Source organism: Vombatus ursinus, unplaced genomic scaffold (assembly GCF_900497805.2).
Source record: "Vombatus ursinus unplaced genomic scaffold, bare-nosed wombat genome assembly UNPS02014173.1, whole genome shotgun sequence".
Taxonomy (NCBI): Eukaryota; Metazoa; Chordata; class Mammalia; order Diprotodontia; family Vombatidae; genus Vombatus; species Vombatus ursinus.
The window spans coordinates 1,822,225-1,966,403 of NW_020953951.1; the positions used below are offsets into that span (position 1 = coordinate 1,822,225).

Genomic DNA, 144,179 nt, shown 5'->3' on the forward strand with positions numbered 1-144,179 from the left:
CCACAAGGGCATAGCTGAGCATGACTTTCCAGCATGAAATGGCTAAGATTCTGGCATCATTTTTCACCATAGACCAGTTCCACCTATAATCTGAGCTATTTAAATCATTTCACAGCTCATTCCCACAACATGCCAACAGAAAACTTCTTTAGCCCCTGTCCCCATTACTTCTGATTCAAGCACACGGGACAAAACCCCTTCCTACAGAAGAAAAACTGATAGAATTTTAGTTTTTCATCGTAGAAATGGAAGACAAAACCTTAGGACTACTGCCAGTGCAGCAGCTCCCCCAGTTCCATAACTTTGTCCCAATATCCTGAACCAAGAATCCATTTCTGTGGGGTAACATAGATATGCTGGTTTCCCCAAAACTAGGTAAGCAAGTCTAATAATCACCACCATCAGGCCCTGCTCCAAATGAATAAAGCCTGAGAATGTTGGGAAATGGCTGTGAGGAAGGTCACTGACGTGGCTGACCAGCTCTCTTAACACTCGTAACATTAGCATCTTAACCCTCTGTGTGTTGCTCTCCAGAATTTAACCCTGCCTCATACATTGGTCTAGGACCCAGGGGCGGGGAACCTTCAGCCTCAAGGCCACATATGGTCCTCTAGGGCCTCAGGTTCGGCCCTTTGACTAAATCCAAACTCCACAGAACAAATCCCCTTAATAAAAGGATTTATTCTGTAAAACTTGGATTGGGTCAAAAGGCCACACCCAACGACCTAGAAGGCCACACGTTGCCTTAAGGCTGAAGGTTCCCCACCCCTGGTAAGTCAAGGGACTACCTTTCATCATGTTCAGGTGGAAGGGAAATGATCACTTGAACTTTCCCTTACAATCTTCCCTCTTAACCGCGGCTGATGTTACAGCTACTGATTCCTGCTTGGCAGCTGCTCCCCTTTCTATGGTCATATCTCTTCTCTTCCCCTATCCTGGCAAATCTTCACTCCACATTGCCGAGTTTGACTTGGTTGCTCCCTATTCCAGCATTCCTCTTTCTGTTGCTAAAAAAGTCTCTTGGTTGGTCTTTGGGAACACAATATACTTTGCACATATTTCCAGAATCATCTTACTAATTCATCACCTTAGCACATCCCTTTCCCTCCTCCCACAAAACAAAAAAACCTTTAATAGCTTCAGATTACTTGTACCTTTACAATAACAGCTCACGTGTACAAAATACTTCGAGGTTTACAAGGTACTTTCCACACAACAATCCTATCAGGTAAGTAATATATAATGATTATTCCCATTAACAAATGAGGAAACTGAAGATCAGAAAGGTTTAGTGTTTTGGCCCAGTAGGTGTCAGAGGTAGGATCTGAACCCACAACTCTGGACTCCAAGTCTAGAATAATCACCATATTATGCTACGTAAGAATACCAAATGTACATTGGGAGAGGGGTGCAATTCTCATACATTGATTAAACACTTTTTAAAAATGTCCACATAAGCACAAAGCTTTGAGTCAACTACAGGATATCTGTTGTTCAGTCATGTGCAACTCTTTATGACTCCATTTACGGTTTTCTTGGCAGAGATATTGAAGTAGTTTGCCATTTCCTTCTCCAGTTCATTTTACAGATGAGGAAACTGAGGCAGTGCTAAGTGACTTCTCAGGGTCACAACCTAGTAAGTGTCTGAGGCCAAATCTCAATTCAGGAAGAGGAGTCTTCCTGGTTCCAGGTCTATCCACTCTATCCACTGAGCCACCTAGCCCTCATGATATCTGTAGTGGCCATTAAAATGCTGAATTATCTGAGAATGTACTGTATATCCAGGTGTTCTACAGTTTTTTTTACTTATAATGCATTGCTTTAGCATTCAATTAATTCCCTAAAAGCATCAAAAATGAACATTCCTCATTTTATAAATAGTGTTTTGTCTGTAAAAACTTTTTCTTTAGAAGTGTTACCTTTTAAGATTTGTCTGATTATGCAAATATAAAAATAGGACCGAGGTCATAGAAATTTATTTTCCATATTTCTCACTGTGATCAAAACACAAAGAAATGTGCTTCAGATTATTTGTAAACATTCTGTCCACCTGAAAACTTACAAGAGATGAGCAGAATAAGACAATCAGTTATGAAAGATGTCACAATAATTAAATAGCCTCGTTTTGCTGTAGCAATAAATTTAATAAAATTATCTTTCAAAAGTTGCTGTATTTTTAACCATAAAATGTTCTAATTTAATGTACTGCTTTCTATTTTGCTGCTTATGCATATTACAATGGGTGCGATAAGTATTCCAACATTCTAAAAAAAAAGTACCGAGTTCACAAAGCTACCTAAACTTATTTATGATTTTACAGGTACTTTAAAATGCACATTTTCCTTGGAAAGGAAAAAAAATCAAATAAAAAGAAAAGTACTACTCCTCAAAAAATCAACTTTGTTGATTTGGCTACAAGAAAAATATAGTATAACCAATATATATTTCCTCTGATATTTTCAAATTATGAATAGAAGACCCAAGTTACAGGAGCAAAACTATGAAGTATGATCATATAGACACTGAGACTAGTGTTGTCATGTGAATTTTATTCAGAAGCCAAGAAATATACCATGACCTGCTCAATTACCACTTCCTAATCCTTAGTAGTCATTCCCACCAAAAAAGCAACTATCTAAATTACCAAGCCAACCAAAATATTACTAAGGAAGGAGGCAAGTAAGAAAGGAAAGAAGGAAGGGAAGGAGGAGGGAAGGGAGGAAGGAAGAAAAGAAAGAAAGAAAAAGGAAGGAAGGAAGGAAGAAAGGAAGGAAGGAAGAAAGGAAGGAAGAAGAAAGAACCAGAATCCTGGAAGAAGGGAGCAATGTTGAAATTATGTGATGTGTCTGACTCACTTTTTCTCAAGAGCGTTAATGGACTTCTGTGAGGTCTGGAATCCCCCGGGCTGGAGAACCCCGTACCTGTCCCATACTGTGGGGTAAGTTCGATTCCAAAGGAAGAAGCCAAGGAGCTCCAGATTGATTATAGGAGTTTAATCAATCATGATTACTTACAAACAGGGGCGATCTGGGGAGACAGCCAGACGATTCAGTAGATCCCCACAAAGAACTCCAAAAATCCCCATGGTAATTACAGAAATCAGACAAAGGGAGAAGGAGCCATAGGGTGCTTCACTGATGATTGGTGGATATTTTGGGTTTTTCTGCTTAGTTAATATATTGGCTAATATTTTAGTTTATACTTAGTATTGAACTTGGTTCTCAGACATCCAGGCGCTGGGTAAATAGTATCTAAGTTATGAATCAGCTTCTGAATTAGGATTTTTAACAGGTTACTATGTCTGGGCTTCTACCTTTCACAGAGTTTAAGTTCATGGCTTTCATTTCTTACTATGTATTATGGCTTTCACCAATCAGGACTCCATAACTTCTCTTGTCAATAGCTTAAAAAAAAAAAGTCTGGGCCAGATCACAGTGAGAATTAAATTAAACAGACATTTATCTAGCACCTTTTATGGAGGCACTATGGCTATGCGGGTGATGGATAAAATACTATCTCTGCCCACAAGTGATGATATTCATCAAAACATGGAATCTTAAATTCCTTGACATGTGAAAATTCCACCTTAACAAAGGCCATTTTGAGAGTAACATGGAGTGTTAGAGCTAGAAAGGATTTTAGAGACCATTTCATCTAATACTCTCATTTTATTTATGAAGAAAGTAGGTCATAGAGACATTTAGCAATTTGCCTAAGGTCACAAAACCAGTGGTGGAACCAGGACTAAAACTGAGGTCTCTTGACTCCCAAGTCTGTTCTTTTTATTCTTCATCTTTAACAAAGTTATTTCCATGTTCTAGCAGACAGAAGAGAGTAACTATATTTTATTCATTTAGTTTTCAACAAATTCCAAACAAATACTGGCTCTCCCCTCAAGAACCTTTTAATACCCACAATATTATTCAAAGAGTATTTCCTCAAATTTATTACCTTCTCTAGAATTTTTATTTTACTTACAAATATATTACATCTCTGGCATAAAGACTCTGATACTAAATAAAGTTTTATTGATCTGATGTGAGTTTCCCACATTTATAAGTTTGAAATATTTCTCTCATATGAAATTCCTCATGCTGAATTAAGCATGAGCCTCAACTGAAAGCACCACCATATTGATTCCATTTATACATTTTTCTCTCTAGCAAAGTCTCTAATGTGAATTCTTTGATGCTTATTAAGTTGCGAGCTCTGAATAAAGGCTTTGCCACAGTCCTGACACTTATACGGTTTCTCACCAGTGTGTGATGTCTGATGCCGAATAAGGTTTGAGCTTCGAGTAAAGGCCCTCCCGCATTCAACACATCCATAGAGTTTCTCTCCTGTATGGATTCTCTGATGGTGAGTAAGATGCGAGCTCTGACTGAAGCTTTTCCCACATTCATTACATTTATAAGGTTTCTCTCCTATAGCATGAATTCTCTGATGTTGAATAAGTTGTGAGTTCAGAGAGAAGGCTTTACCACATTCATTACATGTACAGGGTTTCTCTCCTGTATGAATTCTCTGATGTTGAGCAAGATGTGAGCTACAGCTAAAACATTTCCCACATTCATTACATTCATAAGGCTTTTCTCCAGTGTGAGTCCTCTGATGAAGAATAAGGTGTGAACTCTGGCTGAAGGCTTTACCACATTCATTACATCTATAGGGTTTCTCTCCAGTATGGATTCTCTGATGCTGAATAAGGTTTGAACTGGAGTTGAAACCTTTCCCACAGACATTACATCCATATGGCTTCTCCCCAGTATGGATTCTTTGATGTTGTATAAGTTGTGAGCTGTGAATAAAGCCTTTACCACACTCATTGCATTCATAAGGCTTTTCTCCAGAGTGAGTTCTCTGATGCTGAATAAGATTTGAGTTCCTACTAAATTCTTTCAAACACTGATTACATTTATAAGGTTTCTCTCCAGTATGAGTTCTCTGATGTCTAATAAGTTGTGAGCTCCGACCAAAGCTTTTCCCACATTTATCACATATGTAAGGTTTTTCTCCAGTATGAATTTTCTGGTGCTGAATAAGGTCAGAATTATATTTGAAACTTTTCTCACAGATATTACATTTATGGGCTCTGCTTCTGGTCTGGTGTGTGGCAAAGTCTGAGTTCAAACTAATGTATTTCCCAAATTCATTAAATTCATGGCCTTTTTTTCCTTTGAGGGTTTTCTTGTGGGTCATGGTTGTAAGGCTTGAAAGTCTCTCCTGAGAAAGAACTTTCTCAAAGTCACAGCTGTGAAGAGTCCCCAACAACTTTTATTTTCCAATGTTATTTAAAACAAGTCCTAAGGAACGTTGACTGTCCCTTCTTGTGATTCCTGAATCTTCCAAAATGTCATGTTTTCCCATAAGACCGCTAGTTCTTAGTCTTTATCACAGAATCTGAAGCAGTAAACAAAAAATATCACTTGTTTCCTGAGGCAGGAGAAAGTAAACACAATAATGGGCACAGGATTATTAAAATTGACGTCTATGAGCCTTGTTCACAATCTGAAAATCTGCATTCAAAACCTGGAAAGAGAATGAAAATGGGCATAAAGGTTGTGAAGGAAGTGACTGATGTAGACCCATAAAAGCAGCAAAATGAGTATAAAGAGTCAACTGATTTGAGTGAGAAGTTTGACTGGAGGAATAAGAAGGGAAGGGACAGGGATAAGCAAAGATAAGGAGGAACAGAAAGTGGGGAAGGCAAGGCAGAATTTGACAGAGATGGGTTTTGAAGGATGCTAGGAAGGAACTTTTAAGGAGATAGTAATAATAGGGGTTTGGTAGGTAGCTAAGAATGATTAAGGCTTAGCACTCCCGTAGACTCCCCATGCCCTGCCCCTAAAAGCAGGGAAAAGAAGACTAACTCTCCCTTTCTTGGCTATCTAAACCTAACCCTACTGAATACTTCTGGAAGACTTGAAGAGACTTCTCTACACAATAGAAGCTCATTGACAGAATGACCCTGTTCTCATACTGATCTAGCCATCTGCTCAATGGCAGCTCCCACTCCCCATAGTCTGAGTTTCTCCAGTGGTAGCTTTTTCAAACAGCAACTTATTCGCCCTAATTTGGAGCTATTTAATAATATTTAATACAGACAAATATAAAGTCATGAACTTAAATTAAAAGTCAATTGTAGCCAAGGTGTTAGAGTAGCAAGATGAAGTACACCCAAGCTCCATCCCTCCCAAACTCCTCCACTTAGATCTAGAAAATGTGCCAGACTGAGTCCTAATTGAGAAATCAAAGAAAAAAAGCATGGCAAGTAATTTTTTCAGCCCAGGTGAACAAAAAGAGATAGAGAGTTTTATGGACATTGCTGATAGGGTCTAGCCAGGAACAGTCAGGCAGAGCAACTCAGTGCAGAAGAAACTGTATATTAGGGTAAGATACTCTAGAACCACACAGAGGAGTCTGACACTGAGCAAGCTGTAGGAATAGGTGCCAACTGCCATGGTCATACATTAACCAGTTCTGGGTCACACATCCAGAGCTGACTGAGGAAGGGACTTGCTGTGGTGTCAGTCCAAGGTAAGGAGGGGTCATGGGCCCTGGGTTTGTGTACTGAACAATCAGCATTGGACTACCCGAAAATCATGACCAAAAAAAAAAAGAACCTAAGTATATTTGTTTTTGCTTTGTCTGATAGTGTGATTGTAGCCTTTCCTTTTTTGGACTCACCTGATACATAGTAAAATTTGCTCCTGACACTCATTTTTATTCAACCTTGGGTCACTCCCACCATCTGCCACCTTCAGTCCTACACAAACGCTGCTAAATGAAGATGGAGAAAATCACACCACTCTTCTGATTGTGTGTCCACTACAAATTTTTATTACACAACTTCAACTGGACCCTGACTGCTGCTAGGCAATCCTACTAAAACCTCCTGTACCAACCCTCTTTCCCATTCTCTCACAGCAGCTCTCCCAAACCTTTTCATCCCTTCTCAAATCTCCCTTGGCACCCTCTCCCCTCACTCCTTCAGCTGAGACCTTTGTCTCATATTTTGCAGAAAAAAAATTGAGGCCCTTCACAATGAGCTCACCCTTCTCCTTCCTTTCTCATTTCCTATTACTCATATACCTTCTGGCACCTTCTCCTCCTATACTCCATCTCACAGTATGGAGGTTGCTTTATAGCTTACCAAAGCTAATCCCTCTATGTACTTACACAATTCCAATCCTTCCCATCTCCTCCCACAAACTGCCTTCTCTGTCATCTCCATTCTATCACCTCAATGATCCCATAATTGCCAAGTCCAACGGCTTTTTCTCCATCCTTGTTCTCCTCAACCTCTTTAAAATCTTCCACATTGTTGGTCACCCTCTCTTCCTTGATATTCTCTTCTCTTGGTTTTCAGGTCACTAATCTCTCCTGATTCTCCTCCTACCTATCTAACTGTTCCTTCTTGGTCTTCTTGGCTAGATCCTCAAACAAATGATGCCCTCTAACCCTCAGGTGTCCCATGGGGTTCTGTTCTAGCCCCTCTCCTCTTATTTCTCTAAACTACTTCATTTGGTAAGCTCATCAGCAACAATGGATATAATTACCATCTCAATGTTAATGATTCTCAAATCTACCTATCTACCCTAACCTCTCCACTGACCTCCAATCTTGCATTTCCAATTGCCTTTGAGACATCTTGAACTGGAGGTCCAGCAGACATCTTAAATTCAACACATCCATATCCAATTTGTTGCTGAGTTTGTCAATTTCACTTTTGTAACATCTCTTAAATACACCTCTTTCTCTTCTCTGACACTTCAACCACCATCATGCAGGCCTGGTGGATCTTCCTGCCTCAAGTCACTCCCCTGTCCATCCTCCATGCAGGTACCAAAGCAATTTTCCTAAGGTACAGGTCAGACTATGTCATTCTCCTACTCAGTAAACTCCAGGGGCTCCCTATTCCTCCAGATTCATATAGAAAATCCTGTCTGACATTCAAAGTCATTCATAACAGAGTGCCATAGACCCCTCCCCTACTCCCACAAATACACACACCTTTCTAGTCTTCTTGAACTTTACTCTCTCCCATGTACTCTTTGATCCAGTGACACTCGCCTCCTTGCTGATCATCAAACAAGACACTCCATATCTTGGCTCTGGACATTTTCTCTGGTCCCCCAGGCCTAAAATGTTCTCCTTCCTCATCTCTCCCTACTGTTTCCCTGACTTCCTTTAAATCCCAACTAAAACCTCACCTTTTACCATCAGCTTTTCCCAAACCCTCTTAATTTTAGAGCCTTCCCTTTCTTAATTATTTCCTATTTATATTGTATATGGTTTGTTTGTATATATTCATTCGTTTGTTTGCTTTGTCTCTTTTAGAGTGTCATTAGTTACCAGAGGAACCTGAGAAAAAAGAATAAGCCATGGGTAAAGAAACAAAAAGGAAAAAATAAAAACAAACAGAAAAAAAAAGAGAGAGCTGACAAAGGTCCCTGTACTGGGTGTCAAAAAAGAGAAAAGTCATTTACAATTAATATGAGTAATAAGGAGGGCTCAATATGGAATACTTTGCTTTTAGACACATTACCTCATCTGACCTAGCTAGCCCTGTAAGATGGGTAATTTGGTTGTTATCCCCTTTTACAGAGGAGGAACTTGAGGCTTGAAGATGGTATGGAATTAATCGCCCCTAGACACACGCGGGAAGAACCAGCTCTTGGGGCTCCCGTCTAGGGCAGCCTTTCCAAAGTCAAGGGAGCCCCACCCCCTCACATTCCACCCTTGAGGACGCGGTTCTCCCAGGGTCTGGCCAGACCCCTCTCCAATCCCTGCCCCCTCCCCCGGAGAAAGTCAAGGCTCCAGGTCAGGGTGGGCTCTGAGCGCCCCTTGGTCCCCCATCCCTGCCTTTCCCCACATTCCACCAGGGCTTCTCGGATCCGGGGTGCAGGAGGGGCAGGGCTCTGGCGGGCACCCACTCCTCCACGCCCCTCGCAGAGCCCAACACTGAACTCACCCCCAGTCCAGGTAGGGCGCTGCACAGGGGGAGGGGCAGATCCCAAGAACCACCGGAAGAGAGGAGGAGGAGGAGGTGAGAGAAAGGGAAGGACGCAGCATCTAGGGCCGGAAATGGATCGTCCCTCACCCACTGGAGCTCCATAGACTGCCTAGACCTATATGCTGACCGACCCCACCCTACCCCACCCCACCCCAGTGCGCATGCGCCACTTTAAGCCAACCAGAAACTTCTTTATCTCGATGGTCCCTTGCTGGGGCGGGGCCACCGCCGAAGCCCCGCCCCTTGATCCCGCCCCTGTCCCCTACGAGCTGGGAGGATGCAACTGGGTGGTGTAGCAATGGAGAGGGGGCAGCACGTAGACAGCTTAGGCTCAGCTCGGAATTTTGACCCAATAGCAGGGTGGCCCTGGGCAAGTCACTTAACCTCTCAGAGCCTCATTTTCCCCATGTGAATGATAATAGCACCTACCACCCAGGGGTTGGCAGATAGGTGGCGCGGTGGATAGAGTGCCAGGCCTGGAGCCAAGAGGACCAGAGTTCAAATCCAGCTTCAGACACTAGCTGTGTAACCCAGGGCAAGTCACCCAACCTTATTTGCCTGTTTGTAAAATGAGCTAGAGAAGGAAATGGCAAACCACTACAGTATCTTTGCCAAGAAAATCCCAAACGGGGTCATGAAAAGCAGCTGAATAACAAAACAACCCCTCCCAGGGTTATTGTAAGTAGTAAATGAGTTAAAGTATGGAAAACACTTTGCAGAACCTTGAAATACCATGGGCAGACTTCCTTTTATCATGCTTTGCAGAATCTGCAGGTTTTTGTTTTGTTTTTTAACAAATTGAAGGTTTATGGCAACTCTGAAACTAGCAGGTCTATCAGCGCCATTTTTCCTAAAGCATGTGCTCACATTGTGTCTCTGTGCCACGTTTTGGTAATTCTCACAATGTTTCAAACTTTCATTATTATTGGATCTGTTACTATTGTATTGTTTTGGGCTGCCCCTGGGCCCATAAGATGGCAAACTTAATTGATAAATGTTGTGTGTGTCTTCACAACTCCACTTACTATCCATTTCTTGTCTCTCTCCCTCTTCCAATTCCTTGAAACACAATATTGAAATTAGGCCAATTAATAACCCTACAAGGGCCTCTAAGTGTTCAAGTGAAAGGAGTTAATTTCCTCCAAGCTGAAACCATTGTTGCCTTATTTTAAGAAACTACCTACAGCCAACCCCAATCTTCGGCAACCACCACCCTGACCAGACAGCAGCCATCAACACTGAGGCAAGACCCTCCACCAGCAAATAGATTAGGACTTGCTGAAGGCTCAGATGATGATTAGCATTTTCTTTAGTAATAAAAAATTTTAAATTAAGGTATATATATATTTTTAGACATAACAGTATTGCACACTTAATAGACTAATATTTTTATATGCACTGAGAAATAAAAAATTCGTGTGACTTGCTTTATGGCAATAGTCACTTGACTACAGTGGTACAGAACTAAAACCACAATATCTCCCCTGTGAGCAAACAACTGGTGGACAGATGTGAGTGCTGAGACCGCTGTGGATAATCTCTAAGACTGTGGATAATTGATTTGAGGACTTAAATACCGAAGGCTTTAGCTTTCAGTGGTTGGAGGGATTGTATGGGGGGAGGGAGTGGTAAGGTGACCTCTTTTCTGGGACTCCTCAAATGAGTATTTTTTGCTCAAGTTGCTATACTGTGCTCAAGGGGAAAAGAGAAAGGATGGGGCCATGGGAGAAGAAGGGGCTCCATGTCAGGGAAATTGGTGGAAAAGGCTTGTTCCTCCATTCCCAAAAGTTGCAGACAATATGCCTCCAGCAGCCACAGTTGGATGGGCCATTGGTTTCTCTTTTCCTGGCAATCTTGGAGAAATAGGGGCCAAGAGATTATGGATTATGCTATCCCCTCTTCTTAGTACCCTAGAACCACTGATACAAATTTACCTTGAGCACTGGTTTTACCAGCAGGAAGTGAGTTTTAGGTTCATTAAGTACCCTTTTCCCAAAAATCTTCCCTATTGACAGAAGACTAGCATTACCTTAAGAGAAGACTGTCATTTGTTCTACAATTAGAGACTTCAAATTTCAGGAACTTCCTCAGAGAGGTAGGTAGTCAACTGAAACTCATCAAAGTTATGGAACGTTAAGAGGTTCCCTGAACTTGTCTTTTGGAATTGCTGTATGTTCCAAAAATACTAAACCCAGAGTATGCAGGAAGCATACTGAATGTGTTAAGGACAAAGCCCCCACCCCATCCTGAGCTGATACAACTTGTTATTTGCACCCCAAGGTGCAGGTGGGCTCCCTGTGTGTCTTTGGGAGTCAAGGCAGATTCCAGTCAGTCTGCACTAGGCTGAGAAACTACTTGTGCATCCAGGATCCTTGTCGATAAGCAGACCCTCCCATCTTCATGGTCTAGCAGTTCCCAAGGGAAAAGAATGTGGCTTTTGCCATCACTTCGCCCCTCCCTTCAGGAGAGGTTTTGTCCTTTACCTGCCTTTCCTGCGCCTTTCCTTCTCCCAAGGACTTCCCTTTTAGTTGGAGATTTCTGGTACCTCCTCCTCTTTTTGTCATACTGTTATAAATATACAAACTTCTGTTTGGATTGTGAACTCTTTGCTCTGGCTTTAGTCCCAAATGCATGTTCGTTTCTCTTGTAATAAATCTAGTTGCAACACAATGTCTCATGGACTTGTGATATTGTTTTTTAGTTAACATTACCAAAACCATATCATCAACAGACATAGTATTGGAGAGAATATTGAAATCCTCTTCAGATGCCTCAACCCGAGTTCTCAAAGGCCATTTCAGTGAAGATCAGGTATATCCTATCAAGCTGGGAAAACTTTAACTAAAGCCCCAAACAAACTACTATTTGGAGATAAACTTACCTATGGGTGGACAGATCATCACCATTAGGTTGATCATTACACAGAATTTTTCAGCCATTGTAACTCCTTCAATACAATGGAGTCATAATCTGCGTCAGTGAAAAAAGTACCTCAGCCCAGTGTCTGGCACACAACAGATACTTAATAAATATCTGTTGATTTGGCTAGGTGACTGACTGAATCTCCATGTTGGAAGGGACCTTAGTCCAACTTGGGAATCCCTTCTATAGAAGCCTTGAAAGGTTGTTTACCCATACTCAGCTTTAACACTTGCAGTGATAGTGAACTCATTACAATTTCACTGCTGAACAACTCTACTGATTAGACAGTTCTAACTTATATTGGGCTGAAATCTGTCTAACATTTCTCTGGTCCTACCTTTGCTCTCTGGAGCAACACAGAATCCATTTTCTCTTCCACATAAAAAAAAAACCTTCATACTCAAAAATGATCAAATACTTTCTTTTTTCCGTGCTAAACATTCTCAGCTCCTTCAACCATTCCATACGTGAGCAACATGGTTCCCAGCCCCTTCCCCATCCTGGTGTTTGGTTGCTGCAGACTAGAAATAAAATTCCCAGGTTATAGATAAATTGCACAACAGTAGAAGTCTCATTTTAACAAAGAACATCTTCAATGTACAGAGGACTTTCAAACAGTCACTTTTATGTCCTGACTGATAGCCTGAAATAACAATATTTTATTTTATTATTTTTGGTTTCAATTTTCAAAACAACACAAGAACTACTCTAAGAGAGGTGGTACTGCAGAGTGTGAAAAGAACACAGGACTCAGCATCAAGAACTGAGTCCCAACCCCAAGAAAGACTCCTGGCTTTGATACTCACTAGCCAAGACTTAATTATACATTAAGGCCTTAACCACTTTGAAAGCTCCAGATTGCTATGATTCAATTCAATTAAATATAATAAGCATTTAAATGTATGTAGATTTACCAAGGCTAACTAAATTTTTCCCACATTTATTATATTCCCTGGATTACTCACTGCTGCAATCACAATGCTACTGAACAAAGACTGAAATAATCAGTGAAGGCTTGCCTGTATTCACTATACTCATGATATTTCTTTTATGTGTTAAATGACAGGGCTGGACCAGGTGACCTCTAAAGTACCACTAGTCAGATTCCATGACTCTATTAATTCTCTTGTAATAATAATATTAACTGGTATTTCTACAGTGCTTTAAGGCTTGCCAAGCGCCTTACATAACCTTATCTCATGGGATCCTCACAAAAAACCTTGTTAAGTAAGTACTAATGATAATAATGCCCCCATTTGAAGGATGATGAAGGTGAGTCGGAGAGGTCAAGTGACTTTCGTATGGTTATAGAACTAGCACTTGTCCCAGGTGGGACTTGAGTTTGGGTCTCTTCTGCCTCCAAATCCAATACTCCCCCCCCCCACCACACTGCTTCTTTCATAGTGAGTAGAGTGAGCTCTGACAACATATTTTCAGTCATTATGGCTCAACTTTTTCTTCTTCTACTACTACTACTACTGCTACTACTACTACTATGTGTGAACTCTCTGATAGGTTTTAAGTTGAGAGGCCTGAATAAAAGTTTTTCTACAGTGTTGACCTTTATAGGGTTTCTGTCCAGTGTGAGTTGTCTGGTGCCGAATAAGGTTTGAGCTCCGACTGAAGGCTTTCCCACACTGAACACACCCATAGAGTTTCTCCCCTGTATGGATTCTCTGATGCTGAATAAGGTGTGAGCTCTGACTGAAGGCTCTGCCACATTCATTACATTTATAGAGTTTCTCTTCAATACTGTGAGTTCTTTGATGTTGAGTAAGTCGTGAATTCAAGCAAAAAGTTTTACCACATTCTTCACAACCATAAGGTTTCTCTCCAGTATGAATTCTCTGATGTTGAGCAAGATGTGAACTACACATGAAGCCTTTCCCACAGTCACTACATTCATAGGGTTTCTCTCCAGTATGAATTCTCTGGTGTAGAATAAGGTGTGAGCTCTGACTGAAGGCTTTGCCACACTCCTCACATCTATAGGGTTTCTCACCTGTATGGATCCTTTGATGCTGGGTAAGATGGGAACTAGAACTGAAGCCTTTCCCACATTCGTGACATCTGTAAGGTTTCTCTCCTGTATGGATCCTCTGATGCTGAGCAAGATGTGAGCTGCAATTGAAGCCTTTTCCACAGTTATTACATTCATAGGGTTTTTCTCCAGTGTGAGTTCTCAGATGCTGAATAAGGTTTGAGTTCCTACTGAAGCCTTTGGAACATTTATTACATTTATAAGGTTTTTCTCCAGTGTGAGTTCTCTGATGTCGGAGGAGCTGTGAGCTATGACCAAAGTTTTTCCCACATTTATCACACACATAAGGTTTTTCTCCAGTATGAATTTTCTGATGTTGGTTAAGATCAGAATTGTATTTAAAGCTTTTCCCACAGGTATCACATCTATGAGTTCTGTCTCCTACAGTATTGCTTTTTTGTATAACAAAGTTTAGGTTAAGATGGAAATTTCTCCCAAATTCCTTACATTCTTGAGGCTGCTCTCCTATAGGAGGGTTTTTGTGGGTCATCAGCACTTTCCAATCTCTCTCCTGGAAAAACGATTTCTTTGAAATCTCTATACAGTTTCTCCGTCTCTGCAGCAGTCTCTTGGATTCCCAATCTTCTCCAAAATCAGATTCCTGAGGAATATCCCTTAGGAAAATTCCCAAGATTGTCTCATGGGATTGTTCATCTTCTAAAATTTCCTCTTTTTCATCAGACCATTTGTTCTCAGTCTTCATTTTGGAATCTAAAATATCAAAACAGAAAAGGAAAATTAATAAGAACATTATCATTAAAATTAATCCTAACTAGATGGCTTTAATAGCCATTAATGAGGAGTATAACCTAGGAAGTAATAATATTATTATTTCCACTCCACTAAAAAAGGAGCAGCTCACACCAAAACTAGGTGTGCTTAGCACTTGGGGAGTTTGGTGAAGGGAGTGAGAAGTTTGACCAAATGAACATAGTGCTAGAAAAGGTGAAAATGAGGAGACAGAAAAAGAATGAAGATGATCTAAGGACAGATAGGGCAGGGTTGGGATTCAGGAAAGTAGTGAGAAGAGTGGCTATGTAGGTAGATTAAACTGCTTAAGGCAAAGCAGTTCATGAAGGTGGCCCATGGGGTGAGATTCCAAAGACAAGGAAAAGCATATGTCTCTAGGCCAGGCTCAAGGGTACTCACATCACTAGGCTATTCCTAGGGAACATTAAGGAATATTCCAATAGAAGTTATGTGAGGAGAATCATAGAGACAATAGTCCCTTTCTTCCCTCCCAATATCACTTCCCACATATTCCTGATAGCTATGTAAGCACCTTTTCTGTGGCACAATCTCTAAGAACCATTCCAGAATCACAGATTCTCAAAGGTGCACAGGAGCTCAGAAGCTGTCTATGCTAACACGTTCCAGAACCTGTTCTGTGACATCCCCGACAAGCAGTCACACAACCTCCACTTGAAAATCTCCAGTGGAAGGGAACCACCTGTCTCCTAAGGCAGCCCATTCCACTTCTGGGGAACTCTGATAGTTGGGAAGTTTTTCCAGAAATCAAGCTTAAATCTGCTGTCCCTCTTCTGGCCTCTGGATTTGTTCTGTGAAGTTTGAATTCCATCAAAGGGCCACACTTAACGACCTCGAGGTTCCCCACTCAGGGTCTAATCCTACCCCCTATTTTACAGATGAGAAAACTAAGACCAGAGAGGTGAAGGAATTTGTCCAAGTTCACAGAGCAGAATCAGGATTTAGATCCAGGCCCTCTGACTTCAAATCCAGTGGCCTTATCTCTAATGATGAGCCTTTCAGGGCAACTCCCTCCACACACCCAAAATTCCCTAATCTCAGTCCCTTACTCTTTTCACTACAGATCATAAACCCACAAAATGTTATTCACTTCTGCTCAGATGAATGTAGCACTGTGGTGGAATGGAAAGAGCAATGGCATGAACTTGTAAGATCTGAGTTCAAATTTTAGCTCTGCTACATTCTAGCTGCAACTCTCTGAAAGTTAGCCTCTCTGAGCCTCAATTTCCTCATCCATAAAATGAAGATAATAACCTCTCCCCACCTCTCCTTACAGGAGTGTTATGAAGAAAGAACTCTGTAATTCTTAAAGTGCTATGTAAACATGAGTTACTGTTATGTCTCTCTACATCTAGCAAATACCCCAGAGATCAGTTTAATTGTTTATCTCTGTCCAAGACACACCTTTCACCATCAGCTCATTTTTTCGGGGGGGGGGGTGAGGCAATCGGGGTTAAGTGACTTACCCAGGGTCACACAGTTAGTAAGTGTCAAGTGTCTGCGGCCACATTTGAACTCAGGTCCTCCTGACTCCAAGGCCAGAGCTCTATCTACTGCACCACCTAGCTGCCCCGATCAGCTTATATTTAAAATGGCAATGATATACCTGTTTATTATCCTTCCACACTGTCCTTTATACCCGCCAACTTCTGAACAGCTACTTTGTTCAGTGCATGAGTTACTAAATCGGGTCTACTCTCTCAAAGACATCACCCATATCTGCCCCTTTCCCTCTGGCACTTCTTCCAGTAATAATTCTGAAAACTCATATCTCTTAAATATCAAATCACTATGTGTATCATCTTTCTGAATTATTATGAGCTGTTTCATGGGATCATACACCTTCCTTACCAGTTGCATCTGCAGTGATTTCTGGAATCACCCTTGCCCAGTTATGGCTGGCTTTAATCCGCTCCTTCCTTACAGATGTCTGTAGCGGCTTTTCATCGCCCACGATCTTGACTTAGCTTCCTAGCCCTATCCTAGGGTCCCCTGGACACTCTCATTTCCCTCATTCTTTCCTTCATGCCTGTCTACTTTCTGCTGCCTCAAGCACTGCTATCCAAAGCTACTTTAGTGCAGTTGCAGTTGACCCTTCTTCTCATTGAAAACCCTCTTCCACAGCAAAGTCCTCTGCCCAAGGTAGAGAATTTTTAGGGATAATGTGGATACTATAAGTCCCAGTACCTATTCTCTCCCTCACCTGAGTTAAAGCCTTTTGGGGTGTCTTGGTCCTCAGTCCCGTGTAGATCCAGGACCCATGGCTCTTCCCCTCGCTCCAGCTGGGAGATCAGCTCAGGTTTGGAGACTGGGAATTCTGCTCATAGGCAAAGAAATAGGGTATGATGGTGTGTTCTGAGAATTCAAAACTACCTTAGGGCTCACTGTTGACCCCTATATGCACAGAAAATACATAGGAAGGTAAGGAATATCTAGAGAGGCTAGACTGGAAGGCAGATGGGAATGGGTAGGGCTCTGAAGGGAACATCCTCCAGAGAGATAAATAGGAGCTAAAGTACCAAAGTAAAAGAGTCCAGGAACTTAGCGTATTATCTGGTCCCTCCTTCACAGGACCTCATAGAAGAAAAAGAAAAACCACCTCCCATTAAAAGGGCCATTATCACTGAAAACTTAGGACTATCTACATGGAACATGGTGCAATCTCCTAGAGGAACCTCAGGGAATAGGGAAAGGGCTGCCTTTGAGAGACCTAAGGAAACTGTCCATTTATCTCTTTGCTGGGATCAGATCAGTCACTCGTGGACACAGAACAGGAGTAACTTATCTCTAGGTCCAGAAGAGATGAGGAAGCTCTTATCCATGAGGCACAGCTCACCAAAGCACTTCAGAAATCCCAGAAATATAACCCAAGAGGAGGGTGGAAGGCCTTTGGGGGAAGAAGGAAGATTTTGAAGCAAGTTCTTACTCAGCAATGTCATATTCCCATAATTCTCCAGCATTACGGTCCTATAGAGGTCCTTCTGGCAAGAGTCCAGATGTTTCCATTCCTTCCTGGTGAAATACACAGCCACATCCTCGAAGGTCAGGGACTCCTGAAATAGTAAATTCTGTTGCTCCAAGGATAATTCCACTCCACCCTTCAGTGAAAACCTGCAAAGTTGGTAACCTCAGAAAAGGAACAGTACAAGGGGGAAGCAGAACAGTGTGCTGATAAATGATATTTATTTTCACTAAATGGATTTAGATTTACAAGACTAGCACTTCATTCTCACTAGGTGCTATGCTGAGAATTTCGGTAGGTACCACCAAGTGTCTGAATTTGAATACATAGTCTAAACTATTAGCTTTTCCACGAATGGCTAAGTAAGAATCAAGGGTCCTGTATCTATAAAAATATTTTTAAAAGTCATAAAAACAACATAAATTAAAGAAAAACAAGACAGTGATATGCAAGTGAGACAATAATCTAGCTGTCTAGTTTATATTGTCATAGATCATAGATTTGGAGCTGGAAAGGGCCTCACAGTTCCAATCCCCTCATTTTAAAGGGGTAGAAACTGAGAAACTGGAGTTTTGCCCAGGGCCGCACAGCTTGTTAAGTGAATGAGAACAGGATTTGAACCGAGGTCTTCTTGACTTCAAGTCCAGTGCTCTGTCAGTCAGTCAATCAACAAGCATTTATTAAGACCATACTATGTGCCTACCACTGTTCTAAGTGCTGAGGATATAAAAAAAGGCAAAAATACTCCCTGCCCTCAAGAAATTTACATCCTAATGGACAACTTGCAAACAACTACATACAAACAAGATCACTGTCCAATTGTTGTTGTTTTTTTTTTTTTCAGTCATGTCCAACAGTTCCTGACCCCATTTGGGGTTTTCTTGGCAAAGATACTTGAGTGGTTTGCCATTTCCTTCTCCAACTTATTTTACTGATAAGGAAACTGAAGCAAACAGGGTTAATCGATTTGCTCAGGGTTACACAGCTAATAAGTGTCTGAGGTCAGATTTGAACTCAGGAAGATGAGTCTTCCTGACTCTAGGCCAGACACTGTATTTACTGCACACCCAGCTGCCCCAACAAACAAGATAGATACAGGGTAAATTGGAGGCAAGCTTAGAGAGGGGAGAGGGAAGGGTGTTTTGTAGAAGAAGGGAGGAATTGAGCTGAGGCATTAAGGAAGCCAGAGGAGCCAGGAGGCATGGAGGAGGAGTGAGAGCATTCCAGGCATGGGGGACAGACAGTGAAAAGGAACAAGTGTCATGTGCAAGGGACAGCAAGGCCAGTGTTGTTGGATAGTAGGATACACGGATGTAAGGAGAGTTTAAGACTAGAGAGGTGGGAAGGGACTGGGCTGTGAAAGGCTTACAATTCCAAACAAAGGGTTTTACATTTGATCCTGAGGTAAAAGGGAATTGCTAGACATTTACGAAAAGGACAGTAATCTGCTCAGATCTGTACTTTAGGAAGATCACATTAGTAGCTGAGTGGATGGACTAGTGTTGGGGGAGACTTGAGACAGAGAACACCCAGAAAGCTACTGTGATAGTCCAGGACTTCGGTGATAAGGACTTGCACTGGGGTGGCAGCTGCATCAGAGGACAGAAGAAAATATAAATGAGAAAGGTTGTGAAGGTTAAAAATGACAGGACTTGGCAACAGATTAGACATGTGGGAGATGACAATGAGAATGTCTACAGGGCATCCAGTTCAAAATGTCCAATAGGCATCCGGAAACAGGAGAGCAGCAGTCAGAAGAGAAGTTAGGACTAGATAAATAGATCTGTATCTGCATACAGGTGATAACTGACCCCATGGGAGCTGAAGAGACCATGAGCAAGAAGATTCTCACTGAACACTGTGATACAAACATGGCACCCCAGAGGGACTGATCATGTAGTCAAACAATTATGGATTTAGAGAGACTGTAGATTTTGTTTGAAAACGTTTTGAAAAGAAAAAAATGCCTCTTTCTTAGCACATTACTCCATTCTGAAAGACAACAAAAAATCATACTTTGAATAATAATTCAGTGGAGTAAGGAACCTGAATGGACAAGTTGAGAAGGACTGGCATCTGAATTAAACCAACATGGTCAATGAGAATAAAAGCAATGCAAACAAGGTCATATTCTCCAGGATAACATTGTGAGAAGTTGTAGAAAGATAGGCACACTAATGCACTGCTAGTGGCACTATGAATTGGTGTAACTATTCTGAAAATCGATCTGGAATTATGCAAAGACAGTGACTGAATTATGCATATTTCTAATCAGATTCCACTAGTACGCCTATACCCCAAGGTGGTCAATGACACAAATAAAGGCCTCATGTACACCTCTGATTAGGCAGTTAAAGAGTTTGTGGATTCAAGAACTTGAAAACTATACATCAAAATGTTGTGTGTAATTTTTGAAAGTCCAAAGGAAAAGGTCAGAAAGAGGAGAAACAGCATAGAATGTGGAAAATGCCTTATTTCTAGCTCCACCAAACTCCTTTCTCAATAAAAAAGAAGAAGGTGGCTATATCCTTAGAAAACTTTAATAAGTAGTCTGTCAGAAGACTAGAGGGAATAATTCCCTCAATTCTTACTTTCACTGTTTCAGACTGTTGAATCTGACCTATCTTTTTTTCATATTCCGCAAAGATTTCCAAGATTCTCTTATGATTTCTCCTTTACTTGCTATAAAACCTGGTCCTCATTTTTAACTTTGATTTACATGGAGAGTGACCTTATACTAAGAGCTTTCATAAGTTCCTTCCCAATTTTTCTTGACTTAGAGCAGGCATTCTTAATTTTTGTCTGTGCCTTGGAACCTTTTGGCAGTCTGGTGAAGGCCACGGACTCCTCAGAATAACATATTTAAATGCATAAAATAAAATACACAGGATTACAAAGGAAATCAATTGTATTGAAAAAGAGCTACCAAAAAAAATTTTTTTAAAAGAGAGAACATGAACAGAAAGGCTGTTTTATTAAGTGTCTACTGTGTACAAAACATTGTGCTCAGCACTAAGGGAGATAGGAAAATAAGGCCCCTGGTCTCAACATAGCATTCAATTGAAGAAGCATTTATAAAGCAACCATTATGTACAAGGCCCTGTGTTCTCTGTTGGGGATACAAAGACAAGATGAAATCGTCTCAACTTCAGCGAATTTATATTCCACTAAATACGTTCTGGCAAATGTCAGCTCACCAACTTGTACTCCTCAGCATCAACCTTCAATTGTCTATACCTTAAATACTGCTCATCTACTTGTACAGAAAAAGTACTTATATTTTATGCCTAGGGTCGTAGATCACAAGTCCAACTCCCATATTTGCAGAAGAGGAAACTGAGGCCCAGAGAGATTAAACAACTTGCCCAAGGTCTGAAAAGTAGCATAAATCTGAAAGCCAGGATGTGAATCTAAATTCAGAGATTATAGGATCATGGATTTAGAGCTGGAAGGGGCTTAGAGGTCACTGAGTCCAGCTCCCTCATTTTACTGATGAGGAAACTAAAGCACAGGGAGGTTAAGTGTTTTGTCCAGGGTCACACAGCTATTAAGAGTCTGAGAGAGGATCTGAACCCAGGCCTTCCTGATTCCAAGTTCACACTTCTCTATCCACTAGACCAGGGGCGGAGAACCTGCGGTCTCCCTTTGACTGAATCCAAACTTCACAGAACAAAAGCTGGGGTTTAAGGACTGAGAAGGCCATGTGTGGCCTCGAGGCCACAGGTTCCCCGCCCCTGTACTAGACCATGCTGTCCTTCCACTAATAAGATTTGGGGCTAAGCACAGAAGCTTGTTCCAGTTTCACTATTAACTGTTTCACACCAGAATGGAGGGTGGGGAACACATGCTCTGGCATGGCCAGCTGCCTTAGAACCTCCTTAACCAAGCTCTGGTATATTTTAGAGGATGGGGTAAGAAGTATCCAGACTGCAAAGACCAAGACAGGAATCCCTGCTCTGAGCTCCAACCCACATAGGAAACCATTTTCTATCACTGTTATTTCAACAAATACTACTGTATAATAAGATTAAGCTAGCAGAAAGATTTGCTTTGTTGAGCTATACTTTTATTGAATGTTCTTGATTTGTGAGGCACTATGCTGGGGAAGAATCTCATCTCTGTCAGGTAGTTAGTCGACCTAATCATTACAACCTAACAGGTTGAGAGCCTTAGCAAAAAACACTCAGCCTTTTCAAGGCTGGCCACATAAACCCAAACATTAAAGGGATGATGACTTGGTGATCCCCACAAAGAACAAGAAGAGTTATGATCAGAGTCTATAAACCACAAAGAACTGGGGACAGGTTAGCTCAGCAAACCCTGGAAACTAAACCTGGATAGCTCAAATACTGAAAGAGGAAAACTTGGGAAAAAATAACAGGAATTCCTCCTTCATCCTGGAGGGCATAAACTAATAAACTTCTTTACCCTAGAAGGAGTCAGAGGGCTGAATATATAACTAGGCCTAAGAAGGTTTTGGAGAATATCCTAGCTCATAAACCCAGAATATTGAGAGAAACCTAAGATGTTTCTGCTATTTCCCTAATTTTTTGGTGATGTCCAAGAGGCTAATAACTCCCCCAACTCCAACTCCTACTCTATTCATTCCTTTAGAGCTCCTGTAAGGAATACTATGATCAAGGAGATGGACCCCAGGGGAGGTGGACCTTCTATGGTCATTCTGATTCTTGGTCTAAGGAACCACAGCTAAGTTGTCCTGGAGCCTCATACCAATCTGAGGCTTTCAGGGGCTTTCAGTGTGCTTCAAATGACTCCAAACTGCTGGGGATTTGAGTTAAAGGTGTGGGATCTCCTGGGACAGGGCCAGACCAGAGGGTCTTAACTTTTTTTTTTGGTAACATGTATCCCTTTGACAGTCTAGTGAGGTCTACAGACCCCTTTCTCAGAATAATAATCTTAAATATAGGAAATAAAATACATAGCATTACAAATGAAACCAATTACAGTGAAATAGAGTAATCAAAATACTTTTTAAAAACAAGTTCATAGAGCCAAGGTTAAGAACCTCTGGGCTCCTTTACTAATATGGCTGAGGAAAGATACAGTTATCCAAAGGAGGTGGTTAGGATATGAAGAGACTAGGCTTCCACCAGTTAACTCTTACGGTCTCTATACATATGGGAGGAGGAAAAATCTGAGTGGGAAGGCCCAGGGAACTAAGGAAATATTTATATGAACTCTCTCATCAGAAAGGGCAGCTCACCTGACACCTGGCTGTCATTGGGAAAACAGCTGCCATTGCCTGGTCTCCTGGCTCACTCCCTCGGGATGAAAGGCAGGCACCTGGGGAGCAGGCAGAGCTGAGAGAAGACACAAGAATTATGAGTGAGGCTAGCCCTAGTCTGAGGCTTCCCTACTAATGCTTCTTGTGGCTGCCTTCCCCTTTAAAGTTCTTCACACCCTGGCCCAAACCATCTTTCCGATATCTTTACACTCTTCTTGACCTGCACTTTTTCACTCAGCTAAACTGGTCTTCCGTTCCCACTTATGAAACTCCATCTTCTATTTCTGCCTTTGCACTAACCATCCCACATGCCTAGAATGAACTCTCTCCCTCTGTCTGTCTCACAGTCCCTGTCTTCGAGGAAACAATCTGAATTATATGATTCATTAGCAAACAGATATAATAAATGGGTCAGTGGACTCCCCAGTCAGTACCCACCCAGAATACAGAGTGAGATAGATTTTTATGTATTAAAAACAACTAATCAAACAAGACTAATTAATTGAAAGAAAATAACTAACTGGGATACAAAATTAGGTAATCTGATTTCAAATTGGAGGAAAGATTAGGGACTGTGCAAACAGGTGTAATTCCCTAAAATGAGAAAAAAAGGTGTCCCACTGTCTTCATACATGTGTATTCAATCAAGGGAACATGGAAATAATAATTGATTGACCGGGATGGGGCCAGTTTTCAAACAATATATATGGGCTGCTCCAGATGTATAGTTATGAGATTCTGGTGGTAATACTAGTTTTTGGCCATTAGCTTTGTTTTTTGTTTTTTTTTAATTCACTACAACATCCTTGTAAACAGCCTAATTTCTTCCTTTTTTTTTTTTAAATTACTTTCTTGGGATATATTCTCAAGAGGGAGATCTGTAGACCAGATGACATGACCCTGTGCTGTGTACTGCCATACCATTTTCCAAAAAAGTAGCACCACTTCACAAAGACCCCAGCATCATATGAACATGTCTGTTTACCCATCGTCCCACCAAGAGTAGGTTTTACTGTTTTTATTCGTTTCCGCCAAATAGCTGTGGATGCAAGGTTGTGCTTCACAGATATTTATTTGCATTTCTTTTATTACTAGGGAGGATGAACATGTTTTTAAGTGTTTATTTACTGTGAAACAGTGGTATGGTGTCTTGAGTACCCTGCAGTCAGGAAGACCTGACTTCAAATCCCACCTCTCACCTCTCCTTGCTATGTGACTATGTGTGAGTCATTTAACTTCTTGGAACCACAGTTTCCTGATATGTAAAATGGAGATAATAGCTCCTGTCTCAGAGATTTGTTGTGAGGCTAAATGAAAAAACCATCTATAAAGCAAACTTTAAAGAATTATACAGATATTAGATATTATTGTCTGTATTGCCTCTCACAAATTGTCTATTCACTGTCTACTAGAAAATGGCATTGATCTCATAGATTTAGATAAATTTCCTCAGCATTCTGAATGATAAGCTACTTATTCAACACATTCTGAAGAAATATGTTTTCCCAATATGTTAGGTTTTTTATTTTGCTTTTATGTCTTTTTATTTTATTTTTATTTTTTATTTATATTTATATATTTAATTTATTTTCTATTATTATGAGGCTATGTCTGAGGCAAAGGGGGAGGGAGAATGTATAGCAAGAAGTCATTCAGGCATTCAACAAACATTAAGTATCTTCTATGTGCATGGAACTTTCAAACTCAATGACAGTTGCTCCTTCTGTCCTAACGTTCTGACATTCTAATCCAGAGGTGTTTAATGTTTTTTGTTACAGATCCCTCTGCAGTTTAGTGAAGCCTAGAGACCTCTTCTCAGAATTATGCTTTTAAAGCATGAAATAGAGTACATAGGATTATTTTTAAAAATTATATTAAAATACAATTATCAAATATTTAAAAATAAGTTCTTATACCCCAGGTTATAAACCTCTTATGATCAAACCTGGCATGTGTCTGTTTATTTATTCAAGCAATAAACATTTATCAAGTGACCACGGTATCCTGCTGTTTAACGTTGGTCAAGTCACTTTACGTCTTTGGCCTCCAATCTTCATTTGCAAAACAGGGGGGACAGCCTATAATGCTGCCCACTTTAAAGTTCTAGCACTGTGTGCAAGGCTCAGTGTGAAGCATCATCACTGTTAACAGCACTGATGAAAACCCAAGTGCTACAATGGTACCCCTAAAACATAAAAAGGCCAGGAAGGAAGGATTTCTATCGCATCTATCATGTGTCAGGCCCTCTACCAAGCACTTTATAAATTAAATCTCATTTGATCCTCACAACATCCCTGGGAGATAGGTGCTATTATTAACCCCAATCTCTCTCCTGAGCTTATATCTCAAACTGTGTACATCTTGTTTATTCACTCAACAGCTATTTGGTGAAGGCCTACTCTGTGAGTAAGACACATCTCTAATGATGCTTCTCCTTGTACATCTCTTTAGATTCACCAGGTAAAAATGTAAACTCCTAAAAAATAAGAAATTTAAAAAAAATTTTAAAAAATGTAAACTCCTTTTTTTGTAAGAGTGAAAAACTAGAAACAAGTCAAATGCCTTTGTTTACCAATGGTGAAATAAACTGTGGCATTTCAATGTGCTGAATAAGATAATACAATTAAAAAATATAAGTAATATAAAGAAATAAAAAATCTTTATATAAAATAATTTAAAGTGATGAAGACAGAACCAGAAAATCTGGATACACAATAGCTATGATTATAAAAAAGAAAATCTACATCTATAAATACAGCTGTGAAAAAATAAACAAATGCTAAGGGCTCACATTTCTACAGCAATATAAGGCTTTAAAACTTTCTCCTTATAAAGGGCCAAATGAGATAATGCAAGACTTACTTTAGATAACAATTCTCTGCCTTCATGGCGCTTATAGTTTATAGGGTAAAACAGATAACTATAATACAAAATATTACAGGGTAAGTGCTATAAAGAGTTGTTAAAAAAAAAAGTACTATGTGAGGCCCCAGGGAAGAAGCTTATTCACTACCAACCATGGATGAAGGAAGGCTTCACAGAAGAGGAAATATCTGATTTGGGCTTTAAAGGGTGGGTCAAAATACAAAAGGCAAAGACGTGCTGCCAGACTGTGAAGGGCCTTTAATGCCAGGCAAATAAATAAGAACTTTAATAGAGAGGCAATAGGGAGTCATTGAAGATTTTGGAGACGAACAGCAACATAATCAGGCCTGTGCATCCTACATGGATCCATGATCTCATTGATGAGGGTACAGCTTCCAACAGCATGGGTAATAACCCACTTATCCCTTCTTATCCCATGTAACTCAAGATTATTCTAGTACATGGTATAAAGGAAAGGGAGAGAACAGAGGTGGGAAGACCTGCTAGGAAGTTATTTTGATAATCTAGATGGTTGGTTATGAGAACTTACATTAGAGAGGTGCTGATAGAAATAAAGAAAGACTGATGCAAAAGGTGTTGTGAGATCAGGCAGAATGGGCAGGACATGGTAAATGACTGGATATGAGCGGTGAAGGAGAAGGAAAAGTCAAAGAAAACCTTAAGATAATGAACATGGGACAGGAGCAGGTTTAGAGAAAAAGACAGCAAGTGCTCTTTTAGACAACTTGATTTTGCAGTGCCTGAAATTTCTACCAGACCAAATAATGATTAAGAAATCCACTGAGAAACTATCGCAGGTGACATCTTCCACCACAGAGCTGCATAATCAGTCAGAAAAACCTAGGGGGAATAATAAAGTGGTCCAAAGACAGCATCAGTATAGGCAAACAAACCCAGCCTACCAATGCAATCAGAGATAAGCCAAAAACACCAAAAGCCTGTAAAGCTCTGTGTCCAAAGGCAACAAGAACAGGGGCCTCTCTCAAGAAAAGCCCACGGTGGTGACTTTGAAAGCCTTGGGAACAGCAGCCCACAACACCCCAAGCCCACTTTGCTTTGAGAGCCTGAGTCTCCATTGAGAACCCTGATGATCTAAGTGCTGTGAAGCTCAAAAATCTCAGGGACATAACCCTGGGAGGTGGAGGTCAGTACAGGAACCCAAATGAGCCATGACAAGACAAATCACCAAACATTTCTTAAACACCTACTATGTGCCAGGCATTTTAATAAGCACTGAGGATGCAAAAAAGGGCAAAAAACCGTCCTTGCCCTCAACGACCTCACAATCTTTTGGAGAGACAACAAGAAACAACAATGTACAAACAAGATAAATACAGGCTAAATTGGAGGTAATTTCAGAGGGAAGGAACTGGCATTCAGGGGGATCAAGAAAGGCTTCTTGCAGGAGGGTAATATTTTAGCTGAAACCTGAAGGAAGCCAGGGAAGACAGGAGGACAAGACCAAGAAGGGGAAAGCTGGGGTCAAACCCCGCCCAAAAGCACAGAGCTGGGGGGGAGGGACCCTAGCCTGGCACAAGATCTCAATTAAGGTACTAAAGCTGGAGGGATGAGTAAACCAAAAAAAGAAAGCTACCAGAAAAAACAATGATTGTAAATCTAGAGATCCCCAAAAAGAAGAACATAATTCTGTAACAACTACAAGCAAAGACTCAAGGAAAAAATGTATTTTCCACAAAAATTACACGAATACCTAAAAGAAATGAAAATAAAGAATGACATGAAAGCTCTGGAGAAAAGGACTGGAACAAGAATAAATAGAAGAGAAATCTCACTGAAGTAACAGATTCCATGAAAATTAAAATAGACCAAATAATATTCAATGACTTCATTGCACAGCAAGAAATATTAAAATAAAGTCAAAAGATAGAAAAACTAGAAGAAAATGTAAAAACCATGATTTTTTTTGGAAAAAAGTGAGTATACTATACTTCAAAGAAATCATAAAGGAAAACTGTCCAGGTCTATTACAACAGAGAACAAAAATGAAGATAGAAAGAATCCCCCAATCATCTCCTCAAAAGAACCCAAAAAGGAAGGCTCAGGAATGCCACAGACAAAATCCAGAACTCCTATGTTAAAGAAAAAAATACCACTTAAGTATCCAGAAAGAAGGAGCTCAAGTACCAAAGAACAATAGTCAGGATCACACAAGACGTGGAAGCTTCTTCTATAAATGAGAAGAGATACTGGAATATGGTATTCCAAAAGAAAAATAATATTAAGACCAACAATAATATCCTGCAAAGCTGCGTATAATTCTGCAAGGGGAAAATGGCTTTTAAAGGTATGAGACTTTGAAGCATTCTTGATGAAAATGTCTACCAAGCAGAAACTTCAAACTACAAACCCAGCAGTAAAGACAAACAAGAAAAATTTATTTGAGCAACTGTAAAGAGCTGTATGATGATGTAGTACTAACATTCTAATACGGGAAGAAGAAACAAATATTCCTTTAGAACTTTAATGTCTGCAAAGAGTAATGAGAGAGTTCAATATGAAAAATCGAGGTCTTTTGAGTGGATTGATTCTGTTCTGAGGGAGTCAATTTGGGAAAGAGAAAAGAAGACAAAAAGAATACACTAGTGTAAAAAGGAGGAAAGAGTTTGCTATTTCTCATAATTGGGGTGCATGAGAAGAGTATAGAAAAACATAGAGGAAGGGTGGAAGGCATGAGAATCAGATGAATCTCACTTATCTGAAATGTATAAAGGATGACTAAACATACACATACAGTCACAAACAGCAAACTCTATCAAGCTAAACAGGGAAACAATCAGGAATTGAAAGAGGAAGAGGTTATAAGGAAGGACAATACTGGGGAGGGAGTAGTTGCAAGCAAAACAAATTTCCTGATCCTAAAGGGGGATTAAAAACAAAAACAAAAATTAGAATCTAAGAAAGTGCCTTAGTCTGCCTCTCAGACAGGGGAACAACTGAACCGAATAGTTGAACAAATTGTGATATGTGAATGTGATGGAATATTATTGTGCCATAAAAATGCCAAATAGACAATTTCAGAGAATCCTGAATAGTATGATCTGAATCAGAGTGAAGTGAAAAGAATCAGGAGAACAATTTATATAAGAGTATAATGTAAACAACTTTGAAAGACAAGGATTCTAATCAATGCAATATCCAACCATTTCTCCAGAAGATCTATGATGAAGCATATTACCTAGCTGACAAAGAGTTAATGGACAAAGATGCAGACAAGGACATATAATTTTGGACACAGCCATTGTTCATGTTTTGCTTAATTGTTACAATTTGTTAAAATAGTTTTTTTTTCTTTCTTTCTCTCAGTTTTTAATGGGGGCATCAATGATGCCCAAAAAGAGGGCCACTACAATGTTTTCTAAATGTGCAGGACAAAAGGAAATTTAGAAGGAAACATAAATCCATGTTACTTTTGAAAGTGTATAGAATTTATTATATATATATACACATATATTTTAAAGGAAACCGCACAAAATGGAAATTCACAGATTTGTACAGAATTTTTTTTGTGTTCTTTTGTGTATATGGAAATGATCTTTTTTGGTATGAAAGTTAAAAAATTTAAAAATAAAAATTAGGGAAAAACATGTAAGGTGAAGTATAGGATATGTTGGCACTGCAGTATGTAATTATTCATAAAAATGAAGAGCCAGGAAATGAATTGCATTGGTAACAAACAGAGGAAGAGAAAAAAACTGAGAACAAAATCTGGTAACATCCTACATCAAGAGACTGGGAAAAGATAGATAAAACAGTGAAGAAAAAAAGAGAAGGTAAGATCAACAGGTTTTTGAAGCCAAGGTAACCAGTAGAAAACAATGCTCAGGAGGATGAAAATGTGCTAGGAAGTCAAAGTTGATTTGGGGGGAGGGGAAATCGAGGAGGTCATTGGATTTGAAGATTGACAGGTCACACTGTTGACTTCAGAGAAGTTTTCACTAGAGTGATAAGAGAAAGCGTGAATGAAAGGAGATGACAGCAGAGAGCAGAGACCCAAGATAAAGCTAGTGCCTCTTCCCTGTTGGTTCTCTCCAGTTTATCCTGAACGTATCTGGTTCATACATAGCTGTCTGCATTCTGTCTCCCCCATTAGACTGTGAGCTCTTTGAGAGCAGGGACTGTTCATTGACTTTTTTTGTATCCCCAGCACTTAGCTCAGTGCCTGGTACATCCCAGGTGCTTAACAAATGCCTACTGACTGATTTAGATAGCAATGAATGAAAGGGAAGAGAAAGGAGGTGAGGACTGAATGAAAGCAGAAAAGTTAAGGTTATTACGGTTTTTGTTTATTTTAAAGATGGGGAAGAGTTGAGTATGTTGGTAGACAGATGAGAAAGAACCAAGGGGAGGAACAGTGAAGATGCATAAGAGATCAATCACTACAGCAGCCAGGACTTAGAGGAGGCTGGAGACAGGACACTGTGGCCACAGCGTGGTGCCCTGGGCTCAGGGGCCTGGGTTCGAATTCCTGTCCTGCTACATTCAGGCTGCGGGGCTCCCCAGATGACCTCAGCCCTTCCCAGAGTTCGCCCGCAGCAGCATGGCCCAGCTCCTGGCAACGCCCGGTCTTTGCTTACCTCCTGGGCAGAGATGACAGCTGCCAGCCCCGGCCCGCCCCACCAGGAACACCTGCAGCTCTCGCGACACTAGGTCCTGGGGCGAACAGCCCTTCCCTCTTGCCCTGAGGCTGAGAGACGAAGATACCCAGATCCAGCTCAACTTAGAAAACCGGAAGTGACGCCCCTTTAGCCCACCCACTGGCCGCTCTAGGGCAGATCTCGAAACCTCTAGGCAGCGGGAGGACTGGAGTCTCGATGGTTCGCTTTCAGCAGACCCTTCCGGGAGGTAGCACCTTGACCCTGAATAGGGAACCCGGGGGAGAGACCACCTTAGAGGGGGCAGTGTGGTGTCAAGAAAACAACTGTTGGGGAATAGAATAAGAATGGCTCAGGGGTCCAGGATAATTGAATTAAAGACTATTCACGCATGACGTAGGTTGCTCCTCCAAGGCTTTGTCCTGGCAGTCAGATCCTCACCTCATGTCTGAATCACCAATTACTTTTTGGACATCTCGAACTATAACTCTTGTAGGCATTTCAGACGCACCAAGTCCAAAACTGAATTCATTATCTTCCCACCCACCCACAAACCCTTTCCTCTTCTGAACTTCCCTGTTAGTGTTAAGGTACACTACCATCCTCCCAGTCACTCAACATGTGTTATCCTAGACTCCTCACTCACTCCACATATCCAACGTTACCAACTCCTGGCATTTTCACCTCCACATCTCTCATATACATCCACTTTTCACCTCTGGCACAGCCACTACATGGTGCAGGCACTCATCACGGCAACCTTGGACCATCGCAATAACTTTCTAATTATTCTTCCTGCCTCCACTCTCTCCCCAATCCCATGCATCCTGCATTCAGCTGCCAAAGTGATTTTTTCCTAAAGTGTAAATCTACGTCAACCTCTCCTACTTAATAAATTCCAGAGATTTCCTACTACCTCCAGAATCAAATAAAAAATCCTCTTTTTTGGCATTTAAAGCCCTTCACAACCTGGCCTCTTCCTACTTTTGAGTCTTCTTACACTACAGTGACATTGGACTTTCTGCTCCTCTAACATGACACTGAAGACCGGTGTGAACGAAGAAAAGAGGAAAAGGACTCAGGAGTATAAAAATAATTACAGCAGGCTCTTTTTGCATTGGCAAAGAATTAGATACTGAAGGGATGTCATCACCCCGGGGAATGGCTGAAGTCATGATATATATGACAGAATACTATTGTGCTATTAAGAAATTATGAAAGGGATGGTTTCAGAGAAATTGGGGAAGATTCATATGAACTGAAGTGAACAGAACCAGAACAATTTTTTACAATGATAACAAAATGGTAAAGACAAACAAAAAGACAACGAAGGAATTCTGATCAATGTTAATAATCAAATACAGATTCCTGAAGACTAGTGATGAAATATACTATAAGCTACCCAAAAGGTGGACTCAGGGTACAGAACAAGATACATACATATATATGTTTCAGATATGGTCAATTTGGAAATTTGTTTTGCTTGACCATACAGGTTTGGAATAGGTTTTTCTTTTGTTCTCAAAAGAGAGAGGGGTGAATGAGATAAGGTAGATTTTGTTGATTAAAAAAATACAACCTAACTTTAAAAAAAAATCAGGTTAAATCTCACCTTCTAACCCTAATTCCAAGACTCATAATGAAACATGTTACCTAACTCCTGATCCTGATAGAAGTGATACTCATAGGAGACAGAGAGATAGACAGACAGACATGGCCAATGTGGAAATTTCCTTTGACTACACATATTTGTAATACAGATTTTTTTCTTTCTCAGTGGGAGTGGGGGGAAGCAGGGAAGAGTGGGAGGGAAAGCAGATTTCTGTTAATTGAAAAAATCAAAATTTTTAAAAAAAGTTTAAATTACACAATTACAAAATGCTTTTCAAGCAAATAAGGTCAGATCTAAATTACTGGAAAACCATTAGTTGCTCATGGATTAATATATTGAGCTAATATAACATAATTAGCTAACATAATAAAAATGACAATTCTACCTAAATTAATTTACTGATTCAGTGCCATACAAATCAAACTACCCAAAATTATTTTATAGAGCTAGAAAAAACAATAATAAGATTTATCTGGAAGAATAAAAGGCCCAAACAAAAGGGAACTAACAAAAAAAAAATACTAAGAAAGGTGGCCTAGCCATACCAGATTTTAATTGTATTATAAAGCAGCAATCATCAAAACTACTTGGTACTGGCTAAGAAGTAGTGTGGTGTATCAGTGGAATAGGTTAGGTACACAAGACACAGTAGTCAATGACTATAGTAACCTACTGTTTGATAAACCCAAAGACCCCAGCTTCTGGGACAAGAACTCACTATTTGATAAAAACTGCTGGGAAAACTAGAAAAAAAAAATGGCAGAAACTAAGCATAGACCAAAATCTTACACCATATACCAAAATAAAGTCAAAATGAGTACATGATTTAGATATAAAGGCTGATACTATAAGCAAACTAGGAGAGCAAGGAATAGTTCACCTGTCAGATTTATGGAGAAGAAAAGAATTTATGACTAGAGATAGAGAACATTATGAAATGCAAAGTGGATAATTTTGATTAGATTAAATTGAAAAGTTTTTGCACAAAGCCAATGGAACCAAGATTAGGAAGGAAGCAGAAAACTGGGAAAGAATTTTTACAACCAGTATCTCTGATAAGGGCCTCATTTCTAAAACATATACAGAACTAATTCAAATTTATAAGAATACAAGTCATTCCACAACTGATAAATGGCCAAAGGATATGAACAGGCAGTTTTCAGAAGAAGAAATTAAAGCTATTTATACGCATATGAAAAAATGCTCTAAATCACTATTGATTAAAGAAATGCAAATCAAAACAACTCTGAGTTACCACATCACACCTATCACATTGGCTAACATGATAAAACAGGAAGATGATAAATGTTGGAGATGTGGGAAAATTGGAACACTAATGCATTGTTGGTGGAGTTGTGAACTGATCCAACTATTTTGGAGAGCAATCTGGAACTATGCCCAAAGCGCTATAAAAATGTGCATACCCTTTGACCCAGCAATAGCACTTTTAGGGCTGCATCCCAAAGAGATCATCAAAATGGGAAAGGGACTTACATGTACAAAAATATTTATAGCAGCTCTTTCTGTAGTGGCAAAGAAATGGAAATAGCGGGATGGCCATCAACTGGGGAATGGCTGAACAAATTGTGGCATATGAATGTAATGGAATACTATTGTGCTATAAGAAATGATGAGCAAGCGAACTTCAAAAAAACCTGATAAGACTTGTATAGACTGATGCTGAGTGAAATGAGCAGAACCAGAAGAATGTTGTACACAGCAACAGCCACAATGTGTGATGACTAACTTTGAAAGACTTAGCTCTTTTTTCTTTTTGTCTTTCATTTTATTTGTCACTGTTTGGGAAGTTTTATTCTATTTTGATTGTTTCCTATGTTTTTGAAAAGATACTGGGAAAATAGGTTGATTGTTGTCCTTCATTCTCAAACAGGACCAAAACAACATCACTACATTGGGGTCAAGGTACAGTGTATCCGATTGTGACAAGACTTAGTTCTCAGCAATGCAAGGATCTAAAACATCTCTGAAAGTCTCATGATGGAAAACGCTATCCACATCCAGAGAAAGAACTATGGAGTCTGAATACAGATTGAAGCATACTATTTGCTCTTTTTTTCTTCTGTTTTGTCTCTTCTTTCTTATGATTCCTCCTATTGGTTCTAATTCCACCTATTGGCTCTATCCACTGAACCACCTAGCTGCCTAGCATATAGTAGGCATTTAACAAATGTCTTCTGTTTATTTACTTTTATCTGTGTCATTTCCCTCCAATGGAATATAATTTTCTTGAGGGCAAGAACCATTTAATTTTTGTCTTTCAATCTTCAGGGACTGGCACAAAGTAGACACTTCTATGCTTGTGGAGTGAAAAGGTTTAGTACAGGTATCAGGAACCCTTTCCTGATCCTACCAATTTTTTTTTGCCCCAGGTAAAAGTGATTTCCCCTTCCTCACATGTTACTAGAGCAGTATAACTGGATTTTTTTTTTGCTTGCCCCTGTCACATTCTACCACGTACACTTAAGACTGTCATTATCACCCATCTAAAGTATTGCAATAACCTCCTAACAGGTTTTTATACCCTGATTCTCTCTCCATTCCAGTTCATATAATAGCTAATATTTACATAGTACTTAAAGGTCTGCAAAATACTTTACATAGATATTTCATGACTTCCAGAATAATATTTCTAATAGACTTAGTCAAGTCATTCATCTCAAAGATCTCAAGAAAGATCTTATTGCCTATACTGAATAGAGTTCAAATGTCTTTAAGACTATTCAAAAACTGGTACCACCCTACCTTTCCCATTTTATATCATACTGCTCTCCTCCACATTCTCCATGCTCTAAGACAAAATGGACTATTCAGTGCTCTCTTGGACATGTCCTAAACTCATTCCACTATACCTTTGTATATGCTGCTCCCTATGTCTGGAATGTCAACCTCCCACTCTTACTTAATTCCTTCCTATTCTTGGAAACCCAACTCAAATGCCACTGCCTCCATGAAACCTTTCCTACCTGATCTCTTAGGCAGCTGACTACCTCAAACATTGTATTTTGTTTTATACTTCTTTAATGTACTGATGCTTTGTAATATACTTATGTTTGTGTCTTGATGCCTCTGCTAGATTTTAAGTTCCATGAGGACAGTGGTTTCATCTTATTTTAGAACCAGAGACAGAATTGGAAGAGACTTCAAGGGTCGAGTTCAACACCCTCAATTTGTAGATGAAGATACTGAGGCCCAGAGAAGTTGTGATACAAAGTGATCACAGGCAGTAAATGGCAAAGGGAATATTTGAAATCAGGTTATCTCACTCCAAATCTTTTCCACTTCACCCATGCTACCTTTCAATTTTGTATTTACCTCAGCACTCAGGACAATGCTCTATACAGATTCTAGTGCTTAGCACAATGCCTGGCTACTACTAGCACTACTATGATAGGCACTTAATAAATAATTGATTGATTCTTAATAAATATTTCTTGAATGAATAAATGTGGGAATCACTTCTGGGGTCAACTCTAGGAGTTCGGTGGATAGTGTGGAAATGGCTCTGGAGGAGGCACTGTGATTACATTTTTGGGGAAAATCTTTCTGACTACATAATACATAGTCTTGGACAAAATAATTAGCCTCTCTGGGCTTCAATTCCTCCTTTATAATGAGTGATTGAACTAGATGGGCTCTAAGATCCCTTCCAACTCGAAATCTATGATCTTATATTTACTTTGGAATAAGTCCCATCATATCTCTGAGGCTGAGTGTCTTCATTTATAAAACGAGGGGACTGAATACTCTATACAATGATAATATACAATGATAATACTATTTTAAAAGACTTTAGAACTCTGATGAACACAATGTTAAATTGAGTCCAAAAGAACGAAGATGAAACACGTAACTCATTTGCTTCCAGAAGGAGTGATTAACTTAAAACACAGAAAGAGACAAACATTTTTCCAACATGGCCAGTGTGGAAACTCATTTTGCTGGAATGTGCACATATGTATACAAGCACACACCTATCTATAGATGTGCTGGTCCAAACCGCGCACTCTCTTACAGCCAGATCAGGCAACCAGGGTCATACTCACCGGTCCTCGGGGTCACCCGGATTTACCAGAGACGAGCTGATCAGGAGGTGCAAAAACCTGAACTTTATTCAATAATCATCACAGCAAGGCCAGGCAGGAAAGCACATGCGCACGAGCAGGAGCAAAAGCCGACTCCGCCCCCATCCCTACAGTACTTTTAAGTCTTCCACGTCCCTCCTCCTCAGCCCGCCCATAGTGACTCGTCGAGGATCAAATATTGGAAGAGGTTGTCTAGCACTAGTACCCAGACAAAGGGAGCATACGTGGCACAGGAAGTGGGGCCTAGATATTTGGAAGGAGGCGTGAGGGATCAGTGCACAAAGGAGAAAGTACGTGACGCAGGAAGTCGGGACCAGATACCGGGGGGGGGGGGGGGGGGGGGCGGGGGGGGGCGGGGGTCCCCCCGGGGGGCATACGGGCCTCAGGAGGTCAGGTTTGGTCACAGGAAGGAGGCGTCTGGGGTTAGCGTGGTACCTAAGGAAGGAGGCTAGACAGAGAGAGCTTGTTCTCTGCCGTCCCACTCCCAAGTGGCACAGCCCCTGCCTCAGGAGTACGTACTCCGGCTACTTCCTTGTACCTTGTTTCTTCTCCAGCTTGTCACAGCTCCACATAGCACTGCCCCTGCCTCAGGAGCGTGAGCTCCAGTTGCTTCTCCGTATCCAGATCCCATCTCAGTACACCACAACTCCACCTAGCACAGCCCCTGCCTCGGGAGCGTGAGCTCTGGTTACTTCCTAATACCCAGTTCCTGTCCCATGTTGCCACAACCTCCACTTGGCAGTAGCTAACACCAGACAATCCCTCACATATAGATGTGTATGTATATACATATATATGTATTGGGAACTTATTATTTTTAAAATTTGCTGCTGAGGGAAGTGGGAGTAGTAGGAAGAAGAAATTAATTTTTTTTAAAAAGGTAACAGAAGAGATAAAGTATTCTCTCTGTGCTACCATGGTCAAAGGAAACATAATTAGTTTACTCCTTTATTCTCTAGAGATTTCAGACCTTGGGCAAAATGAATATAATATGAATAGCCTTTGAAAAGCAGAAAAAACAAAATGAATAAAAAAGAATGAATGTTCAAAATTTTTTTTTGTATGTCCTGTAAGGCTATCTAGGGTGCTGGTGATTTAGTGATTCTACTTCTACAAATTCTAAACTCTTGGAGGCAACACAGTATAATAGAAAGAAGACTATATTATAAATTGAGAGAACTGAGACCTAGTCCTGGCTCTGCCACTCACCAGCTGGGTGACTTTGGGCAACTCACTTAACCTCAGTGGACTTTAGTTTCCTCACCAGTAAAACTTGGATTAGAAGAACTCTGAGGCATTCAATTTCAAAGATTCTATGAGGATGCTTGATGCATCAGAAAGAATGCTGGATTATAAGTCAAGAAAAGCTGGGTTCAAAGCCTAGCTCTGTCTTTTGTTACCTACATGATCTTGCGCAAATAATCTCTTTGGGCCTCAGTTTCCTTTTCTGTAAAGTGAGAGGCTTGATGACCTTTGATATACCTTCCAACTCTAAATGTAAGATCTTATAATTTTACAATCCTAGAAAAGCAATATTGGCTGATGTGTTCCCTTTTTCATTACATCATGAATAACTTTCTGATGTAAATACTGAATAAAGGCTTGAGCAGACATTGAAGGATCTGCCATATCTGTTACTGTAGAACATACACTGAAATAGTGCTTTAATATTTGCAAAGTGCTTTCTTCACAACTCTGTGATATCAGTAATTCAAGTCCCACTTTACAGATAAGGATATTGGGGCTCAAATGACTTGCCAAGGATTATACAAATTATCTCCTGTTGATTGACAGAATTTCTTCAATTGCATTTACAGGTTTTTCTCCAGGGACAATTATTTTGTGTGAAATCTCTGATGCTTACTGAGTTGTGAGCTGTGAATAAAAGTTTTTCCACACTGTTGACATTTGAAGGGTTTCTCTCTAGTGTGAGTTGTCTGGTGCCGAATAAGGTTTGAACTTCTACTGAAAGCTTTCCCACACTGAACACACCTATAGAGTTTTTCTCCTGTATGGATTCTCTGATGCTGAATAAGGTGTGAACTCTGACTAAAGGCTCTGTTACATTCATTACATTTATAGAGTTTTTCTCCTACTGTGTGAGTTCTCTGATGTCGCATAAGTTGGGAGTTCAGACAAAAAGCTTTACCACATTCATTACATTCAAAAGGTTTTTCTCCAGTATGAATTCTCTGATGTTGAGCAAGGTGTGAGCTACAACTGAAGCATTTCCCACATTCCATACATTCATAGGGTTTCTCTCCTGTGTGAGTTCTCTGATGTAGAATAAGGTGTGAACTTTGATTGAAGGCTTTTCCACATTGATCACATCCATAGGGTCTTTCTCCAGTATGGATTCTTCTATGCTGAGTAAGGTGGGAACTTGAACTAAAGCCTTTCCCACATTCTTTACATCCATAGGGTTTCTCTCCAGTATGAATTCTCTGATGTTGAATAAGCTGTGAGCTCTGAATGAAGCTTTTACCACACTCTATACATTCATAGGGTTTCTCTCCAGTATGAGTTCTCTGATGTTGAATAAAATGTGAGCTTTGACTAAAGCTTTTCCAGCATTCACTACATCTATAAGGTTTTTCTCCTGTGCAAGTTCTCTCATGTCTAGTAAGTAACGAGCTACGACTGAAACCTTTTCCACATTCATCACAAATATAGGGTTTCTCTCCAGTGTGAATTCTCTGATGTTGAATAAGATCACAATTGTATTTGAAACTTTTGTCACAGGTAGCACATTTATGAGTTCTCTCTTTCGTAGCATTTTTTTGATGAGTAGTATAGTTTGAATTCTGACCAAAATTCTTCTGAAATTGATTACACTCCTGGGCTTTTCCTGCTGAGATATTTTTATGAATCTTAGTCATTTTTCTGAAACCACTCTCCTGGGAAAAGGATTTCCTCAAAATCCCCCCTGTACAGTTTCCTTGCTGGCTTTTAAATTTTCCATCTTCTATAAAACCAGGTTCCTGAGGAATATCTTGTAGAAGTACTTCAATTGTCTTTCCATAAAAGCGTACATCTTTTGAATATTCCTGTTTTTCACATAATGGCATACTCTTTGGAACCTGAAACAAAAGGAAAAGAGAAAGTGCTAGTTTCAGAGGACATTTATTAATGTCTAAAAGGAATAGACAGTTTTGGTGGTTCTCAAAGCTGGCTTTGAAATCTACTTTCTAATAGACATTTCCCACATGGAATCCTTGCCATCTGATTTGTGACCCTGGCATTTGAACAATTAGCAAAGACCTTTTCACAGCCAACTCCAAAGTTCCTTCCCCCAAACACTTCTTTTTCACATGGTATGAAAGGTACACAATCCATTCTTCAACTATTTATCTTGACTTAAGCTGTAAGGACCCACACTTCAATTATTTTGGCTGCTACCTATCTTGAGCCACTTCATTTTATCACTCAATACTTTATGAAGACCCCTCTATCAGGACTAGGATTCCACTCTATGCTTGGATCTTAGTAACTCATTCTTCTTTCAAATCAACATTCACACATGCCTTTCATGCCTATTAGTCCTTGCACAAAGAAATTTCCCCAAACCATCCCTAGGAATTGATATGAAAATCTGGACTAGGTATCAGTCTTCTAACTTAAACATAAAACATCACTATCCCTCATAACTGACTTCCCGATCACCGTGGGTAGTGCTATCAACTCCTTAACATACCAAGTAAGGAACTCTTCCAAAATCTCCAACTGATCTCTGTCCTTTACCCCATGTGCTGTACCCTTCTTTCCCTATATCACTTTTTATACCTACCTCTTCTCTGGTTCTTCCCCTACTGCTTAGTCCACAAACTCATTTCTCACTGGATAATTGTGTGACACTCTGTACCTACTCCCTCCAACCATGCCCAATAGCTTCCTCCTCTCCATTTAGGGTTGTGGTTGAACAACTGCTTCCTTACAGCTCCATCAGGGTATTTTACCACACTTTAATTCTAACATCATAGACCTAACCTGCATGTTCTCATGTCCCCAATGCTTTCCTATAAACCAGCCTGTTCATCTCAGACATGATGATGCTTCTCAATGTTGCCCCAATCCACCTGTCCCTTTCCTACTTACAAATCTTCTCTAAAGCAATGTCTTATTCATGCGAAGCTTGACTAAGACTCTTGCTGACTGGTTGTCTCTTGCTCACGTATGCAGGAACTTGTGAATATCTACTATATCACAGATCCAGGATCCATGACTCTTTCCCTCAACCTACCAGAGAAATCACATTAGGTCTAGAAACCGGAAATCTTGCCCCTCGAGGAAAAAAAAGGGTGCTGATTTGTTGTGGGAACTCAAAACAATCTCAGGATGCAATTTCAACCTCTAGGTCTTCAAAGGGCAAGTGAAGGGCAAAAAAGTTCAGAAATGCTAGGCAGGAAGGCTCAGAGGGGAAAGGTAGGTCCTCTGAAGGAAATCCATTTCCAGGAACAGTGGAACAAATAAAAGAGAAATCTGGAGACAGAAAAGTAATAATTTAATTTAGTCTCTCTTGGCTGGAAGAATGGGAAGGTCCCACTAATAAGGATATCAACACTCAAATTCTGGAAGAGTTTGCACAGATCAGAGCAATATTTCCTAAGACACTCAAGAGGGTGAGGAAGAGGGTATCTTCTAAATATCTTAAGACAGCTTCCTATTTTCCCCTCTGCAGATACAAGACCTGTCACTTGGGGGATAAGAATAGTAATGTCCTATTTCTATACTCAAACAAAAGTTAAGTACTTGCTCAGGGTCTCACAGCTAGTAAGCATCTGAGGTTGGATTTGAACTCAGGTCCTCCTAAGTCTAGGCCCAACGCTCTTTCCACTACACCACCCAGCTGCCCCAAATGACATGAGGCAAATGAACAATAGAAACAGAGAAAAAAATGCCCCTGTTTCTGAAAAAGTATCAGAGTTTGGCATTTGAAGTGAGTGAGGCATCTCTGGGCTGGGCACAACAAGAGTGATGACTAAAAACATTAAGAATATCAGCAAAAGACACAGGTCATATACTTCAAATCCTCCAGGATAACATCCCTATAGAAGCTTCTCTGGGATCCAGATATTTCCAATTCTGTCTCATGGAAAACATGGATATACCCTCCAATGTCACTGTTTCCTGAAAAGAAAATTTCTTTTTAGATCCAAAAAATTATACTATCTCTTGGGCCAAGAGGGGGAAAGAAAAAGGGTAGACAGAGCTGACAGCCTAAATAGAGAGGGAAGAAACAGAAGGATGGAATTACAAAGTACAAACAGCTCTGGGTTAGGAGGACCAGAGGAGGAAGCCTCATATCTCAGTTCTTAACAAATATTTAATGGCACTGGGAAAACAACCACAACAGGAGAAAAGGACCGTTAAAACTACTGTAGGAGTTGGCCTATACTACTAAGCACTGAATTCAGACAGAATGCCTAGATTGGACATCACAATAAATTACTATTGCTTCTATAATGCTTTATAGTTATAAAGTTAGTATTTCACATATATTATCATGCTTTATCCTCACAAAAACCCTGTGGAGTATGTAGTAAAAATTCAAATCTTTCCAAGGCTGGCTTTGTAAATTCAAACACCAAAGCAGTAGTGACTGGAACTCTCTACATAGGCTGAAAGATGACATGATCAGAAGTGGGCAGAGGTTTGTTTACCAAGCCCTAGAAATTAAATCTGTGGCTGTTCTTAAAACTTCAATGAAGTAAATTTGGGCAAACAAAAGGAATTTCTACTTCCCAAGGTGGGAAATAGACTTACAGATCTTATTTCAGAGGATGGCTGAATCAGAATATCAACTGAGATTCAAGTAGGGTTTAGATAAAATTTTGGCTGAGTTATTGAGGGAGAACAGAGATGCTTGTGATCACTAACCTTCTGGTAATGTTCAGGAGGCCAACCCCATGTTCTCCACCTCCTATCCACTCCTTTGGGGACTTTGTCAGAAAGAGTCTTGGGCTGGATGGAGCACGGGGCAGGTCTTTCTAATGATCATCAATGAAGTTTCCCATAGTCTGAAGAAACCCAGCTGTCATGGGCCCCCTTTCACAGGAAAAGAGTCATGGGCTGTGTTTAGAGACTTAATTCCTGGTTTCATATATATTTGAGTATAAATGTAATATCTATAACCTGTGTGGGTTAGTGCCCACATGGTAGGAAGCAGGAAACCACAAAAGGAAGACCCGAGGAAATTGTGAACAATCTGAATGGAACTTCCGATCCAGCAGCAGGAAGGACCTGGAACGGGCAGAGAAGTTACAGATTGAGGGAAAGAGAAAATGCCATGGCTGGGCAATAGTGAAAGAACCTCAGGAAAGACAGCCCACTCGGAATTGGACTGTTACTAGAACATAAATGCCATTGTCTGGTTTCTATCATTCAGGGTGAGGGGAAGGGGGAAGAGCAGGCATTTGGGGAACAGGCAGAGCTAGGGAAAGACAGAAGACATACAAGAGAGCTTAGCCCTGGCCTGAAACCCCATCCCACCCTATTCATCCTTCAGTGTCTCCCTCTCGGATAGAATTCCTAAGACACCAGGCTTAGTCTCTTTCTCCCCACCCTTATACCTTCCCTATCACTAAACCACCACTATCCCATTTCCTGAGACCTCAAAGTATAAGGAGCTGTGTCTAAGACACCAGAAGGGGTTTTACATAAAAGAGAAGCCACAGTCCCTATCCTGGAAGAGACCACAGATTCCTAAGGGATTCACACAGATACTGACAGATACTCATGCCAGTGCACACATAAGTCAATTCTGCTCTCTTCCCAAGGGGACTGTCCCTTACACGCCCTGCTTTCAGGCTAACAAATGGATGTTCCTTCTCTGCCTGCAGCCCTTATATATTCCTCATGGGGATCTCACTCTAGATTTTGTGGCTACCTCAATTCTCCTCTTTAACTTTTTAAGTGGCAATGCTATTGGTGGTCCAACCAGGAGTATGTCTGTAAAAGGGCAGTCTATTGAGCTATTCTATTCTTAATGGAGTCAACTAAATGTAGCTGCTCAGAAGTAGCAACAAAGGGAAGCTTCCTGGCTCTTCTTCAATCAGACTTTTTTTTTTTTTTTTTTGAGAGGCAATCAGGATTAAGTGACTTGCCCTGGGTCACACAGCTAGAGAATAGTGTATCTGAGGCTGCATTTGAACTCAGGTCCTCCTGACATCAGGGCTGGTGCTCGATCCACTGCGCCACCTAGCTGCCCCCCTCAATCAGACTTTTACAAAATGGTTTCAGTTTCCTTATCTGTAAATTGGGGATATTTGTACTTCAGCCACAATAGTATTGTTGTGAAAAAAGCCTTCATGTTATACAAATGAGAATATTATTATCTCGTTCTTCTCATCTTGTTTGATGAACTTCAGATAGAAATGGTTCTGGACAAGTCACTAACTTGCTATTTTTTTAAAAAATTTAATGTTTATGTACAGGTAGATTTTATAGTTGAGTAAAAGGATGCTGGCTCACTGAAAGCATCTTCAGACAACTCCAGTAACAGAAAAGATGTGGGGGAAGATATGTATCTCATTCTATTCTCACAAGTTTTTATTATTATTATTATTATTATTATTATCACTATTGAAAGAACCATGGTATGGAGAGGCAGCCTCTAGCACATACTAGCAGTGTGTCCCAAGCCAACACATTTAACTTCAATGTCCCCAAGCAATGCTCTAAGACTATAAATTGCAGGGCAAAAGCAGATCTTTATTGGTAGAGGAAACTTCCTAACCGGGAGTTTCCTATGCCAATGAAATCACAGGTCCTGTCACCTCTTTAAGTATTACACAGGGGCCATCTCCAGTCATCCTGATATATATCTTGCCACTGGACCCAGGTGGCTCCAGGACAGTGAGGCTGGTGACTTTGCATAGCCCTCCCTCACTTAAATCCAATTCACTTACAAGTCACAACACCACTTTCCTGATATCATGGTCCTCTTTGAGAACAAAGGACAAACAAGTATTACTTACAAAATAAGTATTACTGCTTAGAAATGGACACTTTTCCTGAGGGAGAAGCGAGCTGAATTTAAAAGTAAACCCTTGTTTAAATACTGTCACCACTGGCTGTTAAATGACAGGTCATTTTATTTCAAAGGCAGAAAGAGACTAAGGGCCTTTTCCTCTGATTTTCCTTAACCTAGTAACACATATGGGAAATAATGGTCAGCTCTTTCAAGCACAGACATTGTCAATTAGATAATGCCAATCTTTCTCTATTTACTATAAAGTCTATCTACTATCTAGATATAGGCAAATCCCACCTGGCTACATAAGCTTTAGCAAGTGCCAGGCACATAGTAGGCGCTTAATAAATGTTTACTGAATTGGCCAGCTATGTGTTCAATGACAAAGGACTTTTTATTGGGGAGGGGGTTTGAGGCAATTGGGGTTAAGTGACTTGCCCAAAGTCACACAGCTAGTGGGTGTTATATGTCTGAGGCCAGATTTGAACTCAGGTCCTCCTGACTCCAGGGCTGGTGCTCTATCTATTGCACTACTTAGCTGCCCCTACAAAGGGCATTTTTAGAAGAGTAAAGACAATCCTGTCTCTGTGAAGAGTATCTAAGATGCAGAAACACATTTTCAGAATTTTATTTGTATTCTGTCAACTTATTCTATATAGGTACATGGACAATTATTGACACTCAATAGATTAGGTATTAATGTAGAGATTCGTCAAAGTAAATATTCCTCTGCTCAAGAGCTTCTTATAGACCCACTCCCCACCTCTGGCTCCTTAACTACAGTCTAGATCACACAAAGAAGAAAGATAAACGTATACTTATTATGTACATCTATGTATAACTTTCAATACCATCATCCATGATTAGTATTCCTAAGCATGCATAGGAAAGGTAGTAGTTTTCTCCAAAGTGGAGGCTTATAATAACACTGTACATTAGTGGTATCAAACTCAAATAGAAATAGGGGTCACTAAACTATACATAAGGATCCCTGCAGGCCACATATTGACTTAGAAAGCCATATATTAACATTATTTATAGTCTATTATATTTTTATTTATTTTGTCAAATATTTTTTGATTACATTTTAATCTGGTTTGGGCGTCATTTAGCAGTGTTGTGGGCCAAATGTCTTAGGGCTGTGCATCACCACTAGAGGATTAATTTGAGTAAATGGCGGCTTTATTCATTCAGCCTTTGGTAACAGGCCATCTACCACAACTTAAACTTGATAATCCTCAGTCAGAAACATATCATCTGAGGAAGGGTAGCAATCAATTCAAACAAATGACAAATAGTTGACATTTATGTCGTTTTTAGGTTTGCAAAATGCTTCACATTTATTATCCTGACTGATCTTCACAATATTTCTCTGAGGTAGGTACTAGAGATAATTTTTTTCCTTTTAAAGATGAAACTGAAACTTAAGACAGTGACTTTAAAAAGGACACACAGTAAAAGCTGGAAGCATTATTTGTTTTTTTTTTGTTTGTTTTCTGGGTTTTTTTGGGCTAGGCAATGGGGTTAAGTGACTTGCCCAGGGTCACACACCTAGTAAGTGTTATGTGTCTGAGGTCGGATTTGAACTCAGGTCCTCCTGAATCCAGGGTGGGCAGGTGCTCTATCCACTGCCCCTGGAGGTATTATTTAAAACAGGTCTCTCCTGATTCTAATTCCAAGCCCAAAGCTCTTTCCATTACACCACGTAGCTTCCCCAACAATGATAATGATAGCACTAATAATAAATAATATATAAATAATAATAGGTCACATTCCTATAGTGCTTTGCTGATTTGTTCATAACAATTCTGTAATATAGGTAGCACAAGTATTTTTATTCCCTTTTTAGAGATGAGGAAAAGGTTAAATGACTTGCCCAAGATAATAGTGAGCAAATGATGGTCTGTGAATTCACCTGAAATAAAATGATGTAGGTATACTGCAAAAGGTCTGATTCAGGTGGTACACCGACCTTTTTCACAAGGTCTAGCTCTGAACCTTCAACTGTCAACTGACTTATTCAATTACCCCTCAGTAGGAGAGATTTCTTTGTGAACAACCCTGTCTAATGTCACCTCAAACTCATAATGCCTAAAACTGCATTAATCTCTATTCCCTAGCCAGCCTGTCATCCAGATTTATCTACTTTGGTCACCCAGTCACCTTAACCAGATACTGTAATGTCACTGCAGACTCTTCCCTCTTTCTGCTCTGTTGATCTTCCCTTTATAATAGTTTTCAAATAAAACCCTTTCTTTCCATTCCCACTGAAGTGGCTCTGGCCCAGATCTTCACCTATTGCTACCTATGGTATTCAAATGCCTCCTACATGATTTCCCTGCTTCTATTCATCCTATACACCAGAGATGTCAAACATGCGGGGCACTGCTGTGCTGCCCAAACCAGATTAACATGTAACTGAGAAATATTTGACAAAATAAATAAAGATATAGAACACAGAAAATGTTAATCCGTAGTTTTCTAAGTCAATATGCTTCTGCAGGGATCCTTATGGATAATTAAGGGGCTCCATTTCTATTTCAGTTTGACACTGTTGTTTACAACTGTCACACTCATCTTAATAAATCACTGTTTTGTTACAAGTCAACATAATTTTCCTGTTTAAGACTTTTTGGGACAGTTAGGTGGCACAGCAGATAGAGCTCCAGCCTTGGAGTCAGAAGGACCCGAGTTCAAATCTGGCCTCAGACACTTGACACTTACTAGTTGTGTGACCCTAGGCAAGTCACTTAACCCTGACTGCCTCACCAAACAGCAAAAAAAAAAAAAAAAAAGTTTTTTCCAAAGGCTCTCTACTGTCTGAGCAAAAGTGTGCAGTAGAAAGAGGACTGACCCAGGAATCACAGAATTTAAAGATGACCTCAGCAACCACCAAGTCCAACCCAGACAAAGATATCCTATTAAAACAGACCTGTCAAGAGGTATCCAGTTTCTGCTTGAAGTCCTCCCATTACTTCTTGATTCAGCCCATTCCATTTTGGGACAGTTCTAACTGCTAGGAGACCCAAGTTCCAATCAAAGCTGTGTCACAAATTATGTGACTTTGGGCAAGTGAATTCCCCTGAGTTTCTTTTTCCCACTGTATGCAATTGGGAGGTGTAAGATCTGGTGCAGTGGATAGAGCGCCAGGCCTGGAGACAGGAAGTCTCTTGAACCTGAGTTCCAATCTGGCCTCAGACACCTACTAGCTGTGTGATCCTGGGTAAGTCACTTAATCCTGTTTGCCTCAGTTTCCTCATTTGTAAAATGAGCTGGAGAAGGAAATGGCAAATCACTCCAATATCTTTGTCAAGAAAAGTCCCAAATGAAGTCACAGAGTTGGACACGACTGAAAAACAACCCAACACCAGAAATAACAAGGTCCTTTCCACTTCTAACCAGTATGAATACATACTCATGTACTTTCTAACTCCTAGGACTGTCTAAAATAGAATGGGATGCCTCAAGCATTAGTGAGTACCCAGAACTGGGAATATTAAAGTAGAATTGGGATAACCTTGTCAGATGTATTACAAAGGCAGGCACTGGGTAGGTGGCTGGCCTAGGTGACTTTTAAGGTCCTTCTAATTCCGAGATTCTGTGACTAAGTAGAAATTCTTCAGCCTGGTACTCAAAGTCCTCTACAAATTGGCCTCAATCTTCAACATTTTCTACATTGCTCTGCTATATAGACCTTTTGCTTCTGTCCAAATGGCTTATTCACATTTTGTTGAATTTACCTAGGTAGTACCTTTACCACCTGAGATCACTATGTTCCAGGACTAGAATGTTACCACTCTCAAACCAGCTCAAGGCCCACCTCTTCCATGAAGCTCTCTCCCTGACCACCTCAAACTCAAGTGACCACTCAGAGACTCAAAGACTGCATCAGAAATTGGAGAGCTTCCCAAAATCATCTAATACAGGGGCTGTTAACCTTTGTTGTATCATGGTCCCTAGTCTGGTGAAACTTGTGGACCCCTTCTCAGAAAGATGTTAAATTCGCAAAATAAAATTCATGCGATTATAAAGGAAACAAATTATATTGAAATACAGTTATCAAAGTATAAAAAAAAAGTTCATGGATCCCAGGTTAAACACCTCTGATTAAATACAATCCAATCCTCTAATCTGACAGTGTAAGAGACTCAGAACAATTAGAATCCAAGTCAAGTCAAGAAGCTTTAATTAAGTGCCTACCATGCACCAGGCACTACACTAAGTACTGGGGATACAGAAGGCGCTCGTATAGCCGGTCTTTCTTAGCTATCTCACAGCTTACTTCCTATTACCCCTACATATACCCTCCACTGCCGTTAGGCTGGACAAGTCCCGATCCTTCTCCCCCACCCCCGGCACAGCTTGTACTCTCACCTTTATGCCTTTGCTCATCTCAGCCCCTAGAATTTCTACCGACCCTGAGAGCCCAAATGCTCCATCCTTAAGACTTTAGTTCCCAGTGTTTCTGTCTCATCCGTAGGTGCCGGGGTGCAAGGTCTCCGTCAAGTTTCCTACCTTCCCAAGCACAGGGCAGAGCACACAGCAGGGGCTTAGCCAAAGCTAAAGTGCACCGTCCAGGTGGCATGGGAAGGCACAGGAATCCCCACCCCTCTGGGCCCTCACCAAGCCCTTCCAGATGCTCCTTTCCAGACCTCTCCCTTCACCTTCCCAAGCCCCCTCCTCAGTTTCCTTCGCTCGGGGGTAGGGTGGGGCGGGGGTGGGGGTGGGAAGGAGGAGGATGCGCGGAGTGGAGGGAAACGGACCTCGAAGCCGCTGCTGTAGAGAACCGGAACCTTAACCTCCGCCCGCCCCCAGGGTGGCCCGGGGCGCGCCCCGAGCGCCCATCCGGGCTTCGTCTCGGTCCGCTCTAGGGTCCCTGGAGGACCCGCCGTCTCGCTGGTTCCCTCGGTTGTCGCTCGCTGGCGGAGGGATGCGGGGAGGAAAAGCAGCACGGCGGGACAGGGCGACTTGAAGCTCAGGCCTCCTTCGGCCCCACCTGGCCTTAGCAGAGGGCACAGGAGGCTCAGCCCCGCGTGGCCACGAGGACTGAAGCTGGCGTAGGGTATGGGAGTTAAAGATTTCCTTTTAACGTAAAGACCGCTCCCTCAGGAGGAGAGCGGCCCCAGGCTGGGCAGGGCCGCCGGAGAGCGCCTGGGTGGGCATGCTGGAGGGTGCTTGGCTCAAGGACCCCACAGACTAGACGAGATCGGCTCCAGCGGGGACACTCGGGGTCCCAGCTCGGCCCCTCTAGGCTCGTTAGCTTTCCCTTCCACTCCCCGCGGAGGGCTCTCCCGTCATTGGCTCAGAGTTTGCGCTCTGAGCCAATGAAATATGGCACTGGTCCCGCACCAATGAGAGTTCAGGGCGGGAGGGGCGTGGGAGAGACTTAGACGGGGAGGGGTGAGGGACTGCTCAGTCCGGGACCAACCCGAGCGGTTTGTAAACCAAAGACGCCGCCCATTCGCTCAACCACCCTTCTACTTACACCTTACCTCGTACGAAGCCCCAGGAGGTGACTTTTTGATCATCTATTACAAAATTTCTCTAATAATCATACAAGATGATATTTCTGTAAGCGCTTTAATGTTCACAAATTTTTCCCCACAACTCTGTAATGATAGGTAGTACAAGTATTCCCGTTTTTCAGATGAAGAAACAGAAGCTCAGAGAGGTTGAATGACTTATCCAATCACACAAACCCCTGGCTCCAAATCCAGCAATCTTTTCCATTCCATTTGCTTCAATAAACACTTATTAAGCACCCACTGTCTTCAAGGCCTGTGTCTAGGCTTAGGAGATATGGAGATAGATTTGACAAGGCCCTGCTTTGCAGAAGCTTACAATCTGAGTGGGGCAAAGATCCAAATAATTACATTACAAAAGTGGAGACAAGTGCAAAGGTCAGCTTTAGCCAAAGTGCTGCAAGAAATTTGAGGGGGCTGTATTTTCAAGGAAAACCCCTGAGCAACCAGCAAAAACTTCTTCTAATTCCTTAAAATTGGGACCAGGTGATCAACTGGGTTATCTGAGCAACTCTGACAGCTGATCATACCTTACCATCATATTCAAGTAAAACCCACACCAAAGATTCTCTGACACATGTAATGGCTACTGTGCTTGGTAACTGGGGGTAAACGGTGAACCAGTCAATATGATAGGCAGGCTAAAGTTAGTTACTTTCATGGTCAAACCACAACCCTCATTTTTCCTCTTTTCACTTTTATAACTTTCCAGGTACCTTCCATCTTAAGTTCTCCTTGATCCCATGTGTGTTCTCATCTGCATAAAAAAACATGCATTAGATGCCTCTCATCACGCTACAAAGGCTGTACTGAGAATCAGCTACATGCACAAGGCAGTGGCACCAGGGACATAAAGATAAGGTAGTGGAAAAAGCAGTGAGCCATAAGTCTGGGGACTTGGGTTCTCTAACCACTAATTCAGGGTGCAGTTTTGGGCAGGTCACTTTCTTTCTCTGGTTCTCAGTTTCCCTGTCTCTAAAATGAGGGGGATTGGCCTAGATGGCCTTTTAAAATCCCTTCAGTCTCTTCCATTCTGTGACTCTGGGTATTTAAGATCTGATCCCTACCTTTGAGCATCTTACAGTCTTGCTGAAGAGTAAGGTTAGTCATAAAGAAACCATTAAGGGGCAGCTAGGTGGCACAATGGATACAGCACCGGCCCTGAAGTCAGGAGGACCTGAGTTCAAATCTGGCCTCAGACCAAACACTTGACACTTACTAGCTATGCGACCTTGGGCAAGTCACTTAACCCCGCTTGCCTCAAAAAAAAAAAAAAAAAAAAAAAGAAACCATTAATACAAAATAACAGGTGATAAGTGCTAGATGAGTAATACAGACAATAAGAGCTTAGGAATTCAGAGAAGAAGTGGGCTAAGGTGGTAACGGTAGGCTTAGTTGGGAGGGTCTGGGGAATAGGGTTAAACTGGGCCTAGAAGGAGGAGGAGAATACCCTACATATGAGGAAAGGTATGAGCAAGACCATGGATGCAGATATACGCATCTGAGAAGTCAGAGACCTTCATAATCAATCCAAATAGCATTTTCTAAGTCATTGCTATATGCAAGACGTGCTGCATTGAGGATATAAAGATTTTTTAAAAGATAATATCTCAAAACTCAAACGAGTTTGAAATCTAATTGGAGAGTTAAAATAGTTACACACAAATACAATATAAAGTAAAATGTGATACAGGTGAAGAAGTGAGATATCTGAGAGTTTGACCTCAGTTTCAAGAAAAGTTCCATGAAGAAGACAGTATCTGCCCTGGGTCTCAAGAGAAGAGAATTTCAATAGGTTGGACATACAAGTATATTCCAAGCAGTACCATGCATGAAAACACAGAGGTGGCAAAAGGGGAAACTGCTAATATTTCAGCTAGGTTACAACATGGAGAAAGAACATGAAGATATATGAAGCTGGAAAGGCAGGTCAGAACCATTATGTGACTCATGCCATATATATTTCTATTACCAGGCTATTTTTCTCCTATAGAAAAGGAGATACTGTATGGATATGACACAGCCATACCAGCACCAGAAATGCAATTCTTGCAGCTGTGGGAAGGATGGACTGAAGAAGGAAGACACCAGAGACGGTAAAGCCCTTTAGGAAGCCTTCAATAAATTCATGTTAAACTGAACAGAACTGAAATGAGGCCTTTAGAATAATCCAGTTGAGAGGTGATGAAGGCCAGAACAAGGGTGGTGATAGTGGAAATGGGGAGCATGAGATACAAGGAAGCCGAACTGAGAGACCCTCACAGGTCCTTGGATGTGAGGCAAGAGAGGTAGGGAAAAGGTTCAAGTCTATGTGGCTGGGAGGATGGTATGGGGGGAGCAGGTTTTAGGGGAAAGATGGTGAAATCCATTATGGAAATGGTACTTTTGAGTTGCTGTTGAGCCATCCAGATGGAGACATCCAGCAGAGAGCTGGAAAATACAGGAGAGATGTTGGAGTAGTAGATAGATTTGAGAATTATTTACATTAAGAAGATAAATGAAACCATGGAAGAGGATGATATCAACAGCATCTCACATTTATATATGGCTTTAAATTTTATAAAGCCCTTCCTTCCCACAACCCTGTGAGGTAGGTAATGCAAATACTGATTTACCTATTTTAAAGGAAAGGAAACAGGACTCCAAAGAGTGAAATGATTTGCTCATCAACAGACAGCTAGGAAGCATTGGTGCCAAGACCACAACACAGGTGTTTTGACTCCACCCACAGCACATTTTCCATAATACTAAACTACTTGCCAAAAGGAGTGAGAGACAGAGTCTTGGGGGACACCTACCCTGGGCAGGGGGAGGGGGAAAGAGAAAGAAGAGGAATTAAATGAAGGAGATCAGGTGTAGATAGAGTATCTGGAAGAAAAGAGTGATCAACAGTGTCAAATGCTATATAAAGGTAATAGAAAATTAGAAGATCAAACTTCTTTTCCTTTGATAGCTGTCTTCAAGTATTTGGAAGGCTGTCATGAAAGACTGTCATGTAGATGAGGCTTGTTCTTTGCTTTTGAGAACAAACCTGGAAGTTTTACAGAGGCAGACTTTGGCTTGAAATGTGGAAAAACCAAAATGTTTACAGGTGGAATGGGGAATAGGCTGCCCAAGAAAGTAAAGCATTTCCCACTCTTCAAATAGAGGCTGAATAGCCATTTGCTGGGAACGTCCTAAACAGAATATCTGAAGGAGTATTCTAGGTGTACTCAACTAGGTGTACTCCAAGGTCCTTTCTGAGATTCTGTGAGACCTAGATGTCCTGTAAGACAAATGGCCCAAGTAAACTAACACTTTGGACTACAGGGGTTTGGATAGCTTGCCTGAATGGGAAACTGAACCAGACTGGGAAGGATGGGAGAGATCACAGTGGAAAAGGGCCCTGGATCCCCTACACTTGGAGTTTTGGGGCTGGGGAAAGGGCGAGTAGTTTCTGCTTAGGCAGGGAAGGGAACAGAATGTGAAAGAAGGCTCGGGGAAACTTGATTGACAGAGGGGTCCTAGGGCTAAAAGTGGAAGAAGTTGTGGTCCTCAACTCCTAGTAGCTCCCAGGAATTGGTCTCCAGCATCTACAGCTAAATCTCTTAACTTCTGCTCTCCAAAAAGCAACAGTCCTCTTGGAGTCTCCCTTCTTACCTTGCCCTTTGCTTTCCATGGTGACCCATTCCTTTCGGCCCCAGTATATCTCCCTCTGCTAACTGAGGCCTGAAACTCCCAGGAGTTTTAGAAGAGAAAATTTTTCATTACTTTGTAGAATTTAGAACTGTAAGGTCCTAAGCTCATTTAGTCCAACTCCTTCATTTTACAAAGGTGAAAACTGAGGCACAGAGAAGAGAAAGGTTTTTTAAGGACATTTGTTGTTCAGTTGCTCAGTCACGTCCAACTGTTCACGACCCCATGGACCACAGCATGCAAGACCCTTCTATTTCCCACTGTCTCAAAGTCTGTCCAAGTTCCTGTTCATTGTTTCTATGACACTCTAGCCATCTCATCCTCTGCCATCTAAGGTCATATAGATAGCAAGGAGCAGAGCCAGAATTCAAACTAATGTCTTCAGACCCCAAAAACAGTTACTTCCATATCAGATATGAGGCTTAAAGTGCAAACACAGAGGAGACAGTTAAATAAAACTCACATTAGAAAGTATAAATGGCAATAACCTTTCCTGTTTTGCTAGGGGAAGGAGATCAGAAAGCTTTAGATCCCTGGGTATTGGGGGCAAAGAGGAGGTAGGAGTGAGACCATCAGTTACCAAATGAAGTAAAGGAACCAGGAGACAAATTTCACTTATTTCATAATTCTGCTTAAAGCCAGAAGGATATTATCTCATGTCGAGTTCAGAGAGATCACTGCAGCCTCTGATGCTGTGCTGTCTAAAAGTATGGGTGGAAAAGGGAAGAAGAGATGAGCTAGGCTAAGGCATTCATAACTGCAGCATTCTTCCCTCAGAGTCATGTCAATCAAAATAGCCAGAAACTCTCTCCTATTCCCAGCCCCAAATACACGCCCAAAAGAGAAATCACTCAAGAACTCAGAAGAGAAAGGGCCTAATGGGGAAATATACCCTATGAATAGGGTCTCTTGGTTCCTTCAGTTCACAATGCTTGATATTTCTTTACAAAAAGAGCGGGTCAGCTGTTCCACTGACAATGATTCCTATTAATGTAACTGAAATTATTCAACAATAGGTAAAAATACTATCTTAACAAATGCTATTTTCAATGAAGAATTTTCTTTAGCAATTTCCCCCAAAATCCTGGCAAATGGCCAAGAGCTAACAGTGCTTTATGGACAGATTTTCAACAAATTCTAAATAACCACAGGCCCTGACCCCAGGGATCTTACAATACTGCATGGGTTCACAAAGTCTGACTAAAGCCATCCCCATTTGTTATATTCACTGGATGACTCTCTTATGTGAACACTCTTGATACTGAAATAAAGGTTGAGCTGGTAACCAATATTTTCCAACATTCCTTATACTCTCCAGTGTGAATTCTGAATAACATAACCTCTAAATAAAAACTTTTCATTACTACATTTATGGGTTTATCTCTAGTGTGAATTCTTTTGTGTGAGTCCTTTGGTGCCGAGTAAGCCGAGAGCTCTGACTAAAGGCTTTTCCACATTCCTGACATTCAAAAGGTTTCTCTCCAGTGTGAATTATCTGATGTTTAATAAGGTTGGCTCTCTGATTGAATGCATTACCACAATCTTTACATTTATAGGGTTTCTCACCAGTGTGAATTATCTGATGTTTAATAAGGTTGGCTCTCTGACTAAAGGCTTTACTACATTCTTTACAGTTATAGGGCTTCTCACCAGTGTGGATTCTCTGGTGTTGGATTAGGTGTGAGCTCCGACTAAAGGCTCTACCACATTCATTACATTCATAAGGTTTCTCTCCAGTGTGAATTCTCTGGTGTTGAATAAGATGTGAGCTCCGACTGAAAGCTTTCCCACATTGATCACATCCATAGAGATTTTCTCTAGTATGAATGCTCTGATGTTGATTAAGTCTTGAGCTCCAACTGAAGCCTTTCCCGCATTCATTACATGTATAAGGTTTCTCACCTGTATGAATTCGTTGATGTCGAATAAGAGTTGAACTTTGACTAAAGGCTTTCCAACATTCAGTACATTTATAGGGTTTCTCTCCAGTGTGAGTCCTCTGATGTCGAATAAGTTGTGAGCTCCGACTGAAACCTTTCCCACAAATATCACATCTATAGGGTTTCTCACCAGTATGAATTCTCTGATGTAGAACAAGGTCAGAATTATATTTGAAGCTTTTGACACAAGCATAACATTTATGGGCTCTTTCTCCTACAACATCTCTCTGATGTGGGATATGGTTTGGATTTAGGCCAAAGTTTCTCCCAAATTCTTTATATTCCTGGGCTTTCTCTCCGTGAGCCGTTTTCTTGTGGATCATATTTACTGGCCTAAATTGAATTTTTTGGGAAAGGGATTCCCTCAGAATCATCCCAGCAGAGTTTCCCTGATGATTTCCTAACCTGTCAGATCCACAAATTTCTCCAAAATTATGTTTCTGAGGAATATCCATTAGGAATAATTCTGACATCCTTCCGTGCAATAGAGTATGCAATTGTACATCTTCTGAAGTTTCCTCTTCTCCATATGACCACATATTCTCAGTCTCTCTTTCATAATCTGAAAAAATAAGAAAATGTCATTATCTCTTATACTGGGAGAAAGAAACTGCTGGTGTAGGAAAAGGATTATTAAAAAAAAAAGAAAAATAGTCCACATTTACATAGTATTTTGCAGTAAACATCACTGACGTTAGTATCTAAGATATGGCTTTGATAGATCTCAAAACTGCTTTAGAACCTGGAGAAAGAATGGAAGGGACAGTAGTAGTTTGAATTGGAACAAGGGAATGAGGTATAAGGAGTGGCTCCCACAGAAAGGGGTAGTCAGAGAAGGAAGGGTAGAAGACTATCAGGGGAATATGCTGCTGGCAGAACGTAGATGTGCACAGGAAGTTCACAAGGTGACAAAAAGGGAATAAGGGAGGTATATTTAGGGCTGGCAAGAGTTTCAAGGAGTGTGGAAAATGAGGACAAGGAAAATGACAAAAAGAAGGCTCAGAGATGACAGGTATAATGAAGAGAGTTATCTACCCAATAGGAGCTCTGAGTGAGGAACTGTGAAGTTGTCATTGCCACAAGCTAGTTAACCCTGATGTCACTGATGTACCTCCCCAGTAACCTATCACCTGCACCTGGTCCCTTAAGCCACTACCCTTCTTACCCTTCGGTCTCCTCCCCTCTGTGACGCTGACCGTTAGCTCCATGTTTTCTTAGGCTCTTTTCTTTCATGCTTCCACAGAACACACACCACACCCTTAGATAATCCAAACTAAGTACAACTCATCCTCCAGCCATTGTTCCCTCTTTTCTCAGGAGGTAGGGGTGGTTGTTTACTTTCAAAATCTGTACTCCCCTTGGAGCCTTACTTCCTTTTTAGAGTCCTTCCAAAGTGACTCCATCCTAGACCAGCACAGGGCCCACACCTACTGCAATCATCAAACACTTCCCCACCTCCAAATCAACACAACCTTTCTCCATTTGTTCTCTCCTTGATCAGCTACTTTTGTTAACCAAGCACTGAAACATATTCTCCAGTACATTCTCTGACACAAACTTCCAGTTATTGCCTCCACTGCTCCGTTTTCTAATTCTTGGGCTACCTCTGAAAACCTCCACCACATCAGAAAAATGTCACAGCACTTGATTCTAATAGCAAATCACTGTCTTCTCTGAACCTGCCCCACCTCCCAACATTCTTCCTTCTAATGATGGCACCACAAGGTGGTCACACTATTCATATTCACTTTATCTTTCTCACTAATAGTGCAACCACCCTATGCTCAGTCCCTCACTACTCCTCACCTAGACCAGGGCTTCTTAAATATACTGCACTAGTGACCACTTCAGCACTTCTTAAACTGTTGGTATCGATCACTGCTTCAACTGAAAACGTGACAGTTTTAAGAAGCATGTCCTAGAGAACTCTGTTAGGCTCCCAACTGGTCTTCCTGTCTCCAAAGGCTGCCAAAATAATCTATGGGCATCCAGGGAATTCACCTCATCATTTCCCACCTGCTTGCTTCCTTACACTTCATCATCTCCAGAAACTCATCAATCTACAAGATGAAATCAATTCTGAAACTTATACCTTCTCAAATCCTTTCCCACCTGGCTGTAGAACTTCATCATGCCCTACTGGTAACCTCCTCCCCCAACCCATTTTTCAGCATATTTTTATGTGTTATCTCCCCCATTTGATTGTTGAGTCCCTCAAAGGCAGGGACTATCATACCTTTCTTTGTATCTTCAGCTTAGCATAATGCCTGGCACACAACAGGTGCTTAAAAATATTTACTGATTCTGACTCTTTACTCAGCTGCCAAAATAGTCACTGTCATTCCCTTGCTCAAAAATTTTCACTGGATCCTTATTACCTCTAAAATAAAGTGTTTATCCTAGCATGCACAGCCCTCTGCAATATGACTCCAGTCTTTCCAGCTTTATTTCCCACTACTTCCCTTTATATTATCTGACTTCTGGCCAATTTAGACCACAACTATGTCTATGATGATGATGATAACTACAACCACAACTAATAATAGTAATAACTATAGCATCTAGCATAGTACTTTAAAGTTTGTGAAGCACTTAGCATAGGTTTGCTCACATGATCCTTACAACAACTCTGTGAAATAGGTACTATTATCATCCCTATTTTATAGATGAGGAAACTGAGAGGGAAAATGATTAAGTGGTTGCCCAGGATCACTTAGCTCAGGAAGTGTTTGAGGCAAGTTTTGAACTCAGGTCTCAGACTCCTTGCAATTCCTTGAACAAGATATTCTATCTCCCCACTCCAGGCATTTTCTTCTCTCTTCTTTTCTTTTCTTTTCTTTTTTTTTTGGCTAGGCAATGGGATTAATTGACTTGCCCAGGGTCACACAGCTAGTAAGTGACAGGTGTCTGAGGCCAGATTTGAAGTCAGGTCCTCCTGACTCCAGAGTTGGTGCTCTATCCACTGTACTACCTCGCTGCCCCCACTCCAGGCATTTTCACAACTGTGTCCTGTGCCTGGATGATCTCTCTTCTCATCTCTCCCTCTTGGCTTCCTTCAAGTCTGAGCCAATATCTCACCTTCTACAAGAAACCTTTCCCAGTCCCCCCTCAATGCTAGTTTTCCCTCTGTGATTACCCTCACTTTATCCTGTATATATCTTGTATGTACATAATTGTTTCTATGTCTGTGATCTTAGACTGTGATCTCCTGAAAGGCAGGGATCGTGCCTTTCTTTGTATCCCCAGCACTTAGCATGGTGGCTGGCACTTAGTGATGCTTAATAAATATTTGTTAACTTGACTTACACTTTCCTCACAAAAACTCCATTAGGCAGGCAGCCATTTTATAGATAAGGAAACAGTCTGAGAAGCTGAGTTTGAATTTGGACACAAGGCTAGCAAACATCCGAGGCAGGATTCAAACTCAGGCCTCCTAATTCTAAATTTAGCACTCTATCTACTATGTCTCTCAGCAGACTGAAAGTCCCCTATAGACAAAGACTGTCATTTATTGTAGCAGGGATTTTTTATTAAATGTTGAATTAAAATTGAATTAAATTACTAAACTTGTATATTTTTTTCTGAACCTGGATTTATTAATCAATCACCAGCATAATTTGGTAGCCTAGAAAGCTAATGAAATCTTAGGGTGCTCTCAGCAAGCCACAGCATCCAAAGCTAGAGAACCTCCATGGTGCTCTGCCCTGGTCATACCACATCAGGAATATTGGGTTCAGTTCTAGGTACAACATTTTAGGAAGGACATTTGTAAGCTAGAGAGATTAGAGAATATGTTACCAGGATGATGAAGAACCTCAAGTTCATGACATTTGAGATTCAGTTGAAGGAACTAAAGAGAAGAATTACTGGGGAAAAGAGAGATGTATTCAGGTATATGAAGGGTAAAATGGAAAAGGCATTAGACTTATTTGTTTGGCCCTAAAGAGCAGAATAGGAATAATGGGAAGAAGTTACAAAGAGGCAGTTTGATGTAAGGGAGAATTTCCTAATAATTAGAAGTATCCAAAAGTGAAATGGGCTTCCTCTGGAGTAACTTCCCAAAGGCTAGATGGCCACTTGTTAGGTATGCTGGAAAGAAAGTTGTTTTTCAGGGATGGGTTGAACGAGATGATCACTGAGGTCTCTAGCTGTGATTCCTCTTGGTTCCCTTTCATCTCTAATAACAGAGTCTCCCCATTGCTTCTGGTCCCACTCTCTGGGGCAAAGCAGAACAGGTCTAAGCCCTATTCCTCCTGACAGTTCTTCCAATATATGAAGATAGCAATTATCTCTCTCCCCCTCCCCACTCATACCCTCTATTACTCTCTATTGTCTAGTCTGAGAAGTCTTCATCTTTTATCTGGATTATTTTGAGTTGTGTTCAATAGAACTGGTACTCCATTCAAAATCCATCCCGATCCAGCTGCACCCAAAGCCAAAAGCAAAATCATAACTGCTCTATATCGCCAGAAAGGCTTTTTGTTCTCTCATGGATCAGTAGAGATCCCTAGCCTATGCTTTAAAGCTTGCTCTAAGAGGTACTGTGTGCTCTCACTTTTCTCATAGTCTTTGCCTTCCATTTTCTCTTGAACTAACACTCAGAATCATCTCCATCTGCTCCTCCCTACACCAAAATATTCTAGAAGATGAGGGTAACTAATGTTCCCTCCTGGACCTTACACAGTACTTTCTTCTGTACCTGTCTAATATGCTTGTGTAAAACTATTATGTTTATTTGGGTTTGGGTTTTATTCCCATATTGGGGCAAAGATTGTTGTCTTACCTAAATTCTATACCTCCCCTGCTGAGAGACAGTGAAAGAATGATGACTTTGATTTAATAAATACTCTCTGACAGACTGATGGATTTGGTTTCCAGTACCTAGTTTTTTCCCTCATTCACCTGTACAGGAGGTTCTCAGGGTCTCCTCTCTTTCCTCAGATCCTTGCAGATCCAAGGCCCATAGCTCTTCTCCTTGCTCCAGCTGGTAAATCAGGTCAGGTTTGGAAACTGGAAATCCTGCTCACGAGAAGAGAAATAAGATGGGAAGTATCCATGCATCACAGGGAAAACAGGCCTGTTTTGGGCTTGGTCCTAGGCCCTGGGGATATAGAGAAAGGAGAAGAAGAAACAGCCAGAGTCTAAGCTAGGAAGACCCAGAGGGGCAAGAAGAGGCCTGAAAGGAACATACTCCTAGGAGGCTGCATGTTTTGGGGTGGGAAAGGGAAGAAGGGCTTAGTCCAATGGCACCCAAAGAGGAGGAAACACCCTCTTCAGAGTAATAAAAAGTCACCAACTGCTGAAGCCAACCACACCACCCTTGGGAAGCTCTGTTAGAAATGTTTTCCTCTCCTCAGGCCTAAATGTGCCTCTTTGCAATTTCAACCCATCACTCCTAGTTCTTCCCTCTGGGGGCACATCCACACCACATCACACATCATCAAACATGTGACAACATCCATCTACCCAGTAATGCCCTTGACAGGATAAATTGATCCTCCCTTCATTAACCTGGCTGCCTTTCTCTGGATATTCTCTAGTTGATCAATGTCCTGCCTAAAATGTGTTGCCTGAAGCTGGACGTGGTTTTCCAGATGGGATATGAGCAAAGTAGATTATGGTGGGATTATCACATTATTTATGGATGCTACACCTCTTAGTGCAGACTGAGATTTCGTTATCCTTCTTGGCTGCTTTATTACATTGTTTTATTTTTAAATTTATTCTGAATTTAAACATAAAATAAAATGAGTATTTTCATATATATATTAGAACAGAAAAAGAGGACTACCCATGAAACTGCAGATCTCTACTAAGTACAGCTTGCTTTTTAAAAAAGGATACATAAGTTCAACTTTGAACTTTCAAAGCCATCCTATTTGTCTATGTTTCTTCCTGACTTTCCCTCTGTTCTCTACATTTTTAAAAAGGATGCCTCAATGACCCACTTTTCTTTTTCTTCTTTTCCTTTTGGCTACCCTATCCCTACTTCCCCTCCTCTACCTACTCCCCACAATGGAAAAAAAAAAGAAAAAAAAATCTTTGTAACAAATATGTAAAGTCAAGCAAAACAAAATCACATTGATTGTGGTCAAAAGCATATACCTTATTCTGTATCCTGAGTCTATCACCTCTCTGTTAAGAGGGAGGTAGCAGCTTCATCATCAGTCCTCTGCATCTGCAGTTGATCACTGCATTGATCAGAGCTCTCAAGTTTTCAAAGTTGTTTTATCTTTACAATGTTGCCGTTATTGTACATAGTGTTCTGGTTCTACTCAATTCACTCCGCATCTACTCATACAGGCCTTCTCAGATTCTTTCTGAAAATATTCATTTTGTCACTTCTTAATGGCACAATAATATTCCATTACTTTCATATAATATAATTTGTTTGCCATTCCCCAGTAGACAGGCACCCATTTAATTTCCATTTCTCTGCTACCACAAAAAGAGCTGTAAATATTTTTGTATGTGAGTCCTTTTCCTCTATGATCTCTTTAGGGTACAGGCCCAGTAGTGATACAGCTAGGTTGTAGGCTATACCCAGTTGTAGACTATATGACTTTTGGGGCATAGTTCCAAGCTGCTTTCAAAATGGCTAACCCAATTCACAGGTCCACTAATAGTTCATCAGTATGTTGTTTTACTGCAGTCCTTCCAACAACTGCCATTTTCCTTTTTTATTATCTTTGTCAATACGATTGGTGTGAGGTGAAACCTCAAAGTTGTGTTAATTCACATTTCTCTAATTATTATTGGTTTAGAACATCTTAATGGATATTGACAGCTTGGATTTCTTCCTCTGAAAACTACCGTTCATATCCTTTGACCATTTATCTACTAGGGTTATGGTTCTTGTTCTTATAAATTTGTGTCAGTTCCCTATATATATGGAAAATGAGACCTTTATCAGAGAAATTTCCTGTAAAGATTTTTCCCCAGCTATTTTTTTCTTCTAATTTAACTGTATTGGCTTTCTCTGGGGACAAACTTAAAATTTTATGTAATCTAAATTGTCCATTTTATCTTCTGAGATATATAAGATCTGTGATTCTTTTTATTTCTTCATTATGAACTCTTCCCTTATCCACAGAACTGAAAGGTTAATTTCTTCCTTGTTCCTCTATTTTGTTTATGATATCACCTGTTATGTCTAAGTCATGTATTCATTTGGAATTTATTTCACCATTGTGAGGTATTGGTCTATACATAATTTCTGCCAGACTATTTTCCAGTTTTTCTGGCAGTATCTGTTGAAGAGTTACCTCAATAGCTGGGGTCTTTCATGTTTAAAGAGCCCTATGTTACTTTGTTTATTTATCTATTTATATATCATACCTAATCTGTTCTACTGATTGTCCTCTTTATTTTTAAACTACTATCAATTTGTTTTGATAATTAATGCTTTGTAGTATAATTTGAGATATGGTACTACTAGACTCTCTTCTTTCCCATTTTTTTCATTATTTCTCTTTAGATTCTTGACCTTTTGTTTCTCTAGATGAATTGTACCCACCCCACCCCACCCCACCCCTGACTCCATAAAATAATCTTTTGGTACTTCAAATGGCATGACACTGAATAAGTAAACTAATTTGGGTAGTACTGTCATTTTTATTTTATTAGCACAGCCTTCTCATGAGCAATTAATATTTCTCCAATTATTTGGGTCTTTCTTTGTTTCTATAAAGTGTTTTATAGTTGCATTCATTATAATTCACGTGTGTCTTGATAAAAAAAAAATTCCCAAGTATTTTTTACATTCTGTATTTAGAATGGAATTGCTATGTCTCTTCCTGGGGTTTGTGAGTTTTGTTGGTAATATAGAGAAATGCTGAGTTCTATGAATTTTTTTTATATCCTGCAAATTTGCTGAATTGTTTCAATTAATTTTTAGTTGACTCTTCAGGGTTCTCTACATGGACCATCATATCCTCTGCAAAAAAAGCAATAGTTTGATTTCTTCTTTGCCTGTGTTTATTCCATCAATTTCTTCTTGTCCTATTCTAATAACCAGCATGTCTAATACTGTATCAAATAGTATTAGTGATAATGGACATTCTTGTTTTACCTGTAATCTTATTGGAAAGGTCCTTCATTTTAATTTTATATATATTATTTAACATACTAAAGAAATGTCCATTTATTCTATGATTTCTACTATTTTTAACAGAAATGAATGTTAATTTTATCAAAATCTTTTTTAGTATCTACTCATATAAACAGTTTTTATTATTTATGTTATTAGCATGATTTATTCGGTTTATATTTATTCTTATATTGAACTAACCTTGTATTACTAGTATAAATCCAACCTGTCATAGTGTATAATAATAATAGCACCTACTATGTGCCAAGCATATGTTAAGTGTTTTACAAATTTTTGATACAACTCTGGGAGGTAGGTGCTATTCTTAACCTCATTTTACACCTGAAGAAAGTGAGGCAAATAGAGGTAAAGTGACTTGCCCAAGGTCACATAACTAGTTAAGTGTCTGAGGCTACATTTGAACTTAAGTCTTCCTGACGAGGCCCAGCTCTCTATCCACTTTGCCATCTAGCTGTATAATATTTCAAATATGATGCTGTAGCCTATTTGCTAATATTTTACTTAAAATGTTTGTGGTAATATTCATTCACTGCTTTGTCGGTACTAGGACCATACCTGTATCATAGAAGGAGACTGGAAAGGCACCTATTTTTACACATAATTTATGTAATCTGTAGATTATTTGTTCCTGGAATCTTGGAATTCACTCATAAATCCACCTGGTCCTGGAATTTTTTCTGTTAGGAGTTCATTTGTGGCTTGTTCAATTTCTTCTCCTGATACTGGGTTATTTAAATAATTTTTACCTTTTTCTGTTAATCTGAACATTTTGTATTTCTTAAGTATTCATCTATTTCATTTGTTATTGGCTTTGTTAACATGTAAATAACCAAAATTGTTTCTGATAGTTTCCTTTATGTCTTCTTCAGTTGTTCTGAATTCTTTTTTTTATTTTTGATACAATTTGGTTTTCTTCTCTTTTTACTTAATCAGACTACTTATTTTATTAGTTTTTCCCCCAAAAAAAACCAGCTCCTAGTTTTATTTATCAGTTCAATGGAGTGTTTTTTGGTTTCAATTTTGTCAAGCCATTTACATTTTTTTTTCAGAATTTCTACTTTAGTGGTTAGTTTTGGAAAATAATGTTGTTTTTTCAGTTTTTTTTAATTAAATGCCCAGTTCATTAATTCATTCTATCTTCTGTTGATGACATCTAGAAATATAAATTTCCCCTAAGGATTGTTTTAGCTGCATCCCCTAAGTTTTTATATATTGTCTTTGATGAAATTGCCATATCACTTGTTGACTAATATTAATCTTGCTGTCAAATAAAACACCAAGATTTTTCCAGAAGAACTGCTTTCTAACTATATATCTCCCATCTTATACTTGTGAAGTTGATTTTTTTTGGACCCAAATGTAAGACTTTACATTTATCCCCATTCAATTCAGCTCAACATTTTAGCCTATTGAGATCTTTTAGAATCTCATACTGCTACCCTGTTTAAAGTCCTGGGATCCAGCATATTAGCTAAGGCTCTCAGCTTTGCGTCTTTTACACTCTGATTCCTCTTTCTCTATGATAACATCTCAAATCTTGACAAGACCTATCAATTGCCCTTTAAGTCTCCCTTTTCTGGGCTAAATATCCTCAGTCCCTTCAACTGGTGCTCCTACAGAATAATCTTTATTCCCTTTACCATCCTGGCCCCTCTCTTCAGAAGCCATTCCAATATATAATAATATCCCTCTTAAAGTGTGTTGCCCAAATAGGACATATGCTCATTTGGTTTCTATCTGCTGGAAAATTCCCACCAGTTTCACCCAAATGCCCCTAGACAAGACAGTGGTCTTTCAGTTATACAAAGGGAGACATACTTAATAAGTGCTTTTTTAATGAATGAATTGTGGAAGGCCATCTGAAGAAAGCTCAAAAGATGTGGGAAACGTAACCTATGGGATAACTCAAAGAGCTACCTGCTTTCACATACTATAGAAAACAAATTGTCTGAGAACAAAAAACAAGAGCATCTTGTTTTGGGGTCCTGAATCATAGAGGTTTCACAGCTTACTGCCACATAAGGAAGCTATGAGGTACCAGAAAGCTAAATCTATAAAGTCCTTACCCAGCCAGACCATGTTCCCATAATTCTCCAGCATCACATCCCTGTAGAGAGCCTTCTGATTGGAGTCCAGATGTGTCCATTCCTTCCTTGTGAAATACAGAGCCACATCCTCGAACGTCACTGCTTCCTGAAACAGCACATTCACATTTTGGGAATGATAAACTCTCTCCTTGTCCCATCTCTGCATCCTATAGAATACATCTCTGCTGACCCAGGAATGAATCTCCCTCAGCCCCCCACTCATTGGGGTAGAGGCAGCAGGGTAAGGAAGAGAAAGAAATAGATTTAGAAGTAGAGAAGTGGCATAAGGCTTTTAGTGGAAGGCTCATCCCCAAGTCTCAAAAAATACCTAATGAAGCTAAAAAATATCCAGATAAAGAGAAGGCCAACAACCAATATCAAAGCAATGGGAGGATCATCTGTGAGTCTGCTACGAGAGCTCAGATCAATCAATCAGTAAATATGTGCCAACCACATAAAAATAATTGGGTATCTTCAGTCTGGAACTTGAAGTTTAGAAGAGATATGGCCAGTTTATAAGTTAGAGACAGATGAATATCGATGTATTTAGCAAATTTTAGACATGAGAACTAAAGTGTAACCATTGAAGCTTGAAAAGGATAAATTTAGGACAGAGAAAAAGTATTGCTACTTTATTACCCCATAAGGTAGAAACAGGCTTAGTCCAAAAAAAAAGGTCCAAAATCAAGACAAATAAGGTGAAAAGGCCTATCTGTACAAAATAAGTTAAAGCAACACTGTACAACAGTGAAACACTGAAAACATTATATGCCCAGCAATTGAGGAATGGCTCAGTAGTGGCACATATATGTAGTGGAATTATCACTGCAGCACAAAGAATGGTCAATGTGACAAATATGAAAGAAATATTGAAAGATGTGCATAAATTAATGCACACAGAAGGAATGAGAACCAAAAGAACAATACACACACATTACAGCTTTATAAATTAAGACAATATTAAACGACAAAACTCATGGCAAATACAGGGAGCAACATCGAAATGACCCTGCTAAAGTTACTGCACATGTAATTCAACTCTTTTAACAACTGGAAGATAAATAATAGAAGGCTAGGACTCTACATATAATCATTTACAACTTCATTTTAGTATTGTTTTTACAGCTTTCTGGGAGTGAGATATTTTCTGGTTTTTGCTTTATTTGGGTTTTGAAAAAAATTCTTGCTTATGATTTTGCTTTTGATCACTGTTCATATATTTGCACTGTTCATATAATTTTTGCTTTGATTACTGTTTGTACTTTTCATGTTCATACTTTACTTTTAAGTTCATATTTCATAGTGTTTATTCATTACTATGTATCAATGGACATTAATAATACAAAATATCTCCATAAATATTTTTTAAAAATCAAAGTTAACTATTTGTTTGAGGTTTTTAGGCAAACTGGAAATGTCTGGATTGAGTGTTCCTCATTTACAGTTTAACCTTAGCCACATGGTTTCAAATCCAGCTTCTGATACTCACCACCTGTATGACATTAGCAAGTCACTGAACCTCCCTGGGCCTCAATTTCATCATCTGTAAAATAAAGAGGCTGGGCCAGACGGCCTCTAAGGTCCCTTCCAGTTCTAATCTGTGAATAAATTATTCCAAAGTGTACTGAGAAGTGTTTATGGGAAACTGATCGGACCTAAATAGAGCAAGAACATGGGATTCACTTTCTGTGGCGACTCTTACATTGCTTTTGTCCCAGGAGATCCCAGCTGAGCTATCCTAAGACCCTTTTTGTGTGATGCCTGTGGGGAGGGGGATTCCTAACGCATGGACACAAGGCACCTATGACTGCTTGGCAGTGCAGGGGCCCCCAGCATGATTGAGGTGACCCCTGCTAGGAGACTGGGGTTGTAGGAGGAGAGCCTCACTAAACATGAATGGTGTCACTTCTAGTGCCCAAACGAGTATTCCCTCTCATTTTGTTTTAAACTTTGAGCACACCATCAAGCTACCCAAACAAGACCGTGAATTCTGAGTAGCTCTGGTACAGTGTTGCGTTATACAGATGACTTACATAAGCTTCCCTATGTACTCCCACAGAGTGTTAACAACAACTTGGCACTGTAAATAGCAGGCATTTAATAAGTGTTTGTTGAGTGAGTATTGATTGAAACACTACAAATTCAATCTTTTACCCTCAGATGGAATGATTTTAAAAGTTCCAGGTGGAAGGTGAGGATGGCAGGGGAAACAGTGGCTATCTGGGAAGCAAGATGGAAGGACACCAAGCACCAATGTTCCTCTTCAAACCCTGCTTAGTTTAACTCATAACTCCCCCCCTACTACTTCTCCACCTCTACCCCACTAGCCTTCCCATGCTCACAATGCCTCCAACTCTAAAACCACCTCCTTCAAATGACGAGTTCCCCCCCAAACCTCCATTTGAGGAAGTACCCATACCAGTCATAACTTAGAACCCAGCTCGGTTCGTAACCCCCTGCACTGCTTTTCCACGTTGTCCTGCTTGGGTATCTTAACCTGCTTTTCAATTCTTTTTTATGTGTTATCTTCCTCCATTAGGATGTAAGCTCTTTGAGGACAGGGACAATCCTCTTTTTTCTTGCATTTGTATTCCCAGTTTATTTAAGACAGTGCAATCACTCAGACCATAGCAAATACTTAATAAATGCTCTAGCTATCTAGCTATCTTTAAAATTTTCCTATAGTTGGCCCAAGGCAATTTATCAGGAGAGAAAGCTCTGCTATGGGAGGCTAAGTGTAGTTCCGTCAGAATTTGCTAACTTTTATCTCCCCTTGGCAAATGCAGGCAGCTTCCCAGGAAAGGCCCAGGTCACCTCGGATGTGGCAAAACAAGCTATCCATGGCCACACACATGAAAGGCTAAGTGGGCACTATATACCTCTAACTATATACTTAAAATTACCAAGATTCACACCAAGATTCAGGGCTTATAAGGCGCTTATTCCAAACAATCCAATGAGGCAGAAATTATAAGTAATATTATTCTCATTTTACAAATAAGGGAAATGATGAAAAATTATCTGCCTAAAATCAAAACTAATGGGAGCCATAAAGTGGAATTAAATTTAGATCTTCAAGTCTGATTACTCTTAATCTCAAAAACACCATTCTAGACTCTCTGGTGCTTTTTTTTTTTTTTAATCGGTTCACCTAGGGAGCCCAAGCCAAAGAAGTCACTAAGCCCCTACATGTCTAGGGGGAGGAGCCAAGGACAAGAGGAACCTGGAAGAATGGTTGTCCTATTGGCAGGACCAACAACACATGGCTGAAAACCCCAATCAAAGACCCAGAGGCTTACATAAAGCCTATATGTGTGACCCCAGGAAGAGAGGGAGAGGAAGAGCTAACAGAGAGAGGAAATTATTAAACTGCTCCTATGATAATCCTGATCCATCAAGGGGGAGGGGAACTTTCAGAGGTAGGAGATAGAGGAGTGCCATGCTCCTGTGCCCTGTATAGGCTTGCTTGGGCAGAGGTACTTTAGGACATGGGAAGGAGATAAAGCCACAGTCAGGAAGCAGTGATGGAAACTCAGGAAGGACAGCTCACCTGGGATTGAGCTGCCATCAATGTTAGAGGAACAGCTGCCATCACCTGTTCTCCTGGGTTCCCTCAGGGGAAAGGGCACAGGTACTTGAGGAGCAGGCAGATGCTGGAAAAAGACAAAGGAACCAAGAGTGACACCAGCCCTGCCCTGTGGTTCCCCTACTCACACCCATTGGGGCTCACCTGCAACCACAGGATCTTAAAGGGGTCCCTAACACAGCCCCTCTCTCTTTCACATCTTCCCCACCACTAAATCACTACCAACCCCTTGCTCTAGCTCCCACGGCAGTAAAGGGGAACGTCTGAAGCACTACAGTGGATTACATAAAAAAGCCCCATGGTCCCCAACACAGAAAGACTAAGAGATTCCTAGAGGTGCAAGACAGGTGGAGACACTGACAAGACATATACATCAGCCCACTTACTGCAGGGTCCCCAAGGAGAAAATCTCCTGTGAACCTTGCTTTCAAGCTAACTCACAGTTGTTCTATCTTTTCTGGAGCCCTTATGTTCATCATTTGTCCTGAAGTGAATTTCTGGCTATAACACTTTTGTTGTTGTTGCCGACTCCTTTCCATTGTGTCCAACTCTTCATGACTCCATTTGGGGTTTTCTTAGCAAAAATACTAGAGTGGTTTGCCATTTCCTTCTGCAGCTTATTTTACAGATGGTGAAACTGAGGCAAACAGGGTTAAGTGACTTGCCCAGGGTCATACAGCTAGTAAGTGTCCGAGGCAAGATTTGAACTCGGGAAGATGAGTCTTCCTGAATCTAGGCCTAACCGCTCTATCCACTTGAGCCACCTAGCTGTCCCATAATTTGTGACATTTACTACCTTTATAACCTTGGGCTAATCGTTGTCCTTTGTTGGGCTTGACTTTCCTCATCTGTAAAATGAAAAGGTTATACTAGGAGCTCTCTGAGAACACCTCCAAGTTTTCAAATTTACTGGTAAAAGTAAATAAAGACATTCCAAAGCCAAGCAAAAATTATTTATGAATTGTGTACTGGTGTGGAATTATTCTATTTATAAAGACATAGAATCCTAACTTGTTACTAGATATCTACATAAATATCTATATAGCATCTATAACTTTTTAAATCTAGATGTGTAATTTCAATAGCATTGGGGATTTTCTGGTATGGAAACACCTTCCACCAATGCCAAGTGACAATTCCACTAAAACTTACAGTGTTAAAGCCTGGGGCACTTGGAGGTTCCCTGATTTGCCAACGGTGTCATAGATGTTCCATGTCATAGCAGGATTTAAATGCTGCTGTTCCTGACTCCAAGGCCAGCTTCATATCTACCACTCCAAGAAACCTCTCCATCTATTTGTATCTAGAATACTTGGCCTTTTATTCTCTCTCTCAATCTTTTGTCATGGACCATCAACTTCCTGTTGGTTGGCTCTTCCTGCATGTCTCGTAAGCATCTCAAACTAAACAGGTCCCAACCAGGACTCATCTCATCTCCTGAAGCTGCACCCTCTTCTTTCCTAATCTGTACCTCCTCTATGCTTCCCTATATAATTATAATAATTACTATTTATATAGCACTTTAAGGCCAGCAAAGTGCCTGACAGATGTTATCTCATGAGAGCTTCACAAAAACCCTGGGAGGGAGGTGATATGATTAGCCTCTCTTAAAAAAAAAAAAAAAAAAAAAAGGAAAACATGGTAGCACAGAGAAGTTAAGCTACTCACCTAGGGTTTCATAGCTAATAAGTGCTTGAGATAGGATTTGAACCAACCAGCTGGTTTCTGTTAATGTTATCACCGTTCTCCCAGTCACTTAAGTTAAGAATCTCAGAGTCACCTCTGATTTTTCCCTCTCCCTCTCCCCATGGCCAATCATTCATCAAGTCTTATGGATTCTACCTCTAGGACATCACTCCACTCACACAGCCACCACCCTAATCAGGTCCACATCATCTCTCACCTAGATTAAAACAATGATCCCCTAATTGAGCTTTCTGTTCTCAGTCTCTCCCTTCTCCAATTCATCCTTCATACAGCAGTCAAAATAATATTCCTAAGGCACTGGCCTAATCATTTCATTGCCATATTCAAAAATCTTCAGTGTGGCTCCCCATTGCCTAGAGGACAAAATGCAAACTCCTTACTCTGTCATTTGAGACTCTTTACAACTTAGTTCCCACCTGTCTTTCTAGTCTTATTTGATATTGCTCCCCTTCACACACACTCTTCAAGTCAATCTTAACTACTGGCCATCCCCTGAACTCACTATTTCATCACCAGTCTCTGTACTTCAGAGGCCTCCGTGGCTGAAATGTCCTCCCTCGCCCCTCCTCCCCTCAGAATGCCTGTATTTCTTCAAGGTTCAAGTAAGATGCCACCTCTTCTGTGAAGCCTTCACAGGTCCCCACCAGGTGTCATTGCCGTTCCCCTACTCAATTTCCTTTTTTTAAAAAGGAATTTTATTGACGCCTTTTGTTTTTGCATCATTCATATCTGTCTATCTATCTACTTCCTTATATATATACTTTCCACAGTAAGCCCTCCCTTTTAACGAGGAAAAAGAGAATAGCAAAACTAACCAACAGTGACTGCATTTGACAATGCATGCAACATTTTACATCCATATTTTCCTACTTCTATAACAAGAGGCCCCCTCCTCAATTTTCAATGTACAATTCTTGGTTTTATACATGTTCTATCACCCACCATCCAGGAAAATGTAAGCTCCCAGAAAGAACAGAATGTTTCCATCTTGTCCAGAATAGTCACTTACTATTTGCTGAAGTGAATTTTTTTTAGCCTTCTGTCCATGGCAATAACTGACAGTTAACCAAAAAGCAAACTGCTCCATACAAAAAGAACATCTTTTACTCTTCTGTCAGTACAATAACACATACTTGGTCTCTGAAGGGACTCTAAGTATCAACTGGATTTAGGAGGATGAAAGGAGCAAGGTCTCCTAAAATTCTATTTCTTATAAATGGGATCCTTCCTCCCCATTTACACTACTATCCTAGCCGTGAAGGATGAACTAGTCTCTACATGTGGGGAGAAGGAAACATTCTACGAGTCCCCTTCTCAGTCCCTCTTTTCACTCTGGGTCAGGCTTGAACTTATGAAAAGCTGTCATATAGAAGAAGGAGTTCTGCTATATAATTATCATGGCCAAGCTTGGCCCCCAAGAAGAGTTGAGAAAAAACATCTCCCTCCTCTGTTAGCAGAAAGGATATGAAAAATTCTATCTCTTGTCAAATACAGTTGATGTGTTAGTTGATTCTGCTGACTTTTTATTCTCTTTATTTTTTAACAATAATGAGAAAAATATTTGCTGAGAATCAACATTTTCCCAGACCTGTCAGTGCAAACACATTGAGCAGAAATATACCCATTAGCCTAAACTTATAATACATTTTATTAATCTTGCCGTTCCTCACACATGACCATCCATCTCCTATGTCCTTGCCTTTGGCCAGGCTGTCCTGATGCCTGGAATATATCCCTACTCACTCTGCCTCCTAAGAGCTACGAGTTTCCTTGAAAACTCATTTCATACATCACCTCCTATACTCCTACCCTACATTGCTATCTCTCCTAATCCCTTCTACCTGCTATTGCTTCCCCACTGAAACTACCTTGTATTGATTTTGTATTTACTTATTTCACAGAATCACAGATCCAAGAGCTGGAAAGAACCTCAGAAGTCAACTAGTTCAACCCTCTCATTTCACAGATGAGAAACTGAGACCCAGAGAGGTTAAGTTACTTGCACAAGGTCACACTATTAGGTAGGGCCAGGACTTGAACCCAGGTGTGACCCTAAATCAAGCATACTTTCCATTTGTGCCATACCACCTGTCATAAAGACGTAGGTATACACTTGGCTCCCCCTATAGAATATAAGCTTTTTGAATAAAGGGACTGTTTCAGTTTTGCTTTTTTATTCCCAGAGCCTTGCACGGTGCCTGGCACATAGCAGGCACTCAATGAAGGCTTGCTGAATGGAATGGAATGGGCTGCCCAGGGAAGTATTACTTCCCTACCACTGGAGGTCTTCCAGTGGAAGCTGGATGACTAGTTTGTCCCGGATGCTGTGGAGGTGAGTTATTAGGCCAGCTGCCCTCGGAGGTCCTTCCAGCTCTTGGAGACGGTGAACAATCATAACCTATCCCAGAGTGGAATACGCTGCCTCGATGAGTGGTGAGCTTCCCAATCCTAGAAGTCACAAGCAGAGGCTGGATGACCGTTTTGGGGGAAGTCACCTCCCTCAAGACATATTACTCAAAATTCAATCAATAAACAAGCATTTATTAATTGTTTACTATGTGACAGGCACAGCGCTGGGGACGGAGGTGGGGTAAGCAAAGTCCAAAATGAAACAGTTCCTGCCCTCAAGGAGCTTACATTCTATCAGGGGAGACAAGATGGACACGAGGCCAGGAACCGCATCTTCTATACACTCCGAACATCCCGCATCTCCCAGCCCTGGGCTCTGCACACAGCAGTCACTTAACGAGTATTTGAGGCAGTTTGTCGGTTGGTTCAATGAATGAAATCTCACACATCCTCCTCCTCCACCTCTTCTCAAGGGTGGGGCCTTTGGCCTGAGCCCCCACGGGTGGCCTTCTGCAAGTCCCTTTCTCTTCTGGGGCCTCAGTTTACCGCCACTGTCCAATGGGGTACAGGAGATGATGGCGAATCGCGTAAGAAGCCTTAAGTTTTGTGACTCTACGACTCCTTCCCCGACTCCTCCCGCTCCCCGAGCCCATCCCCAGCCCCGACTCACCCCCCCCACTCGGAAGCAACCGACCCCGAGGACCGCTAGGGAGGCCCCGAGGGCCGAGGCTGACAAGAGCCGGAAGCAGCTCTGCAGGAACCGTGGGGGGCGGGGAAGATGAGGGGAGGGGCCGCCCGGTGCTCCCGTCCGGGCGCATCCGGCCGCTCTAGGCTTACCGGAGGCCTCGCCCTCTCACTGGCCTACGCCACAGGGGAGCTGGGGGGAGCGCGAGCCGAGCCGGGGGGGGGGGGGGAAACTTCCCAGGAAGCCCCGCCCCTTCCGAGCCCCGCCTGAGGTCAGGTCCTGCAGGAGATCCTCTTTCGAGGCATCCTAGAGACAGCTGCTGCTTAGATGGGGCCTGCGGGTCCACAGTCAGGATAACGGCTCCCGTTGCTATAGCGCTTCAAAATTGGCCAAATCCAGGCAAGGATTGCAAGTGCTAGTATCCTCATTTTTACAGATGTGGAAACTGAGACTCAGGGAGATGAAGTAATTTGCCCAGAGTCCCCCAACTACTCTAATAGCGGCAAGTAAAAATCTAGGAATGGGTCCCAACTTCCTCTGACTCGAAGTCCAGAATTCTCAACAGTAAGTTGCTTAGGTGGTGCAATGGCACAAAGTAGACATTTAAGAAATGCTTATTCATTGAAAGGTTATTCCAAAGAAGATGTTACATTTGTTTTGCTTGGCCCAAGAAAGCAGACCCAGAAGCACTGGATAGAAGTTACGGGAATGTAGATTTTCTTCACATTGATTAAAAAAAAATTCCTAACAATGCTATGCAAAAGTGGAATAGGCTACCTCGTCAAGTAATGAGGTCGTCACCTGTTGTTATTCAAGTGGAAGCAGAATGGGTATATCAGGTACAATACAGAGGGGATTCTTCTTTTGGTATACATTGGACTAGATGTTCTCTGTGGTCCTAACTCTTCATGAAATATTATGATTCTGTAACCATGGATGGAACAGGTCAATAATTTTATGTGCTACCCATCTTAGAAAAACCTTGCCATGGGGATATGGTCAGGATCTGAGAATTTCTACCAAGCCAGGGTCAAACAGATGAGCACCAGCCACAGGATTCAGGAAGGACAACTCACCTGGGACCCAGCAGTCATCAGGAGCATAGGTTTCCATGATCTGGTGTCCTGGGTTTTCTCAAAGAGAATGGCAAGCAGGTCTCAGTGAAGAGGCATGAATGAAGCAAGCAATGGCTCAAAGCTTTCTATTCTGAGCCAGGTCTAGCTCCAGCCAGTGCTTGGGGTTAGAATGAAATGAGACCTTCCTTCCAGGCCTTCTCTCCCTTAGAGAAGCTTCAGTGTATCCCAGGCACAGCCCTTCCACTTTTCCTTTTCTGTTATTAAATCATTACCAACCACAATTTCTTCAGTGTATTTGTGTTCTTCCTAGAAAGATATGTTTCTTGAGGGCAGTCTGTCTTGTTTTTATCTCTGTATTCTGAGGCTCTCTCTCTATATGTATATGCATATATATATGTGTATATACACATATATATATAACACATATGTCTACCTGTGAATGTGTATATATATTTGTATGTATGTATGTATTGGTTCAGACCAATCACATAATCAGTGTAGGGAATTCCTAGTATGGAAACTTTCTCCATACATACCAGCAACTTCTTCATAACATAATATGAGAGTTACCTTGGGCAAGAAGTCAAATCAGTTGTCTATGGTCACACAGCCAGTACAGGTCAGAGACAGGACTTGAATTTAGGCTTTTCTTGCTCCAAAGTCAGGCTTCCATCCGATATACCCAGTACCTTTCATCTTAAACATATTAGGTATTTAATAAATGTTTACTGCATTGCATTTTATTGAACTGTTGCATTAAGGTGGCATGGAGCTGGGCCCTAAAGAACAGATAAGCTAAGAGATAAAGCATGAATGGGGAGAGATTTCCCTCAGCAACTTTCTCAGGTCTCTCAGATTGACCTCTCCTATGCATTTTTCTCATTCCAACTTGTATTAACATTAATGTACATAAGTGTTTCAGCCCCCTCTATATCATAATAAATTCCTTAGAGACAGTCTTTTCTCCCCTTCTTTGTGATGTTCAGCATGGAGCCCAGGGCTCTGTACAGTAAGACTTAATAAATATCTGTTGAATTACATTTGTTTGTGGACTAATGGCCTCCCAGGAGAGGGGGTTGAGCTCCTAGGTCTTTGTGAAGGTACACAAGTAGTAGCAGGGAAGCTACGGCATGGGACCATGCCGTATATTTTCATCCATGACTGGGATGAAGACATAGACAGCATGTTCAACAAATTTGCAGATGTCTCAAAAATGGAAGAATAGCTCAGGATCTACCAAGATCCTGACAGGTTAGTATATTGGAATGAATCTACTAAGACAAAATCCAGTAGGGATAAATATAAAGTCTTACACTTGGGTTAAAAAATCATCTTCAAAAGTATAGGTTAATGGGGGCAGGTAGGTGGTGCAGTGGATAGAGCACTGGCCCTGGATTCAGGAGGACCTGAGTTCAAATCTGGCCTCAGACACATAACACTTACTAGCTGCGTGACCCTGGGCAAGTCACTGAACCCCATTGCCTAGCCAAAAAAAAAATTTTAAAGTATAGGTTAAGGAAAATATGGTTGGATAGCAGTTTATCTATAAAAGATAGGGAGATTTTAGTGGAGATTCAGTCTTGTGATACGGCTGCCAAAAAAGTTTGTAAGACTTGGGGCTTCCTAGAACTAAGGAGATGAGAATACCTCTCTACTCTGCCCTGGTCAGACAGCATTAAGTCCTGGGCATCATAGTTTAAGAACAATATGGATGAGCTAGAGAGAGGATTCAGAGTAAGGCAAGCAGGATGGTGAAGTTCCCTGAGTATGTCACATGAGAATCGTAAACTCCTTGAGGGCAAGCCTATTTCATCTTTGTCTTTGTAACCCCAGATGTAGCACAGTGCCTGGCACCGGCTTATTTAATAAATGGTTGCTGACTGAAGGAACTGGGAATGTTCTACTTCCCCCTATTCAATTATCTATCCCACTCACAACTTTACTAAACCTTCTCTTCTCTTCTCAAGCTACCACAGTACCCTTCCTTCCATCCTTTCAGCTGTGGACCTCTCATACGTCAATGAAAAAACTGAGGCCATTCATCATCTCCACACCTTCTGCAGGCCTTTTCCAGTCCCCCCCCCCCCCCAGATAATAAAAGTGCCCTCCATTCCATATGTATCTTGTATATCCTTATTTATGTACAGGTCCTCTCCCCAATTAGGATTTAAACTTCTTGATGGAAGAGGCTGTTTTTGCTTTGTATTTGCCTAGTGTAGGAGTGGGGAACCTGCAGCCTCAAGGCCACAAGTGGATTTCTAGGTCCTTGGGTACAACCTTTTGACTGAGTCCAAGTTTTACAGAACAAATCCTCTTATTATGAAGATGTGGTAAAAAAGAAGAGGGGAGAGGGGAAGACCAATAAGGAGACCATTGCAATAGTCCTGGGGAGAGGTAATATCTGAACTTGAGAAGTACCTGTGAAGTAAAGAGATGGGGAATAAATTTAAGAGATGTTGTAAACTTGACAACGATTGGGTATGTGAGATGAGGCAGAGTGAGGTCGTAAGGTTGACTGTGAGGTTGTGAATCAGTTAAGAAGGATGGTGGTGCCTTTGAAAGAAATGGGAAAGTTCAGAAGAGGGGCACTAGAATCTTTGGATCATAGATTTAGAGCTATTTAAGCTAGGATTTGAACACAGGTCTTCCTGACTTTAAACCCAAGTCTGTCCAGTATACTATGCTGCTTCTCAATGTTGAATTTGAGATGTTTATGGGATATCAAATTCAAAATGTCTAATAGGCAACTAGTGACATCGGATGGGAGTTCAGGAGAGGCTGTGGTTGGATGGATATACATACATACATACATACGTACATACATATATATGTGTGTGTATGTGAGATTCACCTATATAAAGATAAATAAACTCATAGGAAATATGATCACCAAGGGCAAGTTTAGAGAGAGAAGAGGGCCCACGACAGAGCTCTGATTGTTGGAGAGATGGCAGGCATTCATCTCAGTGCAGGCAAAAAATGTTAAGAAACCAGGGTAAAAGGAATAAAGTCTATGTCTAGGAGATTATAAGACTATTCAAACTTGCTTAGCACAGAGTATAACTCCATTATATTTTGGACTATAACTATTGTATGCTTATTGTAAGAGGGTAGCTCCAAGAGAGGAGAAGTTTTGAGGCCACTTGTATTAAATAAAATTATAGTAATGATTCAGTCTCCCTTGGTGCCTAGTAGTGCTTTGTACATAATAGGTACAAAATAAGTGACTGCTGAATTAAGAGAGCAAAAAAGACAGAAGAGGGTTGAAACATGTCCAATGAGAAGCAGAGGCCATAAGACCTTATATGTTTAATATTAAAGAGAATATTTGTCATGTAAATTCTTTCTTCATATCTGATGTTCTAAACAGATGAGGGTCCTTCTCATGAGAAGCTTAAAGTATTTCATCACATTTTGTTACAGTATAGACCCTGACATTTAACAAAGCTATAAACATTACACATATGGATTTCATGTCACTATTTTTAGATAGGAGAAAGATAACTAAAATTTTGAGTGTCTGAGATTCAAAAAGGTTTCAGGCTATAATTCAGGGCCAATTCCAAGGAGATGAAATTTAATATAAATAAATATAAAGTCCTACATTTGGTTATCAGATATATAAATACAAAATTAAAAGAGATAGTTAAATAGACAATAACTCACATGAAAAATATCTAGCAGTTTTGGTGGGCTGCAAACTCAATATGAGTCAACAAAGTGATGTGGAACCCAAAAATATCTAACATATCTAACAAAAATGCTAACATATTGGGCTGAATTAATTTGTATTAATTAATTAATTAATGCATGACCTCATCCGGACTATGGTATTCATTTCTAGGTACCATATTTTTGGAAGAACATTGAAAAACTGGACTAATTTAGAGGAGGGCAAACAGGACAATGGGAAAAAGAGATAATTTCAATTCAGTTGAAGAATGGTTAGTGTGGACCAGTGGTTCTAAAACTTTTTGGCACCAGTACCACTCTTTAAAATTATTAGGACTCCTCCTGCCACCTGCACCAAAGAGTTTCATTTATATAGATTATATCTACTGACATTTACCATGCTAAAAATTAAAACATCTTATTATTATGAAAATAGTTTTGACCTTGAGAAACCTCTAAAAAGAGATCCTGGACCACACTTTGAGAACCACTGGTCTGGGGAAAATAAAACTTTGGGGAAGGCATAGCTGACCTTAAGTATCACAAAGAATTAAAATAAGGAAAAGGGACCAAATTTAGTTGTCACCAGAGCAGAACTAGGAGCAATGGCTTAAAGTTGCAGACAGGCAGATTTTGGCACAATATAAGGAAAATTTTTTTAACAAAATATTGTCTAAAAGGGTAATAATCTGCTTCAGGAGGTAGGAGATTCCCTATCACTGGAGGTCTTCAAGCTGAGACTGGATAACCAATTTGACAGGGATAGTGTAGGAGGATTGCTTTTCATTTATAGGTTGAGACAAGATGACTTGTGAGGATCTGCCACCTCTGAAAAGCTGTGAGATCTAAAAATGAGGTATTGCTAAAGCCATTCCAACATTCTCATTGATTTTTTTTTGTCAGTATAGCTATTCTGATATAATTTAAATGAAGGATGCTACAAGTGCAAGCTTATTTGCATGCATTATATTTATAGAGTTTTTCTTGAATATTGGTTCTCTAATGTAGTGTAAGTTGTGAATTCCAGTCTGAGGCTTTCCTATACTTATCACATTCATTCAATTTCTTTTCAGGCAACTTTATATGGCTTAAAGTATCAGAAAGTTTTCATATTAATTACTTTGGTTGGACTTCTCATCAATGTGAATTCTTTGATGTAGAATAAGGTAAGAACTCCTACTAAAAGCTTTCTCACATTGATTACATTTAAAAAGTTTCACTCCAGTATGAATGATCTGATGTTGAACAAGGGTTGAACTCTGACTGAAAGCTTTGCTGCATTCATGGCATTCATAAGGTTTCTCACCAGTGTGAACCCTCTGGTGCCTGATAAGAAGTGAGCTTTGAGTAAAGGCTTTCCCACATTCAGTACATTTGTGGGGTTTCTCTCCAGTATGAATTCTCTGGTGCAGTCTAAGTTGTGAGCTCTGACAAAAAGCTTTTCCACATTCACTACATTTATGAGGCTTTTCTCCAGTATGAATTCTCTGATGTAGAGTTAGTTGTGAACTTTGACTAAAAGCCTTCCCACATTCATCACACCCATAAGGTTTTTCTCCAGTATGAATTCTTTGATGTTGAATAAGTTGTGAGCTCTGACCAAAGGCTTTGCCACATTCATCACATCCATAGGGCTTTTCTCCAGTGTGAATTCTTTGATGCTGAATAAGTTGTGAACTCTGAATGAAGCCTTTACCACACTCATTACATTTATAGGGTTTCTCTCCAGTATGAGTTCTCTGGTGTAAGATAAGGCCTGAACTGCAACTGAAAGCTTTTGAACATTTATTACATTTATATGGTTTCTCTCCAGTGTGTATTAACTGATGTTGAATAAGACGTGAGCTCCAACTGAAGGCCTTCCCACACTCATTACATTTATACGGTTTTACTCCAGTATGAACTATCTGATGCTGATCAAGAGTTGAACTTTGACTGAATGATTTCCCACATTCCTTACATTTGTATGGTCTTTCTCCAGTGTGAATTCTCTGGTGTAGAATAAGGTGTGAGTTCTGAATAAAGGTTTCTCCACATTCATTACACTTATAGGGTCTCTCTCCAGTGTGAATTCTTTGATGTCTAATAAGTAGTGATCTTTGATTGAAAGTTTTTCCACATTCATTACATGCATGAGGCCTCTCTCCTGTATGAATTCTCTGATGTAACACAAGCTGAGAATTCTGACCAAAGGTTTTTCCACATTTATCACATCTATAAGGTTTCTCTCCAGTATGGATTCTTTGATGTTGAATAAGGTGTGATCTCTGACTAAATGTTTTCTGACATTCATTACATTGAAATGGCTTATCTCCCGTATGAGTTTTCTGATGTCTATTAAGTTGTGAGTTCAGACTGAAAGCTTTACCACATTCATCACATCTATACGGTTTTTCTCCAGTGTGAATTAATTGATGTTGAATAAGCCGGGAGCTACAAATGAAAGCTTTTGAACATTTATTACACTTATATGGTTTTTCTCCAGTATGAATTTTTTGATGTTCTCTCAAATTTGAGCTTCGACTGAAAATTTTTCCACATTCAATACATTTGTGTGATTTCTCTCCAGTGTGAATTCTCTGGTGTAAAACAAGGTCTGAATTCTGCTCAAAGTTTTTGCCACAATTATCACATTCGTGGACTTTTTCTTTTGTTATTCCTTTATGTGCAATGAGTGTTGATTCTGCCCCAAGTTCATTACATTTTTTGGTGATGTCCTCTATAGTGGTTTTCTTATGAGTCATCATGGCTTTATTGAAATCTTTTTCCAGGGAAGAGCATTTTCTCAAAATCACTGCTGTAGAGTTTTTATGATAAATGTTTAAGCTCCTCTCAGGTTTAAAATATTCTCCAAATTCATGTTCTTCAGGGAAATCCTTTAGGATTATTTCCACTGTTTCTCCATTTGATGTGACTCCTTTGAAATTTTCCCATTTTTCATATAACTGCTCATTCTCAGTTCTTTCCAAATCTGAAACAAGAAATTGAAAATATAATGTTCTCTATGCTGAGAAAAAAATTAGACTGGGACCAGCATCGTTGACCCTTCTTTTAAGCACTACATGTGGCTTTGCTTGTTCTCAGAACTAATATAAAATCTAGAAAGAAAGCAAAAGGTTGGAACTTGGAAGCAGGAGAAATTGAGTAGAGGTATAATCTAGATAAGGGGCATAGTGAACACAAAGTGAACCAGTTGAGAAGGGTGGAACATTTGATCAATGGAACAGATTAGGCAGGGGAGTTGGGAAGGAGCGAGAAATTTTGAGGTTTAAGCAGAGTGTATGGGAGACAAGGTAAGTTTTCAGTTAAGTATGATCAGTGGTGAGATGGCCTGAATAGGAAGATGAGAATATTTGATGAGGGAATAGTTAGAATTATACAGAAGTAGCAAAGAATGCTTCATAAGGTAATAAGTTCCTAGTCACCAGAGGAATTAGCAAAGAAAGCAATGAAATTGGTGCTAAAAAAGAAGAAAGAGGAGGAGAGGCAGTATAGTGAAAATAGTGAAACACAAAAATATTGGATTTGGCATAACAGAACCTGTGTTTAAATCCTGGCTCTGATATAAGCTGTGTAACGTCAGACAAGTCCCTTTACTTCCCTAACCATGTCCTCACCTATAAAATGAAAAAGTTGGAGGAAACGACTTCTCAGGCCCCTTCCTATAAATACTACAAACCTACCAGAGCAAGGTAGGTGAATTGTGACATAGAAGCTGCGTTTCCAGAGAAGGAACCTTTTTGTGGAAATGTTGCAAGGTCAATCAGTGGGAAAGATAGTCAAAGGTGATGGTATCTCACTATTTCTCTGTCTTTGAAATTAGGAAAGCCATTCTCTCAGGAAAAAATCTACATCTGCAAGAATTGAACAAAGGCAGGGGACCTAGTTTTTTCAAAAGGGAAGAGAATAAGGTCCTTTAATATCTCTCTCATTTTCAAAGATCTTTCAAACATCACTGAAAGTGCTTCAACAATCACAAACGCTGAGTTCATCTAGGTGACTTGAATTTATCAAGGCAACTAGGTTCTTTCTTACTATCTCTCTGCTTACTTTGGGTATCAATTCCTTATTAGCCATTTGTATTCTGTTCTTCCTAGTGCAAGAAGAATTCTTTTTGGTATAAAAGAGAAGCAAAATTAAAATTGAGCCACTCTGTCTTCTCTGTTTTCAGTTATTATCATCATCCCATTCACCCCAAGCAGCAGTCCTATCCCTTCTTTGGTCCTCCCTTTTTCTACCAATGTAGCTTCTAATAAGTAAATTTTTAAAAGTCTTTTTTGCTATTCTCATCCATCCTAGCACATTCTGAACTTTAGTACTCCTGATACTATTTTTATAAGACACCACCATGTTTTTCTTTTCATTCTCTCGTTACCTGTCTTTGCTTCCATATTTTGTACATGATTTTTAAAATCTGAGTTGGTGAGTTCCATATGCATCCACATTAGTCTTCAGATAATTCCCATTTTTCTTCCACATTGGAATTGTTCCCTTTGTATCACTAGAATTTTATTCTCAAGGAACTTCCCATCCCTCCTGGAGACTTTTCCTATAGAATTTAACTTATAGCATCCTACCTATTTTCCTCTGAACTCTTAGAGTTCTGTCTTCCCAAAATCTAGGCCTACTTTGCTTTCTCTTGAGAGAAAATAATAAACTCTGGAACAGAACAGTTATTTCCCTTCAACCAGTTCCTCTCTGTTAGTAAGAATCAGCTCCCATTTAAAATTTCCCTTTGTTAGCTTCTCCACCTTTTAAAGAATGTTGCATTAAGGCACATCATTAAGTTGTTAGCTCTTCTGCTGTGGGTAGAAAGAGAGCTCAAGCAGATGTCTAAATAACCAAAGTCTTCTCATACTTCTCACTCTTCTTACCCCGAACAAGATCATTCACTTGTGATTACCTTCCTAGAAATCACATACCAATCTAGTTGTTTACTCTTGAAGTAATCCCTAGTCATATCCTATTGTGGCTCTGTCTATACAGTAGTCTAGACAAGGTGTCTCACTATCACCTCAAACCAAAAATAAAGACAAAGCCACAGCTTTGCCAGAGGATGGCCACCCTGAGCTAACATCCCCATTTGGATAAGCAAAGGTATTTGTTGCCTCCATCCCTGCCTACTGGAAATGGTTCCCAAAATGTTTCCTTTCTGAATCTCCAGTGCTTTCATTGCCCACCTCTTTCCCTTCAGCCTTCTACCACTGCCAGTCATGAACTTGTCATCTCTAACATGGATTACAAACAACAATACAGATTTATAGAGCATTTCAAGGTTTACAAAAATCTCCACAACAACCTGATAAGGTAGGTAGTGCACATTTTATCATCCAGTTTTTCCCCCATAAGTAAAGTAACTAAAGCTAAGAGTAATTAATTACAGGGTTGCCCCACAGTCATGAAGCTATTATGTGTTTAAACCAAAATTCAAATCTAGGTTTTCTTTGTTCCAAGTCAAGTATTCTTTTCACTATATCATGCTGCTGTTCAATCTAACACCCAGACTTCTCCACTTGTCACTAACACTTCCAAAGTTCCTAGAAATACTTTGTAGATACTAGGCAGTTGATAAATGTTGAATTAAAAGTCAAGTCTTTCTGCACTTGGCGATGGACAGGCCACCTGAGGCAATGTTGATGCTATCTTACCAAGTCCGTCTTCTTCAAGGACTTCCTTAGGGAAAACAGAATGCCCTCAATTTTATTGTTCTCTCTGCTTTTTCTCAAAGCAAGTTTTTTTGATTTATCTATCCACTGTCCTGAGACATTTTCCATGGCAATACCTGATACAGACAGTCGGTGAACAGGCACTTATTAAGTGGTTACCATGTGCCAGGCACTGTGCTAAGCACTGGGGAGACAAAGTAAGGTTTAAAAAAAAAAAAGAAAAGAAAAAGGAAAAGAAACCTTGTCACTACTCTCAAAGAGCTCACATTTTCATGGGAGGGACAATATGAAAACAATTATGTGCATACATTATAATTACAGAGTAGAAGGAAGAATATTTAGGAAATCTGAATAATTATGGTGATAAGGATGATTAGGATTCCCATTAACTAGTTTCTCTCCCTCACCTGTGCGGGAACCTCTCTGGGATTCATCTTTTTCCTTAGCTCCCTGAAGATCCAACAAACATGGCTCTTCTTCTCACTCCAGCTAAAAGATCACATCAAGCTTCGAGGCTGGAAGTCCTACTTGTATGAAAGGCCATAGAATATACTCGCTTGTGCTAGTAATGGCAGCTAAAGCAGGCCATAGAGAACAGGTGGAAAGGGGGCAAAAATGCCAAGAGCAGAGACCTCAGAACACTCCACCCAAGTAGGAGTCCCTGGAAAAGCTGATAATGGAAGCACATAAGGATGAGAAGGTCACTGAGTAGTGAAAAGAGCATTGTCTTGAAGTCAGCAGATCTAGATTCAAAAGTCCTTCCTTCCATTATCTTGAGCAAGTCATTACTCTCCAGCCTGAGTTTCCTAATTCATAAAATGGAGATAATACTTGACCTCCTTCAAAGGGTTCTCATGAGAAAAGCAGTCTGTCAAAAGTAGTATACCAAAGAAAACAGAGCTATTATTATTCCTGGAAGAATAAGAAACTTCTATCCCTATAGGAAGTAAAATGGATAATTTTAATTATATGAAATTAAAAAGGTTTTGCACTAACAAAAACCAATGCAGGAAAACAGGAAACTGGGGGAAGATTTTTACAGCAAGTTTCTCTGATAAAGGCTTCATTCCTCAAATGTATAGGGAACTGAGCCAGATTTATAAAAATAAGAATGGGGAATGCCCCACTGATAAATGGTCAAATGATATGAACAGGCAGTTTTCAGAAGAAGAAATCAAAGCTATCAATAGTTATATGAAAAAATGCTTTAAATTACTATTGACTAGAGAAAAGCAAATTAAAACTCTGAGGTATCACCTCTTATCTATCAGATTTGACTCACATGACAGAAAAGGAAAATGACAAATGCTAGAGGGACATAGAAAAATAGAGACACTAACACAGAGTTGTAAACTGGACAACCATTCTACGGAATAAGTTGGAACTATGCTCAAAGGGCTATAAAATTGCACATACCCTTTGACCCAACAATACCACTACTAGTTCTGTAAAGAAAATGAAAAAGGATCTATATATACAAAAGTATTTATAGTTGCTCTTTGTACAATGGCAAAGAATTGGAAATTGAGGAGATGCTCGTCAGTTGGGGTATGACTAAACCAGATGTGGCACATAACTGTGATGGAGTACTATTGTGCTATAAGAAATGATGAGAAGGACGGTTTCAGAAAAACCTGTGAAGACTTATATGCAAGACTGATGCAAAGTAAGTGAGAATAACCAGTAGTACATTGTGCACAGTAACTGCAATATTATAACAATGATCAACTGTGAAAGACTCAGCTACTCTAATCAATACAATGATCTAAAACAATTCCAAAGGACTCATGAAGAAAAATACTATCTACATCCAGAAAGAGAACTAATGAACTCTGAATACAGTCTGAAGCATATTTTTTCACTTTATTTTCCTTGCCTTTTTTCTGGCAACATGGCTAATATGGTCGTTGCAGAGTAAGGAAAAAAAATCATAGGATTTAGAGCTAGGAATGACCTTAGAGATCCATACAGTCCACTTCTTCATTTTACAAATGACAAAATGAAGAGTAAGAAACTGGAAATCTTGCTAATGGGGAAGGAAATAGGATATATTGATTTGTGCTGGGAACCTACCGATGCAGTAGGAGGGGAAAGGACAAAAGAGATACACTGCCCAAGTTTACAATGGGAAAAGATGTTTAAACTCAGGTCTTCTCACTCCACAGGTAACACTCTTCCAGGGAACAATTTTAGGACCTCCAAAAGGGCAGCTCACCTGGAACCTGGCCATCAATGGGAGCAAAGATGCCATCACCTGGTCTTTTAGGTTCCCTGAGCAGGAAGGGCAGAAAGAAGAAACATAAGTGAGAGCAGTGAAATACTCCCATTCACTGCTCACATAACTCTCCTCAACAGAAGACTCATAGGCCTCTCTACATGGTTTCTCCTTTAATGACTGACTAACTCTTCTTGTCATTATGTCACCATAAGTCACCTGTGCAACAGAGGCAATACAGAGGGTTATATATAAAGGAATTATAGTCCCAAGTAGAAGAAAAGAAGGAAGGAAAAAGGGGAAGAGGAAAGGAAGGAAGGAGAAAGAGAAGAAAGGAAGGAATGAGAAGGAAGAAAAGAAGAAAGGAATAAGGGAAGGAAGAACAGAAGGAATGAGGGAAGGAAAGAAGGGAGGGAAAGAAGGAAGGATGTAGTCATTAAGCATCTACTATGCTCCAAACACTCTACAGATATCTCATTTAATCCTCACCACAACCCCAGGATGTAGGTTCTATTGCTATCCTCATTTTACTATTGGGAAAACTGAGGCAAGCGGAGGTTAATTAAAAAGTTGCTGGTGCTGAAGATTAGTAAATAGATAAAAGGTAATGACATTGACAGTGATTATCATCATTTCTGGCAGAAGCTGATATAAAGGGGATGCCACAAGTAAGATAACAAAAGCCCAGAAACTGGCTCATCCAGGAAACACTTGATTTCCTTGCCAAAATTTGTAGCCAAGGGCAACATTAGGTTAAAGTATAAACTCATTTACAAAATTATGGGCTAGGATGATAGAAGCAGAGTGGATAGAGTGCTGGACCTGGTGTCAAGAAGAACACAGTGTGAATCCTCCCTCAAACATTTATCAGCTATGTGACCCTGGGCAATTCACTTAACCAACTACTGCCTGCCTCAGTTTCTTCATCTGTAAAACTGGGATAATAGAACTTACATCTAATGGCTGACCTGAGGATAAAATAAGATACTATGTGTAAAGTGCTTTTTAGACCCCAAAGTGAAATAGGTTAGCTGTTATTATTTATTAAGATTGCAAATAATATCACACTGCAAAATAGCAAAAAGCACTAGAGGAGAAAACAAATCTGTCAAAAGAATATCCCAAGAGAATTTACAGATGAAGATTGAAGGACAACAGACAAAAAACAGAACAGATATGCCAGCAGTCCTACAGCAGTATAGTCTCAGTATCAATAACATTATCAACTGCCATAAAGGGATTCTAGCATCTGTAAAATGGAGATAATGGTAATCCCTATAGGTTTCAAAGGGGTATTGTGAGGAAAAAACTGAAATAATGTATATGTCAACAGGCAATCACAATGTCACAATTCTTATGTGAAAACTAGGCTTATTACAAGAGAAATGAACATGCATGTGGAACCCAAAGAGTTCATAGTCCTTACAGAAGTTTCAAATTTATGACAGTACAACAAAAGGAGAAGAAAGCAGGAAGGCATGGGAGGGGAAAGGTACCATAACCTCTCAGGAAGGGGAGGGGCAAGGCAATGGCAAAAGCCATACCCTTTTCCCTTGGGAATCCCTAGACCATAAAGATAGAACCTATTATCTGCAAAGGACTCCTGCTGAGCAAGCATTTTTCCTAGCCTGGTACAGACTGGCTGTCCCCTGTCTTGCCTCCTAAGGACACACAGGGAATCCAGCTTGAGGTGCAAACAACAAATTATGTCAGCTGGAGTGGGGGCGTGTGGTTCGTCTTTGACACATTCAAGGCCTCCTGCATGATCTGGGTCTAGTGTTTTTGGAAAATATGGCAATTCAAAAAGACAAGTTCAGGGGACTTCTTAACAGTCCTTAACATCTGCAAAGCTCTTTGAAAACTTTAAAGGACTATATAAATGCTAGCTAGCTATTATATATTTGACACATAAATTATTATTTACATGTTGTCTCCCTCATTCAAATTTAAGCTCCTGGAGGGCAGGGACTGTTTTTGCTTTTCCTTGTATCCTCAGAACTTAAGACAATGTCTGGCACTGACTGAAGGTGATCTGATTACAAGTCCACTTCTTACCTTACACCTTACTGAATTCAACCTATTATTGCATTAGATAAGAAATAATGAATTACCTAAAAATTGCTTCAGCATATTTCAACCCCATTTCTTCTGCTAAAGGTTTTCAGTGTTTTAGTTTACATTTAGCGTGGGCCTATGCCACCCATGCCAAATGTATTTTCTAATTGAGAAAAAGTTTCCATTATATCTAATAAATATGAGCATAAAGTAATATTTTGTAACTACTGTATTATTGATAATGATACGTTAATATTATTAGTAAATGGACACTTGAAATAGAGTGTCAGTGACATTTGAAAGATTATGGGAAAATGGAAGACTGTACGACTGGACAAATGTCTCAGCTTCCAAAACTGGAAAGAAAACGGAGTCTACAAACTATAGTTCAGCAACTTTGATTTTAATTCCTAGGAACAATTTAGAATGGATTATTAAAGAGATAGCTAAATATTAACAAGGTATCTCTTTAATAACCCATTATTAAAGAGACATCTTGAAAAGGAAGCAGTAATTAAAAAAAAACCAGCATGGCTTCATCAAGAATAATTTCCTTTCTCTCAGGGTTAGTAACCTAATACATCAGGCGAACTCTATAGCTATAATTTGCCTAGAGTTCAACAAGACATCTGATATTCTTAATCATTAAACCATTTTCATCTTTAAATTATTAAAATATCTCCTTTCATAAAGTCTCTCTAAAAGAGAAAATTTAAGTTTCTCTCAAAGGTGGAAAGATATAGCCTAGACAGTAATACAATTAGATTGATTCAGAACTAATTAAATAGCCATATTCAGAATTCTTATTAATGGTTCCATTATCACTTTGGCAAGAGGTCTCCAATAGCATCCAAAAGGATCTGTGCATGAGCCTGTATTGTTTAACATTTTTATTAATAACCTGGAATAAGGCAAAGATGGCATATTCATTATATTTGTAGGCGACACAGATCTGGAAGGTACACACTGGATGTCAGAATCCAAAAAGATCTTGATAGGCTAGAGCAGGGGTGGGAAACCTGCAGCCTTGAGGCTACATGTTGCCCTCTAGATCCTCAAGTGTGACCCTTTGACTTGAGCAACCCCTGGGCTAGAGCATTAGGCTGACTTTAAAAAGATGAAATTCAGTGGAGATAAACGAGGATCAAAAAGATCAATTTCTGAAATACAAAATGGAGGAGACATGGTGAGATAACACTTTATCTAAAAAATATAAAAGGGCTTTACAAAACTACAAGCTCAATAGCAGCTGGCAGTATGATATGGAAGTCAAAAAAGCTAAGGCTATTTGGGCATAGGAATAAGATAGTAATTCCTCTGTATTTTGCCCTGGTCAAACCACATCTGATGTACTGCATTCATTTTGGGGTCCTCTGAAACACTGGAGAGCATCCTGAGAAAGGCAACCAGGATGGTGAATGGTCTTACACCCATTCATCTGAGAATTAGTTGAAGAAACTTGCTTGTTCAACTTGAAGAAGATTCCAGGGAGCATGAGAGCTGTGTTCAAGTATTTGAAGGGCTGTCATGTGCAAGAGTGATTAGATTTGACCACTGAGGAAAAAACTAGAAATAATAGGTAGAAGTCCCACTAAGGCACATTTAGACTTGATGTCAAGAAAAACTAACAGAGCTATCTAAAAGTGCAAAGAGCTGCCTTAAGAGATGATGGATTCTTTTTCTTTGAAGGTCTTCAAGTAGAGGCTACATGACTACTTGTCCAGTATGTTACAGCTTTTGTTGTTCAGTTGTTTCAGTCACGTCGGACTCTGCAATCCCATTTGGGGCTTTCTTGGCAAAGATACTGGAGTAGTTTGCTATTTCCTTCTCCAGCTCATTTTGCAGATGAGGAAACTGAAGCATACAAGGTCAAGTGACTTGCCCAGGGTCACACAGCTAGTTAAGTGTCTGAGGCCAGATTTCAATTCAAGTCTTCATGATTCCAGGCCTCTCTCTATCCACTGCATCACAAAGGCTGCCCAATCTCTACCTGCTAAAGTCCTTTTCCAAGGTTCAGCTCAGATACTAATTGTTATATAAAATTTATGTTACATAATTTTCCCCAACCAAGAGTGATCTCTCCCTACTCACATTTTTATAACCTTCCTTTTCTCCTATGACTTTCTTTCCTGCATCATAATCTTCTGGGTATGTGTTGTATTCCCCAGTATTCTACAAGCTGCTTAAGGGCAGCCCCAGGTCTTTCTTCCTTTGTATGTACTTCAGTAGCCTGTACTTTGCAAATGTTTTAACTACTGAATTGACAGTTAAGATGCTTAAGGGCCAACCAAGGCTGTTGCATTTGTATTGTGGTATTATCTTAAGTTTAGCTTAATAAATGTTTGTTGGATTGAATATAATCAACACTACATTGGCCTCTGCACGCAATGAAGCCCATGGAGGGCCCTGCGGACCCTAAGAAGCTAAGTGCCCGTGAGCCCAGCGGTAGGATTTCCAGCTCTCACTTGCCCCAGGAAACCTGTTTAGGGCATACAAGGTTAATGATGAAGGCTGGCATTTAATGTCTGCTTTAATGATGTCATTGGAGCCTCACAACCCTAAGAGGGCTATTAAAGATATCATTGTGCCCAGAAACTTTTCGACTTGCTGTCAAACGTCAGGGGCAGGATTTGAACCTGCCTCCAAATCCAGCACTTTAACCACGGCGGCCGGCCGCGGGGTGGGCGGCCGGCCGCGGGGTGGGCTCCCCGCTCCCCCGCCAGCGACAGCCCCAATGTTTTCCTCCTTTCACGCACCCTCCACACCCCGCCCCCCCATCTTGCTGCTCCATATACCTTGGGCCCCAGACTGTCAGAGCTGGAAGGAGCTTCAGAGACCCACCTAGTCGGACCCTCTCGTGTTTTACAGAGGAGGAAACTGAGCCCTAGAGGGGAGGAGGGGCTTGTCCAAGGTCACCATGTGACTAAGTGGCAGGGTCGAGCCCGAGGGATCAGTCAGTGCGTCCCAGGGGAGGGCTCTTCTCGCTGCCCACCCCCCAACCCCACCCGGCCCTTACACCGCCCCCGGCCCCGACTCACCGTCCGCTCGGGGGCGCGCGGCGTCCGGGCCGGGGAAGGGGGAGGGGGGCGGAGTTCTGACTGTAACCAAAACAGAGGCGAACTGGGAGGAAACGAGCCGAACGAGGCCGGAAACAGCCTTGGGCTCCAGAGCCTGCGACCGTTCTAGGATGCTTGGAGGACTCGAGAATCTCTGTGGCCCTCCCCGCCCCGCTTCTTGAACGCCTAGGAGCGGGCAAGAGGGCAGAGCCGGGACCCCAGGGAGGAAGAGCTCCCCAGATCTCTCCCTCATTGCCCGCTCCCGGGAGTCCTCACGTCGCTGCCTGTCTCCTGGCGCCCTGACCCAGACTTTTAGTCTTAAGGGAAGCCCCACCACGGCGGTCCACAAAGCTGTAGGAGGATGGAGGCCACGTGCATTTTCTGGCTCCTCACTCCCGCCAAAGGCTAACAACTGCCCATCAAAAGGAGATCAGCCAATCACTGCTCTCGCTGAACCTCAGCGGCACAGAATCCCAGCACAGGAAAGCTCCTCAGAGGGCACCTAGTCCAACCTGTACTTGCACCTGAACCCCCTCTGCAATATGCCCTACAAGTGGCCATCTAGCCGTTGAAGACCTCCTGCTACCTCCAGAGACTGCTCACTCCGCTTTGGGAAAGCTCTAATTGCTGGAAAGTTTTCCGTAACATTGATCCTATTTTTCTCTCTGCAGTTTCTACCCACTGCTCCTAGTTCTACTCTTAAGGAACCAAACACAGCAAGTCTAATCCCTCTAGTACTCGATCTTCCTTCAGATACTGGAAGACAACATCAAACAACAAACGCTTTGTATCTTCTTTGCATAAGAATTTGTATTAACTACTCTCCCTCCGTGTCTTTTGTGTAGAGTAGGCACATGATAAATGGCTGCTGAATTAATAAACGGCCAGAGCAATAGTGAATGAAGAGAGGGTAGAGCTATAAAGGATAAGAAGCAGAGACCAGAAAGGCTTAAATACTAAATTAGAGAGTATTTATGTAACTACTGACTTTTGTGGGGTTTTCATATGTTCCATTTTCAATTCAACAAGCATTTTTTAAGCACCTGTCATAATACACGGAGTGCGCTGTGCTAAATGCTGGAAATAGAGACAAAAATGGAGTAACCTCTGCTCCATCAAGGAGTTCTCATTTTACTGTGGATAGATGATGTAGCAAATTAAGTGTGAGGTGAGGAATGAAGAGAGAGAATGAGAGAAAAGATGAAGTTGCCTAGGAATATTTAAAGAGGAAGAAAATGTTTACCAGCAGGGGAAATCATGAAAGCTAAATGAGGTAGCACCACACGAGCTTGGCCTTGAAGGCAGATAAAGGGATCAGAAAATCAGAAATTTGGCAAGAGGACATCCCAAGTATGGGAGATGGCCTGTACAATACAGAGGCAAAGATTACTTTTCAAGTTCAGGGAACAACTAGTAACTGGCCTATAGTATATGTGAAGGGAAATAATATGAAATAAGGATGGCAAGGTAGGTTGTAGCCAGACTTTAAATTATAGGCTAAAAATTTATATTTCATCCTAAAGGAAATAATCACTGACATATTTTGAGCACCGGGGCAAGATGATCTGACGTCTGCTTTAGGAAGATTATTTTTTACATGTGTAAAACATTGATTGGGAAGAGGAGGCTATAACAATAATCCAGACAAGAGGTTTCAAAAGCCTGAACTAGGATAGTGTCAGTATGTGGGAAGAAAATCATGAATTGGGAAAGACTCTGTGGAGGTAGTAGCAACAGAACACGTCAATTGAATTTCTAAAGCTATTGGTTTATATGTTGTAGTCCTCAGTAAAGCATGGTCTTCTTTATGGAAGAGACTTTGTCTTTGGATCCCCAGGAATGGAGGGAAGCAGCATGGCATAATGGAAAGAGTGCTTGATTAGGAAGTTGGAGGACCAGAGTTTGAATTTTAACTCTGTTATTTATTGACTGCATAATCTTAGACAAGTTTCTTATCCACTCTGGGCCTTTACACCATCAGGCTACAGTCCATTTCTCTTCCTCCTTTTAATTCCATGCTCCTGAATGATGCAGGTAAATCTTTGAACTCACTCCTGAACCAGCTCCAATTAAGGACTCCAGTAGAGCACAGAGACCATTTGCTATGAACTCTAAAGAACTCTTTACAGTGAAATCCAAATGACTTACCCGAATTTACCATGCTCTTATCCTCTGTGATATATATGAGCTATTCAACCTCAAGAAATCAAGTGATTTCAGCAGTGTGGATGCTATACCCATACACACAGATCATTGACTTCTTCATGACTTAGCAGATTGCCTTAGTGAATTGCTATGGCCAAAAGAACTAAACATCCAACACCCAAAGCAAATGAAGTATTTCTCAGAATTTACCTACGCTGACATATACTGTCTGTAACCAGGCCCACATATGGTGGGGCCTTTGATACTGTTAAGATCTGTCAGACTGTGTACTTTGCTGGCATACTCTCTGAGGAACACCAGGGTTACCTCTACACTGAAATACATACAGACACATATGTATACACACATATATATGTATATGAAATATATATAGATATATATGAAATATATACAAATATATGTATGTGAAATATATATATACATATATATATACACACATATAAATTTAAGTTGAAGGCTTTTTAGAAGACATTTGACTTTATAAGCCTGAGATCACTATTAAAATTTTCTCTGACCCAAGCTTTCAGGCTATAGATGAGTAGCAGCAACTAAGTACTATACATGATCTGAATCCATCTGAGATCAACAGTATACTTTCGATGGCTGGAAACTACATGGTGCCAAGAGTCATATATCTTTCTTCTACTGTAATCCAGCAGCCATGCCTTTTTGGTAAGGCCTGTGCAGCTCCTATAAGAACTTACCAACATAACTAAGTTCAGAGAGGTTCATCACCAGGCTGGCCACAAGGTGCTGCATTTTTGGGTCACAGCATTTCTAGATGCAATCTATACTAATGAAGTAAGTACTTACAATGACAAAATCATAGAGCGCTAAAGTAGAAAGAGTCAACAATCTGGGAACAGAAGAATTATCACATACAGATTACTTCAGTTTCCCTCATTTATGGGGGCAACACCCTAACTCTAAATTGTACTGTTTTGTTCTAATATTTCAAATATTCAAAAGAAAAAGGATTTGATCCTTCCATGAATACTCTACCACAAAACCAGGTCCTTTAAAAGTCACAAGAATTAGCAAAGAAAGCAATAAAAATAGATGCAAGCAAAGAAAACAGGAGTCAACTGGGTAGAGTAGAGAACATTAGCTTTGGCATCAGAGTACCTGAGTTTGAAGCCTCGCTTTGATACTTGCAAGCTATGTAACTTTGGACACGTCTCTTCTAACTTCTTCCTTATCTGTAAAATGAGAGTCATATAAATCTACTTATAAGTGAGCTTGTTTGAGTGATGAATCATAGAAACTGAGTTCATAGGTCATGACCATATCACAGGGTGATACTGACCAAAGGGAGAGAAAGACAAAGATCATGGTATATTTTTCAATCTCTGATCTGGCAGGCCTTCTTTGAGATTGGCAAGGGCATTTTCTCAGAAAAGAGTCTATATCTCTCAGAATGGAGGATGGTGAGTGGTGTTTAGAAGCTATCAATTCTTTTTTTCTTAATTTTTAAATTTTTTTAATGTTTTATTTGTTTATTTTTAGTTTTCAACATTCACTTCTATAAGATTTTGAGTTCTAAATTTTCTCTCTCTCCCTCTCTTCCCCCCTTCCCAAGACAGCATGCAATCTGATATAGGCTATACATGTACAATCATATTAAATACATTTCCACATTAGTCATGTTGAAAAGAAGAATTAAAACCAAAGACAAAAACCACAAGAAAGAAGAAACAAAAAAAAGAGAGAGAAAATAGTATGCTCCTATCTGCATTCAGACTCCACAGTTCTTTCTCTGGATGTGGATAGTATTTTCCATCATGAGTCTTTTGGAATTGTCTTATATCCTTGCATTGCTGAGAAGGGTTAAGTCTATCAAAGTTGGTCATTGCACAATGTTACTGGTACTGTACGCAATGTTCTCCTGGTTCTGCTCACTTCATTCAGCATCAGTCCTTATAAGTCTTTCCAGGTTTTTCTGAGGTCTGCCTGCTTATCATTTCCTATGGAACAATGGTATTCCATTACATTTATATACCACAACTTGTTCAGCCATTCCCCAGTTGATGGGCATCCCCTTGTTGATGGGCATACCCTCAATTTCTAATTTTTGGCCACGACAAAAAAAGCTGTTATAAATATTTTTGTACATGTGGGTCCTTTTCCCATTTTTATGATTTCTTTGGGATACAGATCTAGAAGCAGTATTGCTGGGTCAAAGGGTATGCACATTTTTATAGTCCTTTGGGCACAGTTCCAAATTGCTCTCTAGAATAGTTGGATCAGTTCACAACTCTACCAATGATGCATTAATGTTCCAATTTTCCCACTTCTTCTCCAACATTTATCATTTTCCTGTTATGTCATGTTAGCCAATCTGATATGTATGATGTGGTATCTCAGAGTTGTTTTGATTTACATTTCTCTAATCAGTAGTGATTTAGAGCATTTTTTCATATGACTATAGACAGCTTTAATTTCTTCATCTGAAAACTGTCTGTTCATATTCTTTGAGATTTAGCAATGGGGGAATGACTCAGTTCTCTATATATTTTAGAAATGAGGCCTTTATCAGAGATACTGGCTGTAAAAATTGAAACTATCAATTCTTTTTTTTTTTTTTATTTTGGCTAGGCAGTGGGGTTAAGTGACTTGCCCAGGGTCACACAGCTAGTAAGTATTATGTATCTGAGGCCAGATTTGAACTCAGGTATTCCTGAATCCAGGGCCAGTGCTCTATCCACTTCACCACCTAGCTGCCCCAAAACTATCAATTCTTCAGCAACTATTTGAACCTTAATCTCAGTCACTCATCTCCAACTACCTACCTACTATACAGATTCACCTGAACATTCTGCAGACACCTTAAACCCAACAAGTCCAAAACTGAACTCATCCTCATCTCCCAAAGTTCTTCCTCTCCTTGCAATTTACCTACTTCTACTGTAGTTAAGTGCCTCACTATCAACTTAAACTGAGCATAAAGACAGAGGAACTAATTTCTGCTATATGATAATCCTTCTCACCCAGGATACTAAGAAAGGGTATTATAAAGTCTATCTCTGTCTTTTGCCAAATCCCTCCCTTTCTGTCTTCATAAAAGCTCCATTATCTGCCTCTTTCCATAAAGTTGAGGCCTTCAATTGCCTAGACAGAGAATGAATCATTTCTGATCTGAATTATTATAACTTCCTACAGGACAGCCAAATAATAGTTATAGAAATACCAATAACACACATAAATGACATAGTGAGGGAGAAGAGTTAGTCTTAGAGCTAGGAAGAACTGAGTTCCCACCCTCCTCTTATACATATTCCCTGTGCTACTCTGGCCAAGTGTCCCCAGGTAACTGTTAGGCTCTTCGTTCCACATTTGCTGATCTGCATCAGTAGAGGGAATTTCTTCACTGGGAATTCCCTATGCCAATAAAAATCACTTGTGCAAATGAAAAGAAGGAAAATATAACACTTTAAGGCTTACAAAATATTTTCTCCACACAATCTTGTAAAACAGGTAGTACAAGTATTATTATTCAGGCAAGCATTATCAGGCAGCTAAGTGGTAGAGTGGATAGATTGCTGGACTTGGGAGTCAAGACAACCTGAGTTCAAATCTGGCCTCTGAAACTTACCAGCTGTGTGACTCTGAGCAAGTAAAGTCCCTTAATCTCTCTCAGCCTCAGTCTCCTCATCTACAAAGTGGGAATAATAATAGCACTTGCCTCCCAGACTTGTTGTGAGGCTAAAATGAGATAATATTTGTAAAGCACTTCACAAACCTAAATTACAATAATTTTCATATGAAGAAATCAAAGCTAAGAGTAAATAAAGGATCTGCCAAGTCACAAAGCTAGTTAGTGTCAGAACCTAGATTTGAACCTAGATGTTTTGACTCTCAAGTATAATGGTATTTCACTGGACCATGCTGCTTCTCAGGACCAGTACTTTCTGTTTCCAATACCGCCCAAATCCCTAGCAGTGCTTTGCACACAGTGGGCACTTACTGTTTGCTGAATTTAATTGAAAGATAGTGTTCCTGCACATGGCCGTAGCTAGTCTGCCACCCCCAAAAGCATGAGAGAATTAATTCTTGATCCTGTATTTTATATTTGATTTTACTCTGTAAGTGATTTTATTCTGTAACCATATTCTATATTCTATGTAACAAACCTAAGGTCTATTCGCTGTCTCTGAGTGAAGAAGCTGAAGTGTACAAAAGTTCAGTGTTCTTTCTCCTTGAAGATAGATAACAAAGAATATGTTCCCATAATCACTGTTAGTTAAAGAAAAACTCTGTTCTCAATACTTTATAAAACATTATCAAGCATTTTCTACAAGGTTTGTGTGTTATCCTCGAGAAGCTGAACTATCTAATATTTTAAAAAATGATCTTGTCTAATTTTTAAAAAATCTTTAAACATTTAAAAAATTTTTATTTGTATTATAATATGTATTTATTTATATTTAAATTTTATTAATTAAGAAGCTCACGCTCATAGAGGGGAAGATCCAAGTCTTTAGACTTCATGCCTAGTGTTCTTTATGATACACCCTATTGCCTCTTCAGATGATCTTTTTAAAAAATGTTCTTGTCCGATTCCCTAATTGCCATTAAGTCTACACACTTGGGTCCATATCAATAATCCGAGGATGTAGCTGAGGCCTATAAAATGCATAAAAGCATTCCTCAGATATAGAGAGAGGTGGTCTTGATCCCATGTTGGGGGCTATGCTCACCTTCTTTGATGTAATCAATAATGATCCCTCATCCCTGTGATGCTGGTCAATTATTCTTTGTTCTACGTGTTTATAAAAATGAGTTGCATCTTCAGTTCAGGTTCTTCTGACCAGAGGCAGTACCATTTGATCCACCTATTATTATCAGGTCATATGCCCCTGTTAATAAATGATATCTTGCCTTTCCCCCAAGATGGCGCTGAAGGCAAAGAAGGAAGCGGTTGTCCCCCACAAGACAGAAGCTAAGTAGAAGGCCTTGAAGCCAAGAAGGCAGTGTTGAAGGTGTTCATAGCCACAAAAAGAAGAAGATCTGAATGTCCCCCACATTCTGGCGACCCAAGACACTAAGACTTCAACAGCAGCCCCAATAGTGCCCCTCGGAGGAACAAGCTTGACCACTATGCCATCATTAAGTTTCCCTTGACCTCTATGAAGTCCTCTATGAAGAAGATTGAGGACAACACCTGAGTCTTCACTGTGGATGTCAAGGCCAACAAGCATTAGATCAAGCAGGCAGTAAAGAAGCTCTATGACATCAACATGGCCAAGGTCAACACTCTGATCTGGCCTGATGGAGAGAAGAAGGCCTATGTCTGACTGGCTCCAGACTATGATGCTTTAGATATTGCCAACAAAATTGGAATCATCTAAACTGTGTCTAGCTATCCCACTCCACCTCCAATAAAAAGTTTTCCAATAAAAAAAATTATATCTTGCATGGAGAATTGCTTCAGTTTACCTTTTTGTTAAATTTCACATGCAACAAGCAACATGGCTCTCATCTTGTGTTATGAAGTCCAAAAGCCTTACTTTGTACAAGCCTCAAGACCCTTTCCGAGGGGTCCCTGAATATTCTCAGTACTCTATTCTTTCAAATTTTTCTCCTTTCAATTTATCTGCCTGCTGCCCTAGAGCTTTTTCTTAGTGCTCTGGCTGATTACCATGAAATCTGAATAATTCTAGAGATTAATCTCTCTCACTGGTGCAGAAGGCTCTCTGGAATTCGTCTGTCTCCTCAGCTTCCTCATGTTCCAACACCCATGGTTCCACCTCTTATTCCAACTGGGAGATCACGTCAGGCTTTGAAAATGTAAGTCTTGCTTGTGAGGAAAGAAATAGGACATAAGGTTGTGCTGGGAACAGGAACTAAAGCCATTTGCAAATAGCAAATTGGAAAGAAAATGAAACTGTCTAAAGATCTAAGTCAGGGTCTGCAAACTACAGCCCCTAGAGCCAAATCTGGCCTGCTGCCTGTTTTTTTATGGTCTCTGAACTAAGAATTTTTATTTTACATTTTTAGATACTACAAGACTTTGTTTAAAAATATAAAAAACATTATTAGTTAAATGTTTGAGGAGGATGTATGTTCTCCAACCCCTGATTTAAACCCATAAGCACATTAAGATTACCTGAAGAGGCAATAGGGTATATCATAAAAAACACTAGGTATGAAGTCTAAAGGCCTGGATCTAAGTCCATTCTCTTACTTATTCACTTGTGTTACCTTGCACAAGCTACTTCCCCTCTATGAGCACTAGCTTCTTAATTAATAAAATGGAAATAATACTTGTGCACCTAGCTTCTATAGCATTATTGTGAGGAAAGCAAAGTAATAACAAATCACAAATCAAATGAGCACTATTATTTAATCCCTGGGCATCTGCACAGGAAATAAAAAACCTCTACATAGTAGAGGGCGGTATTTCCCATATGGAACTCAAACACATACTGAAGGTATGGCAATGTGTTGATTTGTTTTGTTTAATTGAATGCATTTTTTTTTTTTTTACATGAGAAGGTGCTATGCAGGTAGGAGTAGGTGTAAGGGAGGAGGAGGGAGGATACACTGATAAGTGACACCAAGATAAACCAAGATGAATCAATAGAATATTCTTAAAATAGAAGACTGACTTTTGTGTCACATGACTACAAAATGGAGGATTAGCCATTTTCTCTCATCCTCATGACCTTGCAAACTTCTTCAAAACAATTACATTCCAGAGATAAAGTAATTTCAGCTGCCTCCATGAACCAAGAACCCAAAGGAGGTAAAAACTCTGTGAACTGACACTTACCTTGTGCTCACTCAGTACCCCCTATCCCACTACCCACACAATCCAGCAATAAGGCTGCATTAGCCAACTGGACCCACAAGCTTGCAGTACCCCACACTCTGCCTGTAGATCCCAACTCCAAACTCCGCACTGCACAACCTTGCTCAGGCCTTGACAGGCAATACCTTAGCTGCATTCTCTACTGCAACCTTACAATGATCCTTTTCAGTTTTTGCCCTAGTGACCTGCGAGATTATCAAAGCTGGTAATTTGCTTTGGTTCTCCTCACTATCATCAAGAGATGTGTATGTGTTCACATTTTTCATTTAATTCTTTAGTGATATGAATTTTTAAATGCCCTTTTATTCTCTGAACATATAGTGAAACCTCATTAAGATTTTCAGGCATTTAAAACCACTCTAGTATATACATTTAATTACATAACAACAAATAACTTCACCCTATTTAATAAAGCAGGACCTCTTTAACAATACATTAGCCTAGTGGGGTTGTTTATTTTTTAAAAATTTATCAAATTACAGCAATTCTTTCAATCGATTCTTACTATCTTTTTGATCCCTCTCAGTAATTCTGGCCTTTCCTATAATAATTCCATATTTTAAAAGTTCTTACCATAAGCTTTTTTTAAGTTGAAGATTTATTTAAAGATTTGTTTAAAAACATACAGAAAATATAATTTTTATTGGCTAATTTTGTTATTACTGCATACTTTCTACACTACTTAACCAGGAACATTATTTCTATGTACCACCATGTTTGAAATATAGAAAATGCTGCTGATTATAGTCTCATAGGCTTTGTTCATATCCACAGTACACAACAGCCTTGAAAATGGCAGCAAGATATGGTACACATAGAAAGTTCCTAACATTAAAAGACTTTGTTAAAATCACTTTCTATCACTGTTGCCTTATTAGAGACAGAGGCAAAAGAAATCTCAGTCAGTTTTATTTTGTATACTACATGCTTGTATTCAGTTAAATCTGAAACAGTAAAAAATCTTTTAAAATGACAGAATTTCAAAGTTGGAATGGACCTTGGAGACCATCACCTCCAACCTATACCTACCTTAGCAGGAATCCTTTCTAAAACTTATCTCACAGAGTCATACCCTTAGTATTCACTTAAAGACTTCCAAGGAGAAGATTTACTCTTGAGAAATTTTTAAACTTTCAAATAGTTCTAATTATTAGAAAGCTTTTCCTTACATAAGGTCAAATTTGCTTCTCTGCAACTTTGGTTCCATTTCTATTTACTCTTTTTAGGCATCTAGGTTGTACAGTGGCTAGAAGCCTGGACTTGGTGTCAGGAAACCTGAATTCAAACCCTTCTACAGACACTTACTAGTGAATCCCTGGGTGAGTCACTTAACCATTGTCTGCCTTGATTCCCTCAATTGTGAAATGGGGATAATAATAGCACCTACTTCCTAGGGTTGTTGATATAATATTTGTAAAGTGTTTTGTGCAGTGCCTGGCAAATAATAGGTGCTCAATAAATTCTTATTTCCTCATTCCAACCTATGTTAAACTGGGCAATTCAATTAACCTCTCTCAGCCTGTTTTCTTAACTTAGAACTTACAGGGCTACTGTGAGGACCAAATGACATAACATATGTAAAGCACTTTATAAGTCTTAAAGTAAATTTGAATGCTAACGATTATTATAGTTGCTATTGTTATTGTCCTCTAGGCCTATCAAAGCAAGTCTAACCTCTCTTCCAGGTGACATCCGTTCAAATACTTAAAGGTAGCTATCACTTCCCTTGCACCCCCCAAACCCTCAATCTGTAGTCTTCTCCATTACAAAGATCCCCAGGTCTTTCATGATCTCAAAGCCCTTAACTCTATAGGATGCTCTTCTTGGGTTGCAGCTAAGTATAATATCCCAGATGAGGTCTGACCAGGATAGAGGCAGCAGACACTCTTACTTCCCCTGTAATATGGACATGAGGCCTCTATACAGTCTAAAGTAGGAATGTTGTGCAAGATCCAGGTTTGTCTGGGGAGGGACTATTCCTGCACCCCCACACTTGGCCAATTCCAGTCAATTGCTAGAAGAAACAGAAGCTGCTATTGCTGGGTATCTTCCTTGTCAGGGTGTGAGGCAGGAATCTAAATTACCAGCAAAACTTTAATTAATTCAATTATCTACTTTTTCTGTTTAAATTTCAAATACTTCCTTGCCTTTCTCTAGCCAAAAGCTCTGTACTCACTCTCAAATCAATCAATCAGTAAACATTTATTAAGTGTCTACATAATAAAGTGCTGAGAGTACAAAAATAAACAAAAGAGAGTCCCTGCCCTCCAGGAGCTTACAATCTTGACTTAGTCAACGTCATAGTTAATTATTGGAAGAGATAGCACTTGAATCCAGGGCTTCTGACTCTAAACTTACTGTTGTTAGTTTTTTTCTTACTATAACACACTGCAAATTCAAGTTGGGATGGTTAAAAATGAAAAGAGATAGACTGAGGGTATAAACACATCAACAAGAATGAAGAATGGCAAGATGTTTCTGATGGTGATGCAGCAGCCACGAAGGAATACAGATGTAGAACTTGTGAGAACCTGAATGGGCATCTAACCAAACCTTCCCCCTAATTTTACAGATGGGATAACTGAGAACCAGAGACTTGAAGTGACCTGCCCATGGTCAAACGGATAGTAGATAGCAAACTCAGGATTTAAACCCAGGTCATCTGACTTCAAAGCCAGCATTTTTTCCATTAAAGTAATAGGTTGCTTTTAAACAACTAATAAAGTAATTCCTAGAATCTGTACATATTTTCACTCCACTTCCCCAAGTCCATTTGTTTATGACAGGATGCATAGTGAGAACCTAAGGATTTTAGGTCTCCCAGAAAAATTCAACAAGTCAAAAAATTTAAATATCATAATACAAGAAATAATATTAAAAAAAATACTGCCCAGAACTTCTAAACACGGAAAACAAAGTGTCAAATGAAAAAATCCATAGGGGGGAAAAAAAAAACAAAAACAAAAAACCCAAGGCTTCACACTCCAATACACCTAGTGGTTAAATTTAACAACTCCATTGAGAAACAATAAATTCTGCAAGTGATCAGAGAAAGACTTTCAAATACAAAGGAAAGGAAATTGAAATAACACAAGACTATTCTATACCCACCAGGAAACACAGGAGGGATAGGAACAAGGTATTCTTGAGCAATTGAGTTCAAGGTGCAGCCCTAGGTGACCTACACTACAAATATGAGCTCAAATGAAAAAAATACATTCAATAATGAAAAGTATTCAATATATTCTTAGAAAGGAAACCATCCCTTCAGAGATTATTTGCTTCTTAAATACTGCCAGATAATAGAAATTCAAGAGGGGTGAACAAATGCAGCAGCAAAGGGCACAGATAGCAAGAAAGTGACCACCAAAAGACTTCTTTCTAAATGAAAACAAGGAGACAGGGGCGAAGGTAGAAGATAGAATCATATGGCACCCCACCTACAGGTGAACGTGATGTGTTTTGGTTAGATTCAGGGTTAGCAATGAGGGTAAAATGACGCTTGAAGTCTCTCAGGAAGAAGAACCTAGGGGATTAGGTGAAGAGGTAAGTGAAGGACTGAAAAAGAGGAAGGGGAAGGGAAGGCTTTGTTTTGGTGGTGGGATAGGATGCCACTGATGAATGCTCTCATTGGGGAAGAAAGATGTTTTGTGAAGGAGCTAGGGACCTTGCACTGGGTGTTAATTGCAAAGATCTGGTGTTATGAGAAATCACTCATCCTGCTTCAGGATGAATGGAATCAAAGCTCGTGGAAGGCAAGTGGCACCTGGAAGAGTGTAAGGGCATGGACCCAGGGAGGATATTTTGAGGCAAATGAGGAAGGAAGATAATTGGGGAAGAGAAAAGGTCAATGGTAGGTGGAAGGGGCTACAGGGTCCTGCAATGGGACACTGTACTTTCTGTCACCTGCAAGAATTGCTGTTTTTCTGGGAGTGAAGCACAGTAGAAAATGGGGGCGGGGAAAGCCCTACAAGGCAGTGCTACTTAGAAGGGACAGCTCAGAAAGGTAGTTCTTTGAAAAGACTAATAAAATAATAATCCTTTAGCTAATCTCATTAAAAAGAAGACAGAAAATAAAATCAATAAAATAGTAAATGAGCAAGGTAAAATTGTAACAAAACTAGAATAAAAGTAATCAGAACATATTATACAGTTATATGCTAACGAAACTAAGCACACAAAAGAAATAGAGGAATATTTTCTTTTTTTGAATTCAAGTCCTCTTGACTCCATGGCCCATGCTCTATACACTGCACCAAATTCTAGGCAATCAGCAAAGATACTGAGAAAATTAATAGCTTCAGCAAAGTTGCAGACTAAAAAATAAATCCTCAAAAATCAACAGCATTTCTATGTAATAATAAAACATGAGAAGCAATAATAGAAAGGTAAATCCTATTCCAAATAACTACAAAATGCATAAAATATCTGAGTATTAACCTTACAAAGCGCACAAAAGACTTCTATAGATTCAATTACAAAGGGCTTCTTAAACAAATAAAGAACAATTTAAATAGCTAGAGGAATATCCAGCGCTTGTGAATCTACTGTGCCAATATAATAAAAATGACAATGCTTCCAAAGTTAGCTTACACCTTTATTGTTATACCAAACTACCAAAGGAATACTTTATATAACTTGATAAAAATGATAACAAAATTCATTTGGAAAAACAAAAGACCTAGAATATCAAGGGAAAGATGAAAAGAGATAAGGATGAAGGCAGAATAGCACTTTTAGACCTCAAATTGTATCATAAAGCAGTCACCAAAACTACATGGTTTTGGTTAAAAAAGAGAGGTATATCAATGGAACATACTATAATCAATCAGGTACTGACCAAAGTGCTAAGGAGAATCAGAAACAATCTAACTCAATAACCCAATCTCCAACAAAGGAGAAAACATAAATTACCTAAGAAACAACTTTCTATTTGACAAAAATTGCTGACAAAACTAGAAAACAGCCTGGCAAAAATTAGGCTTAGACTAACATCTTATCCCACATTCCATTCTAAATGTATACATGACTTTAATATTAAATATCATACTATAAAAAAGTTAGAATAGAAGCAAATCATATACCTCTCACAGTTATGGGTAGGAGATGTACTCTTAATCAAATAAGGGACAGAAGCAATTACAAAAGATAAAATAGATAACTTTCATTACATGAGACTGAAAAGCTTCTGCATAGACATAATGCATCTAGGATAGAAAAGGAACAACCGTACAAACAAACAAAAAAATTAAAAATTAAGGTAGCAAAATTATAAAGATCAAGCAGGACTCAAAAGAGGAAATATGAGAGGACTTCCCACAACCCCTCCCTTCAGTGGAGATGTTAAGTCCACAGGTATTGCACATTTCACATGTTTTTGGTCTTTTTCAATGTATTAATTAGTTATGCTGACTTTTTTCCCTCATATTTTTGTCTATATAAAAAATACTAGTTGTCTGTGCATACATAAAAAAGGGGAAAGAGAAAAGGACTCACATGTACAAAAACATTTATAGCAGCTGTTTTTGTGGCGTCAAAGAACTGGAAATTGAGGGGATGCCCATCAACTGGGGAATGGCTGAACAAATTGTGGTATATAAATGTAATGGAATCCTATTGTTCCATAAGAAATGGTAAGCAAGCAGATTTCAGAAAAGCCTGGGAAGACTTGCATGAATTGATGCTGAGTGAAGTGAGCAGAACCAGGAGAACAGTGTACACAGCAAGACTTAGCTCTTCTCAGCGACACTATGACCTAAGACAAATCCAAAATACTCATGATAGAAAATGCTATCCACATCCAAAGAAAGAACTATGGAGTCTGAATGCAGATCAAAGAATACTATTTTCTCTTTCTTTTGTTGTTTTTTTGTTTTTTTCTTTCCTTATGGTTTTTCTTTTTTGTTCTAATATATGTATAGCCTATAACAGATTGCATGCTGTCTTGGGGAGGGGGAAACTTAGAACTCAAAACCTCATAAAAGCAAGTGCTGAAAACCAAAACTAAATAATTAATTAAAAATACTAGTTGTTACATGGGAAGGCTCTCTGGGTGGAGAAGGAGGAGGGATATGGAAGATAATTATGATAAGGTAAAAAACAACAGACACCAGTAAAAACTTATTTTAAGAAAACAAAAGAAGACAGATGAAGCCACTAATCCCAATCCAGGTCTGATCTTTGGAAACCAGTCATTGAGGCAGGAAACAGAAGCAGGAGCATCCTATTTCTTAACCTAAAAGGTATTTGAAAGCTATAGTCCCTGGATCAGAACTGTAACAAGCACTTCAAGGCTCTACAGCTATCAATTAGCACAGATCACCACAAGGATCCAGGAAGAAAACCAGCCTTACCTAGCAAAACCATATTCCCATAATTCTCCTGCATCATGTCCCTATAAAGGGCCTTCTGATGAAGTCCCAGATACATCCATTCCTTTCTTGTGAAATACAAAGCCACATTCTCGGATGTCCCTGATTCCTGAAACATTGTTCCTACTACCTCAGAGATTCCATTACTCAGTCCTGGGTAGATGGGCCAAGGTGGCAGCCTCGGTGAAGGGAAAGCACACAGAAAGATATCCAAAATTAAAAAGGAGTACTTTAGGAATTAGACAGGGAAAAGAAAAACCAGAAGAAATCAATGTGACAAAAACTTCTGTGCATTTTCCCAGGCCATCTCCAAAGACAGGAATATACTCTGCCCTCATCTCTGACCTCTGAAATCCTTTTCAAGGCTCTCCTCCTCCATGAAACCTTCCCTGATTTACACCCACCCTATTCTTCCCTGCTCAATTTGTCCCAATCACCCTACCATGAATCATTTATTTTCTCTTTATATGTCAGTCTTCTAAGATTAAAATCTCCTTGAGAGCAGGTCCTGCAGATTTTTTGTCTTCCAGTGTCCTCCAGGGCCCAGTGATTAGCAAATATTTGTTGAGCTGTTGAATTCTTAAACTTCCCTGTGGCATTCTTATCTTTTACCACTTATTGTTTGTGGAATGCAATTTAACCGACTGCAGAGGTCTCCCTTCTGGGTGAAGCCTATGATCCATCTGATGCTAAGAAAAGGGAAGAAGGGAGAGGAAGAAAAGTGAAGCTCTGAGTGTCTCCAACTCCCACTTTACCCTGATAGGAAACCCATTAGAAGGTTAATTAGAAGGTTAATGGTCGGAGCTAAATAGGATTCATAGAGGGTTTTCAAGTACCAAACACAGAGGAATCCCTTTTAACCCTCAAAATAACCCAGGGAGGTAGCCACCACTTGCTCTCCCCATTTTACAGATGAAGAAACTGATTAGGCAGAGGCAGAGTGGTACAACAAAGACCACTGGTGCTGAGTGAAGTGAGCAGAACCAAGAGAACGTTGTACACAATAACAGCCACGTTGTGTGATGACTAATTTTGATAAACTTCACCCTTCCTGGCAATACAAGGATCTAAGCCATCTCCAGAGGCCTCGTAATGGAAAATGCTATCCACACCCAAAGAAAGAACTATGGAAGCCAAATTGTTATTTTTTTTCTCTTCTGTTGAGTTTTGTTTCCTCTTTCTGATGGTTCCTCCTATTGATTTTAATTTCTACTTACAACATCACTAATGTGAAAATATGTTTAATATGAATGTAAATGTATAGCCTACATCAGATTGTGCGCCGTCTTGGGTAGGGTGGTGGGGAGGAAGGAGGAGAAAAATGTTAAACTCAAAAGCATATGGAAGTAATTATTGATAAATCAAAAAAAAATTAATAAAGAAAAATAAAATTAAAAAAAAAAAGACCACTGGTTCTAGGGTCAAAGAGTCCTAATCCTGTCTATGCTGTTTACCAAGCGCTATGATCTTTGTCGCTAGAGGTTTCTCATCCGTAAAGGGAAAAGAAAAAAAAAAAAGCTGGTCGGGGTCGGACTAGGGAGCCCCTGAGGGGTGCCCCTCACCCCGACAAAGGGGTCAGCAAGGAGTGGCGGGGCCAGAATCCTAACCCAGGTCGGTGACTCCCCTGGCGGAGGAGGAAAGACTATCCGCAGTCAGCACACAGCTCGAAGCGTCTACGGGCAGACAACAGCCCGCCTGAATGACCTTTGAACCCTTCTCCGGAAGTTGGGCAGGGAAGGCGTGATGGGGGCGGGGATCAAAACCGGAAGTAGGTCATGACTCCCTCTCTAGGACTCCCCTTTGACTTTCCATGGCTCCTCCCTCCTCCCTCCGGAAGCCGGAAGCCCTAAAACGCCTGAGAGGGCGGGGCTCCTGAGAGAATCCGTTTTGTTTTCAATCTCAACCCGTTTTCCTTCTGTTGGGTTGTGAGAGGGCTGTGAAAAGGTTTGAGAAGCACTACAACGTGCAGTCATTGCTTCTGTAGCCAGGTTAGGGTGGGTGGGCGTCCTGCCCATGTTGTTCCCAGAACCCCAAGGGAGCTTTGATTCCTGCCAGCAGATCATGACACCTTAGGGCTGATGGGTAGCTTGGTGAGGATTATATCCATTCCCAACAACTGAATAGTATTAGTCCAGGGGAAATAATTTTTAGGTTCAAGCCACTCTCCTGACCCCTATCCCTTAAGGGGGAAGGAATGTCCCAAGCAGTATATACAAAGATTTCAATCCCTTCTCACCAAATGCCAGTTAATATGATAAATATAATTATAATATATATTATATATATAAATATGTAATAAATATAATTAGCATGTATATAGCACTTTTAGCTTGGCAAAGTGCTTTACAAAGATCATCTCATTTTATCTTCACCATCACACTATCTTGTGAGGTAGATACTATTATTTCCCACATTTAATAGATGATGAAACTGAAACAGATTAAAGAACTAGCCTAGAGTCACTCAGTAAATGTGTGTGGTTAAATCTTAACTTAGGTCTTCCAGTCTTCAGGTTCAATGCTCTATCCACTGTACCAGATCCATGGGGTTTCAAATTATTTTTGGTTTTTGTTGACCCCTTTATGATTGAGTGGAAGCCTTTCTTTGTAGAACTGAAAAGCTCAGGAGGTATCAAAATTCCTATTAAAAGGGATTATATCTCGCTTTGGTCTGCCTGGCTCCTTAGAGAGTCACAATGGTCCAGCCTTCACTTCACAAATAACTCAAGTGTGGCAGAGGCGCTTGAAATTATATATCACTTTCACTCTGCTTGGCACCCTCAGTCTCCTGGGAAGGTAGAAAAAATGAATCATACCTTAAAGGGAGTCCTTATTAAGCTATGCATGGAGAATGAGGAGGACTGGAAGAAAAACCTTCAGATCAGACTGCTTAGAGTCCTTAGGGCCCAGGATTGTTGGGTATACCACCCACACCCACAGGGCAACATCATCTCCTCCCCAATGCATTTTTTTTTTTTAAGCAAGACACGTTTTATTCTCCAAAAATCTCCAACCAGGAAACTCCACAAAAAGAGACTGGGAGGGAAGGCAGCAGCATGGTGGGAGGGTGTGGGAGGTGTTTGCTGTGTTCTGTATTAGGAAGAGTATGTTAAAAGCAGGATACAAGAGTCAGCAAAGAGATCACTTCCTGTCTTCTGGGAGTCCAGGAGAATTATAGTAGCTATCACTGTTCCCATGGAGTCCAAGAAAGGTTAGTGGAATCTTGGTGGTCCAGTTTTCTTGGGATTTGGGGATGGCAAGGACAGAGCACACTGGAAAACTGTGCGCTTGACAGGATTAGAATTCAGTCCCACAACCAAAGAGGGTTCTAGCATTTCCAGAGAAATAGCATAGATCTTTGTGGTATCAGGAAAAGATGCTGGAGCTCTTAGGCAGCATCTCTGTAACTCCTTATCCAAGGATGTCTAGAAGACTTTGCATCAGTAGCAGCAGTCAAGACCAGGAAGGGATGTGGAGTTATCTTCTTGGCTCAGTCATCTAAGAGGTTAAAAAAAAGAAGAAAAAAGAAAACAGAAAACTAAAACTCTTTAAGACTGACAGGGGTCACCTGTAACTTCATCTTGAGAAGGAAGGAGGGCAAAATGTTCCTTAAGAAGGGAGCAGAGTATCTCATACTTTGGATTGGACACCGACAACATGAGGCCATTCACCAATTGATAAACAAGACATTTTAGTCTCCAGGAATTCCAGAAATCTTTGGACTTCCTGGCAAATGTGGTTCTAGATAACAGAATAGCCCTGGATTACCCGCTCACCTCTAGTGGAGACTGCTCTATGTACTAAATTAACAACTCCCGGGGCAACTAGGTGGTACAGTGGATAGAGCTCCAGCCTTGGAGTCAGGAGGACCCGAATTCAAATCTAGCCTCAGACACTTGACCTGTGTGACCCTGGGCAAGTCACTTAACCCCAACTGCCTCACCAAAAAGCAAACAAAACAAAGTAAAAAATAAATTAACAACTCCCAGCAGGTAGAACTCTGTATCAAACATTCTGGAAGAGGCTAGTTAGATGTGAGAAATCCATGATAGCCTCAGTTCCCCAAAACAGTCCTCTTCAAAGGAATCCTGGCTTCTTTCTCTGTTAACCCTGATACTCATCCCACTCCTGGTCATATTCCTTCTACACTTTTTTGGCCCTTGTTTGCTTAATCTCCTTACCAGATTTGTCTCCTCTAGGGTCCGGGCTACCCACTTCCACATGATCACTCAGGCTGTGTACCAACCTTTGTCTGAGTGAAAGACCCACCACCCACTGGATTTGGCATCAACCAGGTTCCCAACATTAGTTAAAAATTCAGCCCCTTGAACCAGAGGCAGGGACAGCTCTACATCCAATATCAGCAGGAAGCAGCTTCAGAAGCCGAAACCTTCACCCCATACCAGAAGATTTTGGGTCCTATTTGTTTGAGTGGGGAAAATGATGGGATAATTGGACCCCAGCTAATCACCGTATCTCTGGCAATGACCCATGGGTGGACCCCAGTGAGGAAAAATATCCCTCCCTGCTATAGGAACAAGCTGACCCTGTAGAACTTCCTTGTACAGACAGAACTATACTGGACTGACTCTCATATACCATCCAGAGATCAAGCAATGGACGTCAACTCCTGAGTCTATCTTATATAAATGGGATATTGATTAGCCACAAACAGGATGGCCATGACCACTAGCTAACTTACTGACATAGCAGACCTAAAAACACACCTCTTAGAAGCCCTCCCCCCACCCCTTTCCCATAGTGAATTCTGGATGGGATGCCTGCACTAGGTACAGAAATTGCATGTTTCTTTAAGAACTGACCATTCCTTGATTCCGGCTCCCTTAATTGGCATAATCGGCACACCACTCTCTGAGTTTTTCCCATAAAAGCTTTTGCTTAACCACCACTAGATTGTGAGTTCCCTAAGGAGTTCAGGCCACTTTATAGCATCACAATAAAGTTTTTGCCACTTGAAGACAGGTTGAGTTGGAAAATTCTTTCCAGACAATAACGCTCCACACCCCAATGTTTTCAGGGGTCCCTGCACTGAAACAGATCCACTGTACCACGTAGCTACCCATTCCTCAAAGACTGTCAGAAAAAGAAGCCTAATAGCAAATAAGAAAGTTGCTCATGTCTGGAGTATTTTCCCTCATCATTTCTGCCTGGTGGCTTCTCTGGATTCCCTCAAGTCTCAGCTAAAATTCCATATTCTATGAAGTCTTTCCTGATCCTCCTTAATGGAAGTGCCTTCCTTCTATTAATTATCTCCAATTTATCTTGTATATATCTTTTGTGCATATTGTTTTTAACATTACATGATGAATTTCTTGTAAGCAGGGACTGCCTTTGCCTTTGTATCCCACTATTCTTAGCACAGTACCTGGCACATACTAGGTCTCTAATAAATGGTTATTGACTTGAAACTGGATCTCTGAGCCCCTAGCTGCCTTTTCTACTTTGTGTTGTCTTCCCTGAGCATAGGTGACTGAACAGGGAATCTGAGACAGACAAAGTCTAGTACTGGAGAAAAACTTATTGCTTCAAGAGGTCAGAGATCTCTAGTCATAGCTGACTTAGCAAAGGAAGTTTCTGCTTTAGAAAATGACCACTAACTAGGGGAGTTCTAACAATGAATGGGGATAGAAGATGTTTGATGGAAGAAAAACACTAGTCATTCTCTCATTGCCACTTTTGTGTGGGTAGAAACCTGCTTTCATAGCTCACCTGTTCTAGCATCCCCAGTGACTTGACTTTTCCTTAGGCATCAACCTCACTCCACTCCTGAAGGAAGGATGGGTCCCTTGAACCTGACCCCAATTTTGGGATGAGATGAGGTGCAATGAGGGGAGATGATAGGGGAAGAGAGTAAGCATTTATGTAGCATCTATGTGCCATGTACTGTGATAAACACTTCTATAAATATTATCTTATTTGATCCTCACAATAATCTTGGGAGGTTGTGCTATTATTATCATCCCCATTTTACAGTTGAGGAAACTGAGGCAGACAGATTAACTGATGCCCAGATCATATAGTTAGTGTCTGAGGCTGGATTTGAACTTGTCTTCCTCATTCCAAGCCCAGAGCTCTGTCCACTGCTTCACCAACAGCAGAGGGAAAGCATCCCATTGCCTTAGGGGATCTTTTTTTCTTCTAGTAGGCAGCTAGGTGATACAGTAAATAGAATGCTAGATTTGGGAGTTAAGAAGACTTGATTAAGTCCTACCTAACATATTAGCCCTGTAGCCCTGGGCAAATCACAACCTCTCAGCCTCAGTTTCCTCATTTGTAAAATGGGGATAACAGCACTTACTTTACAGGGTTGTTGTAGGGATCAATGAGGTATATGTAATGTACTTCACAAATAGTAACGGGCTATATAAACACTATCATGATAATTTATTACTAATACCTCCATGTGGGGAGGAGAAGGAAGGGGAGGGGAGAGGAGAGGATGAGCTGAGTTGCCCAACTGGAACTGGCCAGCTGTGTTCCCATTCGGGCAGCTCAAACTACTCACAGGTTGTGGTTTGTCCTTCCTTCTTAAAGAAGACCATGACATCATCTGAGATGATGACATGACTTGCATTGAATTGGATTTGGGGGAGGAAGGGCTATGCACAGACACCAGCCTCACTTTCTCCTCCAGAGCCATTTGAGTTCAGTGGCCAGATATAGATCAGGACGATTGGAAAAGACTAGGATGCAGTGGGAGACCTTAGCCTTGTTAAGCTAAGATCTTTCCAGTTTCTCACTTTGAGTGAGGCAAGGCCTGCTTAAGAAGTGAGTCAAGGGATGGTCCCTTTAATAAAAAAAAAAATCAAATAGAGAGTGGGAAGACCCTCAGAGTTGCTGGCCAAAAGAGAAACAGTTACTCTTTACGTGCACTCTGTGCCAGGAGGGCCCAAAAAATAACCATTAAGTGGTGCTTGGACAGGGACCTATTATTGTCCAATCAATGAGATCCAGAGTGAATTGGGTTTAAGGCATCGTATTTGAGAAAGAAATCTAGACAGTAAACCCTAAGACAACTAGGTAGGTTTCAGCCATCAAAATTTATCTTCCTTTGGGCAGAACACCCTCAAGTAAGGGCATGAAACTCCCTGCATCCTGGGTCTTCTCCAGTCGTCCTGATCTATATCTGGCCACTGGACCCAGATGGCTCTGGATAAGAAAGTGAGGCTGGTGACTTTGCACAGCCCTCCCTCACTCAAATCCAATTCAATACAAGTCAAGTCATGATCTCGCTGATATCATGGTCCTCTTCGACAATTACCAATACAGCCTCTGCCCAGAACACTGCTGATTCATTTTATCTAGATGAACCCAGGATGGTGTGGATTCATTTAATATTTCCCCTGCTTTGGGAGAAACTATATACCATATGTAACCTGGGATTCTAACCAAGCGTAGGGCATTTTATACTCCACTAATTACAGGGTTAATTGACTCTACCACTTGAAGAGAATTCTGAAACTGGATGACATGAGTTAGTGCAAGAACTTTGGAAAGAGCATATGTGTGGTTCTAGACTCTTCAGAACCAACTTCATGTACATGAAGTGAGACTTAGGAAGCACCAGACATGTAAGGGATGCTAGCTTCTCATCATATTCTTAATTCCCAGGTTGCCTTCCTAGAAACTTCGGGAAATTTTCACTTTGGTGAGGTCTGGCTCTCGTTGTTAGTTGAACCAAGATGTCAACTCACTCTCATGTAAAGAGCTCATTCTCTGTGGGCTATTTTTTGATACATCCTAATGCACATAATTTTTCTGATTTCTCTTTGCTATCTGCTTGAATAAATGAGTTTACTTGCTATTAATTATTTTTTATGGTATTTAGTGAAATCAGTATTTTATAGGAAGGAGCCAAGCTGGTGGGTGTAAACTCCTTTTAATACAGAAAGAGAAGCATTTTTAAAACCAAAATTGTATCCCCAGATCCCTAGTATTTTGATACGATCCTAGTGCAGTGCCTTTCTCAGAGACTGGAAATCAGAGAGGTCAGCTGTGTGGACATTCTCCTGCTCCCCGGAAGGCAGGAATCACAGTATTCCTTGGAGAGGGGTAGTGAGAAGATTCTGGGAATATCTAACAATGCCTCCTGCAAGCTGTATTTCAACAATTCATGTGGACATAACCTACAAGGGCTCATACAATTCCTCTCAATTTCCAAGCTGGTAATTCCAGCTGTATCTTCATTTTTCTGTGACCTTAGCCCAATCACTCCATTCTGTGAAAACACTGGTTTTGTATTTTATATTTTGATTTCACCCTATAATTGATTCTATTCTATAACTTTATTTCATATAGCAACCTTATTTATACCTCATGAGTTCAAAAATTCAGCCTCCTCTCAAGTTGGATGCAAAAGTTTAAGTTTTCCCACAACCACTGTTAAAGAAAAACTCTGAGCTATGTTTAGAGATTCAATACTCTCCAAAAATACCCTAAGGGAATTGTTACCTCAGCACCACCTGCAAATCACTTTGTGTTAAGAGAATTTATCCCTCCTAACACCAGCTCCTGAGAAACTTCATTATGTTATCCTTGAGAGCATAAAAGCTCACCTGACCCATCTAAGGCCTAATTAAGTGTGATCTTATCTCCCTCCCAGGCATCTGTGAGTGTATTTCCCTGGTCCACACTCAATAGCTTCAGGATGCAGCTGAGTTCCATAAATCCAAAAAGCAATTCCTCTAAGACAGAGAGGGGTGGTCTGGGTCCCATGTATGTGGAAACCCTCTTAATGTAACCAAACATGATCCCTCACCCCCATGATGCCGGCCAATAGTGATTTTTTTTTCACTTCTTCTGTTCTTATTTATATCTTTTGGCTCAACTGAGGTAGTCATTAGACCCATTCTATTTTTAGGTTCGCATCCCATTAATAAAATGTTATATTTCTCAGAGAAAATGTGCCTCAGTCTATCTTTTGTTTGAATTTCACCTAAAGTGCTCCACTGCATCTGATACTCCCACACCCAATATACATAAAACATCTTGGAAAGATGCAATTAAGATCACACACGTTATGAATAGGCCCACCAAGCCCCCTCCCCACAAAGTAAGAAGGCTTAGTTCCGGGCCAATAAAGAAACTATTGTCCAGAGTGAAAGAATCGTTTAATTACGCGCATGGAGGCATTCCCTTTAATTACAGAAGCGCCCTGATACAGAAAAGAGAACAGGCTTTATACCGTTATTTTGTTCAGTCCTTCCCACAGCGCTCGGATTGGTCCAAACTCTTCTGGGTTGCAACCTGCCAGTCCCACTTGTTTTCATGTCCCTCCTTGACATATTTTCTCTGCCCTGTCATACGTTATGCAGGTTATGCAAATGAATAAAAATCCCTCCCTGGGGTGTGTTGGATAATATTTACTAGGCTTATTAAGCCTATGTACTAGCAAAAAGCCAGTGACCGTCCCTTGAACCTGACCAGTTTGAGCCAGTTTCAGGCTAAGCCCCCTTTATCAGAAACTCTGCAGTTAGCCAGCTTCTCCTTCTAAAAGCTGATTGGTCAATGGTGCTTGCTATTTTAATCACCTTGAAACTGCAACATCCTGTGGAAACCTAACTTTTTATTATCAGTATTTCTCACACATACAGAGACACACGCACACATATAGCATCCACTTGACCCTAATCACAACCACCCATTCCACCACTGCAACTTAAATACAATAAATAAGTATATCACAGGAGCAATGAATACTATGAAAGCATTTCTGTTACATGAGGAAGAATATAATCAGAAAAGGCAGGACAGCAGTAATAAAAACTCACCTTAACAGCACTTTAAGATTTACAAAATGTTTTCCTTACAATGACCACATGACGAAGTGGAGACGTTATTACCATTTTACAGAGGATGAAATTTAGGCTAAGAGAGACTGTTACCTGCCAAGTTCATATGGCAAATGGCAAAGCCAGGACTTAATCCTAGATTTCCCGTCTTTCAGTCTTTTGTACTTTCCACTGAACCACCCTTTGAAGAATGCCTTGACCAATGGGAAGATGCCATGAAGTAGAGAAGGAAGATTATGGCAGGAGCAGTATTTTAATTTCTGTCCCCACACAAGTTAGGCTAGTCTTGATTTAAAGGGTATTGAGACCACTGGCTTAGAGGACTGAAAGGCCCAGGCTGCCTACAATCACGTCCCCATATCTCATGACAAAACAGCAATGAAGAGCTCAGTAAACACTAAGCACCTACTATGTGCCAGATACTATGCTAAGTGCTGGGGACAGAAAGGCAAAAGGTAGTCCCTGCTCTAATGAGGAAGGAAAGCAATGTGCACAAACAAGCTGTATACGTGATAAAGTGGAAATAATCAAGAGGGAAGTCACTAGAATTAAAAGGGCTTGGGAAAGGCTTCCTGCAAGTGGAATCTTAGCTTGGACTTGAAGCCAGGGAGGCCAGGAGGTGGAGATGAAGAGGGAGAACATTTCAGAAATGGAAGACAATCAGTAAAAATGACTGGAGTTAGGAGATGGAGCTTCATGTTCAAGGTACAGGAAGGAGTCCAGTGTCACTACATCGGAGAGTACGTGGAGGAGAAGGGGTATAAGACTAGAAAGTGAAGGAGGCCCAGTCATAAAGGCCTTTAAATGTTAAATAGGATTTTGCATTTGATCCTGGAGGTGATAAGGAGCCACTGTAGTTTATTTAGTGGGGCAACACCATCAGACCTATGATTTAGGAAGATCATTTTGATGAGCTGAATGGAAGATGTGCTCTAAGCACACTCTGATGCCTGTGTTGTGGAAAATGATGGGCAACTCAGACAACAGAGCACTGATTAGCAGAATCGACTCAAGGTATCAATGACCATCCTTGTTGAATATCCTTCTCTTACTATGAGTAAATCTGTTAACTGTTCAATGATCTCCATGTATTTCACTTTGTTCCAATATCAAATCTAAACTATGAGGAGACTGGCCTGAGTCAGGCCCACCTCAGAACAGAGGTGTAGAGAATAGTGAAATGGATGGCCTTCCTGGATCCCTAAATAAGCACTAGGACTTTATCTAGGTCCTTGGTTGGTGTCCCCTATCTATCCCTCACCGTGCTAGAGGGGAAAAAAACAGTCTGGGATCCTCACAACTTACAGTTACTGAATGTCTTGGCCTAGTTTAGTCTAGGGTGGAAAATGTCAAATTCTTCATATTGCAGGCAAAGTCTGACTCAGACCAGTCTGGAGGATCAGGCTTAGGGCTGGAACAAAATGAGATATTCACAGATCATCCAACAGTTAACAAATAAGTTTACTTAACAATAGCATGGAAAGGATACTCAGTAAGTATAAAACGTTGGTTCAGGTATATACAGAACCACTCATCTCCATTCAGAAACTCCTAAGTATAGTGATTCAAATGTCAATGGGATATCTGACAAATCTAAAGGGTAGTGATTTCACCATGGACTGGCCTTTTTATACCCCACAGGACTGAGAAGCCACATCAATGGCTTAATCCCTCTTCTGGGATTCTTTCAGGGATAGCTTCCCTGCCTTTTAAAGGAGAAAAAGAGCCCAGCCCACATAGCAGGGGCCCTAATAGAGGTTACTTCTACATTATCTGGTGAGAAAATAAAAATTGGTTCTATTTTGTAATTGATTTTATTCTACATCACCAACATTTTGTATAACTGCCTAAGTAGCGTTTGTCTTTGAATTAAGTTCAGAAGCTCATAGGTTCAGAAGTTCAGTCTCCCTCTCTAAGTTTAAAAGTTGTTTCCCTATAAATTGCTTTAATGAAGAGAAATCTATTATCTCTGTACCACTAGTTGTCCTTGTACAATTAGAGGAAATCTGTTATCTATATGCCCTTAGTTATTCTTGCAGGTAAACTAAATCAATTTCCTAGTAGCAAAATAGGAGGGGTTGTTGCTAGCCCCACAATCCTGATTTCCAGCCAATCACATTGTCCCCCACACCTATGATGCTTCTTACTTTGTAACCAATCACATTGTCTTCCCCATCTATGATGCATCCTTCTATATTTTGGATACTCCTCTTTTTGTCAATAAAAATGATCTACCAGCCCTTGTTTGGCTTGCTGAGGAGGCTGAGATCCTGTTTATTGGCATATTTATGCTTTGCTAATAAACTGATCATGCTTGGAGCCTATGCCTCAGTTTAACCTTAATTTTGATCATAACACTGGAAATATACATTAAATTAGACTAGATCTATGTAAGGCATCCTGACCAAGTTAAGAGAGAAATTATTACATGACATCCCAAAACATCAAAAAAGAAACAACGCATGGCAGACATATGTAAGTTTTGTCTTCAACAAATATCCTACCCAGGCATCCTTCAGCAACCCATTTACAAGGTCCCTCTTAATGAAAAGTTCTTAATCTGAGGTCCATGGACCCAATGGGTCTCTAGACAGATTTTAGGGAAGTCTGTGAACTTGGATAAGAAAAAAAAAACTACACCTTTATTTCAATATAACTGACTTCCTATGTAATCCTACATATTTATATGCATTTAAAAATATTATTCTGAGAAGGGAACCACAGTCTTCACCAGACTGCTAAAGGGGTCCATGACACAAAAAAAAGTTAAGAATCCCTGCTCTAACTGCATATCTGCCATTGAACGGGGACTCAAAAATTCTTGTTCAAAGAAGAGTGAATTCAGTCTTGCCACTGGTATATGATGACTATCACACAGATCATCCCAATGAGCCAAATTCTTGGCAGACCACATGACTATCCAACACAGTCCCTGTTAAAATATACTATTTACTGACTCCTAGACATTGTGAATTGGTAGAATAGTCTCCAACTTGGGAAAGACAGTTAGAAAATTTAAGAATAGTGAGAAGGTGACAAAATGCTGAAGACACATTTATAAGTCACAAACCATCACCTTCTTGTTACACGTGAAGGTATTCATCAATCAAGTCAAATTTTCCTTAATAAATCTTTGCCCTAAGGCTAAGGAATCTTTCTCATAGAGGATCTGATAAAGATTTATCATCACTGGCCTTCTTGAAGGTACTGCTTTCTATCAAAGGCATATATTTTTCACCCTTCCTGGATCAGGATTCTGTCTCAGATATGCCATCTGTATTTCTTTTCATATGCTCTACTATGAGATATCTTAATATCCCCACCCTGAGCAATCGAATTAAAAGGTGGAATGTGTGGCTAAAGGAACAATATGGGAATTGATGAGCAACTCCTTTTTTTTTTCAAGGATGGGAAGCCTACCTCCAGGAGGCTGTGTAAGCATTAAGTCAAAGACCGCTTTCTGGTCATGCTTCCCTCATAGTGAGGCTTCATGGTGTCATAATCATTCCCTTTCAAAGTAACTAGATTTCTTTTTTTTTCAAAAATTTTTTCTATCCCTCTTCCATTCACTCCGATGATAATGTCCCCATTGAATCATTGGTGAAAATTCATCTGAGCCTAAGCCTCATCCTTTTGAGTACTAGTTATTCTTCAGCCAGCAGCAAGAGGGAGAGTCCTGCCTCAGCTAGAGGTTTAGACAAATCTTCAATATGTTTAGTGCTAAAAGTAGCTGCCAGCCAGAGAGCATTTTGGGATAAAGGGACCTCTCTGGTTTTCTGAACCTAACCTTTATTGAGACAGGCTGTCTCTGTTTTCCACATGTCCACTCCTGTTTCTGTGCACTCCTCATGCTGCCCCTTTTCTGGAACTCTCTATAGTTAAACTTCCATAATCCATGGTACAACAAGAGTGCCATTGGTGCCTTCTCTTGCCTACTAACATCAGACGTCTTAAATCAATGGATTTCTTTCTTTATGCTGTAGCTTGAAGTTCATCACATCCAAGTCTGGGTTATATCGCTGGGTTATATCTCCCTGGTGACTGAGATCCAAATGAATCATGTTGCTTCGGCTAACTGAGAAGCAGTTGTAGCTTCTTTTTGGAAGATGAGATCTTTATTCATTTTTTGCCCTAAATTTTCCTTCCTTCTTTCCTCTTGTTCCCAGTTTTCTTACTTTGGGCCTCAAGCTTTCCTTTATGTTAAATAAAATGCACTTGTTAAAGTGCATATTAAAGCTTATTCCTTTTGTCATAACTACCCAGTATTCTCTTTTCTGAAAATCTCAAAGCACCAAAAGCAGCTACAATGAAGAGTAACTATTCCTATTCAGCATAAATTGTATGACAGACAAGTAAAATTGAGCTCTGACTAAAGGCTTTCCCCATTCCTTACATTAAGACTACAATGAAAGAGGTTTTTTCCCCCATTATGAATTCTCTGGGGTTGAGTAAGACTTTCTGTTTTCCTCACATACATTATAATGATAGGGTTTCTTGACAGTACAAGTTCAAGAATTTACCATGTTTAGTATACACTTCCACTGAATGCTTTCCAAAAGTCATTGCAAAGACAGGATTTTTCTCCAACATGTTTTCTTTTAAGTAGAATAAGGTTTTCTAACTGAAGACTTTCCCACATTCATTACACTGATAGGATTTCTCTCCAATATAATTCTTTTAAGTAGAATAAGTCTCACTTTCTAACTGAAGACTTTCTCACATTCATTGCACTGATAGAATTTCTCTCCAGTATGAATCTTTGGTGTTGCATTAGGTTTGGATTCCTATAGAACACTTTGCCATACTCATTACAGACAGGGCTTCTCTCTAGTATGAAGTCTCTAGAGTTGACTAAATTTTGCAGTCCTATTCAATGCATTCCCACATTCCTTATTAAAAGGGATTTTCTCTAGTATGATTTCTCTTAAGCTGACTGATGCTTTTCTCTAAAGACTTTCCTACATTCATTACACTAATTGGGTTTTTTCCCAGTATAAATTCTATGGAGTTGAGTAAGGTTTGCATTCCAGCTGAGTGCTCTCTCACACATTCATACAATTATGAATATTTCTCTCCATTATGAATTATCTGGAGATAAGGCTTGCTCTCTGAGTGACAGTTTTTCTACATTCATTACAGTGAAAGGGTTTCTGCAGAATATTAATTCCCTGGAGTTGAAAGGTTTTGAATTTCAGCTGAACGCTTTCCCCACATTCATTACACTGATAAAATATCTCACTAGTTTGAATTCTCCCAAGTTGAATAAAATTTGCACTCTAACTGAATGCTTTCCACATTCATTACACTGATAGGAATTCCATCCAGTAAGAATTCTCTCAAGTTGATTAAGTCATAGTTGTACTCTATACTTTCCCATATTCATTACAATGGTATGTTTTCTCTTCAATGTGAATCCTCCAAAGTCAGACAAGGTTTACATTCTGAAGGCTTCCCACATTCATTACATGATAGGATTTCTCTAATGTATTCTCTAGATTTTCTAGAGTTGGATCAGGTTTGCACTCCAACTGAACACTTTCCTATATTAATTTCACATTTCCCTCTAGCATGAATCCTCTGGAGTCACATAAAATTTGCATTGGCACTGCATGCTTTATGACATTAAACTGATAGGGTTTCTCACTGACATGAATTCTCTGGAGTTGAATACAGTTTGCATTCTGACTGAATACTTTCTCATATTCATTACACCAACAGGGTTTCTATGTGGTATAAATTCTCTGATGCTGAATAAGGCTTGCCTGCTGACTGAAGACTTTCCCACCTTCATTATAATGATAAAGTTTATTCATTATTCATTACTTGGAGTTGAGTAAGGCTTGCCTTTCAAATAAATGCTTTCTCACATTTATTACAGTAATAGGATTACTCATACTATGAATTCTCTATAGTCAAGTAAGCCTTATATTCCTACTGAAGGTTTTTCCATATTCATTTATAAGGATTCTCTCTAGTGTTAATTCACCTGTGTATAAGATGTGAGTTAAGTCCACAGGTTTTTCTCACATTCACTACTTGTAAAATGTTTTTTTCTCCTCTTTGAATTTCCTGACATTATTTAAGGTTTGAAATCTAGCTAAAGACCTTACCGTATTCATGACATTTATAGTGTTCCTCCCCAGTACACATTATGTGATGTCCAAAAGAGTATAAACAGTATTTGAAATTTTTAACCTGTATATCATATTCTTGAGGTTGTAGTGGAAGAACAATGTAGACAAATAATCTTTCCTAAAACCTCTTCTTTAGGAAAGGAATTTCCTTAAGCTCTTTCACACATGAGTTCTTGGCTGTCTTTATAATTTGCTCTAATGGTTCACAGGCTCCTCCATACACAGGAATCAAGAGATCACCTTTCAGAAGTATTTACAACACCTCCTTCAGAAAATTTCTGATCTGGAGTAAAAGGAAGATTCTTGGCCTCTCCAAAAGAATCTGAAATAATAAAACAGAAAAATTAATTTCTTATATTTCCTATATTGAAAGGCAACTACTAGAATAACAAAGATAATTATTATCTTAATATGTAAGAGAAGTAATTTATTTTAGTAGTTTAAAATTTCTTCATTATAATCTTGAGTTAGTCTGGAAATGAAGAGCTGAATCCAATTCAATTAAACCACCATTTATAAAAGACACTTTTAAAAATCCCAATATTAGAAAAAGAAATTGAACAAGCCATAAATAAACTCCCAAAGGAAAAAAATAACTCAGAACCAGATGAATTGATGAGTAAATTCTATCAAATAGTAAATGAATAATTAATTCCAATATTAAACAAACATGTGGGAAAACAGGAAAGATCTTTCCAAATTCATTCCATGATAATATGATTTTGATAGCTATAGAGAGACAAAGAAGAGAAAAGGAAATCATAGAACCATATCCTTAATGAACACTGACCCAAAAATTTTAAGTAAAATTTAAGCAAATAGGTCACAAAAATATATTAGAAAGATTACACATTGTGACCAAGTTAGACTTATGTCAAGAATATAGGGTAGTTCAATATAAGGGAAATTATAAATATATTATTATATTAAACCATGTTAATAACAAAAAAAAACTACAGGATCATACCAATAAATACTGCAAATGCTTATGACAAAAGCCAATATCCATTTCTGTTAAAAATGCAAGAAAGCAGAGTAATATAAGGACTTTTTCTTAATCTAACAAATAATATCTATCCAAACTCAAGAGCAATTATTACATATAATGGAGAAAAAGTCAGAGGCATTTCCAATAAAATAAAGGGTAAAGCAAAGATGTCCATTATAACAACTGCTCTCAACATAGTATAACAGATGTTAGTAATAGCACCAAGAAAAAAGAAGTCAACAAATAAAAAAAAAAGAGGAAAAAAATTTAGTACTTTTTGCAGATATTTCACAGATATCAACATAGAAAACTTGAGTCAACTAAGTTAATTGAAACTAATAAATTCTACAAAGTTGCGGGATATAAAATAAACCCATATCAGCATTCTTGAATATCGTTTGTTAAATTAAACATTTTTCTAATCAGTAAAATCTGTCTCCCTCCCATTTCTCCCCTTCCTCACCAATTAAGAAGGGAAAAATATGCTACAAATATGTACAGTCAAGCAAAATATTCCAACATTAGCAATGTCCAAGGAAAAAAATGCCAATTTGCACACTGAGTTTTTTACACATCAGGAAGTGGGCTGCATGTTTCATCATGGGTCCTCTGGAATCATGGTTGATTACTATGATGATCTAAGTTTTAAAGTCTTTCAAAGATTTTTGTCTTTAGCATAGTCATTATAAAACTTATTCTCCTAATTCTGCTCACTTCATTCTGCAACAGATCATACGAATCTCCTCAGGTTTCTTTGAAACCATCTTCTTCATCATTTCTTACACAATAATTTTCCATAACATTTATATGCCATACCTTGTTCAGTCATTCCCCAAACGATAGGCATGATGTTTTCTATTTTCTGCCACCACAAAAAAAAAGAGCTGCTAGATTTCTGCACATCCTTAGAACCTGTCTTGATTAGGACTAATTACTACCTGTCCTCCCTATTATTCCTCCTTTTCCCCTTTCCCTTCCATTTCCCTGTTGAGTGAAAATATTTCTGTATCCAACTGTCTATTCTTCTCTTCTTTGACAAGTTTAGATGAGTGAGGTTGATAAATTTATCCATCTTTCCTTTCCCTTTTCCCTCCCCAAGTGCATTCCTCTTCCCTTTCCAACCCATTCAACTTTTAGAATCATCAAAACATAAGAGCTACTCCCAGACCCTCTAATTATACTCCATTTATGATTCCTGATGATGATAGAGTTCTGAGGGGACACATGTATTATCTCTTCATATTACAATATAAACAGTTTATCCTCATTTAGTCCTTTATCATTTCCATTCATATTTATTTTGCTCTTAACGGCTGTGTTTTAATTTCAAAGTTTCTACATAACTCTAGTATTTTCATCAGGAATGCTTTGGAGTCATCTATTTAATTAAAAATCTACTTTGTTCTTCTATGGGATTATACTCAGATTTGCTGAATAAATTATTCTTGGCTGTGAGCCTACATCCTATACATTCTGGAATATCACTCTCCAAACTCTCCTTTTCTTCATAGTAGTGGCTGTTAAATCATGTGTGATACTGACTGAAGCTCTTCAATACTTAAATCCTTTCTTGCTGCTTGTAGCATTTTTAATTTGACCTGGAAGCTCTGGATTTTGGATATAATGTTCTTGAGATTTTTTGTTTGATGAGTTATATCAAGAGGTGACTGGTGGATTCTTTCTATTTGCACTTTGCTCTCTGGCTCAAGGAGATCTGGGCCATTTTCTTTTATGACTTCCAGAAATATAATGTCTAGGTTCTTTCTTTGGTCATGGATTTTAAGCAGTCCAATGATAATTAAATTATCTTTCCTCTGTTTTCCAGTCCAGTTGTTTTTCTATATCTTATATTCCATTTTTTCAGTCTTTTTACTTTGTTTTAATATTTTTTGTTGTATCGTGGAGTTATTCTAATTTTCAGGGAGTCTGTTGCTTGGGCAAGGTTTTGTATCTCTTATATCTGTCCGGGGTCTCTACACCCGAACCATCGCTTGGATACTTACCCTTCCTGGTCTTCGGATGTCTCCGGCCCCTCCGAGGGTGGAGGGGAATGACTAGACAGAACACCTGAGCTGGCAGCTGCACACGATTTATTGGTTACATGCTCTCCTGCCTCCCATGGTCCCGGCCCTGGCCTCAACCTCGACCTCGACTCCGACTCCGACTCCTACTCCTACTCCGACTCCGACTCCTACTCGACTCCTCCCAGACACCCCCGGGTCCCGCTCTTATACTCGCCCGAGCTCCTCCCATGTTCCTCCCCGTGGGTGGAGCCAGTGTCTGTTACTGAGGCGTTCCCAGTACCCCAAAGGGGGCAGGTTCGCACCTCCAGGCGTCTCACTACCCTCACAGGAGGCCATGGTCCAGAGCTGGGCCCTAACAATGCCCCCTTTTTGTTTATAGAGGGGAGGTCCCTATGGCAGGGTGGTCCCTCGGGGTCTGGATAAGGGCATGGAGATCGGCCTTGGCGTCGAGAATAGTGCGGCGCAGCATAGAACAAATGCAGCACAGCAGGAAGGGCAGGAAAAGGCAGAGGAGGATGAGGAAAGCCATGGGCCCCAGGAAGGCGGTGAGCCATTGGAAGCTCACAAGGCTCTCAAGCCACCTGGTCAAATCCAAGGCCTTCCTGGCACGTGCCTCCTCAAAGTGTGCGGAGATGTTGTGCATTTCTCTCAGGAAGATGGAGAGCTGCTGTATGTCGCTGGAAGCGTTTTCGGCAAGAAGCACCCCTTGGAGGGCTGCCCTCACCTTCAGCCAATCGCCGGCAAAGCGGGTGTCATTAGTAGCGTTAACCCGAAGCAGGGTAACACAGAGGGGCGCATACTTGTAATGACATTGGAGTTGCAGGTAGAGTTGGGTGAGCTGCAGTTCATCACCTATCCATAGCACAGTCTGTTCTAAGGCTGCCAGGTAGTGTCGATAGCAAGATTGACAAGTCCTAGGATGTCCCCCAGCCCAAAATCTCGACAGGAGCGTGAGAGAGGTGTCTCAAGGGGTCGTCTTGCTAGCCTTTTCCAAAGCTCGTCAGTGGGTGAGAAGGCGAATGGCTCAGCTTTGACAGGCAAGAGGTGTATTAGCTCTAGAATTACCACAGTTATCCAAGTACTGATATATGCACGCATCCCCAGAGCCTCACCCGCGGGGGGAAGGAGGCCCGGGTCAGCGCTCATCAGCAGGAGGGTGAGGAACACGCAACCTGCGTGCCCCCGTTTCTGGTCCGCTCTCGGCAGTCTGCTTCCTCTCTGCTCTCGGCCGTCTGCGTCCTCAGCTTCCGCGCTTCTGCTTCCTTTCTTTCTGCTTCTTGGATCTCTGCAGTCCATCTGGTGGGGACCCAGATGCCTCGTCCCTCTGTTTCACCATCTGGCAGAACACACAAATGACCCTGCCCCCTCACTGTGACAGTACCTGGACCCTGCCACTGACCCTCTGGGTTTTTCCACATCACCAGTGCTCCTGTTAAGCAGGTTTTTGGGGATGCTTGACGTGGTTGATGGGCGTATTTATGGTGTGGATGGACCTTAGTCCCTGTGTAGAAATGCAGAGCCGGGGTGGTGTGGTCATCCCTGAACTGCAGGAAGTTATGGGTGTAGATGGCCTGTGCCAGCTGTCCCTGCATAAGGCGACCGCCAACTCCCCCTTTTTGTTTAAGAAGGAGAGTTTTCAAGGTGTGGTTGGCCCTTGCAACGATGGCCTGGCCAGTGGGGTTATAGGGGATGCCAGTGACATGAGTGATAGCAAATTCCTAGCAGAACAGCGCAAAGGCCCGTGAGGTGTATGCGGGCCCATTGTCGGTTTTTATGGCACTGGGAACCCCACAATGTGCAAAACTGCAGAGAAGATGGGCGGTCACATGGCGGGTTGCTTCACCGGGCTGTATGGTTGCAAAGAGAAAGCCTGAGTAGGCGTCTATAGAGACATGTATGAGGGCACGGCCAAGGTGGGTGACATCCATGTGCCACAGGGCGTTAGGCTGATCCCCCCGAGGGTTGACGGCTACGTCCCTCAGGGGAGGACGGAAAAGGGCACACCCAACGCACCGTTTCACTATCTGCCATGCTTCCTCCTTAGTCAGGCCATACAGGTGACGTAAGGACTGGGTGGATAAATGGTATTTCGCATGTGCGTTACAGGCCTCGGTCTGCAAAGGGCATAATAAAGCACGATCTGCCACGTCATTGCCCTGGAAAATAGGGCCGATGGTAGACGTGTGGGAATGAACATGCAACACATAGATAGGAAAGGGACGACAAAACAAGAGAGCTTGGACTGTCGCTAGCTGAGAAGCCATAGGACTAGAGCGGACGTTGATGAGTGCGTTAGGGAGGTCGCGAAGCGCATTGGCACAGTAAAGACTGTTAGTTATAAGGTTAAAGTGCTTGAGCGGTAGAAGTTTCAGAGCCATGGTGATAGCAAAAAGCTCATTCCTCTGCGCAGAGGAGTAATCGGTATCATAGACCTGCAGGATGCGCTTCTCAGGGATGTATACGGCGGCTCGCTGAGCCTTTGTAGCATCCGAGAAGACGTTTGGACTGTCAACGGGTTCTGTGGCGATAGGGCGATGAGGAGGGCCTAAAGAGAGCGCCTCCCAACCACGAAGCGCAGGAGGTAGCGGAAGAGAGACAAGCTCACAAGTGGTGAGAATGGCTGCCCACTCCGGGCTGGAGTCTGCGAAGTAGCGTAGCGAAGCTTCTGAAGCAGGTATATTGAGGAGTGGGTAGCAGCCAAAGATCTGCACACGGCGATCCATAAAGGTTGTAAGAAATTGTGCCAACAGGTGGTGCTTGTCAGGGAGACTCCTTTTGCTCCTTTCGGCGTATAGCCACTCTAGGACCCCATGCTTCTGATACAGGCAACTGATGTAAGTGGCGTTAGATAGAACCACTGCGTAAATCGGTTCCATCCTGTCAACCTGCACTATGGTGGCGGTACTCTTTATGGCCTGTCTTGCGGCCGGGGTCCATTGCCGGGGGGAAGTGAGCGAGGAGTCTCCTTTTAGAATGTCATATAGGGGATACATGTCCGAATCAGGGATAGGCACGGTGGATCGCATCCATTGTATAGACCCTATCAATTTTTGGAAGTCATTAAGGGTGGCACATTTCTTTAGGTCTACCTCCGGTGCCCGGTGGGAAATACAGCCGTTATTAAGTGTATGGCTGAGGTATTGAAAGGGATCGGCATCCTGGATTTTATGGGGAGCCACCTGGAGGCCCTGAGACTGCAAAGCATCTAGAACATCTTTGGTCAGGTTCTCGAGGGTGTTGGGGTTTTGTGTGGCCATAAGGATGTCGTCCATGTAATGGAGAATGATTGCTGCGGGGTAGGTCTTCCGCAAGGGCTGCAATATAGCAGCAACACAGGCTTGGCACATGGTTGGACTGTTTGCCATGCCCTGCGGTAGGACCGTAAATTAGTATCTCAAAGATGGGCTCTGGAAATTAATTGAGGGAATGGTAAAAGCGAATTTCTCTCTATCCTCAGGATGTAGGGGAATACTATAGAAACAGTCTTTGATATCAATGATCTTAATGAACGATCCTTTCGGGATGAATGAGGGCGTAGGTAGCCCCGTTTGCAGGGGGCCCATGGGGACCATGCATTTGTTCACCACCCTCAAATCGATGAGCATTCTCCAGGTTCCTGCTTTCTTTTTTATTACAAATATAGGAGAATTGTAGGGGCTGATTGTGGGTTCTATTCTTTGCTGAATCAGTAGCTCATTAACAATGTCCTGCAGAGCGGTGAGCTTCTCTACCGATAGGGGCCACTGCTCAACCCACACAGGTGAGTGGGCTTTCCAGTTTATTTTACAGCTCACCATGGCGGTGGCCCCGAGCAGTTTGTTGCCAAATGTTCGGGAGTCGTAAGATATAGGTGCAGCTGTTCTAACAAGTCTCTTCCCCATAAAGCGGAACTTAAGCCAGAGATCCGCAGGGGTTGGAGAAAACCTTCCTGATTCTCAAACTGCCAGGATAGGCAGCGCTCTGCTTTCTGGGCTTGTTGGTGGCCGCCCACACCGAGTACGGGGGTGGAGAATTGTTGCATGGGCCAGGACGAGTCCCATTGGGCGACGTCTATAACTGACACGTTGGCCCCAGTATCTACCATGCCCCTCACTGGCCGTCCCTCCACTTCTATAATTAACATGGGACATTGCTGCCCCACCTCAGAACACCAATTGACTTGAGGGACGTATTGCCCCTCCCCCGGGGAAGGGGTATGCCTCTGTCGACCGCCTGTCCCGGTGCTAAGGGGACAGGGTAACTATGAGGGTTGGTAAGATAAATGGTAGTACCTCCCGGGGGGAGCACTTGGGTGTGAGTTATGAGAGGGGAATAGCCTGAAGGGCCTACTACCAAGTGAGGGCAAGAGGCGGCGGGGATCTCTATTGGACTCGTAGTCCAAGGTTTGATAACATCCTCTTTCCCTTTCCCTCCTACCGATGGCCGGGCAGAGTAGGTTAGGACCTCAGTTGTTGGAGTTCCTGCTGGTATGCCTGCTGGAAGTTGGAGGAAGGAGCCTGCGGACCCGCCCCGTTTACGGGGTTCACCTCGACAGGGAAAACCTTCATTCTGGGGCCCCTACGGGGAGGGCCCCGCTTCCCGTTTCCCGACCCATTGTTGGTTCCCCTTTGTCTACAGTATTTTGCTATCTGGCCAGCCTTTCCACAGTAGAAGCATGTAGGCTGGCTGTTTGGGCTTCTTTTGGCAAGTCTACACTGGGCTTTAAAGTGACCTGCCTTCCCACAATTGTAACAAACCTTGGAATTCCTCTGGCCTTGCATGCCTTGTGAGATGCCTTGCGCAATAGCCATAGCCATAGCCTGATATTCCCTGTTTTTGGAGGGGGTTTCCAAGAGCCTCTCTACCAGCTCTTCCAAAGTAGGAGAAGGGCCTAAGCCTGCGAGGGCCGAGAGATATTCTGGTCTTAGGCCTTCCTTCACCAGTTGGGGTACGAACATAGTCTCTCCTGAGGAGTGGCCCAGGATGCGTTGCACAAGGAGTTGGACTCTGCTGCCAAAATCAGTGGGATTCTCATTCGGGTGTTTAAGTCCCACTAGTTTTTCCCTTTCCGATCCCTGGGTTTCTATCTTCCCAAATGCCCATAGGTGGCATTCTTGTATTGCAGCAAATACTTGGGGGTCGTAAAGGATCTGGTCTCTTGGCTTCTTCCATCTACCTGTACCTGTGATCATCTCTATACCTTCCTCTGTATTGACTACATTCTTCTCTTCTACCAAAGTTTCTGCCTCCCGCTTGACTAAGGCGGATAGTGCTACTGCTTGACCTGGGGAGAGAACTGCGCCAGCGACTTCTCTCCAATCAAATGGAGTCCACGGCCAAGTAGCTGTGGCATTAGCCAGCAAATGTTTTACATAGGGTGAGGAGGGGCTGTATTTCGAGACGGCATCCTTCAGTTCCTTCAACAGCTTAAAGGGAACTGGTTTGTGGTGCCGAGCGCCGTCCCCCCCAGGCCCATCATCCACAAGGACAGGATATAACGAGGGCTTTTGGTCCCAATCCTCCCAGCTAACATCTTCCCCTTCCTCAATAGCTGCCTTTAAACTGCGTGTTAACATTCTCTCTGGCTGAGGTTGCGGGGAGGGACGCGAGCCAGGCCCCAAGGACATCGCTGCAAAGGCAACACAGGAGCCCTCCCCCGGATCCTCCTCCTCCATGTAACTGGAGTTGAAACCCACCCTTTTTGCTGGACCTTGAGCAGGGCGGTTCCCACTTCCTCTTTCATTTCTGTGCTGCGTGGGACCAAATTCTTTCTCTGTACTTCTCCCTGTACTTTTCCCAGCTTGCTTTGCTCTCACTTCCTCTTTCTTGTTTGCCACTTCGGCTTCTTCTCCCTCTGCGCCATCTTTTTGTATCTCTCGCAATTCACCCCAGGGGTAGAGTGGGGGTGGCACCCGGGGCCGCACAGCGGCTTCCTCATCTGAAGTCTCCCCTAAGGACTCTCCCACCTGGGTGCTATTATGCTCAGTGAAAGAGGGTCACGAAGCTCCTCGCAACAGCGTTTGTTTGATAGAGTAAAAGGTGAAATCCTGATCAGTCAGGACACTGGGGTTAGTTCTTTCATAGGAGGCCATCTGTCTACCTACTATACCCCAGTTCTCCTTTGAAATCCCTGAATGTTCTAGCCACGGAGATATTTCCCAGATCTTTCCTACAAAACCGCGGCATTGTTTTATGTGGGGCTTTATGTGCTGCTGCTTACACAGCTTGTAAAGCTGGCAGGCAAGCACTGCCTTGTCCTCGGGCTTGATCAGGGGAACACTATACCCCTGACCCATGCTTCCTCTTCTTAGGCTAGTCCTAAGGCTGTCTAGTCCTTCTCCTTCGTAAAGGAGGCCAAGCGGCTTTCCCTAGCGTCAGGTCCCTTTGGTCCCTGTTCGGGCGCCAGCTGTCCGGGGTCTCTACACCCGAACCATCGCTTGGATACTTACCCTTCCTGGTCTTCGGATGTCTCCGGCCCCTCCGAGGGTGGAGGGGAATGACTAGACAGAACACCCGAGCTGGCAGCTGCACACGATTTATTGGTTACATGCTCTCCTGCCTCCCATGGTCCCGGCCCCGGCCTCGACCTCGACCTGGACCCCAACTCCGACTCTGACTCCTACTCGACTCCTCCCAGACACCCCACGGGTCCCACTCTTATACTCGCCTGAGCTCCTCCCATGTTCCTCCCCATGGGTGGAGCCAGTGTCTGTTACTGAGGCGTTCCCAGTACCCCAAAGGGGGCAGGTTCGCACCTCCAGGCGTCTCACTACCCTCACAGGAGGCCATGGTCCAGAGTTGGGCCCTAACATATATCAAGCTATCAATTCCCTTTCCAAAGTTTTCTTCCATAGCTCTCATCCTTTTCATTTTTTCATCTAGTGCTCTCATTTCACTCATAAAAACACAAGTTTTTTAAACTCTTCATTTCTTTCTGGAATTCAAGTTGAATTTGTACCCAGCTTTGAGGATGTAGCCATTTTGGAGTAAGTCTCTTCTGGATTTTTGTCCTAAGCATCCCTGTGACCATAACAGCTCTATGTAGTGGGATGCATTTTTTCATTTGTTCATTCTTCCAGCCTACTTCCTGACTTTGGGCTTTATGTGAGGACAAGGCTCACTGCAATTCTAGAGGAAAAGTCTGGGTGGGTCCTGCTGCTGCTATCTTAGGGAAAGTGTTATGTTATTTCAGTATCAGATATTTCAGTATCATAAGGACAGCTGTCTGAGGTCTTGTAAGCTTTCAGTGATTACAAGTGGTTTGATCCCGGCCCAGGTCTAATTGCTACTCCCCCAGTCTCAGCTCTCTAAGTTGAGAGCTCTATAAGCCCGCATTCATGGGCTTGTCCTTTTTTGGTGTTCCAGTAGACTGCTGATGCACTCAGCCATTTGGAAAGCTTTGTGGTTTAGAGTGACAGAACTTCAGGTCCCCCTTTTGTGTTGTATTCCTTCTCTGGTTATTCTGCAGTCTTCAGACTGGGCTAGAACCTTGGAATTGAGACCGTGCCCCACTCCTGGGGTCTGAAACATTCAGCTGTTGCTTGCTTTTGAACTTGAACTTTGCTCAAAGTAGACCCTAAGATTCATGACTACTCCTTATTTCAGAACACTTCACAGAGGGACAGATCTTCTGCTCAGTTCATTCTGAATCTGTGACCTAAAATTGGTTAGTGGGCAAAAGAGCTGCCAGTTTGTACCTTTTCCTGCACCCCACACACATTTAGGGTGCTCTATGTTGGATATGAAAGACCTATTCTTGCCCTGCTGCACAGCTACTCCTTAAGATGGAATATTTTGCATTTGTTCTTGGCTTGTTATAATTCTCAGTGTCAAAGACCTCTCTGATTCCTTATACCAACCTGGATTAGAAAAATGACTTTTTTTTTTCTTAGATTTTCTGATCAGGATTCATTCAGTCTAGTATAATTTTTGATCTTTTGAGGATTTGTGCCATGGAGGGGGGAATGGGGTGAGGAGTTCACTGTACTTCTTCCTGATCCTCTACCATCTTGGTTCTGCCTCCATATTCCTGTATATTAGTATAAAATACTGGGGAGTATATCTACTAAGATGTACCCAAGAACTATATTAATTCAATTATAATGCTATTTATAGAAATAAAAGATCTAAATAACTGGAGAAATATAAAATACTCATGGGTAGGTAAAGACAATATAATAAAAATGGTAATCCCTACCTAAATTACCTATATAGTGCCAGACCATTCAAACTATCATAGGATTATTTTATATAACTAGAAAAAACAACAAAATTCATCTGCAGGAGCAAATAGTAAATAATCTCAAGGGAATTCATGGGAAAAAAAAGGTGGGAAAGAGGGAAACTAGGAGTATCAGATCTCAAACTATACTAGAAAGCAGCAATTATCAAAATGACTTGGTACTGGTTAAAAAATGAAAGGTTCAATCAGTAGAAATGATTAGACACACAACAGAAGGAAAGGAATATAGCAACATAGTGTTTGATAAGCCCAAAGACCCTGATTTACTGACCAAAGACCCTGATTTACTGAAGTAAAGACTCACTATATGACAAAAACTACTGTGAAAACTGAAAAGCAGTCTGGCAGAAATCAGGTACAGATCAACATAACAAGATAAACTCCAAATGGATACATGACTTAGACATAAAAGGTGACATCATAAGCAAATCAGAGGAGCAAGGAACAAATTACTTTTCAGATCTTTGGATAGCTAAAGAACTCACAACCAAAAAAAAAAAAACCCAAAAAAGATAGAGGACCAGAGAAAATGAAATAGACAACTTAGATTATGTAAAACTAAAAAGTTTTTGCACAAACAAAAGTAATACAGTTAGAATTAGAAGGTAAACAAGTAAATAGGAAAAATCTTTACAGGAAATTTCTCTGATAAAGGTTTCATATGCAAGCTATATAATTAACTGCTAAATTCACAAGACTAAGAGTCATTCCCTAATATCTAAATGGTCGAGACATAAAAGCAAGAAGTTTTCAAATTAAGAAATCCAAGTTATCAACAATCAAATGAAAATGCTTCACATCACTAATAAATACAATTTAAATCAACTTTGACGTTCCACCTCATACCCACATTCTGGTAAAGACAGCAAAAAATAAAAATGACAAATGTTAGAGGAACTATAGAGAAACAGGCACACTAATGCACTGTTCGTGGAGCTGTGAATTAGCCCAACTATTCTGAAAAGCAATTTATAACTATGTCCTAAAAGTCACTAAATTATGAATATCCTTTGACCCATCAATATCTCTACTAGGCCTACATTCTAAACTCTGAAAGACTTTAGAACTCTGTTCAATGAAATGACAAACGATAATTCCAGAAGATGAAATATGCTATCTATCTTCTGCCAAAGAGGTCATGGACTTAAAATGTAGAATGAGAAATATATCTTTACACTTGTCTGATGTGGGAATTTATTTTGTTAAATTATTTATATTTAATATGAGGCTTTTTTCTTTTATTTTACTGTTCAAATGGGGAGGGGAAAGGAAAGAAATAAGCATTTATATAGCACTTACTATGAGCCAGGCACCATGCTAATTGCTTTACAAATATTATCTCATTTGATCCTCACAACAACCCTGTGGGATAGGTGCTGTTTTTATCCTCATTTTACAGTTTAAGAAACTGAGGCAAGCAGAAGTCAAGTGACTTACTCAGGGACACACAACTAGTATGTGTCTGGGGCCAGATCTGAATTTAGGTCTTCCTGACTCTAGGCCCAGAGCTCTATCCATTTTACCACCTAGCTGCCTCAGCACAGGAAGTAAAAGGGAGGGAAAAAATGCTTGTTAATTGGGAAAATAAAAATCAATTTAAAAAACTGTTGCACAGGGTCTTGTATACCTTGCCTGGAATACACAGATAAAATAAGACATAGTCCCTGACCTTAAATAGTTTACTTTAGAGAAGATCGAGCTTGTGGCAGAACAAATAAACCTGAGACTGAAGAAACATGGTGGCCCTTAGGGATGGCACACATACAAGGAGATTCTATCAAGGTAGATAATGGAGTCAAATCTTTCTTTAAACTAGATCTGATAATATCTGATAATACATGTAGATAAGATACCAATATGAAACATCAAATCCACTTAGTAACTCAGTCAAAGATCACTAGAAGCGGCTAGGACCTTAGAGATTACCAAGTCAAAAATAATCATTTTTACTGATGAGTAAACTGAGGAGCAGAGAGGCTAACTGACTTACTGAAGTTTGTACAGCTAGTTTTGGCAGGGCTGGGACTGGAACCCATTCACTAACTCCCATATAAGGGTTATACTCCTTACACTATGGTTAACACTACCCAGAAAGCAACTATGTCAAACAATCTAAACCACCAATAAGAAGTATTCTTTCTTCTCTCATTTCTACCTGTCACCTTTTTTATACTGTCTTCCAATATTTTTTTTACATTTCCATTCTGCTTGCTTCCTCTTTCTTCAGTAACTTAACCAAGCAAACATCTCATTCCTTTTCTCCAGAGTCTCAATGCATCCACAAATAATACAATACCCTTCATCCAACAAAACTTGACTTTTGTCCTGTAAACCTTATTAAATCCACCCTCATCTCCCATGTCCCTTGAAGATTGTCCATGAACTATCTCAATGAAGAATCCTTGAAAAGGATTAGGAAATACTTCCCAAGAAGTTATCTAACTGCTCTCTCCTGTTGCTTTGTGTAGACATTTGATTTTTTTTTTAAATTCTGACCTTAACAAACACCAAATAAAATGGGTATTTCAATATACACAGGAAAACCAAAAGAGTATTGCACATGAGGATGGAGATTTCAATTATCTATAGACTGCTCTTCTTTTTAAGAATAAATTCAACCTATAACTTTCAAAATTGTCTTGCTTGTTTGTACTTGTTTCTGGTATTCCTTTTTCTCTGCTTTAAAAAAAAATGTCTCAATGACCTTATTTTCTTCCTTTTCTTTGCTACCCTATATTTATCCTCCGTCACTTTCTCAAGCCCCCACTGGAAAAAAGAAAAAGAAAGCCCTCATAATAGATATCTGTAGTGAAGGAAACCAAATTCCCACATTGGATTATGTCTTAAAATATATGTCTCATTCTGCATCCTAAGTCCATCACTTCTCTGTCAAGAAATGGGTAGAATCATAAGTCATCTTGAGCTGTGTCAGTCATTGTTTAGAGCTCCTACGTCTTTCAAAGTTGTTTTTCTTTATATTATTGTCGTTGCATAAACAGTTGTCCTAGTTCTGCTCACTTCATTTTGCATTCGTTCATAGTCTCCTCAAGATTTACGGATACTGTCCCTTTCACCATTTCTTACAGCACAATACTATTCCATCACATTCACATACCATGACGTGTTCAGCCATTCCCCAATTGATGGGCATCCTCTTAGTTTCTAATTCTTTGCCACTACAAAAAGAGTTGCTTTTAAAAATTGTATATATCGATACTCTTCTTCTTTCTTTGATCTCTTTGGAGTATAGTTCTAATAGCAACATAGCTGAGTGATATAATTCCAAATTGCTTTCCAGAATGACTTGGCCAATTTATAGCTCCACCAGTATGACATTAGTGTATATCCTAAGAAAAACATAAGATCCTTGAAGGCAGAGACTCTTTTTCTGTTTTTATATCTCCACCTAGCACAATGCCTTGGATATAACAGGCCCTTAACAAATATTTAAGTTCAATTAAATCCGAGAAAAGAGTAAAAATACTACCCAGGTCTGGGGTGTCTATAAATACATATATAGATTATGAAATAAATAAGATAAGCTTATCATTTTAATTGTAAGGAGGCAAATTCTACCTCATAGGTATCTATGAGACACAAGTGGATTTTACTCATGATTTAACTGTAAGAATAAAAGTGCATACCTTATTCAAAACAACAGATTTAAATGTTTAATGGAGAAAGAAACAATTGACAGAGATAATATGGTATACTACAGATTGCTCAGCAAGATGACGGGAATAGATAATAAGTTTCAGAAGCAGTTATATTATGGGGTCATAACAGACTTCAACTAGCTGCATATATATTGAAACCATACAGCATTTCAGAAATTGTTAACTTGCTTTGCTAAGAATTCCAGCAGGTGGAAGAAGTGATGAGGGAAACTATCCTTCTAAGCGTGATTCTGAACAACGATAAGGAACAGGTTGCTGAAGTAAAAATGGAAACTTTGGGAAGTAACCATTCCAAGAACACTGGGCCTTGTCTGAGACTCTTCCCCCACCACTTACTGAGAGATCGGACTTCAGAGTTCCAAAAAAAAGTAAGTAGTATCACAAGGCCTAATATTCTATAGGGGAAGCCAGCTTAAGAGCATGGGAGACTCAAGAATGAAGTTCTGATAACACAAACACAAATAATTCTTAAGATTAAAAAAAAAAGTAGCATTTCTTTAAACAGATGGAATCAAGGAACTCACTAACTTGAATTTTTTAAAAGATTTATAAAAGAAAAAGAAAAAAGAAAAAAAGATTTATAAAAGATAAAGATAACTAAGGAAGTATATAAAAGAAAGTCAAGAGTTATATAAGAATATTAGGAAGGTTAAAAGTGCAGAAATGCCTTTAAAAAAAAAAGCTGCCATAGGCAGCAAGGTGTAATGCAATGGTGTCAAACTCAAATTGAAAGGATCCCTGAAAGCCACATTTAGAAAACCACAAATTAACATTATCCATATTGTGTTTTTCTTTTGTTAAACATTTCCCCAATTACTTTTAAATCTGGTTTTGTGGCTACAAGTTTTGTGACTGTATCATACCTCTGGTGTAGTGGTGAGAGAAATGGCCAGAAAGACTGGACTTCAGTCCTGCCTCTGACACATACAGGCGGTATGATCTGTGCAAGTCACTTAACCTTGAACTATTCTAGGAAACTTCCTAGAATTTTCAGTTGCTGAGAAAGTGTCAACCTGCATTGTTAAAGAGAATTTCCTTGCCAGAAAGATCCTTATACCAGTGAAATGACAGGTTTGGTCCCTAACCTAATCCTCTGTTATGGGCAAAATGAAGCTTAAAGAAGGTTACACTTATTACAATGGTTTTTCCTTTTTTCCTTTTTTTAAATGAGGGAGGATGTTGGAGGTGGTGAAAATAAACCTTTAAAATTGTTTTTTAAAAAAAGGATAGACTGCTGCTGGCATGGATGGGATGATGACAATTGACAATAAAGAAAATGTAAAACCACTTAACTCCTAATTTGCTTCTATTTTTTTTTCTTCAGATTGAGAAGAACAAAACTGGTTAACAGGGAACTGAAATTCAACACAGGTGGTTAAAAAAAATTACTCAATTGTTCAAGTTGTAAGCCCAAATGACTTAACATTTATTGTTGTTCAGTCATTTCAGTTGTATCCCACTCTTCAAAACCCCATTTGAGGTTTTCTTGGCAAAGATACTGGAGAGGTTTCCCATTTCCTTCTCCAGCTCATTTTACATAAGGAAAGTAAGGCATATAGGGTTAAGCGTCTTGCCCAGGGTCACACAGCTATTAAGTGTCTGAGACCTACATTTGAATTCAGGGAGATAAGTCTTCCTGACTCCAGGTCCACCCCTCTATTCACAGCTGCCCACACTACTAAAAAAACTTGTGAACATGACTGCTGAGTTACTGTTGGTGATATCTGAAATGTCATGAAGAAGAGGAAATGGGCAGGACTAGAAATGGATAAATGTGGTCCTGATTTTCAAAAAAGGAAGAACATTTAGAGGTGGACTCTTATCCATATCTTGCTGTAAATCCTCCAAAGGGAGTCTTCCCAATATGTTGGGGGCCTTCCTCTAATTTTTTTGAAATTTTATAGATGCCAGTGAACTATGAGAATTCTTCACTCTTGGCACATCCTCCTTTTTCAGTCATATATCATTCTGACAACTTCCTTTACATCACTTCTGGGCTGGAATCCTGCCTCAGCTACTTACTAGCACTGTGGCTGGGGCAAGTCACTTCTGAACTTGTTTCCTCATGTTTAAAAACAAAACAAAACAACTTCACAGGGATGTTGAAGATGAAATGGGATAACATAAGTAAACCTTTAAGTGTTGTACATTAGCTAGTATTGTTATTATATGACACTTTAGAGTTGACAAATCTTTGTATATATCACTTAATCCTGTGCCCTCTTCTCCCTCTTCTCTTGTTATACTCTCTTTCTTAATAACTTGATCAGATCCTATGGGTCTAACAATTATCTCTTTGCAAATGACTACAAGATCAACATAACCTGTCTCAGTCCTTCTCCTGACCTTTGGTTCTGTATCATCAATTGCCTATATTTCGAATTGGATGTTCCACAGACATCTTAAATTCAACATATCTAAAAATGAACTTATCATTTCCCCTAGACCCTCTTTCAACCTTCCCTATTTCTATTCAATGTACCACCCACTATCCCTAATATTCTCTCTCCCTCATTCCATATACCCAATCAGTTGTCAAATCTTGCCATTTCTGCCTTCATAACATCTCTTTCATCTGGCCTCTTAGAGAGTATCAAAACAGCTTTCTAACTGATCTTCGCTGTCTCAAGTTTCTCACAATTTCAATTCATACTTCACATTCCTGCTGAAGTCATTTTACTTAAGCATATTTCTGACCATGTAACTCTCCTACTCAACCAACTCCAGTGGCTTCCTATTGCCTCTAGAATAACATATAAACTCCTCTGTTCAGCTTTTAAAGCACTTTATGACCTGGTCCCAAAAGTACCTTTCAGGCTCACTGAATTCCCTCTCCTGCATTCTACAATCCAGCCAAGCCAGCCTTCTCTCTGTTCCTCATTCATGACCCCCCCATCTCCTTTCTGTTTCTGAACCTTCAAACTCTATGCCTGTAATACACTCTCTTTAAACTCCCACTATCCTGCCCCTTACTGAATTACTCTTTTCCTTTAAGATATAGCTCAGATACCACCCTCCACGTGAAGCCTTTTCTTTACCTGCTCCAACTGCTGGTGCTTATATTTAAGCACTTTGTATATTTCAGCTGTATATATTTTTATATATACTTGTTCCCATTCTCATTAGAACAAAAGATCATTTTAAGTAGGGAAACTCATTTCATTTCATTCTTGGCACTTGTTTCTCCAGCGGCTGGCACAGTGCCTGGCACATAGTTGGCATTTAAACTTGTTGACTGATCTTCATAATAACTAAGCGAGGTATCCCCATCGACTAGCAGGTAGAAATTTCTGAATGTATAATGAATCTATAGAACTGCACTGAATATGATGCCCATTTCAAAGCAGAGAAAACTAATAAGGCACAAAGGTGAAGCGACTTGTTCAAGGCCATATAGCCAAGAGGGGACAAAGTTAGAAGTGAAACCGAATTCTTCTGACACTAGACTAGTTCTCATCCTGTAAACGACTCCTGTACAGGGAAAGGGCTGAACTAGATGGTCTCTAAGATGCTGTTCAACTTGAAGAATCTGTGCTCCTTCCTAAGTGCTCATCTAGCTTCCATTTGAAGCTCTCTAACAGTGAGGAAGTCGTTATCACCCAGGACAGACCATTCCATTTCTGAATCGTTCTACTTGTTAAGGTTTTCCTTATATCAGACCTAAATCTGCCCTCTGCAACCCACTGCTTCTACTTCTGCCCCTTGGGGGGTGGTGGGGGTGGTGGAATCTAACAGTGAAAGTCTAATCCCTCTTTCCAGGGCCAGACCTTCAAAAACTAGGGCACGGTGATATCGTCTCTCCCCACTCCCACTCGCCAAGACTTGTCTTTTCCAGAGCAAACGTTCCCAGTTCCTTCAACCATTCCTCGCTGGACATGGTTTCTAGTCATCTCACGATTCCGGCTCCTCTCTTCTGGACTTTCTCCAGCTTATCAATATCCTTCCTGGAATGGGGAGAGGGGGGATTCAGAACCGGTCACTCTGCTCCACTTGTGTGTGAGCCGTGTCCAAAGCCGTGCGGTGCTGGTCAGCGCGGTCCCAGTCACCCCCGCGCTGCCGAACTCAGCTGAGTCGCCTTTTCGCCGCTGCACCTCGAAGCTCGCCCCGCTCCCGCTGCAAAGGTGTAATCCCGAGAGATGCAGCCTCTTCGTCAGGAAACAAAACTTCTTATGCAAGTTTTCGCCGTTTTGCCTGGAATCCTTCCACGTCTTTCCCACATCTTCCTCCTCTCACCCGCCTCCAAACTAGAAAATGAGGCCGTTAATGAATGGCCGTTGGCCACTAACCGGAAACCCTACACGGACACATTCCCTCGACATTTCAAAACTATTCGACAGCCAGAAGAAAGAGGCATTGCAATTGCGCCGGAAACCCCGCCCCTAAAGAATCAACCACCGAGCAGACCGTCCTCCGAGTTTCCTAGAGTAGCCACGGCATTACGGTGGGGGATAGGGAATGGTGGGAAGAACTGGAGCTTGAGGGCTCCATGGCGGCAGCGGGATTACGCCTCTGCACTTCCGGTCCGTATCCTGCGTGCCCTTTGCCCCGGGGGTAGTTCTCGCTTCTGGCCGGTAGCTATGGATGCGTCTTGCTCCCTGGGGTCCGCGTGCTCGCTGGGTTATACTCTCCTTGTCGCTCGCCATTGCTGTATCCTCTTTCCTTCCTCTTCTTCATCTCTTTCCTTCCCGCTCCTCCCACATTCTCCTGATGGAATCCAACTAACCCGCCCCGACTCCCGCCGTTTTACATTTGAGGAAACTGAGGCCCGGTCAACTAAAGTTACTTGACCGAAGTCACACCAGCAGTAAGCGTGAGAGGCAGAATTTGAACTAAAGTCTTCGTCCTGCATTCCAAAGAATGGCCCCGAATCCTCCAGTTATTCCCTTCCCGCCCTCTTCATCTTTTTCTTCCCATTTCCTCACTCTTCCTTCCTCTTACTTAACACCCGCCCCATCACTGGTTCTCTGGTATCTCCATTGCCCAGAGTTTTCTTGACTCTAAGCTGCCACTTGTACATACATAGTGGGCATGTGCCCTGAATGAATACTCCTCTTTCTACAGCATTTTAAAGTTGATAGAGTACCTCCTCCCCTACAACTCTGTCAGGTAAAGAATGCAGATATTGCCATCCCCATTTTACAATGAGGAAATTGAAGCTCACAGAGGTTAGGTGACTTGCTCAGGGTCCTACAGCTAATGAGCATTACAGTCAAAATTCAGACACATATATTTTGAGCATTTTCCCCACTACTTTCAGTAGTGGAAACAAGGGCAGCCCGTTCTCTGGACTTCTCCGCCTCCATCAACTGCTTTCTCCCTCTGCCTGGCAACTCCCTTCTTTCATTGGCGAGTTCTGAGAACCTCCATTTCAAGAAAGGGCCAAAACCAGTCATTCTCTGAACATCACCAACATGCCCCTGTGTGTCCTTCTGCCCTCCCCACCTCCACACTCCCTCTTCACCCACCCACTCCATTTTCATCTCCTTTTTATATGTTGTCTTTCCTCATTTGAATATAAGCTCCTTGATGACAGGACTGTCTTTCTTTTTGCTTATATTTGTATTCTCAGTACTGAGTGGGAAGGGAATAAACCTTAATACGGTGCCTACTATGTGCTATTTCATTTGACCCTAATACAGCAATAGGCATATAGTAAGTGCTTAATAAATGCTTATTGACTTATTGGCTGCACCAAGCTGCCACAAATATAATGGATTTGTGAATGCATTTTCTCATAGAAATAATGATATAAATGATAGTTAGATTTCCTGGCTAGCCCACAAAAGCGGGCAGGAATCATTTATTACTAAAACCCCAAAATATTGCATAACTGGTATACTGTATTACTATTTTCCTCCTCCTTTTAATCTGTTTCCAATCATCCAGTTGTTCTGCTCCTTATCTCCTCTTTGGTGATTCAAATGATTCAGTTCAATTCAACTCAATAATATTTCCTTATTATGTTCCAGCCTGCAAAACACTGGTACTTCAAACTTAAAAACAAAATTGTTGAGAAGGTTAAAATTGAGTCACTAGCCGAGTACCAGTTATTCCTGAAAATATTTTGTTTCCAAAAACTGGGATCACAGTTCCAAAGAATAATGCTAATCTTATATATGAAAGCCAACTAGGATGTTCCAACCCTTCCCAAGTCAAGCCAAATTGCCAACCTCTCCCTCCGATGCCTTTTTTCCCACCCCAGCTTCTCCCTTCAATTACTAGTGTTAAGCTGGCAGGACCATCCAATTGTTGTATTAATTCTTCAATTACTGGGGTTCAAAGATTCCAGAATACTCTAAAAACACCATACAGGCTGGAATTAAAAAATTAACCAGGGAGATCAGATTTAAGGCACATTGTTATAGATGGGAGTAATGTCACAACTGCTCATGGCCTGAACAAATTATTTTCCTGTTGAGGGACTGCAATAGCTGT

General features: G+C 40.5%; 2 protein-coding genes and 1 pseudogene across 3 annotated transcripts; all 3 read right to left on the minus strand.

Annotated features, from left to right (window-relative positions):
* Positions 1-4,117: 4,117 nt before the first annotated feature.
* Positions 4,118-30,554, minus strand: LOC114041413 (zinc finger protein 501-like). 2 transcript variants are annotated; one of them, XM_027859850.1, is made up of 6 exons: positions 30,436-30,554; positions 22,934-23,030; positions 17,674-17,800; positions 16,951-17,064; positions 13,436-14,690; positions 4,118-5,176 (listed from the first exon to the last, which is right to left on the minus strand). In XM_027859850.1, the coding sequence occupies exons 2-6, from the start codon at positions 22,967-22,969 to the stop codon at positions 4,144-4,146; spliced, it is 2,565 nt and encodes an 854-aa protein (XP_027715651.1). In that variant the 5' UTR covers positions 22,970-23,030; positions 30,436-30,554; the 3' UTR covers positions 4,118-4,143. The 2 variants fall into 2 exon arrangements, with proteins under 2 accessions (XP_027715651.1, XP_027715650.1); XM_027859849.1 differs by lacking the exon at positions 4,118-5,176 and having other exon boundaries at positions 12,375-14,690.
* Positions 30,555-36,704: 6,150 nt separating this feature from the next.
* On the minus strand, positions 36,705-69,080 carry LOC114041414 (zinc finger protein 420-like). Its single transcript, XM_027859852.1, has 5 exons — positions 69,025-69,080; positions 65,454-65,580; positions 60,180-60,296; positions 54,711-55,839; positions 36,705-38,925 (listed from the first exon to the last, which is right to left on the minus strand). Exons 1-5 carry the CDS (start codon positions 69,064-69,066, stop codon positions 38,004-38,006), a joined length of 2,337 nt encoding a protein of 778 aa, XP_027715653.1. The 5' UTR covers positions 69,067-69,080; the 3' UTR covers positions 36,705-38,003.
* Positions 69,081-79,653: 10,573 nt separating this feature from the next.
* LOC114041417 lies at positions 79,654-91,550 on the minus strand (annotated as a pseudogene).
* Positions 91,551-144,179: the final 52,629 nt, after the last annotated feature.

Bases quoted from the DNA above. Each gene is read 5' to 3' on its own strand.
- LOC114041413 (XM_027859850.1), bottom strand. From the start codon at position 22,969: ATGGCAGCTGTTTTCCCAATGACAGCCAGGTGTCAG. The intron at 17,801-22,933 runs GTGAGCTGCCCT...TTACTATTTCAG, and splicing joins CAATGACAGCCAGGTGTCAG to GAGTCCCTGACCTTCGAGGA. The intron at 14,691-16,950 runs GTGAGGGAGAGA...TTGATATTTTAG, and splicing joins CCCAAAAGGCTTTAACTCAG to ATTCCAAAATGAAGACTGAG.
- LOC114041414 (XM_027859852.1), bottom strand. From the start codon at position 69,066: ATGGCAGCTGTTCCTCTAACATTGATGGCAGCTCAATCCCAG. The intron at 65,581-69,024 runs GTGAGCTGTCCT...GTGCTGTTTCAG, and splicing joins TGATGGCAGCTCAATCCCAG to GAAGCAGTGACGTTCGAGGA. The intron at 38,926-54,710 runs ATAAATGTAGTA...GAAAGAGAGAAC, and splicing joins TTCACACTAGAGATAAACCC to TCATAAATGTGCTACCTGTG.